General features: G+C 44.9%; 1 pseudogene; it reads right to left on the bottom strand.

Moving 5' to 3' along the window:
• Positions 1-38,849: 38,849 nt before the first annotated feature.
• On the bottom strand, positions 38,850-113,401 carry LOC123450631 (annotated as a pseudogene).
• Positions 113,402-144,179: the final 30,778 nt, after the last annotated feature.

Here is a 144,179-nt window from a genome sequence, read left to right as displayed (position 1 = left end):
CTCGCATCTGACGACCAAACGCACGACGGAGACCACAAGGAGAACAGCCACTCGAAGACGCGCATGATGGGGCAAACCCCAGGGGCTGGGGTGGCCGGAATCGACGCCGGCGACGAGCTTGGTGGCGACCAAGTTCGGCCTTCGTTGAAGTCATCGAACACAGGGTTAAATCGCGCGGGGCTGGGCTCCTAAAGCATCTACGTGACGTCCTGAGGCTGTCGGTGGCTTCAGACGGACCAACCCTTCACCGGAGGGCTACCGGCGACGAGCTGCAACGGCGGTCCTCGTCGGGCTCCGGTGGAACTAGGCCTAGAGGAGGAGATCAATGGGGAAAGCTTAGGGGAAAGCTGTGCAAGCTCACGGGGAGTGCAGAGGAGGGCTTAGACGGCTCAGGGAAGTGCTGAGGGTGACGAATCGAGCAGAGCTCGCCGGCGGCTGAAGGTTGAAGAGGACGGTGCCGTGGGTGTTGCAGGGCTCGGGGAGGCTTCGGCTTCTGTAGGGAGGACCAGCTCATCGAGGCGGAGCTAATGGCACACCCGGGAGGAAGATCCTGTGGCTAGGGGCACGGGCAGCTCGAGCTCGAGCTCGTGTCAATGGCGGCACTGGGGATCAGAAGAACCGAGAGGAGAGGGGGGAGATGGAGCACGGAAATGGATAGATACATGCTCGGGGAGGTTATCCCCGCGCTCGCCAGCATGAGGCGGCGGCCAGGCAGGCAGAGAGCTGCGTGGAGGCGCGCGGCGTCGTGGCGGCCACCTCCTGCTCCTACTGGCGAGGAGGAAGACGACAGTGCGACTGGGCCTGGGCTGAGGTGAGCGACACGTAATTCTTTCCTCCTTTTTTCTGTTTTGTTTCTGCTTTGCTAACTATTTGATTTCCTATTTATTTCAGCTTAAAAATAGTTTGTAAAAAGTATTTTGAACACACCAGAATATTTGTTGGAATATATCCAACCATTCCTCGAGTTTTCAACATTTTTGAAAACTTAAAGTTTTTTAATTCAAATTTTAAACTTGAAACCAGTAGCTTTTTGCATTTATTTAAAATGCCAAAAGTGTTATGAAAATGGTTTTCTTCATTTCTTATTTGCTTCCATGATTTATCTGAAAAGTTGAACTTTTCTTGAGGCCATTTTGGGTTCATTGATTTGAATAAAATTTATAATTCCTTTGAATTAAGAAGTGGCTAGGGTTTTGAGTTTCCCTTCACCACTTACTTTGATCTTGTTGCCATTTTCTTGGATGCAATGCAAAGAAAATATGAGCACAATGCTAAACCTTGGTTAGGGTTCCAGGGATGTGACATCGACGCAGCGCACACATCTAGGCCAATCAGGAGCTTCCACATACCCCCCTGTTCACTAGTAGTTTTTTTTCTTTTTTTCAGTTTTAGTTTAAAAACAGAGAGAGTTTCAGTTTTGTTTCTTTTATAACTTTTGATCTAAAGATCCAATGAGGTTGATTCTTTTGCTAGTAGATCACATTTTTCCTGTAGTTGTCAAAAACATATTAATTGTCTATGTTTGAAATTTTCAAATTTGAATTAGATCAGATTTAGTTTAAACCTTGTTTTGCTTATTTCAGGAGTTTCAAAATAGATTTGTATCTGATTCTTTTTGCTACTGCTTCCTAGTGATTATATCTTACTGTGGTATAAGTGTCAAATGTTTTTAAATATTTTTACTTGGGGTTTTAACAGAAACAATTTCTGCCTTAGTTAGGTGAAGTGAATTCTCTCACTTTATGCCATTGCTACTCTATGCTTGTGATGTTATTTTACTTGTTGATGATTGTAGTGCTTATGGTGTGTATTTGTTTGTATCGGTAGATCACCCAGAGTTCGAAGCTTGTTACTTAGAATCGCTCGATCAAGACAACTATCATCAAGGCAAGTCATTTTGATCATACTATCTCCTATGTTTTTCTATGCATGGTAGTTTCACCTTTCTTTGCCCAATTGCATGCTAAGTAGGTACTTCGAAATTATAGTTATAGGTTGTAGTATCATGTGGTAGGAACACAACAACCCCGATACTTGGCCCGGGACGACAAATTTCATATTGCTATGCTTGAGTAGACGGGATTCTGGTTGAGTGCATAACACGAGTGATGCGAGGATAATTAAATAACCAAGACCGGTTACGTCAAGATTTTCAAGACCTCATGAAGCAATGCAACTCTGGGTGAAGGACGGTTTGACGGGATCCCTGGAGAAACCAGTGGACGACCCCGGGATGCTGGAGACGTGCCATGACATCTTGCGGAAAGCTTCACCCAGGCTCGAAGAGACGGACGGAGGCTTCAAGTCCCAAGGCTTACCTGCACAGCCACAAGTCATTATGGGCTCTGGCTTGGTTGGACAACGCGGCGACTCTGGACAGGCGGTGCTAGCAGATGTAGACGAACGGTAGGAATGGATGGGCACCGACAGGGATTCACAGGGACCCGTTGAAAGACCATGTTTTGATCATCCGGTCTTCAAACATCCTGAAGTGCGAGTACATACTCGGAGGCGATCAAATCTTGTGGGGAACGTGTGCAAAACTCTGCAGAGTGCCCAAACCTAATCGATTAGCCGTGTCCACGGTCATGGACAACTTGAGCCGAAGGCATTGAAATTTCCCTGAGCTCTCGACACAACTTAATAATGCTGTGGGAATTATCAACAACTCGGGTACGAGAATTGGTTGGCGGAACCATCTCGTTAACAACAAACAATGTAGTAATATTTTTCTTTCAGCCCTCTCTTGTTGTAGGAGAAAATTGGCTTTATGCAAAACTTATAGCCCCACCTGCCAAATATGCATGTAGAGATAGTTGGTTATTATTTTTCCCTCTCTTTGATGACTTGCCAGCATATTCCATATGCTGACCTACACGGCTGCAACGTATCATGTTGCAGAGTACTTTTCGGACCAGGAGTGAGGCTACGATCTACGCTCAACGACATGCCCTGGAGTCGGATGGACTCGTCTACCTGATGCTTCCGCTAGTCTTCGTTAGATATCTTATGAGATGGCCTTCAACCACTTTATTGTAATTCATTATTGTAATAAAGTACTTGATATGATATTTCGATTAATGAAGTTGTGTGATTGAACTCTTGATATATACATTGATGTACTGAGTGTGTACCAGCATGGTCTTGGGATGGTACGGAAACACCAGAGGCTTGACTCGTATTGAGTCGGGTCGCTACAGAGGGTGGTGCAGCTAGATTGATGCACATGATGAAAAACTTCAGAGATACTCTTGTTGATTGTGAGTTGGAAGATATGAGGTGCAGTGGAGATCTATACACTTGGAGAAGGAGGAGGATGACGGAGCACCTGGATAGAGCGATTTGTAATGGTCAATTCCATGGGCTATTCCCTAACGTGGAAGTCACTAACGCTACACATACAAAATCTTATCATCAAATGATTTTCATTGATATGGAGGGAGATACACAAGAGGATCATCAACTAACCTACCAGAGATGCTTCGAGTCCAGGTGGCTACAAGAGAAGAATATAATGCAAATTGTGACTGACGCTTGGGAGCGAACCAATCCATTTGCGCCCTTTCCAGAGCAAACTGCTTGCGTTCATGCAACCTTGCATGAGTCGGACCGATTGGTATTGAAGGCGCCCCATGGGCGCTTAAAGGAACTGAAGGTGGAGCTGGAAGTGCTACGGTCGGGCCCTCTCACTGACGAGGCGGGAGACAAGCAGTGGATCTTGCTGATGGAGATAGAAGACAATCTGGAGAAGGACGAGATTTATCGGATACAACGATGTCGTGCCAATTGGCTGAAATCTGGGGATCGTAATACCAACTTCTTTCATAACTTTGCATCGGCTAGGAGGAAAAGAAACTACATCAAGTGGCTTCTTATTGATTCACGTGTTTGGAGAGAGGACAGTGAGGCTATGAGCAGCTTGGTTACATAGTATTTCCAGCACCTCTTTACAACCGAAGTTAATGTACCAGCAATGAATGATATTAATAAAGTTAAAAGGCGTGTTACCGACTATATGAATGATGCACTCGTGGCACCTTATACGGAGGAGGAAGTTAGGAAAGCCTTATTCAGTATTGGCGACTTGAAAGCACCTAGTCCAGATGATTTGCATGCTATCTTTTATAAAAAAAATTGGCATTTGATCGAAGGAGAATTATCAAAGGAGATCCTTGCAGCCATTAATTCAGGTTCTATCCTGGAAGGTTGGAACACTACCACTATTGTCTTGATCCCCAAAGTGGAAAACCCGAAAAAGATCACCTAGTTCAGACCTATACGCTTATGCAATGTGGTTTATAAGCTGATCTCGAAAATGCTTTTTGCACGCCTGAAGGTTTTTCTCCTAGATATAATTAGTGAGACCCAAAGTGCTTTTGTGCGAGGGCATACAATTACTGATAACATACTAGTTGTGTATGAGTGCTTACATATGATGAAAAAGAGAAAGAAGGGCAAATTTGGAAAATGTGCAATCAAACTAGATATGAATAAGGCTTACAACAGAGTTGAATGGGTGTTTCTCGAGGCCATGCTTACCAAACTGGGGTTCCATGCTGGTTGGATTCAAATGGTAATGTCTTGCATAAGATCGGTCGAGTATAAAGTCCATTTCAACTCAAATGAAACTCAATTAATCTTACCAACGAGAGGTTTGAGACAGCGAGATCCTCTCCCCCCATATATTTTCCTATTGTGTGCTGAAGGACCGTCAAGCCTAATTTCTCATGAGGAATAGGCTGGTAACTTGAATGGTGTGCAGGTGTGTAAAGATTCTCTAACGATATACCATCTACTCTTTGCTGATGACTCTCTTATTCTCATGAGGGTTGATGCTCAGAACGCAACCTCCTTGTGTGGGATTCTAGACGAGTATTGTGCAACCTCGGGTCAAATGGTGAGTGAGCCGAAATGTTCGATATTTTTCATTCCTAACACAAATGTGGAGGTAAAGGCTGAAATATGCCAAACTCTGAATATCACGACGGAGTATATTTCACATAAATATTTGGGTCTGCCAGCCATGATAGGAGTGCACCATGTGGATTGTTTTAAACATACTATGGAAAGAATACAAGTGATGGTGAATGGTTGGAAGGAGAGGACTCTCTCATTTACACGTAAACAAGTTTTGATGAAAGCGGTGGCCCAGGCCATCCCAACATATGCGATGAGTTTATTTAAATTCCCGGAGAAAATTTGCAAGGGGATCACTAATACAATGTCGCGGTATTGGTGGGGTGACGAGGATAACCAACGAAGGATGCAATGGTACGCATGGTGGAAAATGTGTATACCAAATAAGAGAGGAGGAATGGGTTTTCGGGACATTCATAGTTTTAATTTGGCAATGCTAGCAAAGCAGTGTTGGATGTTGATTAAAAATTTTGGATCCCTATGTGCTCGAGTCCTAAGAGCCAACTACTACCCTACAAGAGATATACACAACTATCAACTGAAGAAGGGGTCATCCTATGAGTGGCACAGTATCTGGGCGGGAGTCCAAACCTTTAAGAAGGATTGTACGTGGAGGGTAGGCAATGGAGAAAAGATAAATATATGGGCTGATTGGTGGATCCCGAACAATGCTTCGAAGAAAATCTTAACTGTACGAGGGAACCAAGTACTTACCAAAGTGAAAGGGTTGATTGATACAATCATAGGTGAATGGGATGAGGAACTAATCTGGGAATTTTTTTGGCCCATAGATGTTGGACGAATATTGCAAATCCCATTATATGAGGCAAATACAAAGGACTATGTTGCTTGGCATCTCATGAAGAGTGGCATCTTTTCTATACGTTGTGCCTATTATAAGCAGTGGGAAGCGAACTATGATACAGAAGATGGAGGCCTGGCTTGCTACTCCACAACGCCACACCCATTTTAGAAGAGGCTTTGGAGTATGAAAGTTCAAGTGAAAGTAAAAAAATTCATCTGGAGATGCTTGCAGTCCCCTCGTCGAGTATCCTAATGAATCGCCATGTGGGAAATCTGTCCCAATGTCCATATTGCACTGACGGTCAGAGGGTCTACTCCATATGTTGTTCCAATGTGCGAGATCTCACGCGGTGTGGGAAGTAATGGGGATAGGTGTTGATACCAACTTTGCTTCTCTAACTGATCGTGTAGGTTCAGCTGTCCTAGAGTTCATTCTGTGTGATTAATCTTATTGGCGCCAATACTCTAGTGTGGTGGAGTTGCCGGAGCTCATCTCTACTTGTTCTTGGTTCCAATGGTGGCAGCGGAGACAGTATGTGCGAGAGGAAGGGATTCTATCTGCAGAACGCACGATGATGGCGGTGGTTCCTCTAACGATCAACTATGGGCTCGATTTACAAGCCAAAACCACTCCCAAGACCAATACATGGCCATAGTACTTGGCATGTCAATTAGTCCTAAATATTGATGCTTCATTCACAGAAGGAGATTATATTGGGTCTTGTGGTCCTGTCATCCTTGAACACCGGGGATCTTTTATGTCGGCGTCCACAACAAGACTGTAACATGTTGCAGATGTCTTCTTGGTAGTAGCGGCGACTCTCCTTGAAGGTCTGAAACTACCAAGAGATACACGATGCCAAAACTTGGTGGTGAGATCAGATAATATTATTGTGGTGGATGGAAGCACGCAAAATGAGGGATATTCCATGGCAACAAAGCCAATATTTGATGAATGTTGTAGTTTCCTAGAAGACTTCAGGAAGTTTACCCTTGAGCATTGTATTAGGGAGTCAAATTCTATAGTTCATGAGCTGACTAGATGGGGTCGTGCTAATAGTCCATCTAGTGTTGGGGAACGTTGCACGGGAAACAAAAAAATTTCTACGCACACGAAGACCTATCATGGTGATGTTCATCTACGAGAGGAGACTAGATCCACATACCCTTGTAGATCGCTCAGCGGGAAGTGTTAAGAAATGCGGTTCATGTAGTGGTACAGCTTCACGATCCGTCCCTCGAACCGTCCCACAATCTATCACTCGAACTGTCTCGCGATCCGTCCCACGATCCGTTCCGATCTAGCGTCGAATGGACGGCACGTCCGCGTTCAGCACACGTACAGCTCGATGACGATCTCGGCCTTCTTGATCCAGCAAGAGAGACGTAGAAGTAGATGAGTTCTCCGGCAGCGTGACGGTGTAACGGTGTTGGTGATGATCTATTCCTGCTAGGCTCCGCCCGAGCTCCGCAGAAATCTAATCTAGAGGAAGAACTACGAGGTGTAGGTTTGAGTTGCACGTGGCAAAGTTGTGTCTCAAACAGCCCTAAACCTCTAGTATATATAGGAGGAGCCAAGGGGTGGGGAAAATCTCTAGGGCGCTGGCCAAAGGAGGCCTTCCTTGGGTCAGCCGAAGTGGGAGGGAGGAGGCCTTCTCCAATCCCACTTGGATTAGGACTCCTTCCTTATTTTCCCAGCACTTTTAGTTTTTCCACTTTTTCCTCATGGGCTTTCCTTGGATGACTTTGTCAGCCCATTATACCTTATTGTACATCCAAAAAACCCACGTGGACCCGCTGGGGCATGGTAGGCCCACCCGGTGGGCCCCCGGAACCCATTCGTCACTCCCGGTACACTACGAGTAATGCCCGAAAACTTTCTGGAATCCAAACACGAACTTCCTATATATCAATCTTCATTTTTGGACCATTCCGGAAACCCTCATGACACCCCTGATCTCATCCGGGACTTCGAACAACCTTCGGTCACCAACACATATAACTCAACTATACTAAAACATCATCAAACCTTAAGTGTGTAGACCCTCCGGGTTCGAGAACTATGTAGACATGACCCGAGACACTCCTCGATCAATATCCAATAGCGGGACCTAGATGCCCATATTGGATCCTACATATTCTACGAAGATCTTATCGGTTGAACCTCTGTGCCAAGGATTCATATAATCCCGTATAACATTCCCTTTGTCCTTCGGTATGTTACTTGCTCGAGATTTGATCGTCGGTATCCCTATACCTATTTCAATCCCGTTACCGGCAGGTCTCTTTACTCGTTCCATAATACAAGATCCCGTGACTTACACTTGAGTCACATTGCTTGCAAGGCTTGTGTGTGATGTTGTATTACCGACTGGGCCCCAAGATAGGTCTCTGTCACACAGAGTGACAAATCTCAGTCTTGATCCATGCTAACTCAATGGACATCTTCGGAGATACCTTTAGAGCACCTTTATAGTCACCCAGTAACGTTGTGACGTTTGGTACACACAAGCTATTCCTCCGATGTCACTGAGTTACATGATCTCATGGTCATAGGAATGAATACTTGACACGCAGAAAACAATAGCAACAAAATAACACGATCACATGATACGTTTATAATTTGGGTCTTGTCCATCACATGATTCTCCTAATGATGTGATCCCGTTATCAAGTGACAACACTTGTCTATGGTCAGGAAACCTTGACCATCTTTGATCAATGAGCTAGTCAACAAGAGGCTTACTAGGGACAGTGTTTTGTCTATGTATAAACACATGTATTTGTGTTTCCAATCAATACAATTATAGCCTGGATAATAAACGATTATCATGAACAAAGAAATATAATAATAACTAATTTATTATTGCCTCTAGGGCATATTTCCAACAGTCTCCCACTTGCACTAGAGTCAATAATCTAGTTCACATCACCATGTGATTTTAACGAATCCAACACCCATACAGTTCTGGGGTTTGATCACGTCTTGCTCGTGAGAGAGGTTTTAGTCAACGGTTCTGAATCTTTGAGATCCGTGTGTGCTTTACAAATCTTTATGTCATCTTATAGATGCTGCTACTATGTGCTATTTGAAAACACTCCAAATATCTACTCTACTATACGAATCCGTTTTACTATGCGGAGTTATTCGGATTAGTGTGAAAGATTGCATCGAGGTAACCCTTTACGACGAACTCTTTAATCACCTCCATAATCGAGAAAAATTCCTTAGTCCACTAGTTACTAAGGATAACATTGACCGTTGTTTTAGTGATTCAGTCCTGGATCACCTTTTGTACCCCTTGACAGACTCATGGCAAGGCAGACATCAGGTGCGGTACACAGCTTGACATACTTTAGAGCCTACGGCTAAGGCATAGGGGACGACCTTCATCCTTTCTCTTTCTTCTGCCGTGGTCGGGCTTTGAGTCTTACTCAAATTCATACCTTACAACACAACCAAGAACTCCTTCTTTGCTGATCTATCTTGAAGTTCAAAAACTTGTCAAGGCATGTATTTCATTGAAAGTTCTATTCAGAGTTTTGATCTATCTCTATAGATTTTGATTCTCAATGTTGAAGTAGCTCTATCGAGGTCTTCCTTTGAAAAACTCCTTTCAAACAACCCTTTATGCTTCACAAAAATTCTACATTACTTCCGATCAACAATATGTCAACCACATATACTTATCAGAAATTCTATAGTGCTCCCACTCACTTCTTTGGAAATACAAGTTTCTCACAAACCTTGTACAAACCCAAAAGCTTTGATCATCTCATCAAAGCGTATATTCCAACTCCGAGATACTTGCACCAGTCCATAGAAGGATCGCTGGAGCTTGCATACTTGTTAGCATTCTTAGGATTGACAAAACCTTCTGGTTGTATCACATACAACCTTTCCTCAAGGAAACCGTTGAGAAAACAATGTTTTGACATCCTATGTGCAATATTTCAAAAACAATGCAGCAATTGCTAACATAATTCCAACAGATTTTGAGCATCGCTATGAGTGAGAAAGTCTCATTATAGTCAACTCTTTGAACTTGTCGGAAACATCTTTGCGATAAGTCAAGCTTTTCTTAATGGTGACTTTTCACCATCATCGTCTGTCTTCCCTTTAAAGATCCATCTTTACTTAACAATCCTACGACCATCAAGTAGTTCTTCCAAAGTCTACACATTGTTTTCATACATGAATCCTCTCTCGGATTTCATGGCCTCCAGCCATTTGTCGGTATCCGGGCCCACCATGGCTTCTCCATAGCTCGTAGGTTCATTGTTGTTCAACAACATGACCTCCAAGACAACGTTACAGTACCACTCTGTAGTAGTACGCCACCTTGTCGACCTACGAGGTTTGTAGTAACTTGATTCGAAGCTCAATGATCACCATCATCAGTTTCCACTTCAATTGGTGTAGGCGCCACAGGAACAACTTCCTCCGCCCTGCTACAAACTAGTTGAAGTGACGGTTCACTAACCTCATCAAGTTCCACCACCCTCCCACTCAATTCTTTTGAGAGAAACCTTTCCTCGAGAAAGGACCCGTTTCTAGAAACAAACACTTCGCTTCCGGATCTGAGATAGGAGATGTACCCAACTGTTTTGGATATCCTATGAAGATGCATTTATCCGCTTTGGGTTCGAGCTTATTAGACTGAATTTTTTTCACATAAGCATCGCAGCCTCAAACCTTTAAGAAAGGACAGCTTAGGTTTCTCCAAACCATAGTCTATAATGTGTCATCTCAACAGAAATACGCGGTGCCCTATTTAAAGTGAATGCGGTTGTCTCTAATGCATAACCCATAAACGATAGTGGTAATTTCATAAGAGACATGATAGTATGCACCATATCAAATAGGGCCCGACTATGACTTTCGGACACACCATCACACTACGGTGTTCTAGGTGGCATGAACTGCAAAACAATTTCCACATTATCTTAACTTTGTACCAAAACTTTGCAACTCGGATATTCATCTCTATGATCATATCGTAGATAGTTTGTCCTCTTGTCACGATGATCTTCACTCTTAAATAGCTTTGAAATTCTCAATATTTCAGACTTGTGATTCATCAAGTAAATACTCCTGTATCTACTCAAATCATCAGTGAAGTAAGAACATAGTTATATCCACTGCGTGCCTCGGTACTCATTGGACTCCACACATCAAAAATGTATTGCATCCAACAAGTTACTTTCTTGTTCCATGTGGTATGATTTTGCATGTCTCAAGTGATTCGAAATCAAGTGAGTCCAAACGATCCATCTGCATTTCTTGTTCCATCATGCGTTTATACCAATAGGTATGGTTTGCATGTCTCAAACGTTTCAAAAATGAGTGAGTACAAGATCCATCAGCATGCAGCTTCTTCATGCATTTTACACCAACATGACTCAAGCGGCAGTGCAACAATTAAGTGGTACTATCATTATTACTTTGTATCTTTTGGCACTAATATTATGAACATGTGTAACAATACGATCCAGATTCAATAAACCATTGAAGGTAATTATTCAAGCAAATAGAATAACCATTATTCTCTTTAAATGAATAATCGGACTGCAATAAACACGATCCAATCATGTTCATGCTCAACGCAAACAACAAATAACAATTATTTAGGTTTAACACCATTCCGGATGGTAGAGGGAGCGTGTGATGTTTGATCACATCAACCTTGGAAACACTTCCAACACTTATCGTCACCTCGCCTTTAGCTAGTCTTTGTTTATTCTGTAGCTGTTATTTCGAGTTACTAATCACTTAGCAATCGAACCGGTATCTTATACCCTCGTGCTACTAGGAGTACTAGTAAAGTACACATCAATATCATGTATATCAAATATACTTCTGTTGACTTCGCCAGCCTTCTCATCTACCAAGTATCTAGGGTAGCTCCGCCTCAGTGACCGTTCCCCTCATAACAGAAGCACATAGTCTCAGGTTTGGGTTTAATCTTGGGTTTCTTCATTAGAGCAGCAACTGGTTTGCCATTTCATGAAGTATCCCTTCTAGCCCTTGCCCTTCTCGAAACTAGTGGTTTTACTAACCATCAACAATTGATGCTCCTTCTTGATTTCTACTTAATTGTCAAACATTGCGAATCACTCAAGGATCATCATATCTATCCTTGATATGTTATAGTTCATCACGAAGCTCTAGCAGCTTGGTGGCAGTGACTTTGGAGAACCATCACTATCTCATCTCGAAGATTAACTCCCACTTGATTCAAGCGATTGTTGTACTCAGACAATCTAAGCATATGCTCAACGATTGATATTTTCTCCTTTACTTTGTAGACAAAGAATCTTGTCGGAGGTCTCATACCTCTCAACAAGGGCACGACCATGAAATCTCAATTTCATCTCTTAGAACATCTCTTATGTTCCGTGACGTTTCAAAACATCTTCGGCGCCTTTCTTCTAAGCCATTAAGTATTACGCACTAAACTATCACGTAGTCATCAAAACCATGTATGTCAGATGTTCTCAACATCCACAAACGACGCTCGAGGTGCAGCACACCGAGTGGTGCATTAAGGACATAAGCCTTCTGCGTAGCAATGAGGACAATCCTCGGTTTTACGGACTCAATCCCCAAAGTTGCTACTATCATCTTTCAACTAAATTTTCTCTAGGAACATATAGAAAATAATAGAGCTATAGCACAAGCTACATCATAATTCGCAAAGAGCTTTTGACTATGTTAATGATAATTAGTTCAATTAATCATATTACTTAAGAACTCCCACTCAAAAAATACACCTCTCTAGTCATTTGAGTGGTACATGATCCAAATTCACTAAGTCAAGTCTGATCATCACGTGAGTTGAGATTAGTTTCAGTGGTAAGCATCTCTATGCTAATCATATCAACTATACGATTCATGCCCGACCTTTCGGTCTCATGTGTTCCGAGGCCATGTCTGCACATGCTAGGCTCGTCAAGTTTAACCCGAGTGTTCCGCGTGTGCAACTGTTTTGCACTCATTGTATGTGAACGTTGAGTCTATCACACCCGATCATCACGTGGTGTCTCGAAACGACGAACTGTCGCAACGGTGCACAGTCGGGGAGAACATAATTTCATCTTGAAATTTCAGTGAGAGATCACCTTATAATGATACCGTCGTTCTAACCAAAATAAGGTGCATAAAAGGATTAACATCACATGCAATTCATAAGTGACATGATATGGCCATCATCTTGTGCTTCTTGATCTCCATCACCAAAGCACCGGCATGATCTTCTTGTCACCGGCACCACACCATGATCTCCATCATTGTGCCGCCATCGAGTTTGTCGTGCTATCTATGCTATTACTACTAAAGCTACGACCTAGCAATATAGTAAACGCATCTGCAAACACAAATGTTAGTTTAAAGACAACCCTATGGCTCATGCCGGTTGTCGTAGCATCGACGTGCATGTCGATATTTACTATTACAGCATGATCATCTCATACATCCAATATATCACATCACGTCATTGGCCATATCATATCACAAGCATACCCTGCAAAAACAAGTTAGACGTCCTCTAATTTGTTGTTGCATGTTTTACGTGGCTGCTATGGGTTTCTAGTATGATCGCATCTTACTTACGCAAAAACCACAACGGAGATGTGCAAATTCCTATTTAACCTCTCTCCAAGGACCGCCTCGGTCAAAACTAATTCAAATAAAGTTGAAGAAACAAGCACCCTCCAGTCATCTTTATGCAACGAGTTGCATGTTAGTCAATGAAACCAGTCTCTCGTAAGCGTACGAGTAATGTCGGTCCGGGTCGCTTCAATCTAATAATACCGCCGAATCGAGAAAATACTAAGGAGGGCAGCAAATCGAACATCAACGCCCACAAAACCTTTTGTGTTCTACTCGAGATAACATCTACGCGTGAACCTAGCTGTGATACCACTGTTGGGGAACGTTGCATGGGAAAGTGAAATTTTCCTACGCACACAAAGACCTATCGTGGTGATGTTTATCTACGAGAGGAGATTAGATCCACATACCCTTGTAGATCGCTCAGCAGGAAGCGTTAAGAAACGCGGTTGATGTAGTGGTACATGATAACCCACAAGTGGAGGGGATCGCAACAGTTTTCGAGGGTAGAGTATTCAACCCAAATTTGTTGATTCGCCTCAAGGGGAAGCGAAAGAATATTCTCAAGTATTAGTAGTTGAGTTTGTCAGATTCAACCACACCTGAAAGATTAGTGTCTACAAGCAAAGTATTAGTAGCAAAGTAGTATGATAGCAACGGTGTCAGAAACAGATCTGTTGCCGGCAGACTATTCCTAATTGTTGTATCAATGGCGCCAGTAGGTTGCACGTGGATGAGGAACTATTCTTCCCCGGCAACAGTGTCGAAAAAGGATCTTGCAACAAGTAACAGCAAAGTAGCAAGGAACAGAAGTAGCAGCAGCAGCAGAGTAACAGCAGTAGCAACAGTAGTAGCAGCAAAGTGGCCCAATCCCTTTTATAGCAAGGGACAAGCCTGGACAAAGTAACGTAGCAAGGACGAGTAGTAAAAGACTCATAGGCAGTGGATCAGTGATGGATGAGTATGACGGATGCGATTCATCATGTAACAGCTATAACACGGAGAGATATGTAACTAGGTCACGTTCGTCAATCTAATGTAGGCATGTATTCCGTATGTAGTCATACGTGCTTAGGGGAAAGAACTTGCATGACATCTATTGTCCATCCCTCCCGTGGCAGCAGGGTCCTAATGGAAACTACGGGATATTAAGGTTCTCCTTTTAATAAAGAACCGGACCAACGCATTAACACTTGGTGAATACATGAACTCCTCATACTATGGTCGTCTCCGGGAGTGGTTCCTGCTATTGTCACTCCGGGGTTGCCGGGTCATAACACATAGTAGGTGACTACAACTTGCAAGATGGGATCCAAAACACACATATATTGGCGACAACATAATAGGTTCAGATCTGAAATCATGGCACTCGGGCCCTAGTGACAAGCATTAAGCATAGACAAGTAGTAGCAACATCAATCTAGAACATAGTAGATACTAGGGATCAATCCCCGTCAAAACTAACTCGATTACGTGATAGATCTCATCCAACTCATCACCGTCCAGCAAGCCTACGATGAGATTACTCACGAACGATGAAGAGCATCATGGAATTGTCGATGGAGGAAGGTTGATGATGACGATGGCGATGATTTCCCCTCTCCGGAGCCCAAAAACGGACTCCAGATCTTCCTCTAGATGAAGAACATGGGGTGGCGGCGCCTCCGTATCGTAAAACGCTATGACACCTTCTCTCTCATTTTTTTTCCGGGCGAGACGGAAGATATAGAGCTGAGTTTGGGGGCGGTGGTGCCACTTGGGCCCCACAAGCCCTCACGGCGCGACCTAGGGGGTGGCCGCGGCCCAGGGGCTTGTGGCCCACTGGCACGCCCCCTCTAGTTGATCTTTGCGTAGATATTTTTCTTTTATTCCATAAAAATTCTCCGTAAATTTTCAGGACAAAAACAACACCATGGCAATTATGTTGAAAAAAGCGTTAGTCCGGGTTAGCTCCATTCAAATCATGCAAATTAGAGTCCAAAACAAGGGCAAAAGAGTTCGAAAAAGCAGATACGACGGAGACGTATCAACTCCCCCTCCTCAAGCAATTCAGTTGACAAACTGAAAGAGACAAAGAATAACATTGACGAACTCTGTTTGATCTTGTTGTTGCAACTATGTCTAACTCATATCCAGAGTTTCAGCAAGATCACAAGCAAACCACATAAGCAAATGACATCTAGGTCTCATGGAAAACTCATATCAGTGGCATAATCAACTAGAGAGCAAATAATAATAAGCCTCAAACGTCAACACTTCAATCAAAATAACATGAAGCAGTACGAATAGATGGTATCTCGCTAGCTCTTTCTGAGACCGCAAAACATAAATGCAGAGCACCTTCAAAGACCAAGGACTGACAAACATTGTAATTCATGGCAATGAAGATCCAGTCACAGTCATACTCAACACAGTTAAAAGCAAAGCATAAAAATGACAAAGGTGCTCTCTAATTGGTACTTTTGTAAGAGGAGGATGACTCAACAGGAACATAAATAGATAGGCCCTTCGCTGAGGGAAGCATTGATTTGCAGAGGTGCAAGAGCTCAAGCTTTGAAAACAGAGATAATAATTTTGGATGGCATGCTTTCATTGTCAACGCAATGACTAAGAGTTCTCAACATCTTACATGCTACACAAGCTATAGGCAGTTCCCAAACAGAAAAAGTAAAGTTTTGACTCCCTCACCACCAATCAATCACACTCCATGGCTAGTCGAATCCTCGGGTACCATCCATACCAACATCAGTCTTGGGGGAGTTTTGTTTGCAATTATATTTTCGATTTGAGCATGGAACTGGGAATTCCAATTACCGGCCCCTTGCTCGTCAATGATAGTGAATAAACACATATCGAGGATAACACGCCTAGCATAGAAGATACTAATAGCCCCCTGTCACCACATGAGCGGTTCGGGCATGCAAACCAGATTATTTCTAGAAGATTGAGAGAGTGGCACATGCAAATTTACTTGGAACGGCAGGTAGATACATCACATAGGTAGGTATGGTGGACTCATATGGAACAACTTTGGGTTTATGGAAGTGGATGCACAAGCAGTATTCCCGCTTAGTACAAGTGAAGGCCAGCAAAAGACTGGGAAGCGACCAACTAGAGAGCGACAACCGTCATCAAAATGCATTGAGATTAACTAGCATTGAGTGCAAGCATGAGTAGGACATAAATCACCATGAACATGAATATCATAGAGGCTATGTTGATTTTGTTTCAACTACATGCGTAAACATGCGCCAAGTCAAGCCACTTGAATCATTCAAAGGAGGATACCATCCTATCATACCACATCATAGTCATCTCAACATTCATGTTGGCAACCAAGACAAACCATTATAAGCTCCTAGCTAAGTAAGCATGGCATAAGCAACTATGATCTCTAAGTTGTCATTGCAAACATGTTTCTCTCACAACAAAGCTGAATCAGGCATGATGAGCTAGTCATATTTACCGAAACAAAATAGATCGAGTTCATGCCAGCTTTTCTAGGCTGAGTCACTTCATCATATATCGTCATTATTGCCTTTCACTTGCACGACCGAATGATGTGAACAATAATAAGAGTGCTCGTGCATTGGACTAAGCTGGAATCTGCAAGCAAACACAAAGGAGAAGACAAAGTAATATGGCTCTTTGAAAGCTAGACAGGTATGCATGCAAGAGCCACTAGACATTGTAACCAATATCTTCTACCTTGACCCAAAGAAAAACAAAACTATTTACACAGGAAAGCTCCCAACAAGCAAAAGAAGAAAAAGAAAATCTTTTTGGGTTTTCTCAAACTAGACGGACACACGAAAATAAAATGAGAAAAAGAAAATAAAATAGCATGGATGATACAGTGGCAAAGTGTGAACACAGGCTAACAAAGTGAAAGCATAAGCAAGAATGTAAAGTCGGTGAGAAACACATACTCCCCCAAGCTTAGGCTTTTGGCCTAAGTTGGTCTACTCCCAAGGATGGTCCTGGCGAAACCCAAAATCATAATGGGGGTTATACGGGAGCGCTGCAGCCACTGCCTAAATAGTTACCTCACGGAGACGAGCAGCCTTTGCCTCCCTCTCATACTCCTCTGCCTCTCCTCTAGTTATGTAATATCTCCATTTTACCTGAAAGTCAAAGAAGGCAGGAGCAGGAAGGGTAATATGGAAAACACGCTGCCGGTTAAATATCAAACGGTATAGGAGGGATTCATCATCCCTCTCAAGGAATTGGTAGCGTGTCAAAGCGATGCGGTCAAGGAAAGACGTATGGAGTGGGGGATCTCCATCGCGGATGGGTACTCCAAGAAAATTTGCTATGCGAGTGGCATACATGCCACCAAAGAAATCCCCTTCATTAGCATTCTTATTCAGCCTCCTTGCTATTATAGCTCCCATGTTGAAACTTTTGTCACCCATTACTGCGCTCTTAAGGATACAAAGGTCGGATGCGCAGAGGTGGCAATGCTCAATCTTGCCATTAATGCATCTGCCTATGAAGAGGGCAAAGTAATGCAAGGCAGGAAAATGAATACTCCCCATGCTAGCTTGCGTAATGTCTCTAGTTTCTCCAACAGTAATACCAGAGCAAAAATCTATAACTGAAGATTTAGGAGGATCATTGAGTCTACCCCAAATAGGTATTTTGCAAATTCTGTTGAAATCCGCAAAATCCATGGTATACGATTTATCATAGAGATCAAACAGTACCGATGTCTCACGGCCAGCTGAAAATTTGAATCTACGAACAAAAGAGGCAGTGAGAGCAACATACTGTTCACATTTATCGGAGATGAATTCTTCGAGTTTGACGTTGTGAACAGGTGCATCAAACTCATCTTTGAACCCCGCCTCAATCATAAATTCATCAGAATGCCATTCACATGGTTGTACGTGCGCGTCCCTTGGTTGGTAAGGATCAGGCTCCCAAATCGCAAGACGGGGACCTCTCTTGCTTGAGGAACCACCATGAAAGTTTCTCATGAACATCTTCCTTTTTCTGAAATTTTCAGTGACCCAAAGGAAAAGTGAACAAGGTTCAACTAAACTAGTAGCAACTACTCCCACAAGTGCCTAGAGGCCATATTACGCATCAAAACTACTTGGGACCAGCTAAAATCAGCATGCAAAGCTCAAGAACATGGTCACCGAGGCAACAAAAATACGCGGAGTATAAGGCACTAGAGCAAAAACTAATTGGACCAATGGAGGAGTCACTTACCAAGGAGTAATTTCCCCAAAACAGTTCGGAGAATGGTGATTTGAGCAAAGAGATCGAAAATCCCAGCACGAGTAGCAAGAACACGGATTTGAGCTGCAAAACGATTTTTTCTGGAGGTAGGAGAACCAGATAAGAGCAAGAATGAGTGGAGGGGGTGCCTGTGGGCCCCACAAGCCTGTGTGGCGCGGCCAGGGGGGTGCTCGCGCCGTCAGGGCTTGTGGCCCACTGGTGCAACCCCCAGACTAGCTCTTTGTCTTAGAATTTTTCAAAAATTCCGGAAAAATCATACTTGATTTTCAGGACGTTCGGAGAACTTTTATTTTGGGGGTACTGTTCTACCGGATGCTAAAATTCTATCATTTTTCTTCTAAGCAACCTAAAGTGAAAGCTTGGAACAGAGGTTTGTGACTCCTCGATTCATCCATCTCACGGTCATCGAAAGAAAATCCGTTAATGGGGTTGATCAAATCCCCTTGACAAAACTTCTCGAATCACAAAAGAGAACGGAGAATATCCGAATAGTCACTAGGTCACCTCAATGGGGATGTGTATTTCCCCAACAAGCAAATCATACTTCATCTTGACACGAGGAATAGGGCATTCAAAGCTCCCAATAAGAATCGATGAAGTTTTTTCGATAACATTGATGCAATGTACTCGAGATTGTTTCTTCGGAAAGTGCACCGTATGCTCATTACCGTTGACATGGAAAGTGACATTGCCTTTGTTGCAATCTATAAAAGCCCATGCGGTGTTTAAAAAGGGTCTTCCGAGGATGACAGCCATGGCATCGTCCTCGGGAATATCCAAGATAACAAAGTCTGTTAAGATAGTGACGTTAGCAACCACAACAGGCACATCCTCGCAAATACCGATAGGGAAAGCAGTTGATTTGTCGGCCATTTGCAGCGAGATTTTAGTGGGTGTCAACTTATCCAGTTCAAGTCCACAATAAGGAGAGAGAGGCATAACACTAACACCGGCTCCAAGGTCGCATAACGCAGTTCTAACGTAGTTACCTTTAATGGAGCAAGGTATAGTGGGCACACCGGGATCACCTAGTTTCCTGGGAGTTCCACCCTTGAATGTATAATTAGCGAGCATGGTGGAAATCTCAACCTCAGGTATCCTCCTTTTATTAGTCACAATATCCTTCATGTACTTAGCATACGGAGATATTTTGAGCATATATGTCAAACGCATTTGCAGAAAGACAGGTCTGGTCATTTCAACGAAGCGCTCAAAATCCTCATCATCCTTTTTCTTGGATGGTTTGGGAGGAAAGGGCATAGGTTTTTGAACCCATGGTTCCCTTTCTTTACCAAGCTTCCAAGCAGCAAAGTCATTCTTATCACATCTCTTAGTCTTAGGCTGTGGGTTATCAAGATCAACACTAGGTTCAATCTCCACATCCTTTTCATTGCTAAGTTGAGCATCATCATGAACATCACTATTGATATTATCATTAGGCTCATGTTCATCACCAGATTGTGTGTCAGCATCAGAGACAGAGGCATCATTTGGACTCTCAGGTGTAGCAGCAATAAGGTTGCTAGCGTGCAGGTTCCTATCATCTTTCTTCTTCTTTCTAGGATGACTAGGTGCATCAGTGCTAACTCCTTGGAATCTTGTTTGACTCTCTTCGGTCATTCTACCGCCTCTAGTAACGACTCTGATAAAATTGTCATTCAACTCATGAGCAATTCATTCTGATCTTTAAGTACTTGTTCTACCTGAGTAGTAACCGTAGAGGCATGTTTACGCAGAAGCTTAAGATCGTTGACGTTTCTGTCCACACAAGCACTTAAATGACTAAGCATACGAGCATTTTATTCCAATTGTCTGCTAACATAATCATTGAAACTCTGTTGTTTGGCAACAAAGTTATCAAATTCATCCATGCATAGGCTAGCAGGTTTATCAAAAGGAATATCACTCTCATCAAACCTACGCAGAGAATTTACTTCTACTACCTGTATCGGGTTATCGAGACCGTAGATCTGTTCGATAGGTGGTAGATTTTTGACATCTTTAGATTTAATGCATTTCTCTCGCATAGATTTCTTAGCTTCTTGCATATCTTTTGGACTGAGGAATAGAATACATCTTTTCTTCAGAGTTGGCTTAGGACGTGTTTCGGGAATAGTCCAAACATTCTCATTGCACAAGATGTTAGTCAATAGAATCTCAGCTTGTTCTACGGTTCGTTCCCTAAAAACACTACCGGCACAACTATCTAGGTGGTCTTTGGAAGCATCGGCAAGTCCATTATAGAAGATATCAAGTATTTCATTCTTCTCAAGGGGGTGATCAGGCAAAGCATTCAGTTGCTGGATAAGCCTCCCTAAGCTTGTGGGAGACTCTCTTCTTTAGCTTGAGCAAAGTTGTATATTTCCTGCAAGGCAGCTTGCTTCTTATAGGCAGGGAAATATTTTTCAGAGAAGTAGTAGACCATATCCTGGGGGCTACACACACAACCAGGAGCAAGAGAAGTGAACCAGGTCTTAGCATCATCCTTTAGCGAGAAAGGAAACAACTTGAGCATATAGTAGTGGCGGATCTTTTCCTCACTAGTGAATAGGGTGGCTATATCGTGCAGTTTGGTAAGATGGGCTACAACCATTTCGGACTCATAACCATGAAAAGGATCAGATTCGACCAGAGTGATTAACTCAGGGTCGGTAGAGAATTCATAATCCTTATCGGTCACAAAGATAGGCGAAGTAGCAAACTTCGGGTCATATTTCATCCTAGCGTTCAGAGGTTTTTCTTTCCAATTGCACAGTAATTTCTCAACATCATAGCTATCCTTACACGCAAGAAAGTCCTCAGCTATCTCTCCCTCCATAGCATAGCGCGTATCACGCATAACAGGCATAGTAGCAGGCTCTACTTCAATTGTATCAGCAGTTTCAGAAGTATCATCACGTCTAGCAGCAACTCTAGCAATATGTGCATCAAGGAATGCACCAAGTGGCAAAGCACTATCAGGCATAGCATCTTCAGGCATAGTATCAAGCATAGCATCATCAGGCATAGTATCAAGCATAGCATCATCAGGCATAGTATCAAGCATAGCATCATCAGGCATAGTATCAAGCATAGCATCATGGGCAGCAGAAGTAGCATCATCAAGCACAGGCGACATATGAAGATTTCTAGCAGGAGGCGAAGTCGCAAACTTACTCATAACTGAAGGTGAATCAAGTGCAGAGCTAGATGGCAGTTCCTTACCTATCCTCATAGTGGAAGGCAAGACTTTAGTTCTTGGACCTATCGGATTCCTCATAGTGATCAGCATACGCCAATCCCAAGTGACTCAGAGAATATAGTTGTGCTTCCCCGGCAACAGCGCCAGAAAAAGGTCTTGATAACCCACAAGTGTAGGGGATCGCAACAGTTTTCGAGGGTAGAGTATTCGACCCAAATTTGTTGATTCGCCTCAAGGGGAAACGAAAGAATATTCTGAAGTATTAGCAGCTGAGTTTGTCAGATTCAACAACACCTGAAAGATTAGTGTCTGCAAGAAAAGTATCAGTAGCAAAGTAGTATGATAGCAACGGTGTCAGAAACAGATCTGTTGAGGGCAGACTATTCCTAACTGTTGTATCATTGGCGCCAGTAGGTTGCACGTGGACGGGGAACTATTCTTCCCCGGCAACAGTGTCGGAAAAGGATCTTGCAACAAGTAACAGCGAAGTAGCAAGGAACAGCAGTAGCGGCAGCAGCAGAGTAACAATAGTAGCAACAGTAGTAGCGGCAAAGTGGCCCGATCCCTTTTATAGCAAGGGACAAGCTTGGACAAAGTAACGTAGCAAGGACCAGTAGTAAAAGACTCATAGGCAGTGGATCGGTGATGGATGAGTATGAGGGATGTGATTCATCATGTAACAACTATAACACGGAGAGATATGTAACTAGCTCCCATTCGTCAATCTAATGTAGGCATGTATTCCGTATGTAGTCATACGTGCTTAGGGGAAAGAACTTGCATGACATATATTGTCCATCCCTCCCGTGGCAGCGGGGTCCTAATGGAAACTACGGGATATTAAGGTTCTCCTTTTAATAAAGAACCGGACCAACGCATTAACACTTGGTGAATACATGAACTCCTCATACTATGGTCATCTCCGGGAGTGGTTCCAACTATTGTCACTCCGGGGTTGCCGGGTCATAACACATAGTAGGTGACTACAACTTGCAAGGTAGGGTCTAAAACACAAATATATTGGCGACAACATAGTAGGTTCAAATCTGAAATCATGGCACTCGGGCCCTAGTGACAAGCATTAAGCATAGCCAAGTAGTAGCAACATCAATCTAGAACATAGTCCATACTAGGGGTCAATCCCCGTCAAAACTAACTCGATTACATGATAGATCTCATCCAACTCATCACCGTCCAACAATCCTATGATGAGATTACTCACGAACGATGAAGAGCATCATGGAATTGTCGATGGAGGAAGGTTGATGATGATGATGGCGACGATTTCCGCTCTTCGGAGCCCGAAACGGACTCCACATCTGCCCTCCAGATGAAGAACAGGGGGTGGCGCCGCCTCTGTATCGTAAAACGTGATGAAACCTTCTCTCTGATTGTTTTCCGGGCAAGACAGAAGATATAGAGCTGAGTTTGGGGGCAATGGTGCCACGTGGGCCCCATAAGCCCTCACGGTGCGGCCTAGGGGGTGGCCGTGGCCCACTGGCACGCCCCCTCCGGTGGATCTTTGCGCCTATATTTTTATTTTATTCCGGAAAAATTCTCCGTAAATTTTCAGGACATTCCAAGAACTTTTATTTCTGCACAAAAACAACACCATGGCAATTCTGCTGAAAACAATGTCAGTCCGGGTTAGTTCCATTCAAATCATGCAAATTAGAGTCCAAAACAAGGGCAAAAGAGTTCGGAAAAGTAGATACGACGGAGACTTATCAGTATAGCTTCACGATCCGTCCCTCGAACCGTCCCACAATCCGTCCCTCGAACCATCTCGCGATCCATCCCACGATCCGTTCCGATCTAGCGCCGAACGGACGGCACCTCCGCGTTCAGCACACGTACAGCTCGACGAAGATCTCGGCCTTCTTGATCCAGCAAGAGAGACGGAGAAGTAGATGAGTTCTCCGGCAGCGCGACAGAGCGTCGGTGTTGGTGATGATCTGTTCCTATAAGGCTTCGCCCGAGCTCCGCAGAAATCTAATCTAGAGGAAGAACTGCGAGGTGTAGGTTTGAGTTGCACGTGGCAAAGTTGTGTCTCAAATAGCCCTAAACCTCTAGTATATGTAGGAGGAGCCAAGGGGTGGGGCAAAGCCCTAGGGCGCCGGCAAAAGGAGGCCTTCCTTGGGTCGGCCGAAGTGGGAGAGAGGAGTCCTTCTCCAATCCCACTTGGATTAGGACCCCATCCTTATCTTCCCACCACTTTTGGTTTTTCCACTTTTTCCTCATGGGCTTTCCTTGGATGACTTTGTCAGCCCATTATACCTTACCGTACATCCAATAAACCCACGTGGACCCCTTGGGGCGTGGTGGGCCCACCTAGTGGGCCCCCGGAACCCATTCGTCACTCCCGGTACACAGCCGGTAATGCCCGAAAACTTTCCAGAATCCAAACACCAACTTCCTATATATCAATATTCATTTCCGGACCATTCCGAAAACTCTCGTGATGTCCGTGGTCTCATCCGGGACTCCGAACAACCTTCAGTCACCAACACATTAAACTCAACCATACTAGAACATCATCGAACCTTAAGTGTGCAGACCCTACGGGTTCGAGAACTATGTAGACATGACCCGAGACACTCCCCGGTCAATATCCAATAGCGGGACCTGGATGCCCGTATTGGATCCTACATATTCTACGAAGATCTTATCGGTTGAACCTCTGTGCCAAGGATTCATATAATCCCGTATAACATTCCCTTTGTCCTTCGGAATGTTACTTACCCAAGATTTGATCGTCGGTATCCCAATACCTATTTCAATCCCGTTACCGGCAAGTCTCTTTTCTCATTCCGTAATACAAGATCCCGTGACTTACACTTGAGTCACATTGCTTACAAGGCTTGTGTATGATGTTTTATTAACGAGTGGGCCCCAAGATACGCCTCCGTCACACAGAGTGACAAATCCCAGTCTTGATCCATGCTAACTCAACGGACACCTTCGGACATACCTGTAGAGCACCTTGATAGTCACCTAGTAACGTTGTGACGTTTGGTACACAGAAGGTACTCCTCCGATATCAGTGAGTTACATGATCTCATGGTCATAGGAATGAATACTTGACACGCAGAAAACAATAGCAACAAAATAACACGATCGCATGCTACGTTTATAATTTGGGTCTTGTCCATCACATGATTCTCCTAATGATGTGATCCCATTATCAAGTGACAACACTTGTCTATGGTCAGGAAACCTTGACCATCTTTGATCAATGAGCTAGTCAACTAGAGGCTTACTAGGGACAGTGTTTTGCCTATGTATCCACACATGTATTTGTGTTTCCAATCAATACAATCATAGCATGGATAATAAACGATTATCATGAACAAAGAAATATAATAATAACTAATTTATTATTGCCACTAGGGCATATTTCCAACATCTAGATGAGTTGATGCTTTGCGTGATTTTATTGTAATTCATTTGGCTCACGATGTATCTATCCTTTGATTAATAAAGTAAGCTTTCTAGTCAAAAAAATCACGTGCAAATTGTACTAATTTGTTACTTCTATGTAATTTGCTCTGTTTTTGCACATTACTAATTTCTGACGTGTATTTATTTATTTACTTACTTACTTTTTTGTGTTTGCCATCTCATGTATGCCGAGAGTCTTGATTTATGTACTGTCGAGCTTGTTGTGATAGGAAGTCCGCCTCCTCCACATAAGTTTGCCGCAGAGAGGATATCTGAAACAAAATATGGTAAACTACGGGTTAGTAATATCTTCCTTCTTACATGGCAATTTTGAAGTTCAGGGTTGGAAAAAAATATAAAACACAAAATTGTTATCTTTGGGCCGTTTATAGTATTTTTTCAAAGGGGGTATATAACATATACAATATGACAAACATGTTCGTTTCCACATGGCAAATGTACAACACTTTACATGGCACTCATGTTCCAACGTACGTATTTAACTATCTCTTTGCATTCCATAGGTCCACCTTAATGCATTCCATACGGCTAACAAACTATAAAGCACTTGGCAACTATGGTTGTCTCCACATGGCAACTATGTTGTTCCTCCTAACACTTTTTTTGTGATCCATGTACGTTGCCAATGTTTTTTTCGACCTCTTTTTTTTGCTGTTTTCCAGCTGATAGCCAAGCATGCCATTGACTACAGTTTGTTTGGTGGGCCACAAGATTTTGGCAAGTGGATGGATGTGCATTCACCTCCATCATTTTCCGTCGAGGTAATTAAGCACGCAGTTGTTTTCCATGGTTCTTTTTTTGCAACTCACTTCTTTGCGATATTTTGCATTATTCATACACATGCACCATTGAGTTTGAAATTGTTATTTTTTATGATCAGGCCGGAGATCTGGTTGAGCATCTAGTTGGGCAGTTCGCTTCTCGCATGACCGACCTGCTCGGGAAGTTGGTCGATGGATGGATATTATTAACCGATTCCGATAGCGTTGCGGTTGCGAGGCAGTTCACATATTTTCTTTGAGAATACACACATCATCCAACTGGTTGTCGTGGCTGGTACGACTACAATAGTTCTCAGGAGCACCCTGACATGCAAGAGGATCTATTCGGGGATGGTTTCGGTGAGGTGGACGCTGGTCTTAATAAGGATGGTGATGATGACATGGAGAATGTGTAATATGACACTAACCATGATGAATCTCAAGAAGTTCGTGTTGGAGGTAACAACTTCAAGGATCTACTGTACGTTCCTCCACCAGAAGAAAGCAAAGCCTTGCTAACTCTTGAGCTTGCGTTGGTTTTTCCCTTGAAGAGGAAAGGGTGATGCAGCACAGTAGCAGTAAGTATTTCCCTCAGTTTGAGAACCAAGGTATCAATCTCGTAGGAGTATCAAGATGAGGCACTAATGTACGTGCGCAAAAACAAATAAACTTGCACCCAACGCTATAAAGGGGTTGTCAATCCCTTCACGATTATTTGCAAGGTGAGATCTGAAGGTGGAAAGTGCAACAAAGTAAAACTATAGATCTAAAAATATGATGTGAAGTAGACCCGGGGGCCATAGTGTTCACTAGAAGCTTCTCTCATGATAGCAAGTATTACTGTGGATGAACGAATTACTGTCGAGCAATTGATAGAATCGCGCAGAGTCATGATGATATCTAAGGCAATGCTCATACATATAGGCATCACGTCTGAGACAAGTAGACCGATACTTTCTGCATCTACTACTATTACTCCACACATCGACCACTATCCAGCATGCATCTAGTGTATTGAGGTCATAACAAACAGAGTAACTCCTTAAGCAAGATGACATGATGTAGAGGGATAGATTCATGCAATATGATATAAACCCCATCTTTTTACCCTTGGTGGCAACAACACGATGCGTGCCTCGCTACCCCTTCTGTCACTAGGTGAGGACACCGCACGGTATGAACCCAAAACCAAGCACTTCTCCCATTGCAAGAATTATAGATCAAGTTGGCCAAACGAAACCCACAACTCGAAGAGAATTACAAGGATATGAAATCATGCATATAAAAGATCAAAGGAGACTCAAATAATATTCAAAGATAATCATATCATAAATCCACAATTCATCGGATCTAGAGAAACACACCGCAAAATAAGATTACATCGGATAGATCTCCATGAAGATCATGGAGAACTTTGTATTGAAGATCCAAGAGAGAGAAGAAGCCATCTAGCTACTAGCTATGGACCCGAAGGTCTGTGGTGAACTACTCACGCATCATCGGAGAGGCAATGGTGTTGATGAAGAATCCCTCCATGTCCGAATCCCCCCTCCGGCAGGGCACCAGAACGGTCCCCAGATGGGATCTTGCGGAGACAAAAGCTTGCGGCGGCGGAAAAGTATTTTCGTGGCTCTCTCTGGTGGTTTTGGATTTTTAGAGAATTTATAGGCGGAAGAAGTAGGGCAAAGGAGCCACGGGGGGGCCACAAGCCTGCTAGGCGCCCCCAGGCCGCAGCTAGGGGGCTTGTGACCTCCCCCGAGGTCCTTTGCTTTGGTTCTCAAGTCCCCTGCATATCCTCTGTTATGGAAAAAATCATTCCGCAGGTTTTATTCAGTTTGGACTCCGTTTAATATTCTTCTCTGAAAAAGGTCAAAAACACGGAAAAAACAGAAACTAGCACTTTGCACTGAGTTAATAGGTTAGTCCCAAAAAATATATAAAATAGCATATTCATGCATACAAAACATCTCAAGTTGACAAGATAATAGCATGGAACCATCAAAAATTATATATACGTTGGAGACAGTATCAAGCATCCCCAAGCTTAACTCCTGCTCGTCCTCGAGTAGCGAAGTGATAAAGATTGAATTTTTGATGTGGAATGCTACCTAACATATTTGTCCTTTGTAACTTCTTTATTGTGGCATGAATGTTCAGATCCGTAAGATTCAAAACAATAGTTTACTATTGACATGAAAACAATAATACTTCAAGCATACTAGCAAAGTGATCATAAACTTTTGAAGTAACAAGGCCAAAGAAAGTTATCCCTACAAAATCATATAGTCTGGCTATGCTCCATCATCCCCACACAACAAATTTAAATCATGCACAACCCCGGTATTGGCCAAGTAATTGTTTTCGCACTCTTACTTTATCAAACCTTTTCAACTCTCACGCAATACATGAGCGTGAGCCATGGATATAGGTGGAATATAATGTTGTGGAGGTTGTGAGGCAAAAAGGAGGAGATGGTCACATCGACTCGGCGTATCAACCGGCTATGGAGATGCCCATCAATAGATATCAATGTGAATGAGTAGGGATTACCATGCAACGGATGCACTTAGAGCTATAAGTGTGTGAAAGCTCAAAAGTAGAACTAGTGGGTGTGCACCCAACTTGCTTGCTCACGAAGACCTAGGGCAATTTTGAGGAAGCCCGTCATTGGAATATACAAGCCAAGTTATATAATGAAAATTCCCACTAGTATATGGAAGTGTCAAAACAAGAGACTCTCTATCATGAAGAACATGGTGCTATTTTGAAGCAGAAGTGTGGAAAAAGATAGTAGCATTGTCCCTTCTCTCTTTTTTCTCTCTTTTTTTTTGTTTGGGCTGTTTGGCCTCTTTTCAAAAAAAATTGGTGGGCATCTTTGGCCTCTTTTTTTGTTTCCTCACATGGGACAATGCTATAATAATGATGATCATCACACTTTTATTTACTCACAACTCAATACTTAGAACAATGATGACTCTATAGGAAATGCCTCCGGCAGTGTACCGGGATGTGCAACGATCTAGATTAGCGTATGGCGTTCAAACATCTCGCAAGCTATCTTACGATCATGGATTGGCAATATGAAAGTGACGGCACAAGTCATGAGACGGAACGGTGGGAGTTGCATGGCAATATATCTTGGAATGGCTATGAAAATGCCATAATAGGTAGGTATGGTGGCTGTTTTGCGAAAGGTATATGGTGGGTTTGTGCACCGGCGAAAGTTTCGTGGCACTAGAGAGGCTAGCAATGGTGAAGGTGAAAGTGCATCTATACCATGGATTCACATTAGTCATGAAGAACTCATATACTTATTGTGAAAGTTCTATTAGTAATCGAAACAAAGTGCTAAACGCATACTCCTAGGGGAAGGGTTGCTAGGTGTTAACCATCACGCGATCCCGACCGCCACACAAAGGATGACAATCAATAAATCAATTATGCTCCGACTTCCTAACATAGCCGTTCACCATACGTGCATGCTACGGGAATCACTATATTCAACACAAATATTTCTAGATTCACAATATCCTACTAACATAACTCTAATATTACCAAATCCATATCTCAAAACTTAATTGTTAGGAATCAAACTTCTCTTACTAATCAATACACTTGAATATGGAAGTTTTTATTATATCCTCTTTGGATGCCTATCATCTTTAGGACTACTTTCATATCACAAGCCAATTACAAAGTTACTGAGGGAGAGCACTCTCAAAAAGATATAAGTGAAGATCGAGAGTTATTATTTCTTCAAAATATGACACCGCCGTGCTATAAAAAGATCTAAGTGAAGCACTAGAGCAAAGTTATCTAGCTCAAAAGATATAAGCGAAGCTCAATGAGTATTCTAGCAAATTCACGGTGAGTGCATGTCCCTCTCAAAAAGGTGTGCAGCAAGGATGACTGCGACAAAACAAAAAGAAAAGACTCCTATAATACACGACGCTCCAAGCAAAACACATATCATGTGGTGAATAAAAATATAGCTCCAAGTAACGTTACCGATGGATTGAAGACGAAAGAGGGGATGCCTTCCCGGGGCATCCCCAAGCTTATGCTTTTTGGTGTCTTTTAATTTGGCTTGGGATGCCTTGGGCATCCCCAAGCTTAATCTATTTCCACTCTTTATCCCATTGTCCATGAGAACATCACCCAAAACTTGAAAACTTCACAACACAAAACATAAACAGAAACTCCTGATATCATTTGCATAAGAAAACAAACTACCAACTCTTTAGGTACTGTAGTAAACTTGATTTCTATTTAGATTGATGTTAGATTACTGTATTCTCACTTCTCCATGACTAGTACCCCCCCCCCCCCGATACTATCCATAGTTTCATCAAAATCAGCAATCAACACAACAAAAACAGAATCTGTCAAAAATAGACCAGTGTGTAGCAATCTGCATACTTCGTATACTACTTGTATCCCAAAACTTCTGAAAAATTATGAAAATTAGGGCAATTTGCATATCAACCAGCAGCAAAAAGAATCAACTCAAAAGCTCTTTATGGATAGGAATTAAAAATACTTTCGTGAGCACAAAGTTTCTGTCTTTTTCAGCATGATCAAACAACCATCACCAAAACTAGTCATAAATGTTTTACTTGGCACAAACACAAAAAGAAACACAAAAAACACAATCATAACAGAATTATGATGGTGTCAACACAACAAAACAGAAAGCAAAAATCAAAGATAAATTCATTGGGTTGCCTCCCAACAAGCGCTATTGTTTAACGCCCTTAGTATCGTAAGGCGGTAGAATCAAGTTTCGTCGTCTTTGGTGCTCAAACCATAAGTAGCCCTCATCATGGATTCATAAGGCAATATTATTTTCTTTCTAGGAAAGTGTTCCATGCCCTTCTTTAATGGAAATTGAAATCTAATATTCCCTTCCTTCATATCGATGACAGCACCAATAGTCCAAAGGAAAGGTCTACCAAGAATAATGGGACATGTCGGATTGCAATCAATATCAAGCACAATGAAATCTACGGGTACATAGTTCCTATTTGCAATAATAAGAACATCATTGATCCTTCCCATAGGTTTCTTAACAGTACAATCCGCAAGATGCAAATTAAGAGAGCACTCATCAATCTCATTGAAGCCTAGAACATCACATCAAGACTTTGGAATAGCGGAAACACTAGCACCGAAATCACACAAAGCATTGCATTCATAGTTTTTAATCTTGATTTTGATAGTAGGTTACCGCTCATCATGAAGTTTTCTAGGAATAGATATATCCATCTCAAGTTTCTCTTCAAGATATTTCATCATAGCATCAACGATATGATCGGTTAAGGCCTTATTCTGGCGATAAGCATGTGGAGAGTTTAGCATGGATTGCATCAAGGAAATATATTCAATCAAAGAGAAACTATCATAATTGAATTCCTTGAAATCCAAAGTAGTAATTTCATTACTACTCAAAGTTTTGATATCCTCTATTCCACTTTCAGTGCTTTTAGCATCAAGATAAATAGACTTCGAGTCATTGGGGCGTTAACCAAGGTGGATTCATATCTAGCCCCATCATCATAAGGATTGACATTAGAAAACAAGGATTCAATAGGATTCACACCAAGCACTTTAAGAACTTCGTGATTCTCATCACATATTTCAGGTTTAGCACCCATTTTATTGACTAAGGTAGCCTATTTATGAGAAATCTGGCTAACCAATTTTTCAAGACGAGCAAACTGAAAATTTAACACAAGGAATTCTTTGGCCATATCATCAACTTCTTTATTCATAAAATCCATAAAAGAATTTTGCTCTAAGAAAGTAACTATTATAATCAAACTGTGTAGACTTGAAGCCTTTAACACTAGTTTCAATCTCTTCCAACCTTTTATAGTAAGCATCATAATCCTTTGGTTGGGCCATACAGGTCTTAGCAGGCAGACAAGCGCACAAGCGAACAGAAAGCAAGCGAAAGAAATGGGCGAACGAAAATGGCAAATATTTTTGTAAATTTTGTTTTTTTCAGAAGTGGGGGGAGAGGAAAACGAGAGGCAAAAGGCAAATAATGTACATGCAAGATATGAGTTTGCGATAGTTACTTGGATATGCTTCACTTTGAATACTCCCTGGCAACGGCGCCAGAAATTGGCACGTTGACGGGAGACTATTCTTGACTTGATCCTCCCCGGCAACGGCGCGAGAAATTCTTCTTGTTACCTCTTGAGCTTGAGTTGGTTTTTCCCTTGAAGAGGAAAGGGTGATCCAGCACAGTAGCCGTAAGTATTTCCCTCAGTTTGAGAACCAAGGTATCAATCCAGTAGGAGTATCAAGATGAGGCACCAATGTACCTGCGCAAAAACAAACAAACTTGCACCCAACGCTATAAAGGGGTTGTCAATCCCTTCACAATTATTTGCAAGGTGAGATCTGAAGGTGGAAAGTGCAACAAAGTAAAAGTGTAGAGCTGAAAATATGATGTGAAGTAGACCCGGGGGCCATAGTGTTCACTAGAGGCTTCTCTCATGATAGCAAGTATTACGGTGGGTGAACGAATTACTGTCGAGCAATTGATAGAATCACGCAAAGTCATGATGATATCTAAGGCAATGATCATACATATAGGCATCACGTCCGAGACAAGTAGACCGATACTTTCTGCATCTACTACTATTACTCCACACATCGACCGCTATCCAGCATGCATCTACTGTATTGAGTTCATAACAAACAGAGTAACGCCTTAAGCAAGATGACATGATGTAGAGGGATAGATTCATGCAATATGATATAAACCCCATCTTTTTACCCTTGATGGCAACAACATGATGCGTGCCTCGCTACCCCTTCTGTCACTAGGTGAGGACACCGCACGGTATGAACCCAAAACCAAGCACTTCTCCCATTGCAAGAATTATAGATCAAGTTGGCCAAACGAAACCCACAACTCGAATTTCAAGGACACGAAATCATGCATATAAGAGATCAGAGGAGACTCAAATAATATTCATAGATAATGTTATCATAAATCCACAATTCATCGGATCTCGACAAACACACCACAAAAGAAGATTACATCGGATAGATCTCCATGAAGATCATGGAGAACTTTGTATTGAAGATCCAAGAGAGAGAAGAAGCAATCTAGCTACTAGCTATGGACCCCGAAGGTCTGTGGTGAACTACTCACGCATTATTGGAGAGGAAATGGTGTTGATGAATAAGCCCTCCGTGTCCGAATCCCCCCTCCGGCAGGGCACCAGAACGGTCCCCAGATGGGAACTTGCGGAGACAGAAGCTTGCGGCGGCAGAAAAGTATTTTCGTGGCTCTCTCTGGTGGTTTTGGATGTTTAGAGAATTTATAGGCGGAAGAAGTAGGGCAAAGGAACCACGGGGGGCCCACAAGCCTGCTAGGCGCCCCCCCCCCCCAGGCCGCGGCTAGGGGGATTGTGACCTCCCCCAAGGTCCTTTGCCTTGGTTCTCAAGTCCCCTACGTATCTTCTGTTATGGAAAAAAGCATTCCGCAGGTTTTATTCCGTTTGGACTCCGTTTAATATTCTTTTCTAAAAAAGGTCAAAAACACGAAAAAAACAGAAACTGGCACTTGGCACTGAGTTAATAGGTTAGTCCCAAAAAAGATATAAAATAGCATATTCATGCATACAAAATATCCAAAGTTGACAAGGTAATAGCATGGAACCATCAAAAATTATAGATACGTTGGAGACGTATCATGCCTCAACTGTTGCGGGAGACACGAGTGTTTCTCCTTCGAAGAGGGGTAGGGTTCCAGAGGATGCTGCAGAGAGCCCTGATGCCAAGAGGTGTAGGACCGATCCTGTTGTTTCTAGGAGGAAGTTTTTTGTTTATTCGTTGTGTCATTCGTTTTTTTATCCCATCGACATTTCGTGATATGTACGCCATGATTGTGTTCTCATACTTGGTTTTTGCATTTTCTTTTTTCTTTGTGGGAAGTGAGGCAACAGTTGGTGGCCGATGTTCTAAAAAACAAGCAACCACTCCATATCGTCCTTCTGGTCGGCTGAACAAGGGGACACCAACTGATGCTGCCATCTCTTCCACTCGGCCGTCTCCTTGTATATCGTCGTCCAATACCGGGGATCATATTGTGCTGGAAGACTGAGGAAAACAATCAAGATGTGGGTCTATCTTTCCTAAAAAAGAAATTGCGGTCCACCTATTTTAAATGTGTCACAAGATGCAACTCATTTTCTTTGAAATTTTGATGGCAATTGCAGCATGTTGGGCATTGCAACTCATTCATCATGCATTCCATAATCATTGGCAGCCTTCTTGCTTCCATCAAGGAAACTACTGACTTTGGCACATGGAAACCATTGTACAACATACATGGCAATTCATGTTTTGTTCCAAATGGCAACTCTGGCATACCACACATGGCATTTTAAGTTGACTGGCATGGCAATTACGTGTTTCTGCATCTCACTTTCCTTCATATATTATTTTAATGGTTGTCTTTTTATTCCACAATTTTTGTAGGGTCAAGAAGACTACTTCACGTCCATCCAATCCCACTACTAAAGACCCACTAGAATGCATTCACTCGAAGTTGTTGACGTTTGATAATGCAGAGATCCACAAGACGCTAGTTGACAAGTTTGCCTTTGCGTCGTCCACTGTTGCTTCTAGTTTTGATGCATGCAAGCCTACATCTCCGTCGGTTGCACATGCGCATACAACAAGTGCACACATCGGTACATCTAGCAGCAATTAGTCAGTATCTACGAGGACTGCTGAGATAGTGCCTACCCTTCTGTCAATGAGAGATGCTCTCATCATCCCTCTCATCTCCTCATCAAGTGTTGAAGTAGATGCTCCGGAGCTCAACCTAAACAAGGAAGATTCCCGCTCATCTACTACGGAATCCAAGGTGGGGCTGATGGCACTGTCGTGCCCATGAAAGAAGGGGTTGCGGCCACAATTCAATGTCAGAGGAAATCCACAAACGAGTCTCACCACACAGCTGCTATAACGACTGCCAACACACAGGCTGCTACATCAACTGGTTTGTGAGCTAGCCTGCCACCAAGGTGTAGCTCCCGCAAGAATCCTGCACTGTCATCTAATGCAAAGGAGATAGTTAAGAGCAGAGGTGACTGCGTCCTCACCTTTCCCACCTTTTTCACAAAGCAAATGAGTGGAGGAGATGGAAGTCCGTAATACAATAGATACAGGTGCTAAGAAGTGTACCATAGAACGAGATGGACGTTCAGAGCAGACGACGTCCTTTACTACCGATAAGAACCCGAGTTAAAATCTTCGTACTTCTAAGCTCTGTGTCAATATCGGTGTGCCATACAACCCAAACAAGAAGATATCCAAGAAGGTTCTAATTGAAATCCCTGACAGCACGCCCCGTCCTCCCAATAAGCCTAATTCTTCTACAGCAGACAAGAATGACATGTTTGTTCATCAATCACATCTAGATTCTGCTAATCAGTTTATTCGGAACCCAACTTATCAGCAGGAGAGGCACCCCATAGATTTCACCCCACCAAGCTACAACCTTGGGATTGATCGCAGTCAAGCTCAACCACCCATCGATCTTGTGCATGTTGCTTTTGCTTTCCTGTGAGCCACGGTCCCGATGATGGCGCAGCCCATTGTTGATGGCCAGAAGGTTATGAAGTTTGTAGAGCCAATAGTGCAAGGTAAACTCTTTTGTTTCCCCTTGTTATTTTATTTTCTGATGTTCATCACAAGTTTAGTTTGAACTGTGATGGAAAATCTTGTGTGGTGTACATGGCTTTTGCAGTTGAGATTTCATGGCAACTTCAATAATTATCTATCTAAACCTCCACTAACATGTCACATTTTATGCTTGCATAGTATGTACATGGAAATTGCAGTTGACATAACATGGCAATTGTTGTTCATATAAGATGGCAAGTGATATTACTCTGACCTGGCAACTATTGTTTACCTATGCATGGCAAAAATACTCTACACCACACATGGTTTCCATAGTTGTTGTCACATGGCAACTACTGTGCATTGCACAAGGCAAACTTCGGTTTTGAATTGACAATTGAAAAAAAAATGTTTCTCTTAGCATGACACATCACATTTGATCATTGCATCAAAACTTTTTTGTCCAATTTTTAACCCCGTATTTTTTCTTTCGGTAACCCCTGAGGAGACTTCACCGTCTCTTGATGAAGCTTACCGTAGCATTGAGAAAGATGCCTTAAACAGGAGGTCATCACGCAATCAGGGCCAACCAAGTTCTAGCGCTCCTGCTCCACTAGTATTTGAAGATACTATCCGAAGTGCAACCCCTGGTTCTGTGAGGCACGCGAGGGTAGTTCACCCACCATCGGCGGATGATTTTCAGCCCGAGATTAGGGCTACAAGGGAGCAGTCTCTTTTCTATGATACTATCAAGCGTTTGGAAATGCGAGGTCCAACTTCAAACACATGAAACACGTGAGAGAGTAATGACCACACCGCACAACCCCCTTGTTGGCTTTTCACGATATTTGCCTTTTTGCCATGTTTTGTTTATTAGTAGATATGCTTCTTTCATGTTATATCATTTTCATACGACTCATGTTTGGATAGAACTAAAATCATTGGATGTGTTGTGATGTTTGTTGACTTGGGTGATCTAGCTGAGTGTGTGAGGCCCACTGGTAGAATGTCGGTCAATGTGGTTGCATTAGTGATCGATTACATCAACAATCATGGGTACTTTTTTTCCAACAAGACCATCATGTACTATAGCGTGACCAACAAAATATGGAATGGTGACTTCCACCATGCCATCCCTAGGGAAAATTTTTGCACACCATGCTGATTTCAAGCCCACACTGAAAAAAATGTGAGTGTTCAATCTTTTCAGATCTTTTTATACATGCTATGTTTCTACATAGCTACATTACATCTATTAGTTAGTTACTTTTATGGCAATCGTTCATATGAAAAAAGTGTCAACCGTAATGGAACTACGTGGCAACTTAAGTGAGAAAGTGATGGTAATTTTTTTGAAACATATATGGAAATTTATGACATTTACTCATGGCAATTGCACCTTTCCTTTCACACAAACATTGGAACAACTACGCTTTTTCACGTATTTAGCACAGCACTGATGCGTGGTTCATCTAGTCATTTTTATGGCAAGATTATTGCATAGCACATCGCAACTCCATCCAGCAATTTTCTTGGGAAATCTTCTTTTTTTTCTTCGAGATTATGTTCCCCATGTTCCAGCTGATTGCACCAGATAATAGAGATGACAAGTGTGGTCACCACTATACCATTTGTCTTGACCTGAAGAACCATCGTTTTGAGGTGCTTGATTCAGTTTGTTCCGGAGATGATGCCACCCTCACTACTCAGGCTGAATTCTTTGTCAATAACATGAAACAGACGTGAAACCGTCATTACAGAACCTGCAAGGTCAAGATCAGTCATTTTCCAATTGAGTACGTCATGACTTCCAATGAATGAAATGGGTAATGTCCAACTTTCTTGTGTATTCTACCTGATTTTGACTCTCAGAATTTCCTGAAATTTTCTTTTGTCTGTGGGCATGTGTTCCCTTGTTTTTTTGTTGTAGGTGTGACTGCGGCTTCTACATGTTGGAATACCTTGCAAAATGGGACGGTCGAAGGGTTCCTATCATCACAGATGCAAGTGTATCCAAGCTGTGTAAAATATTTACATGGAACTGGGTGACGAATGGAGATTTCAAGATGGTATTCAGCACGAGAATTGATCGAGGGAGCTATCAAAACTGTGACCAAGAAGTACAAGTGATCATGGGGTGCTCAGTGCCCACATCTACCTTACATTATGTGGCTGATGAATGTAAGGTATCATCTGTTCTTTTAAACCATGTATGTGTGCTACGTTATGTCTTTTTTCACTGTAGTCATAATTGTTACTAATGGATTGGATGTGCCGTCTAATCTTGTAATATAAGTGTGCAACTGAATCTGTTAGGTGTGGCAACTACTACTTTTATGTTTGTTGTGAATGTGTGTACTAAAGTTTGAAAGTATAGTTCGTGTGCTTGTCTGAAATGTGTTTTGAAAATCTGTTGTCATATGTTTGATTTGTCTGTGACTTTTCTTTTTCGAGGGATGTGCAGATGTTTTGAAATTCTTTCAAATAGCTTGTGTTCATTTCTCAACTTACTATCTCCATAACTCCGAAAACGGTGGATGAATCACTAAGTCTAGTTATTTTTATATCGGGAATTTATAGTTTGATATGATTTTATTTTTCATCATGACAACTTTAGTTCATCTAACATGGCATTTATGATGCATGACACATGGAAAGTATAGGTGAACACGCACGGTAACTATAACTCCTTTTTCGTTTCGGAATAGCAATGCTAACTGTGATGGATTTTCTAAACACTGTCCACATGGCAACTACAACATTTAATTTCACAATTTTGATAAACATAATGTTGTCCACGTGTCCATTTTTATGTATACGGTCATGCTCTAAGCATACTATTTCCATACATCCACATATGTGGCAACTCTCCCACTATTATTTCTGTCTAACTTAGATGACAATCATTTTTCCTCACGATTTGCGTGTGCTCACTTCATTAGTTCTCACATGGTATATACAACACTATATATGTGGCAACTATTACTATCCCAAGAATGCGTGGAATGAAAACAGAGTAGCTATCTGATGGCAGTTTTAGTAGCAGATACATGGCGGATTTAGTAGGATATACATGGTAGATTTAGTAGCACACACATGGCACTTTCTTTCATTTTTCTGTAATCCACCACCAGTTATGCTCACATTTCTAAGCCATCACCATCTGCATTGCAAGATTGTCACTAAAATCAAAGCTAGAATCTCCCACATTTGCCTACTGATTGCCACCTCCTTTCCTTGGTTTCTTGTGCTTTGCTTGAATTTTCAACCCTGATTTGTAGCTCACCTCTTTTAGACGCCCTTTTGTGATGGAGCGTGGCGGGTTCCTGACCTGAGTTTGCGTGTCTGATGCTCCAGACCATACTTTTGAGTTTTTAGAGGACGGGCCTATGGATGAAGGCGCATTCGAACTACATGAGAATCTATGTAAGGCCTCCTCGTCCTTCCTTTTATTGATCACATCAAGCTCTCTTTTCAGTGCCTATCTGTGCTTTTTTTCCACCCTAGCCGTCTCATCACTCTTGCATGCATCATCTATTAGTTGAACATAATTCTTGGTCAAGACCACCTACCTCACGGAGTCCATGGTTGTCTCGAGTTTGTCCTCATGTATAGCTAAGATAGCATCTAATGTTTGTGGCGCCAACGCATCGTCCACGTCCCAAGTCCATCACTAACGTATGAAATGGCAGGACAAATGCTTGACCGCGTGCAACTCCATAACTTTGAGTATGTGGCAGCACACAATCCCGTCACGTTCATACATGCAGCATTCGCAATAGTACTCACCTTGATTTACTATGGCCTTCCCAAAGTAATTTCTTCCCTTGTACAGATCTTCTGGTTCTAAATCAGACATGTCCTTGAGATTGCACACCTTGAATGTCCATTCGTCAACCTGATAAGCTGAATATGAGGTGGACAACCTAATTTTTTCCTGGAATCTGTATGTTTGTGCTAGTTAATTTATCATATCCTTTTAACCACTTTTGTTGTGGTAGGCCAAAAAAATAGCAAGCGTGTTGAATTCGACATGGCAAAGAAAGCATTTTTTACATGGCATGTTTTTGACTGTTTCCACATGGCAACTAAAGTTTCTTCCACATGGGAGTCAAAGCGTGACGCGCATGGTAATCAATATGTTTTACAACATATCGTGCTCACGTGAATCTATGAGTATGTCAAAACATGGCAACTACAATGTATTAAGAATGGCAACTATGTCTACTTTTGGTATGACAGCTACATCATCTTCTTATTATGGCAAAAACGGGTTATCATATATGGCAATTACTTTGGATTATACATTGCAATTACACCACATTCCACATGGTAACCACATAACATTCAAAATGACAACTGTTGGAAATATGCCCTAGAGGCAATAATAAAATAGTTATTATTATATTTCTTGTTTTGAGATAATCGTTTATTATCCATGCTATAATTGTATTGAATGGAAACACAAATGCATGTGTGGATATATAGACAAAACAATGTCCCTAGTGAGCCTCTAGTTGACTAGCTCGTTGATCAAAGATGGTTAAGGTTTCCTAGCCATAGACAAGTGTTGTGAGTTGTTAACAGCATCATATCATTAGGGGAATGATGTGATGGACAAGACCCAAATTATAAACATAGCATGTGATCGTGTCATTTTGTTGCTATTGTTTTCTCCATGTCAAGTATACGTTCCTATGACCATGAGATCATGTAACTCACTGACACCGGAGGAATGCCTTGTGTGTATCAATCGTTGCAACGTTACTACGTGACTATAAAGGTGCTCTAAAGGTATCTTCGAAGGTGTCCATTGAGTTAGCGTGGATCAAGACTGAGATTTGTCACTCCGTATGATGGAGAGGTATCTCGGGGCCCACTCGGTAATACAACATCACAAACAAGCCTTGCAAGCAATGTGGCTAAAGAGTTAGCCACAGGATCTTGTATTACAAAACGAGTAAAGAGACTTGCTGGTAATGAGATTGAAATAGGTATAGAGATACCGACGATCGAATCTCGGGTAAGTAACATACCGAAGGACAAAGGGAACATTATACGGGATTAACTCATTCTTTGACATAAAGGTTCAATCGATAAGTTCTTCGTAGAATATGTAGGAGCCAATATGGGCATCCACGCCCCGCTATTGGTTCTTGACCAGAGAGTGTCTCAGGTCATGTCTGCATAGTTTTCAAACCCGCAGGGTCTGCACACTTGAGGTTCGGTGACGTTTCGGTATAGTTGAATTATTGATGTTGGTAACCGAATGTTGTCCGGAGTCCCGGATGCGATCCCGGACGTCATGAGGTTTTTCCAAGTGGTACGGAAACGAAGATTGATATATAGGAATGTTGCATTGACTTTCTGAATGATTTCGGGCATTACCCGTAAAGTAACAGGAGTGACAAATGGGTGTCGGGGTTTTACTGGGAGGGGCACCCACCCTGGAGAGGACCTAATAGGCCCATGGGTGGTGCACCAACCCTTAGTGGGCTGGTGAGGCCAGCCCAATAAACCTATTTCGGATGAAATAAAAAAACAAAAGGAAAAAAAAGAAGGAGGTGGACAAGTTGGCAAGGAGTCCTCCACCAAACCGAATTGGAGGAGGACTCCTCCCTCTTGGGCTCGGCCGAAGCTCCTCCTTGGAGTAGGAGCCAAGGCAACCCTCCCTCCTGTTCCTCCTATATATAGTGGAGGTTTGAGAGGCTTTTTTCACCCCAATCAATTGTGCAGCCCTCTCTCCCTCCACCACTTCGTGACACCCCATAGCTAGTTCGGTACGGCACGGCGAAGCCCTGCCGGAGTAGCTCCACCACCATCACGGCCACGCCGTCGTGCTGTCAGAGAATTCAGCTACCTCTTCGTCTCTCTTGCTGGATCAAGAAGGCGGAGATCGTCATCGAGTTGTATGTGTGCTAAACGCGGAGTTGTCGTCCATTCGGTACTAGATCGGGAAGGAGTTCGTGGGACGCTTGTGATTCAGATCGCAAAGACGTTCGACTACATCAACCTCGTTTCTTAACGCTTCCCGCTTAGCGACCTACAAGGGTATGGGGATCCGATCTCCCCTCTCGTAGATGATCATCAACATGATAGGTCTTTCGTGTGCATAGGATTTTTTTTGTTTCCCATGCAACGTTCCCCGACAGTGGCATCATGAGCTAGGTTCATGCGTAGATGATATCTCGAGTAGAACACGAAAGAGTTTGTGGGAGTTGATGTTCAATTTTCTGCCCTCCTTACTCGTACGCTTACGAGAGACCGGTTTCATTGACTAACATGCAAGTTGTTGCATAAGCATTGATACGTCTCCAACGTATCTATAATTTTTGATGGTTTCATGCTATATCTTGTCAAACTTTGGATGTTTTGTATGCCTTTTATATATTTTTCGGGACTAACCTATAAACTCAGTGCCAAGTGTTAGTTCCTGTTTTTCCGTGTTTTTGACCCTTTTCAGAGGAGGATTTTAAACAGAGTCTAAACGCAATAAAGCTTCCGAAAAGATTTTTTCCGAAACAGAAGACGATCGGGAGACTTGAGAACCAAGGTAGAAGGTTTATACGTCTTCGTCGTATCTACTTTTATGAACTCTTTTGCCCTTGTTTTGGACTCTAATTTGCATGATTTGAATGGAACTAACCCGGACTAACGATGTTTTCAGCAGAATTGCCATTGTGTTGTTTTTGTGCAGAAATAAAAGTTCTCGGATTGTCCAAAAAATTTATGGAGATTTTTCTGGAATAAAAGAAAAATACGTGCGCAAAGATCCACCGGAGGGGGCGTGCCAGTGGGCCACAAGCCCCGGGCCGCGGCGACCCCCTAGGTCGCACCGTGAGGGCTTGTGGGGCCCACGTGGCACTACCACCCCCAAACTCAGCTCTATATCTTCCGTCTCGCCCGGAAAAAAATCAGAGAGAAGGTTTCATCGCGTTTTGCGATACGGAGGCGCCGCCACATCCTGTTCTTCATCTGGAGGGCAGATCTGGAATCCGTTTTGGGCTCCGGAGAGGGGAAATCGTCGCCATCGTCATCATCAACCTTTCTCCATCGACAATTCCATGATGCTCTTCATCGTTTGTGAGTAATCTCATCGTAGGCTTGCTGGACGGTGATGAGTTGGATGAGACCTATCATGTAATCGAGTTAGTTTTTGATGGGGATTGATCCCTAGTATCCACTATGTTCTAGATTGATGTTGGTACTACTTGGCTATGCTTAATGCTTGTCACTAGGGCCCGAGTGCCATGATTTCAGATCTGAACCTATTATGTTGTCGCCAATATATGTGTGTTTTAGATCCTATCTTGCAAGTTGTAGTCACCTACTATGTGTTATGACCCGGCAACCCCGGAGTGACAATAGCCGGAACCACTCCCGGAGATGACCATAGTATGAGGAGTTCATGTATTCACCGCGTGTTAATGCGTTGGTCCGATTCTTTATTAAAAGGAGAACCTTAATATCCCGTAGTTTCCATTAGGACCCTGCTGCCACGGGAGGGATGGACAATAGATGTCATGCAAGTTCTTTTCCCTAAGCACGTATGACTACTTATGGAATACATGCCTACATTAGATTGATGAACGAGAGCTAGTTACATATCTCTCCGTGTTATAGTTGTTACATGATGAATCACATCCGTCACACTCATCCATCACCGATCCACTTCCTATGAGTCTTTTACTACTGGTCCTTGCTACGTTACTTTGTCTAGGCTTGTCCCTTGCTACAAAAGGGATTGGGCCACTTTGCTACTGCTGTTATTCTGCTGCTGCTGCTACTTCTGTTCCTTGCTACTTCGTTGTTACTTGTTGCAAGATCCTTTTCCGACACCGTTGTCGGGGAAGAATATTTCCCGTCCACGGGCAACTTACTCACGCCATTGATACAACAGTTAGGAATAGTCTGCCGTCAACATATCGTTTCTGGCACCGTTGCTATCATACTACTTTGCTACTGATACTTTGCTTGCAGACACTAATCTTTCAGGTGTAGTTGAATCTGACAAACTCAGCTGCTAATACTTGAGAATATTCTTTCGCTTCTCCTTTGTCAAACCAACAAATTTGGGTTGAATACTCTACCCTCGAAAACTGTTGTAATCCCCTACACATGTGGGTTATCAAGGCTTTTTCTCGCGCCGTTGCCGGGGAGGCACAACTATATTCTCTGAGTCACTTGGGATTGATGTCTATTGATCACTATGAGGAATCCGAAAGATTCAAGAACTAAAATCCTACCTTCCACTACGAGGAGAGGTAAGGAACTGCCATCTAGCTCTGCACTTGATTCACCTTCAGTTTTGAGTAAGTTTGCGACATCACCTCCTGCTAGAAATCTTAATATGTCGCCTGTGCTTGATGATGCTACTTCTGCTGCCCATGATGCTTATGATGATGCTATGCTTGATACTATGCTTGATGATGCTATGCTTGATACTATGCCTGATGATGCTATGCTTGATACTGTGCCTGATGATGCTATGCTTCATACTATGCCTGATGATGCTATACTTGATACTATGTCTGCTATGCCTGATACTACTTTGCCACTAGGTGCATTCCTTGATGCACAAATTGCTAGAGTTGTTGCTAGATGTGATGATACTTCTGAAATTGCTGATACTATTGAAGTAGAACCCGCTACTATGCCTGAATTGCCTGTTATGCCTGATACGCGTTATGTTATGGAGGGAGAGATAGCTGAGGACTTTCTTGCATGTAAAGATAGATATGATGTTGAGAAATTACTGCGCAAGTGGAAAGAAAAATCTCTGAACGCTAGGATGAAATACGACCTGAAGTTTGCCACTTCGCCTATCTTTGTGACCGATAAGGATTATGAATTCTCTGTCGACCCTGAGTTAATCACTCTAGTCGAATTTGATCTTTTTCACGGTTATGAGTCTGAAACGGTTGTAGCCCATCTTACCAAACTGCACGATATAGCCACCCTATTCAGTAGTGAGGAAAAGATCCGCCACTACTATATCCTCAAGTTGTTTCCTATCTCGCTAAAGGATGATGCTAAGACCTGGTTCACTTCTCTTGCTCCTGGTTGTGTGCGTAGCCCCCAGGATATGGTCTACTACTTCTCTGAAAAATATGTCCCTGTCCATAAGAAGCAAGCTGCCTTGCAGGAAATATACAACTTTGCTCAAGCTGAAGAAGAGAGTCTCCCACAAGCTTGCGAAGGCTTATCCAGCTACTGAATGCTTTGCGTGATCACCCTCTTGAGAAGAATGAAATACTTGATATCTTCTATAATGGACTTACCAATGCTTCCAAAGACCACTTAGATAGTTGTGCCGGTAGTGTTTTTAGGGAACGAACTGTAGAACAAGCTGAGATTCTGTTGAACAACATCTTGTGCAATGAGAATGCTTGGACTATTCCCGAACCACCTCCTAAGCCAACTCCGAAGAAAAGAGGTATTCTATTCCTCAGTCCTGAAGATATGCAAGAAGCCAAGAAATCTATGCGAGAGAAAGGCATTAATTCTGAAGATGTCAAAAATCTACCACCTATCGAAGAGATCCATGGTCTCGATAACCCGATACAGGTAGTAGAAGTTAATTCTCTGCGTAGGTTTGATGAGAGTGATATTCCTTTTGATGAACCTGCTAGCTTATGCATGGATGAATTTGATAACTTCATTGCCAAACAACAGAGTTTCAATGATTATGTTAGCAGACAATTGGAAAAGAATGCTCGTATCCTTAGTCATTTAAGTGCTTGTGTGGACAGAAATGTCAATGATCTTAAGCTTTTGAGTAAACATGCTTCTATGGTTACTAATCAGGTAGAACAAGTACTTAAAACTCAGAATGACTTGCTCAATGAGTTGAATGACAATTCTATTAGAGTCGTTACTAGAGGCGGTAGAATGACCCAGGAACCTCTGTATCCTGAGGGTCATCCGAAGAGAATTGAACAAGATTCTCAAGGAGTTGGCACTGATGCACCTAGTCATCCTAGAAAGAAGAAGAAAGATAATAGGAACCTACACGCTAGTAACCCTGTTGCTTCTACACCTGAGAGTCCAAACGATGCCTCTGTCTCTGATGCTGAAACACAATCTGGTGATGAACATCAGCCTAAAGATAATATCAATAGTGATGTTCATGTAGATGCTCAACCTAGCAATGAAAATGATGTGGAGATCGAACCTGATCTTGATAACCCACAACCTAAGAATAAGTGATACAATAAGAATGACTTCGCTGCTAGGAAGCACGGTAAAGAAAGGGAACCATGTGTTCAAAAACCTATGCCCTTTCCTCCCAAACCATCCAAGAAAAAGGATGATGAGGATTTTGAGTGCTTCGTTGAAATGATCAGACCTGTCTTTCTGCAAATGCGTTTGACGGATATGCTCAAGATGTCTCTGTGTGCTAAGTACATGAAAGATATTGTGACTAATAAGAGGAGGATACCTGAGGTTTAGATTTCCACCATGCTCGCTAATTATACCTTCAAGGGTGGACCTCCTAAGAAACTAGGTGATCCCGGTGTGCCCATTATACCTTGCTCCATTAAAGGAAATTATGTTAGAACTGCTTTATCTGATCTTGGAGCCGGTGTTAGTGTTATGCCTCTCTCTCTTTATCGTAGGCTTGAACTGGATAAGTTGACACCACTGAAATCTCTCTGCAAATGGCCAACAAATCAAGTGCTTTCGCTATCGGCATTTGCGAGGATGTGCATGTTGTGGTTGCTAACATCACTATCTTAACAGACTTTGTTATCTTGGATATTCCCGAGGACGATGCCATGGTGGTCATCCTTAGAAGACCCTTTTTAAACACTTTAGGTTGCTCAGAAGAAAAATGATAGGCTTAGTTTAGTTTTCCCTGTTTTATGTGTTAGCATCCGGTAGAAAAGTACCCAAAAATAAAAGTTCTCCCAACGCTGTGAAAATCAAGTATGATTTTTTCTGGATTTTTCTAAAAGTACTGGGACAAAGAGTCTGTCTAGGGGCCACACCAGTGGGCCACAAGCCCTAGGGGCGCGGGCACCCCCTGGTCGCGCCACCCAGGCTTGTGAGGCCCACGGGCACGTCCTCCACTCATTCTTGCTCTCATCCGCTTGTCCTACCTCCAGAAAAAATCGTTTCGTAGCTCAATCCCGTGTTCTTTCTCCTCTTGCTGGGATTTTCGATCTCTTTGCTCAAATCACCATTCTCCGTATTGTTTTGGGGAAATTACTCCTTGGTAAGTGACTCCTCCATTGGTCCAATTAGTTTTTGCTTTAGTGCCTTATACTCCGTGTATTTTTTGCTGCCTTGGTGACCATGTTCTTGAGCTTTGCATGCCAATTTTAGCTGGTCCCAAGTAGTTTTGATGTGTGATATGGTCTCTAGGAACTTGTTGGAGTAGTTACTATGAGTTTCGTTGAGCCTTATTCACTTTTCCTTAGCATCACTAAAAATTTCACAAATTTTCAGAGATAGAAAAGGGGAAAGATGAGGAGATTCTTAAGAGGCTCGTCAAGCTGTGACCCCAAGGATGGTGGGAGTGAGATGAAGCCCAAGTATTTGGTCCCTCGAGTCGCAGAAGTTCGAGCGTGCGAGTGGCCAAGCGACGTGTTCTTACGCGCCGCCGGAATTTATGAGGACTTTTATCACTTGGTGGAGAACGCAGGCCTTACCGCCTTCTTTGAAGATAAGTGTCCGCAATACCTCCTCCTCACTAATATCTTCGTACAAAGCTTTAACTTCTATCCGAGGAATAATCCTCCTATGGTTGAGTTCAAACTTTATGATATCCCCCAGCGCATGTCACTCCAGGATTTTTGCAATGTTTGCAAATTGCCTTACGTTGGGGATATTCATGAACCTCGTCCACGGGACTTGGAAGCTTTCATCGATACAATTGTTGTAGGAGAGGAGAGAGGAGTGTCTTGCGCTAGAGCTGCTAGCATACATTTTCCCGTGCTTCGGTACTTCTCTCTATTTGTGGGAAAATGTTTGATTGGCCGTGGGACAGCTGGGTCCCTTAGTTCCCCACATCTTGCGGTCTTGCGCAATGCCCTTTATAACGATAAAACTTATAGCTTGGGCGCTATATTAGCTCAACGGTTGAACCTGAACCGTTCTAAGGGTGTTGTGTATGGGGGTATCTATGCTACTCGTCTTGCTAGACACTTTGAGATACCTATTAGACTGGACGAGGAAGAAGAGATTCTTCTTCCCGAGAGATATCTAGATTACGATAGCATGGTTTGCCATGACTTTCTTGATAGTGATGTAAATAGAAGGATGATTTATAACCTGGTATTTAGTCAGGGTACTCGTGAGACTATTACTTTGCCTGCTCCTTCTTTGTTCAATCTTCATGCAGGCAGGTACACTATTATTCCCTCGGACATCTACGCATATTGAGGCTTAGCCCAACCACAGGTGTCCGTGCTTGAGCCCCCAGTCGAGTACCAGACGCCAGTTTACCAGTGGGAGCCAGAGGAGCTCACATAGCAGTGGCATCCTCATTCCACTCCGGAGTACCCCGGAGCTGGTTATTTCCCTCCTTGGGAGTAGACCAACTTAGGCCAAAAGCCAAAGCTTGGGGGAGTACGTGTTCTCACCGACTTTACATTCTTGCTTATGCTTTCACTTTGTTAGCCGGTGTTCACACTTTGCCACTGTATCATCCATGCTAGTTTATTTTCTATTTCTCGCTTTCCTTTTTGTGTGTCTGTCTAGTTTGAAAAAAACCAAAAAGATTTCCTTTTTCTTCTTTTGCTTGTTGGGAGCTTTCCCGTGTAGATAGTTTTCTTTTTCTTTGGGTCAAGGTAGAAGATATTGGTTACAATGTTTAGTGGCTCTTGCATGCATACATGTTTAGCTGTCAAAGAGCCATATTACTTTGTCTTCTCCTTTGTGTTTGCCTGCAGATTCCAGCTTTAGTCCAATGCACGAGCACGCTTATTATTGTTCACATCGTTCAGTCGTGCAAGTGAAATGCAATAATGACGATATGTGATGAAGTGACTGAGCCTAGAAAAGCTGGTATGAACTCGATCTATTTTGTTTTTGTAAATATGACTAGCTCATCACGCCTGATTCAGCCTTGTTGTGAGAGAAACATATTCGCACTGACAACTTAGAGATCATAGTTGCTTATGCCATGCTTACTTAGCTAGGAGCTTATAATGGTCTGTCTTGGTTGCTAACATGAATGTTGAGATGACTGTGATGTAGTATGATAGGATGGTATCCTCCTTTGAATGCTTCAAGTGGCTTGACTTGGCGCATGTTCACACATGTAGTTGAAACAAAATCAACATAGCCTCTATGATGTTCATGTTCATGGTGATTTATGTCTTACTCATGCTTGCACTCAATGTTAGTTAATCTCAATGCATTTTGATGACTGTTGTCGCTCTCTAGTTGGTCGCTTCCCAGTCTTTTGCTAGCCTTCACTTGTATTAATCGGGAATACTTCTTGTGCATCCACTCCCATAAACCCAAAGTTGTGCCATATGAGTCCACCATAACTACCTATGTGCGGTATCTACCTGCTGTTCCAAGTAAATTTGCATGTGCCATTCTCTAAACCTTCAAGAAATAATCTGTTTTGCATGCCCAAACCGCTCATGTGGTGACACGGGGCTATTGGTATCTTCCATGCTAGGCATGTTATCCTCGATATGTGTTTATTCACTATCATTCACGTGAAAGGGGCCGATAATTGGAATTCCCAGTTCCTTGCTCAAATCGAAAAGATAGTTGCAAACAAAACTCCCCCAGGATTGATGTTGGTATGGACGGTACCCGAGGATTCGGCTAGCCGTGGAGTGTGATTGATTGGTGGTGGGGGAGTCAAAACTTTACTTTTCTGTTTGGGAACCGCGTATAGCATGTGTTGCATGAAAGATGTTGAGAACTCTTAGTCATTGCGTTGACATTGAAAGCATGCCACCCAAAATTATTATCTCTGTTTTCAAAGCTTGAGCTCTGGCACCTCTACAAATCAATGCTTCCCTCTGCGAGGGGCCCGTCTATTTATGTTCCTGTTGAGTCATCCTCCTCTTACAAAAGCACCAATTAAAGAGCACCTCTATCATTTTTATGCTTTGCTTTTAACTGTGTTGAGTATGACTATGACTGGATCTTCATTGCCTTGAATTACAATGTTTAGTCAGCTCTTGGTCTTTGAAGGTGCTCTGCATTTATGTTTTGCGGTCTCAGAAAGAGCTAGCGAGATACCATCTATTTGTACTGCTTCATGTTGTTTTGATTGAAGTGTTGACATTTGAGGCTTATTATTATTTGCTCGCTAGTTGATTATGCCATTGATATGAGTTTACCGTGAGACCTAAATGTCATTTGCTTATGTGGTTTGCTTGTGATCTTGCTGAAACTCTGGATATGAGTTAGACATAGTTGCAACAACAAGATCAAACAGAGTTCGTCAAAGTTTTTCTTTTGTCTCTTTCAGTTTGTCAACTGAATTGCTTGAGGACAAGCAAGGCTTTAAGCTTGGGGGAGTTGATACGTCTCCATCGTATCTACTTTTCCGAACTCTTTTGCCCTTGTTTTGGACTTTAATTTGCATGATTTGAATGGAACTAACCCGGACTAACGCTGTTTTCAACATAATTGCCATGGTGTTGTTTTTGTGCAGAAATAAAAGTTCTCGGAATGTCCTGAAAATTTACGGAGATTTTTTCTGGAATAAAAGAAAAATATGTGTGCAAAGATCAACCGGAGGGGGTGTGCCAGTGGGCCACAAGCCCGGGGGCCGCGGCCACCCCCCTAGGCCGCGCCGTGAGGGCTTGTGGGGCCCACATGGCACCACCGCCCCCAAACTCAGCTATATATCTTCCGTCTCGCCCGGAAAAAATCAGTGAGAAGGTTTCATCGCGTTTTGCGATACGGAGGCGCCGCCACATCCTGTTCTTCATCTGGAGGGCAGATCTGAAGTCCGTTTCGGGCTCCGGAGAGGGGAAATCGTCGCCATCGTCATCATCAACCTTTCTCCATCGACCATTCCATGATGCTCTTCATCGTTCGAGTTAGTTTTTGACGGGGATTGATCCCTAATATCCACTATGTTCGATTGATGTTGCTACTACTTGGCTATGCTTAATGCTTATCACTTGGGCCCAAGTGGCATGATTTCAGATCCGAACCTATTATGTTGTCGCCAATATATGTGTGTTTTAGATCCTATCTTGCAAGTTGTAGTCACGTACTATGTGTTATGATCTGGCAACCCCGGAGTGACAATAGCCGGAACCACTCCCGGAGATGACCATAGTATGAGGAGTTCATGTATTCACCGCGTGTTAATGCATTGGTCAGGTTCTTTATTAAAATAAGAACCTTAATATCCCGTAGTTTCCATTAGGACCCCGTTGCCACGGGAGGGATGGACAATAGATGCCATGCAAGTTCTTTTCCCTAAGCATGTATGACTACTTACGGAATACATGCCTACATTAGATTGATGAAAGGGAGCTAGTTACATATATCTTCGTGTTATAGCTGTTACATGATGAATCACATCCGTCACACTCATCCATCACCGATCCACTGCCTATGAGTCTTTTACTACTGGTCCTTGCTACGTTACATTGTCTAGGCTTGTCCCTTGCTACAAAAAGGATTTGGCCACTTTGCTACTGTTGTTACTCTGCTGCTGCTACTACTATTGTTCCTTGCTACTTCGCTGTTACTTGTTGAAAGATCCTTTTCCGACACCGTTTCCGGGGAAGAATATTTTCCGTCCACGGGCAACTTACTAGCGCCATTGATACAACAGTTATGAATAGTCTGCCATCAACAGATCATTTCTGGCACCGTTGCTATCATACTACTTTGCTACTGATACTTTGCTTGCAGACACTAATCTTTCAGGTGTGGTTGAATCTGACAAACTCAGCTGCTAATACTTGAGAATATTCTTTTGCTTCTGCTTTGGCGAACCAACAAATTTGGGTTGAATACTCTACCCTCAAAAACTGTTGCGATCCCCTACACCTGTGGGTTATCAAGGGTCACCAGGGACCCCACAAGCCCTCATGGCGCGGCCAGGGGGCCCGCGCCTCCCAGGCTTGTGGGCTCCCTGGGCCTCCACTGCCCTAGCTCCTTCACCTATATATTCCCTAAAATCCCAGAAAAAATCAAGAGAGCCACGAAAATACTTTTCCGCCGCCGCAAGCTTCTGTCTCCGCAAGATCTCATCTGGGGCACGTTCTGGTGCCCTGCCTGAGGGGGGATTCAGATACGGAGGGCTTCTTCATCAACACCATGACCTCTCCGATGATGCGTGAGTAGTTCACCATAGACCTTCGGGTCCATAGCTAGTAGCTAGATGGCTTCTTCTCTCTCTTGGATCTTCAATACAAAGTTCTCCATGATCTTCATGGAGATCTTGTAATCTTCTTTTGCGACGTGTTTGTCGAGATCCGATGAATTGTGGATTTATGATCAGATTATCTATGAATCTTATTTGAGTTTCTTCTAATCTCTTATATGCATGATTTCGTATCCTTGTAATTCTCTTCGAGTTGTGGGTTTTGATTGGCCAACTTGATCTATGATTCTTGCAATGGGAGAAGTGCTTGGTTTTGGGTTCATACCGTGCGGTGACCTCACCCAGTGACAGAAGGGGTAGCGAGGCACGCATCATGTTGTTGCCATCAAGGGTAAAAAGATGGGGTTTTCATCATTGGTTTGAGTTTATCCCTCTACATCATGTCATCTTGCTTACAGCGTTACTCGATTTTTCATGAACTCAATACACTAGATGCATGTTGGATTGCGGTCGATGTGTGGAGTTATAGTAGTAGATGCAGAAAGTATTGGTCTACTTGTCTCGGACATGATGCATATATGTATGATCATTGCCTTAGATATCGTCATGGCTTTGCACGGTTCTATCAATTGCTCGATAGTAATTTGTTCACTTAACATAATATTTGCTATTTTGAGAGAAGCCTCTAGTGAACACTATGGCCCCATGGTCTACTTCACATCATATTTTCACCCTTACACTTTTACTTCGTTGCACTTTCCGCCTTCAGATCTCACTTTGCAATCAGTCTTGAAGGGATTGACAACCCCTTTATAGCGTTGGGTGCAAGCTCTTTTGTGTTTGCGCAGGCACTCTGGACTTGACGCGATTCTCCTACTGGATTGATACCTTGGTTCTCAAACTGAGGGAAATACTTACTGCTCCTGTGCTGCATCACCCTTTCCTCTTCAAGGGAAAAACCAGCGCAAGCCAAGTCTCAGTCAACGTGCCAATTTTTGGCGCTGTTGTGTGTTGCCGTAGCAAGCATGACTGGAAGGTGTCTGTTTCTTCAACTTTAGTTGAATCGGATTTGAGCGAGGTGGTCCTTGGAAAACGTTAAATGGCAATTTGCATATCACCGTTGTGGCTACGCATAAGTAAGATGCGATCATACTAGATATCCATAGCAGCCACGTAAAATTTGCAACAACAAATTAGAGGACGTCTAACTTGTTTTTACACGGTATGCATGTGATGGGATATGGCCAATAACAAGATATGATATATCGAATGTATGAGATGATCATGTTGTAATAGTTAAATATTGACTTGCACGTCGATGCTACGGCAATAGGCAAGAGCCATAGGGTTGTCATTAATTAATTTTTCACTTGGTGATTCTTTGCTTTATCACTAGTAGTAGCTTTAGAAGTAACAGCATAATTAGAGAGACAACCTCGATGGCAGCACAATGATGGAGATCATGATGTGGCGTCGGTGACGATGGAGATCATGATGGTGCTTTGGTGATAGAGATGAGGAAGCACAAGTTCAAGGCCATATCATGTCACTTATGATTTGCATGTGATGTTAATCGTTTTCTGTACCTTATTTTTCTTAGAATGATGGTAGCATTATAAGGCGATCTCTCACTAAAATTTCAAGATAAAATTGTGTTATCCCCCACTGCGATGGTACCATTGCGACAATTCATCGTTTTGAGACACCACGTGATGATCGGGTGTGATAGACTCAACGTTCACATACAACGGGTGCAAAACAGTTGCACACGCGGAACACTCGGGTTAAACTTGACGAGCCTAGCATGTAGAGACATGGCCTTGGAACACAAGAGACCAAAAGGTCGAGCATGAATAATATAGTTGATATGATCAACATAGAGATGTTCACTATTGAAACTATACTCAACTCACGTGATGATCGGACTTGAGTTAGTGAATTTGGATCATGCGACACTCGAATGACTAGAGGGATGTCAATTTTAGTGGGAGTTTATTAGTAATATGATTAGCTAAACTCAATTATCTTGAACATAGTCTAAGTAATATTTGCAAAATTTTATGTTGTACATCAATGGCTCGCGGAGTAGCAACCCTGAATTTTAATACGTTCCTAGAGAAAGCTAATATGAAAGATGATGGAAGCAACTTTGTTGAATGGGCTCGTAATCTGAGGCTTATCCTCACGGCTCGCCAAAAGCAATATGTCCTTGATGCAGTGCTAGGTGATGCACCACCTAATACGGCGACCCAAAACATTTTGAACGCTTGGCGGTCGCGTAAGGATGACTACTCATTAGTTCAATGTGCAATTTTGTATGGCTTAGAACCGGGACTTCAAAGACGTTTTGAACGTCATGGAGCATATGAGATGTTCCAGGAGTTGAAGTTTATCTTTGAGAAGAATGCCCAGATCGAGAGGTGTGAATCCTCCGGTAAGTTCTACGCTTGCAAAATGGAGGAGAACAGGTGTTGGTGTTTACTCACAACATAAGCCATGGGTAGGCTAAAGATGGTGGGAACCGAAGTGGCACCGGAGGGCGCCGGGAACGAGGATGGTACAAGCATGGAACGCATGATGTACCCAGGTTCAGGGCTCTCCGTAGAGATAACACCCCTAATTCTGCTAGTGTGTATGATGTATGAATGGGACTACAAAGTGCTCCTAGAGCTGTATTGCGGAGGAGGAAGAAGGAGCTGTCGGCTCGCGTATGCCTCTCTTATGTGGTGTGTGTGTGTATGTATGTTGAGTTGACTGACCCTATGCATGGAGGGGGGCGGGGATTTTATAGACGAACCCACCGACCTACAATATGGATAAAAGTACAAGAGTGGGACCTGGCTGGCAGCCTCGCTGGCTGGTCTATCGTAGTCCTTTCGATAAGTAAGAGTGTCGAACCCAACGAGGAGCAGAAGGATCTGACAAGTGGTTTTCAGCAAGGTATTCTCTGCAAGCACTGAAATTATCGGTAACAGATAGTTGTGTGATAAGATGATTTGTAGCAAGTAGCAAGTAACAAAGGTGCAGCAAGATGGCCCAATCCCTTTTATATCAAGGGACAAGCCTGGACAAACTCTTATAGGAGGTGAAGCGCTCCCGAGGACACATGGGAATTTCTGTCAAGCTAGTTTTCATCATGTTCATATGATTGACGTTCGCTACTTTGATAGTGTAACATCCCAAATTTTGGAATGTTAATATAATTATTAGATTGATTGTTTGTTTGTTTGAGTGATTGAAACTTGAGTGAAGTTTGAAAGTTTTTAAAAACTTTTGAATGAGAGGGACTAAAATGACTTTCCCCTTTTTCCTGTGAATTCAAATTCATCCATTTAAAATCAATGATGGGAAGATAGCATGACTTCTTCAACTATAAAGAATTTGAATCAAGGTGGCATTGGAATTCCTTTCGATTTTGCTTTGCATTTTGTTTCTTCCTCACTCACGGAATGTCGGGAACCATATCTTGTCAAGCAAGAAAAAGATAGGAGTAACATGACCCTCCAAACCCGGGGATATTCTTTGAAATATTTGAGCCATGACACCCAAGATTTATTTGAGTAATTATTTGCAAAAAGAAATAAAGCATTTAGGGGATTTTCTGAAAAACATTTTTTTAAAAGTTTTTATTTTGGCCGTGGAAAAATGTCCATCATTTAGATTTTATTTTTCTGATAATTTTAGTATATAGAAACTATTTATTCCAAATTTATTTGGTTTCCTTTTTTATCGTTTACTTTCCGGTTTTTGAAAATAGGAAAGAGATCTCATTTATTTGGAAATAAAGCGCTGGCCCATTAAGAGGTTTCCAAAAACTGGCCCAAGAAGATCTTCTTCTTCCTAAAGTTCTCCCTCCTCCGAGGAACTTCCATAGCAATGGTGACAAGAAATCCTCCCTTCCCGATCTCCCTCTCCTTTCCTTCCCGACACCTCCCGAGCCCCTATATATAAAGCCCCGATCATCCTCATTCCATTTTTCCCATCACCGCGTCTTCTCCCTGCCCATAGCCACCTTGCCACCATCCCCTCCTTCCCTGCCTCGCCGAGCTTACCAGAAGCCTCTGCAGAGCACCCCATCGCCCCTATAAACCCCTCCAGTGCCCAATTTCCCTACCGCGCCACCCCACCCCCTGCCATGCTACCCCACGCCTCCACCCCAACCTCGTCACCCCTACAGACCTCTCCTCGCCCCCCATGTTCCTGTCCCTGGGCAGGAGCTCTCCCAGGAGCCCGACGCCAGGAACGAGTAGCACCTGAGGACGCCCAGCGCCCTCCACCAGCGCTAGGACCTCCTCCGCCGTTTCCCCTACCCGTCGGCGACTCTCCCCCTCGCTGGAGCAGCCCCATCCACGCAACTTTCTTCCTGCCATCACTGCACCCTGTAGCCCAGGTAAACTCCCCGTTTTTTTTGTTTTTTCCCGAGTTTTCTCTTTCCAAAACGGAACCAGTTTTAATTTTGTTTTCCTTATATCTTTTAATCTAGAAGTCCAATGAAGTTCATTCTTTTTGAGTTAGATCACAATTTTCTTGTAGTTTCCCATAACATATTATTTGCCTATGTTTGAAATTTCAAAATTTGAATTAGAACAAATTTGATTTAAATCTTGTTTTGCTTATACCGGGAGTTTAAAAATAGCTTTTAAATTAATTCTTTTTGCTACTGTTTCCTATTGATCATATCTATCAGTAGTTTAAGTTTCAATTTTTTTAAATATTTTTACTTGGGATTTTTACCAAAACAGATTTTGTTTTAGTTCTTTTAGGATTATAGCTATTTCTTTTTCTATATTTGTTTTTAAATTAGTTTCTTTTATATTTGAGAAAGTTTATATTTTGTTTTCTCTTAGATAACAGTAGGTTTTCCACAAAAACAAAATTTTATTTTTATTTGTTATCATGGAATCAATTCTAGTTCTCTAATAACTTGCAATTGATTTCCCTACTAGTTTAACTCCCATTTGAAAATACTTTCAAATAGTTTTATGAAAAATACTTTACTTTATCTTAGTTAAATATATATTTTATTCTCTGTTATTTTACTATTTTAGTAAAAAAAATCTGTTAGACAAAAATTATTTTGTTAATGTTGTAGTAGAAGACTCCCTAGCTTTCTTTGAAGTTCCCTTTGGATTCTTATTCGCTCTCTCTTATTGATTTTGATTGCATCAACTTTTATTGTTGTTTGTTATTTGATTGCTAGTGTGAGTTTTTATGTGAATACTATGTTTGATTATATAGATTTCATCGGAGAGTGACGAATAGTTCTATCAAGTTATTTCTCGAGAACGATAATTCTTCTTCATCAACCTCACCAGGCAAGTCACGTTGATCATATTATTACCTATGTTTTATATGCATTGTAGTTCAACCTTTCTTCACCCAATTTCATGCAAAGTAGGTACATGGAAATTTTGGATCTTGATGTAGTATCATGTGATAGGCACCCACCCCCTTGTTAGTTTGGTCGGGACGTTATTATGCTATGCTCCTAGTAGACGGGGTTTTGGTTGAGTGTTTACCATGAGTGTTGTGAGAACTTAATAATCAAGACCTGATGAACTCCAAGACTTGCAAGATCTCAGAATGAAATATACCTCTGGGTGAAGGACGGTTTAGATGGGCTCCCTAGAGAAACCAGTGGACGACCCGGGATGCATGGGGAAGCGCCATGACATCTTGCGGAAAGCTTCACCCAGGCTCAAAGAGATGGACGGACATGGACAACTTGAGCCAAAGGAACTGAAACTATCAGGTATTCTCAACACCATTATATATATTTGATGTGGGTAATATTGATAACTTGCGTATGAGAACTGGTTGGTGGAACCATCTCATTAACAACCAACTACGTAGTAATATTTTGCTTTTAGCCCCTCTCTTGTTGTAGGAGAAAACTTTGCTTTCCGCTAAAAACTTACAACCCCACCTGCCATATATGCATATAGTAAAGATGATATTTTACCTCTCTGTTTTGTGACTTGCCGGCATATTCCATATGCTGACCTACACGGCTGCAACGTCTTATGTTGCAGATACTTTCTTCGACGAGTAAGAGTACGATTCAGGGTTATGGTCCGCACTCAACCTGCCATTGGTGTTATTTGGGACTCCACTCACTTTGACTGTTTTCGCTGAGATTTTGAGGTATATATCAATTTAACGTTATTTACATGTGACTGCACTTTGATATATACATTGATGTACTGTGTGTGCCAGCATAAAGATCCAGGGATGGCACATATACACAGAGGCTTGACTCGATTTGAGTTGGGTCGCTACAGATATGGTATCAGAGCACATGTTGACTGTAGGACGTGACCCTAGAAACTGGAAATCCCTTAGGAAAGGATCTCTCAAAAAAATTATTTCCAAGAACAGCCTTTGCTTATCATCTCTTCTGATTTCATCAAATGTTCTCTCTCACCTCAAATAGTTATGCCATACCCTTTCCCCTTTGACCACATGAAGAATCAACGGAGTTCTTCTTCAAAGTAAAGAGGATTTCACAATGCATTTGAAGAATTGAAGCTACACCAAATGGAAGATCTCAAGACTCGAAGAATTCAAAGACCCTGATGTGTTTCCAATATTTATATGGCCATTAGAAGTCCAAACCCTGTTACATATCCACGTTAGATACGATGATTTGTGAGCCGTCCTTTGTGTGTGTTTTCCGACAGCCACAAATAAAACCTATTGTCAAAAAAATATTGTTTGTATTGTGTGTATATCCCTCTATCCCTCTCTCTCTTACCCGTCTCATCCCCAAAACCTTGACCCAATAGATGGCGTATGAAGCTGGACTTGTAGTCTCTGGACCAATGACCCAGCTCGAGGCTGAAATATGAATTCAGAACATGGAGAACCACTTCGGGAGCAATTTGATTTCAAGGAAGTATGAAGTGGCACACGCTCTTCAGTACTTTACACAAAGCGCTGCTATCTGGTGGAAAATGCATCATGCCATACAAGGATTTAGTGGAGCAGAAACTTGGGACGAATTCAAGAAGACTCTGTTTAAGATCCCGTCTTATTCAGAAGTGCTATGATAATCCGAAAAAGAAGACTTGTGCATGCAAGATCTGTGTAGAAATAGGACACACCCAGGTGGAACACAAGGATGGATGCACTCATTTTGAAGAGAATCACCCAGCGGAGGAATGCCCAACCAATCAGGTGACTTGCTTCTTGTGTGAAGGAACCACCCACTACCCAGCTCAGTGTCACATTTACCCCAAGGTGCAACGAGTTTTCAAGTAGCAGAAAGAAGTAATGAAGGAAACACTCAAGAACAAGATTTTAGAAGAACCTGTGATGAAGGAAAATATTGGAGACCCTGATGGACAGAGCCTAACCAGATTTTTCTCCAATGTCTGTTACTCATGTGGAGAGGAAGGACATTTTTCATAGGAGTGCATGAAGAAAAGCCAAGAGTATCTAGGAAACTTCCCGACGGAGAAATTAGAGTTTGATCCACTTGAAATAGAAGAACTAGCCAAAATGAAGGAGTACGGAAAGAAGAGAAAATACACCAGCCAGAGTCAAATCCCTGCACATAAGGACCTAAGTCATATCAGATGTTTCAAGTGTAAGGAGTTGGGCCACTACATCAATATGTGCCCAGGAAGGAAGCAGGAAACCCAAGGAGCAAAAGCAAACACTAAGAAGCCTCGAGACTTGTCCGAACTCATTTGCTTTCGTTGCAAGGAAGCAGGACATTATGCTAGTGATTGTCCACATGGGAAGAAAGCTAAAATGGAGTAGTTAAGTTTTGACAGTGGCAATAAGTGTAACATGGAGCACTCTTGTTTTCATGAGATTATGGAGTTGAATTTTTGTAACAGAAGTCTCTGAGATTGTAATAACTCATGAATCAAAAAAAGTGTTGTGTCATGATTTCCTATGTTGAAACTGTATGCATTGTTTTCTCTACGAGCAAAGATTTCAGAACATTTATGAGGATATGAGAAAATATGGTCTATGCAGGCATGAGCATAATTCATTTTAAGTGTGGTAGTAATCGGTAAACCCACGGGATCCAATGAGTAGGAATATACCATGCATACCAAGGAGACACATACATTCCTCTGAGTACCTATTTTCTGACACCTGCAGATGACAACCCTCTACGAGTCATTCCTTAAGGGCCCAGAAATGATCATGACCCTGACTAGTGATCATGATTACCCAAAAATCCTGAAGGACATGATGAAGCACATTCATCTTGAAGGAGATGCAGTCTACAAAGGTTACCCGTTCATGGAAAATGGAGTGGAACTTTGGTATGTGGAAGTACACCTCCACCATGTGAAAGGAGTTTGTCCAAAGACTATGAGGCAATACTTTTTCATTTCACGTGTACCACGAGCAACCTTCTTTGATATTGTTCGTGAAGCTGCCATGGAAGGCATACGTTAGATTGGAGAAATACTTGAAGCAAGACTCCGTCATACCCAGGAATACCTGAGTGAAGTGCATGCAGAGATGATGGAAATGAAGCTCATGGCCACCATGAGAAAGCAAAAGATGGATGATTTCAAGGAACACATTGGAAAGTTCCAGTGGAATTAACTATCTCCAAGGGAGACAAATGAATAAAGTTGGCAGAAATGCTTGACCATACCGAACAATGTGGATGGCAGCATTTCTAATAAAGTTATTTTTGAATTTGGAGTTTTGAGAAGAAACTAAGGATGTAATAAAGGATTGGATATGAAATGAATATGATTTATGGATGAAGCAATACTTTTTTTGGTAAACACACCCATGGAAAAAAAAGGTATCCCACAGAGTGGCGTGTGAACCAAAAATAAGTCTGAGGATTTTTATTATATGATGGTTACCCCAAGAGTATGATGGACTGAAACACTATAGGATTTAAAGGCAGAGTAATTCCAAGTATGCCTGCAATCCACAGACCCCGGGACTAATAAGGATCAAGTACTACCTTTCTGAAGAAAGAAACTTGGAAGAAACTATGATGGATCAGCAAGCGTTTTTTTAGGAGCATGTGTAACACCGAGAGTTGTGAAGATACGATAGATGTTTTGTTCACCTTGCAGAACCAATGGATTATTCGAACTTCATTCGTGGACAAGAGAAATTATGCAATGCTTGTGAGGATGCCCAAGTGTTAGAATACGAGATTCACTAAGCCTTATACAAGGTAATGATTTCAGTGCGACATGGCTTGGCCACCATGACGACTTACTATTATCATTCTCTTGCTATTTGGAATGGTAAATCCGAGACACTTACCCATAGTGAGAGACGACGCTCTTTGAAGGTTTTTTTAAGCCTAAGAATGGTATAATGAAAGCCCATGTACATGGCACTTGTTGTCCCGCGTAGAAACTTTTACGTTGAGGATGAAGACAAGATCTCTATCTCTGCAGGATAACCACAAATGGTAGACCACCATGAGAATCATCGATAGGTTATTTAGAATGATCACGAGATTGTCAGTTAAGAAGACCAAGTGCCGGAAGAAGCTTATACCAACAGAAGAACCCTCGATTTTGACGGAAACGTTATGAATGTAATGGAAGATGCATCCCCAAAGGAGTTAGTATGAAGAATGTGAGGATTCAGATGCCAAGACTCCAGAGGATTGTTAGAAATTTTGAGGGATCAATAACTCTCATTTTAAGTGTGGTAGCATCCCACCTTGCCGGAGGTTGGATTTGTTAGAAGACCCCCAAACCCTAACCTTTGTTTCTAGCCTCTTTGAATCTCGAGGACGAGATTCATTTTAAGTGTGGTAGGTTTGTAACATCCCAAATATTGGAATTTTAATATAATTATTAGATTGATTGTTTGTTTGTTTGAGTGATCGAAACTTGAGTGAAGTTTGAAACTTTTTAAAAACTTTTGAATGAGAGGGAATAAAATGAATTTCCCCTTTTTCCTGTGAATTCAAATTCATCCATTTAAAATCAATGACGAGAAGATATCATGACTTCTTCAACTATAAAGAATTTGAATCAAGGTGGCATTGGAATTCCTTTCGATTTTGCTTTGCATTTTGTTTCTTCCTCACTCACGGAATGTCGGGAACCATATCTTGTCAAGCAAGAAAAAGAGAGGAGAAACATGACCCTCCAAACCCGGGGATATTCTTTGAAATATTAGAGCCATGACACCCAAGATTAATTTGAGTAATTATTTGCAAAAAGAAATAAAGCATTTAGGGGATTTTCTGAAAAACATTTTTTAAAAGTTTTTATTTTGCCCGTGGAAAATTTTCCATCATTTAGATTTTATTTTTCTGATAATTTTAGTATATAGAAACTATTTATTCCTAATTTATTTGGTTTCCTTTTTTATCGTTTACTTTCCTGTTTTTGAAAATAGGAAAGAGATCTCATTTATTTGGAAATAAAGCGATGGCCCATTAAGAGGTTTACAAACACTGGCCCAAGAGGGTCTTCTTCTTCCTAAAGTTCTCCCTCCTCCGAGGAACTTACATAGCAATGGTGACAAGAAATCCTCCCTTCCCGATCTCCCTCTCATTTCCTTCCCGACGCCTCCCGAGCCCCTATATATAAAGCCCCGATCCTCCTCGTTCCATTTTCCCATCACCGCGTTTTCTCCCTGCCCATAGCCACCTTGCCACCATACCCTCCTTCCATGCCTCGCCGAGCTCATCAGAAGCCTCTGCAGAGCACCCCATCGCCCCTACACACCCCTCCAGCGCCCACTTTCCCTGTCGCGCCACCCCACCCCGTGCCGTGCTACCCCACGCCTCCACCCCACCCTCGTCGCCCCTACAGACCTCTCCTCGCCGCCCCTGTTCCTGTCGCTGGGCAGGAGCTCTCCCAGGAGCCCGACGCCAGGAACGAGTAGCACCTGAGGACGCCCAGCGCCCTCCACCAGCGCCACGACCTCCTCCGCCATTTCCCCTACCCGCCAGCGACCCTCCCCCTCATCGGAGCTGCCCCTTCCATGCATTTTTCTCCCTCCATCGCTCCACCCTGTAGCCCACGTATACTCCCCGTTTTTTTTGTTTTTTCCCAGTTTTCTGTTTCCAAAACAGAACCAGTTTTAATTTTGTTTTCCTTATATCTTTTAATCTAGAAGTCCAATGAAGTTGATTCTTTTTGCGTTAGATCACAATTTTCTTGTAGTTTCTGAAAACATATTATTTGCCTATGTTTGAAATTTCAAAATTTGAATTAGAACAGATTTGATTTAAATCTTGTTTTGCTTATACCGGGAGTGTAAAAATAGCTTTTAAATTAATTATTTTTGCTACTGTTTCCTATTGATCATATCTTTGAGTAGTTTAAGTTTCAATTTTTTTAATATTTGTACTTGGGGTTTTTACCAAAACAGATTCTGTTTTAGTTCTTTTAGGATTATAGCTATTTCTTTTTCTATATTTGTTTTTTAATTAGTTTCTTTTATATTTGAGAAAGTTTATATTTTGTTTTCTGTTAGATAACAGTAGGTTTTCCACAAAAACAAAATTTTATTTTTATTTGTTATCATGAAATCAATTCTAGTTCTCTAATAACTTGCAAATGATTTCCCTACTAATTTAACTCCCATTTGAAAATACTTTCAAATAGTTTTATGAAAAATACTTTACTTTATATTAGTTAAATATATATTTTATTCTCTGTTATTTTACTATTTTAGTATTTTATTTTCTGTTAGACAAAAATTATTTTGTGAATGTTGTAGTAGAAGACTCCCTAGCTTTCTTTGAAGTTCCCTTTGGATTCTTATTCGCTCTTCTTATTGATTTTGATTGCATCAACTTTTATTGTTGTTTGTTATTTGATTACTAGTGTGAGTGTTTATGTGAATACTATGTTTGATTATATAGATTTCATCGGAGAGTGACGAATAGTTCTATCAAGTTATTTCTCGAGAACGGTAATTCTTCTTCATCAACCTCACCAGGCAAGTCACGCTGATCATATTATTACCTATGTTTTATATGCATTGTAGTTCTTGTTGGAATTATGCCCTAGAGGCAATAATAAATATAGTTATTATTATTATAATTCCTGTATCAAGATAATCGTTTATTATCCATGCTATAATTGTATTGAATGAAGACTCATCTACATGTGTGGATACATAGACAAAACACTGTCCCTAGCAAGCCTCTAGTTGGCTAGCCAATTGATCAAAGATAGTCAGTGTCTTCTGATTATGAACAAGGTGTTGTTGCTTGATAACTGGATCACGTCATTAGGAGAATCACGTGATGGACTAGACCCAAACTAATAGACGTAGCATGTTGATCGTGTCATTTTGTTGCTACTGTTTTCTGCGTGTCAAGTATTTGTTCCTATAACCATGAGATCATATAACTCACTAACACCGGAGGAATACTTTGTGTGTATCAAACGTCGCAACGTAACTGGGTGACTATAAAGATGCTCTACAGGTATCTCCGAAGGTGTTCGTTGAGTTAGTATGGATTAAGACTGGGATTTGTCACTCCGTGTGACGGAGAGGTATCTCGGGGCCCACTCGGTAATACAACATCACACACAAAGTTGATCAAAGATAGTCAGTGTCTTCTGATTATGAACAAGGTGTTGTTGCTTGATAACTGGATCATGTCATTAGGAGAATCACGTGATGGACTAGACCCAAACTAATAGAGGTAGCATGTTGATCATGTCATTTTCTTGCTACTGTTTTTCTGCTTGTCAAGTATTTGTTCCTATGACCATGAGATCATATAACTCACTAACACCGGAGGAATACTTTGTGTGTATCAAACGTCGCAACGTAACTAGGTGACTATAAAGATGCTCTACAGGTATCTCCAAAGGTGTTCGTTGAGTTAGTATGGATCAAGACTGGGATTTGTCACTCCGTGTGACGGAGAGGTATCTCGGGGCCCACTCGGTAATACAACATCACACACAAGCCTTGCAAGCAATGTGACATAGTGTAAGTTGCGGGATCTTGTATTACGGAACGAGTAAAGAGACTTGTCGGTAAACGAGATTGAAATAGGTATGCGGATACTGACGATCGAATCTCGGGCAAGTAACATACCGAAGGACAAAGGGAATGACATACGGGATTATATGAATCTTTGACACTGAGGTTCAAACGATAAGATCTTCGTCGAATATGTAGGATCCAATATGGGCATCTAGGTCCCGCTATTGGATATTGACCGAGGAGTCTCTCGGGTCATGTCTGCATAGTTCTCGAACCCGCAGGGTCTACACACTTAAGGTTCGACGTTGTTTTATGCGTATTTGACTTATATGGTTGGTTACCGAATGTTGTTCGAAGTCCCGGATGAGATCACGGACGTCACGAGGGTTTACGGAATGGTCCAGAAACGAAGATTGATATATAGGATGACCTCATTTGATTACCAGAAGGTTTTCGGAGTTACCGGGAATGTACCGGGAATGACGAATGGGTTCCGGGAGTTCACCGGGGGGGCAACCCACCCCGGGGAAGCCCATAGGCCTTGGGGGTGGCACACCAGCCCTTAGTGGGCTGGTGGGACAGCCCAAGAAGGCCCTATGCGCCATAGGAAGAAAATCAAAGAGAAAAGAAAAAAAAGGAGGAGGTGGGAAAGGGAAGAAGGACTCCACCCACCAAACCAAGTTGGACTCGGTTTGAGGGGGGAGACCTTCCCCCCTTGGCTCGGCCGACCCCCTTGGGGCTCCTTGAGCCCCAAGGCAAGGCTCCCCCTCTTCCCCCTATATATACGGAGGTTTTAGGGCTGATTTGGGACGACTTTTCCACGGCAGCCCGACCACATACCTCCACAGTTTTTCCTCTAGATCGCGTTTCTGCGGAGCTCGGGCGGAGCCCTGCTGAGACAAGATCATCACCAACCTCCGGAGCGCCGTCACACTGCCGTAGAACTATTCTACCTCTTCGTCTCTCTTGCTGGATCAAGAAGGCCGAGATCGTCGTCGAGCTGTATGTGTGCTGAACGCGGAGGTGCCGTCTGTTCGGCACTAGATCGTGGGACTGATCGCGGGACGGTTCGCGAGGCGGATCGAGGGACGTGAGGACGTTCCACTACATTAACCGCGTTCACTAATGCTTCTGTTGTATGGTCTGCAAGGGTACGTAGATCACACATCCCCTCTCGTAGATGGACATCACCATGATAGGTCTTTGTGCGCGTAGGAAAATTTTTGTTTCCCATGCGACGTTCCCCAAGAGTGGCATCGTGAGCTAGGTTCATGCGTAGATGTCTTCTCGAATAGAACACAAAAGTTTTTGTGGGCGGTGATGTGCGTTTTGCTGCCCTCCTTAGTCTTTTCTTGATTCCGCGGTATTGTTGGATTGAAGCGGCTTGGACCGACATTACTCGTACGCTTACGAGAGACTGTTTTCATCGCTACGAGTAACCCCGTTGCTTAAAGATGACTGGCAAGTGTCAGTCTCTCCAACTTTAGTTGAATCGGATTTGACCAAGGAGGTCCTTGGATGAGGTTAAATAGCAACTCATATATCTCCGTTGTGGTGTTTGCATAAGTAAGATGCGATCCTACTAGATACCCATGGTCACCACGTAAAACATGCAACAACAAAATTAGAGGACGTCTAACTTGTTTTTGCAGGGTATGCTTGTGATGTGATATGGCCAACGATGTGATGTGATATATTGGATGTATGAGATGATCATGTTGTAATAGATAATATCGACTTGCACGTCGATGGTACGGCAACCGGGAGGAGCCATAGGGTTGTCTTTATACTAACGTTTGTGCTTGCAGATGCGTTTACTATTTTGCTAGGATGTAGCTTTAGTAGTAATAGCATTAGTAGCACAACAACCCCGATGGCGACACGTTGATGGAGATCATGGTGTGGCACCGGTGACAAGAAGATCGTGCCGGTGCTTTGGTGATGGAGATCAAGGAGCACGTGATGATGGCCATATCATGTCACTTATGAATTGCATGTGATGTTAATCCTTTTATGCACCTTATTTTGCTTAGAACGACGGTGGCATTATGAGGTGATCTCTCACTAAAATTTGAAGACGAAATTGTGTTCTCCCTGACTGTGCACCGTTGCTACAGTTCGTCGTTTCGAGACACCACGTGATGATCGGGTGTGATAGACTCAACGTTCACATACAACGGGTGCAAAACAGTTGCGCACGCGGAACACTCGGGTTAAGCTTGACGAGCCTAGCATGTGCATACATGGCCTCAGAACACATGAGACCGAAAGGTCGATCATGAATCATATAGATGATATGATTAGCATAGGGATGCTTACCATTGAACCTATGCTCAACTCACGTGATGATCGGACTTGAGCTAGTGTAAGTGGATCATGAACCACTCAAATGACTAGAGAGATGTACTTTTTGACTCGGAGTTTAGCAAATAATTTGATTAAGTTAAACTCTAATTATCTTGAACATAGTCTAAGTCCACTTTGAATATATTTGTGTTGTAGATCATGGCTCACGCGATAGTCACCCTGAATTTTAATACGTTCCTAGAGAAAGCTAAGTTGAAAGATGATGGAAGCAACTTTGTAGACTGGGCTCGTAATCTTAAGATAATCTTACAAGCTGGCAAGAAGGATTATGTCCTTAATGCTGCGCTAGGAGATGAACCACCCGCTACGGCTGATCAGGATGTTAAGAATGCTTGGTTAACACGTAAGGAGGACTACTCGGTAGTTCAATGTGCAGTCTTGTATGGCTTAGAACCGGGACTTCAACGTCGCTTTGAGCGTCATGGAGCATTTGAGATGTTCCAGGAGTTGAAGTTTATCTTTCAGAAGAATGCCCGGATCGAGAGGTATGAGACCTCCGATAAATTCTATGCTTGCAAGATGGAGGAGAACTCGTCTGTCAGTGAACATGTGCTCAAAATGTCTGGGTACTCAAACCGTCTAGCTGAGCTGGGGATTGAACTCCCGCAAGAACCTATCACTGACAGAATCCTTCAATCACTGCCGCCAAGCTATAAAGGCTTTGTGTTGAACTACAACATGCAAGGGATGAACAAGTCTCCCGGTGAGTTGTTTGCGATGCTGAAAGTCGCAGAGTCTGAACTCCATAAAGATCATCAAGTGTTGATGGTGAATAAGACCACTAGTTTCAAGAGAAACGGCAAAGGCAAGAAGGGTAATTCAAAGAAGAGCGGCAAGCCTGTTGCCAATCCGACGAAGAAACCCAAAGCTGGACCTAAGCCTGAAACAGAGTGTTACTATTGCAAGGGTATGGGTCACTGGAAGCGCAATTGCCCCAAGTATCTGGCTGATAAGAAGGCGGCCAAAGAAAAATCAGGTATATTTGGTATACATGTTATTGATGTGTACTTAACCGGCTCTCGTAGTAGTGCATGGGTATTCGATACCGGTTCTGTTGCTCATATTTGCAACTCGAAACAGGAACTGCGGAATAGACGAAGGCTGGCGAAAGATGAAGTGACGATGCGCGTAGGAAATGGTTCCAAGGTTGATGCAATCGCCGTCGGCACAGTTTCACTTCAGTTACCATCAGGATTAGTTATGAACTTGAATCATTGTTATTTAGTGCCAGCGTTGAGCACGAACATTATATCTGGATCTTGTTTATTGCGAGACGGTTACTCCTTTAAGTCAGAGAATAATGGTTGTTCTATTTCTATGAGTAACATCTTTTATGGTCATGCACCCAATGTGAGAGGATTGTTCATATTGAATCTTGATAGTGATACACACATACATAACATTGAGACCAAAAGAGTTAGAGTTAACAATGATAGCGCCATATTTTTGTGGCACTGCCGCTTAGGTCATATTGGTGTAAAGCGCATGAAGAAACTCCATGCCGATGGACTTTTGGAGTCACTTGACTTTGATTCACTTGACACGTGCGAACCATGCCTCATGGGCAAGATGACTAAAACTCCGTTCTCCGGAACAACGGAGCGTGCAAGTGACTTGTTGGAAATCATAAATACCGATGTGTGTGGTCCGATGTGCGTAGAGGCACGCGGCGGATATCATTATTTTCTCACCTTCACTGACGATTTGAGTAGATATGGTTATGTCTACTTAATGAAGCACAAGTCTGAAACATTTGAAAAGTTCAAGCAATTTCAGAGTGAAGTTGAAAATCATCGTAACAAGAAGATCAAGTTCCTACGGTCTGATCGTGGGGGTAAATATCTGAGTTTCGAGTTTGGTGCTCACTTAAGACAATGTGGAATTGTTTCACAGTTGACACCGCCTGGAACACCATAGCGTAATGGTGTGTCTGAACGTCGTAATCGTACTTTATTAGAGATGGTGCGATCTATGATGTCTCTTACCGATTTGCCGTTATCGTTTTGGGGTTATGCATTAGAAACAGCTGCATTCACTTTAAATAGGGCACCATCAAAATCCGTTCAGACGACACCATACGAACTGTGTTATGGCAAAAGGCCAAAGTTGTCGTTTCTTAAAGTTTGGGGATGTGATGCTTATGTCAAAAAGCTTCAGCCTGAAAAGCTAGAACCCAAAGCGGAAAAGTGCGTCTTCATAGGTTACCCAAAAGAGACAGTTGGGTACACCTTCTATCTCAAATCCGAGGGCAAAGTGTTTGTTGCTAAAAATGGAGCATTTCTCGAGAAGGAGTTTCTCTCGAGAGAATTGAGTGGGAGGAAGATAGAACTTGACGAGGTTGTCGAACCTCTCATCCCTCTGGATGGTGGCGCAGGGCAAGGGGAGACCTCTGTCGTTGAGACGCCGGTTGAGGAGGAAGTTAATGATGATGATCATGAAACTCTGGTTCAAGTTTCTATCGAACCACGCAGGTCGACGAGACCACGTGCTGCTCCAGAGTGGTACGGTAATCCCGTCTTATCAATCAAGTTGTTGGACAACAATGAACCTGCAAATTATGAAGAAGCAATGGTGGGCCCAGATTCCAACAAATGGCTAGAAGCCATGAAGTCCGAGATAGGATCCATGTATGAGAACAAAGTGTGGACTTTGGAAGTACTGCCTGAGGGCCCCAAGGCTATTTAGAACAAATGGATATTTAAGAGGAAGACGGACGCTGACGGCAATGTGACCGTTTATAAAGCTCGACTTGTGGCAAAGGGTTTTTCACAAGTTCAAGGAGTTGACTACGATGAGACATTCTCACCCGTAGAGATGCTTAAGTCCGTCAGAATCATGTTAGCAATAGCTGCATTTTTCGATTATGAAATATGGCAGATGGATGTCAAAACGGCGTTCCTTAACGGTTTCCTTAAGGAAGAATTGTATATGATGCAACCCGAAGGTTTTGTCGATCCTAAGAATGCTAACAAGGTGTGCTAGCTCCAGCGATCCATTTATGGACTGGTGCAAGCATCTCGGAGTTGGAACAAACGCTTTGATGAGGTGATCAAAGCATTTGGGTTTATACAAGTGGTTGGAGAATCTTGTATTTACAAGAAAGTGAGTGGGAGCTCTGTGGCGTTTCTAATATTATATGTGGATGACATATTGCTGATTGGAAACAACGTAGAGTTTTTGGAGAGCATAAAGAATTACTTGAATAAAAGTTTCTCTATGAAGAACCTAGGAGAAGCTACTTACATTCTAGGCATTAAGATCTATAGGGATAGATCAAAACGCCTGATAGGACTTTCACAAAGCACATACCTTGATAAAGTTTTGAAGAGGTTCAAAATGGAACAGTCCAAGAAAGGGTTCTTGCCAGTTTTACAAGGTACGAGATTGAGTAAGACTCAGTGCCCAGCAACTGATGAGGATAGAGAGCATATGCGCTCCGTCCCCTATGCTTCAGCCATAGGTTCTATCATGTATACAATGTTGTGCACTAGACCGGACGTTAGCCTGGCCATAAGTATGGCAGGTAGGTTCCAGAGTAATCTAGGAGTGGATCACTGGACGGCGGTCAAGAATGTCCTGAAGTACCTGAAAAGAACTAAGGAGATGTTTCTCGTGTATGGAGGTGACGAAGAGCTCGCCGTAAAAGGTTACGTCGATGCAAGCTTTGACACAGATCCGGACGACTCTAAGTCGCAAACCGGATACGTATTTATTCTTAATGGGGGTGCGGTAAGCTGGTGCAGTTCCAAGCAAAGCGTTGTAGCAAATTCTACATGTGAAGCGGAGTACATGGATGCCTCGGAGGCGGCTAAGGAGGGTGTCTGGATGAAGCAGTTCATGACGGATCTTGGAGTGGTGCCAAGCGCACTGAATCCAATAACCTTGTTCTGTGACAACACGGGTGCCATTGCCTTAGCAAAGGAACCACGATTTCCCAAGAAGTCCAGACACATCAAACGATGCTTCAACCTCATCTGCGACTACGTCGAAGGGGAGGACGTAAATATATGCAAAGTGCACACGTATCTGAATGTAGCAGACCCGCTGACTAAACCTCTTCCATGGCCAAAGTATGATCAACACCAGAACTGTATGGGTGTTAGATTTATTACAATGTAATTCGCATGATGATGTGAGGGCTAGATTATTGACTCTAGTGCAAGTGGGCGACTGTTGGAATTATGCCCTAGAGGCAATAATAAATATAGTTATTATTATAATTCCTGTATCAAGATAATCGTTTATTATCCATGCTATAATTGTATTGAATGAAGACTCATTTACATGTGTGGATACATAGACAAAACACTGTCCCTAGCAAGCCTCTAGTTGGCTAGCCAGTTGATCAAAGATAGTCAGTGTCTTCTGATTATGAACAAGGTGTTGTTGCTTGATAACTGGATCACGTCATTAGGAGAATCACGTGATGGACTAGACCCAAACTAATAGACGTAGCATGTTGATCGTGTCATTTTCTTGCTACTGTTTTTCTGCTTGTCAAGTATTTGTTCCTATGACCATGAGATCATATAACTCACTAACACCGGAGGAATACTTTGTGTGTATCAAATGTCGCAACGTAACTGGGTGACTATAAAGATGCTCTACAGGTATCTCCGAAGGTGTTCGTTGAGTTAGTATGGATCAAGATTGGGATTTGTCACTCCGTGTGACGGAGAGGTATCTCGGGGCCCACTCGGTAATACAACATCACACACAAGCCTTGCAAGCAATGTGACTTAGTGTAAGTTGCGGGGTCTTGTATTACGGAATGAGTAAAGAGACTTGCCGATAAACGAGATTGAAATAGGTATGCGGATACTGACGATCGAATCTCGGGCAAGTAACATACGAAGGACAAAGGGAATGACATACGGGATTATACGAATCCTTGGCACTGAGGTTCAAACGATAAGATCTTCGTAGAATATGTAGGATCCAATATGGGCATCTAGGTCCCGCTATTGGATATTGACCGAGGAGTCTCTCGGGTCATGTCTGCATAGTTCTCGAACCCGCAGGGTCTGCAAACTTAAGGTTCGACGTTGTTTTATGCGTATTTGAGTTATATGGTTGGTTACCGAATGTTGTTCGGAGTCCCGGATGAGATCGCGGATGTCACGAGGGTTTCCGGAATGGTCCGGAAATGAAGATTGATATATAGGATGACCTCATTTGATTACCGGAAGGTTTTCGGAGTTACCGGGAATGTACCGGGAATGACGAATGGGTTCCGGGAGTTCACCGGGGGGGCAACCCACCCCGGGGAAGCCCATAGGCCTTGGGGGTGGCACACCAGCCCTTAGTGGGCTGGTGGGACAGCCCAAGAAGGCCCTATGCGCCATAGGAAGAAAATCAAAGAGAAAAGAAAAAAAGGAGGAGGTGGGAAAGGGAAGAAGGACTCCACCCACCAAACCAAGTTGGACTCGGTTTGGGGGGGAGACCTTCCCCCCTTGGCTCGGCCGACCCCCTTGGGGCTCCTTGAGCCCCAAGGCAAGGCTCCCCCTTTTCCCCCTATATATATGGAGGTTTTAGGGCTGATTTGGGATGACTTTTCCACGGCAGCCCGACCACATACCTCCATGGTTTTTCCTCTAGATCGCGTTTCTGCGGAGCCCTGCTGAGACAAGATCATCACCAACCTCCGGAGCGCCATCACGCTGTCGGAGAACTCTTCTACCTCTCCGTCTCTCTTGCTGGATCAAGAAGGCCGAGATCATCGTCGAGCTGTACGTGTGCTGAACGCGGAGGTGCCGTCCGTTCGGCACTAGATCGTGGGACTGATCGCGGGACGGTTCGCGGGGCGGATCGAGGGACGTGAGGACGTTCCACTACATCAACCGCGTTCACTAACGCTTCTGCTGTACGGTCTACAAGGGTACGTAGATCACACATCCCCTCTCATAGATGGACATCACCATGATAGGTCTTCGTGCGCGTAGGAAAATTTTTGTTTCCCATGCGACGTTCCCCAACAGTTCTACCTTTCTTCACCCAATTTCATGCAAAGTAGGTACTTGGAAATTTTGGATCTTGATGTAGTATCATCTCGTAGGCACCCACCCCCTTGTTACTTTGGCCGGGACGTTATTATGCTATGCTCCTAGTAGACGAGGTTTTGGTTGAGTGTTTACCATTGGTGTTGTGAGAACTTAATAATCAAGACCTGAAGAACTCCAAGACTTGCAAGATCTCAGAACGAAATATACCTCTGGGTGAAGGACGGTTTAGATGGGCTCCCTGGAGAAACCAGTGGACGACCCGGGATGCATGGGGAAGCGCCATGACATCTTGCGGAAAGCTTCACCCAGGCTCAAAGAGACGGACGGATATTTTCAAGACCCAAGGATTACCTGCACAGCCACAAGTCATTATGGGCTCTGGATTGGTTGGACAACGTGGTGACTCTGGACAGGCGGTGCTACGAGATGTAGAAGAACGGTAGGATTGGATGGGCACCGACAGAGGATCAGAGGAACCCGTTGAAAGACCATGTTTTGATCATCTGGTCTTCAAACACCCTGAAGTGCGAAGACATACACGGAGGCGATCAAATCTTCTGGGGAACGTGTGCAAAACTATGCAGAGTACTCAAACCTAATCGATTAGCCGTGTCCGCGGTCATGGACAACTTGAGCCAAAGGAACTGGAACTATCAGGAATTCTCAATACCATTATATATATTTGATGTGGGTAATATTGATAACTTGGGTATGAGAACTGGTTGGTGGAACAATCTCATTAACAACCAACTATGTAGTAATATTTTCCTTTTAGCCCCTCTCTTGTTGTAGGAGAAAACTTTGCTTTCCGCTAAAAACTTACTGCCCCACCTGCCATATATGCATATAGTAAAGATGATATTTTACCTCTCTCTTTTGTGACTTGCTGGCATATTCCATATGCTGACCTACACGGCTGCAACGTCTTATGTTGCAGATACTTTCTTCGACGAGTAAGAGTACGATTCAGGGTTACGGTCCGCACTCAACCTGCCATTGGTGTTATTTGGGACTCCACTCCCTTTGACTGTTTCTACTGATATTTTGAGGTATATATCAATTTAACGTTATTTAAATGTGATTGCACTTTGATATATACATTGATGTACTGTGTGTGCCAGCATAAACATCCAGGGATGGCACAGATACACAGAGGCTTGACTCGTTTTGAGTCGGGTCGCTATAGATTGTTTGATATGTGGGTGGACCGGTGCTGGGGTGCTCCCTTACTTGCACAAACATCCCACTTATGATTAACCCCTCTCGCAAGCATCCACAACTACGAAAGAAGAATTCAGACAAAGTCTAACCATAGCATTAAACTAGTGGATCCAAATCAGCCCCTAACGAAGCAACGAATAAACTAGGGTTTAAGCTTCTGTCACTCTAGCAACCCATCATCTACTTACTACTTCCCAATGCCTTCTTGTAGGCCCAAATAATGGTGAAGTGTTATGTAGTCGGCGTTCACATAACACAACTAGAGGAAAAACAACATACAACGCATCAAAATATCGAACGAATACCAAATTCACATGACTACTTATAGCATGACTTATCCCATGTCCTCAGGAACAAAAGTGACTACTCACAAAGCATAATTATATTCATGACCAGAGTGGTATTGAATCTTCCACCGAGTAATCCAACTAGCATCAACTACAAAGAGTAATTAACACTACTAGCAACCTTACAAGTACCAATCGAAGTCGCGAGACACAGATTGGTTACAAGAGATGAACTAGGGTTTGGAGATGAGATGGTGCTGATGAAGATGTTGATGGTGATGAGTCCCTTCCGATGAGAGGAGTGTTGGTGATGACGATGGCGACGATTTCCCCCTCCGGGAGGGAAGTTTCCCCGGCAAGACGACCCTGCCGGAGCTCTAGATTGGTTCTTCTCAAGTTCCGCCTCGTGGCGGCGACGATTCCTCCCGAAAGCCTCCTCTTGATTTTTTCTGGAACGAAACCCTCCTTATAGCAAAAGGGGGGAGCCAGAGGGCCAACAGGGAGCCCACAAGCCCCCTAGGCGCGGCTAGGGGGTAGGCCGCGCCTAGCAGGCTAGTGGCCTCCTGGTGGCTCCCCTCTGGTACTTCTTCCGCCCAGTATTTTTTATAAATTCCAAAATAATTCCTCGCTGATTTTCATGGATGTTGGAGTTGGGCAGATTAGGTATCTCAAACTTGCTCCCTTTTCAGGCCAGAATTCCAGCTGCCAGCATTCTCCCTCTTCATGTAAATCTTGCAAAATAAGAGAGAAAAGGCATAAGTATTGTACCGTGAAGTGTAATAACAGCCCATAAAGCGATAAATATCAACATAAAAGCATGATGCAAAATGGACGTATCAACTCCCCCAAGCTTGGACTTTGCTTGCCCTCAAGCGGAAACCAAGATCAATAAATATGCCCACATGTTTAGAGAGAGAGGTGTCGACAAAACAAAATACCGACATGCAGGCATCATGATCATAATCAGAACAGCAATATCATCATATAATCTCTTATGCTAAAGTGATAATTCCTTCACAAAGTAACGTATGGATCAAGAACCTTATTGAGAATTAACAACCAATAGCCTTTAGTCATTAAAGCAATTGCAATTTATCATAACATCGGAAAGAGTCAAATAAGAGCTTGTAAAGGAAATCCACATACTCAATCATCCTTTCGTCTTCTACAATTGCTAAAACTCACGTGGTACTCAGGAGATCAAAGTTTCAGTCAGACACAGAGAAAGATAGGGGCTTATAGTTTCGCCTCCCAACTATTTACCTCAAGGGTAATGTCAACAATAATAATTCATGAATACTTACTTCCAAGTTGACATATGAATATAGATCTTTCCCTAGCATATGACGTTATCCAAGATAAAGGCAAAATAAGGAATTGGTGTCGATCACCGTGATTCTTTTAGGGACAAAAAGTAAAGGTACAAGATAGGCCCTTCGCAGAGGGAAGCAGAGGTTGGCATGCGCTTTTGGGTTTGGACGTGTGTCCTCTTAGTGTGAAGGAACTTCACTTTATATTGCCTCCTATGATAAAGAACTTTATTATGTAGTCTGTCGCTTTTATGTCTTCCTCATCACAGGTTCGTACAAAGCTTATATTCCACACACTAATAGATCATACATATTTAGGGAGCAATTTTTATTGCTTGCACCGATGACAACTTACTTGAGGGATCTTATTCAATCCATAGGTAGGTATGGTGGACTCTCATGGCAAAACTGGGTTGAAGGTTTATGGATGCACAAGTAGTATCTCTACTTGGTGCGGAAGTTTTGGCTGATAAAGGGTGGAAGCAATCGTCACATGCTAAGGGATCTCTAGTCATATAATCATTGTTCGGAACTAAGCGAACATAATTCATTATGTTGTCTTCCTTGTCCAACATCTACTTCTAAGCATGCAATAGTTTAATGAGTGTTCACAATCATAGACGGTGTCAAAGATGATATATTTATATGTGAACCTCTCTTTCTTTATTACTTAGTATTAATTAAAGCAATGACCAGGGTCTACGTTTGTCCACCCACAAAAAGTTTCAATCAACATTCTTTTTATATGTGAAGCCATCACTTTCCATAAGATCATTACATGATCTTTCATGCCTTTGTTCTCTTATCATTCTTTTGATCATGGCATGAGGCAAGGCCCTTAACTAAAACACTCTTTATTATATGACTCACGAGCTCGAATACATTGTGGGTAACACAAAGCAAAACTCAAGCCTAGATCACTAAGAAATTTATTCTACTAGAGAAAGATAAAACCAAAAAGGATCGAACTAAGAAAAGGTAAAGGCAAAAGATGTGATGGTGATATGATACCGGGGCAACTCCCCCAAACTTGGCACAAGCCAAGGGGATTGCCCATACCTGTGCTTAATTGTCTTCCTTCGGAGGTAATGGTGGTGGAGTTGTTGCAACCTGGGTTTGATCCTCCGTCTTCCAAGGCATAGGTGCTCCATCATGGAAAGATGATCGAGTCTCCGGAATCCTCAAATCTGCAGCCAACTGTAATGATTTAAATCTATACTCATACTCACAGTTTTGGTTCTGCAGGTCATAGATCTCGGCATGGAGGTGATCAATTCTGTCATAGAGCCTGGAGAGGTGCTTCTCGATGTCATTGGCATCGATCTTGTGCTTGTTGGTTAACTCCGTGATCATCATGTGGTTGGCGTTGCGTCCGCGTTCCACCATCTCTTGGCACTTGAAGACTTGTTGCTCCATTGCTTCGAGCCTCTCCTCCATGCTTCCGATCTTCTTGGGCCCCTCAACATCACGGATGTGCAGCACCCCCTCACGCATTTCGATAGATTGCGGGTGTTTCAGCACTCCCGCGAGGTAGGGATTGATGACCTTCTCGAAGAACTTGTCCCTCGGAGCTTTTGGGGACGCCATAGCGATCTAGATCTATCTGCACAACAGCTCGAAACGAAAACAAAGGAAATTTGTGTGATAGGAGAGTCAGACCTTTCGGGAGAATATATAATGTTTTTTTCCGACCAGGAGTACTCCGCAAGAAAACGCAGTCCGGGAGGCACACGAGGTGGTCACAAGCCCCCCACACGCGGCCAGGGGGGTGGCCCGCGCCTGGCAGGCTTGTCGCCTCCTCGTGCGCTTTCCGGAGTGCTTTAAATTTTTCTATTTTTCTAAAAATTCCAAAACGGAGAAAAATTCCTACTGGAAAAGTTTTGGAGTCGGTTTACTTACCGAATCACATACCTATTCATTTTTAGAGTCTGAAACAGGCTGATAAATATCCCTTATGTACTCCTTCGGAGTTATGGTATTGATAATATTGCTTTCAACATTTATGGGAGTACCTCCGATATAGTGCTTGATTCTTTGCACATTTACCACTCTCAGAAAATTACCTTCTGTGTTGTTGATCTTGATGGCACCGGAACGATATACTTCCTCAACAATGTAAGGACCTTCCCATTTAGAGAGAAGCTTGTCTGCAAAAAATCTTAAACGAGAATTATATAGCAAGACATAATCACCTACATTGAACTCATGTTTTTGTATCCTTTTATCATGCCACCTCTTAACCTTTTCTTTAAACAACTTGGCATTTTCATATGCTTGAGCTCTCCATTCATTAAGCGAGCTAATATCAAATAACCTCTTCTCACCAGTAAGTTTGAAATCAAAGTTGAGTTCTTTGATTTCCCAATAAGCCTTATGCTCTAGCTCAAGAGGTAAATGACATGCTTTACCGTAAACCATTTTGTACGGAGACATGCCCATGGGATTCTTATAAGCCGTTCTATAAGCCCACAGTGCATCATCGAGCTAATTAGACCAATTCTTTCTAGACCTATTGACAGTCTTTTGCAGAATTAGTTTAATCTCTCTATTAATTAGCTCTACTTGACCACTGGACTGAGGGTGATAGGGAGATGCAACTCTATGGTTGACATCATACTTAGCAATCGTTTTACGGAAAGCACCACGAATAAAATGTGAACCACCATCAGTCATTAGATATCTAGGGACTCCAAATCTAGGGAAAATAACTTCTTTAAGCATCCTGATAGAGGTGTTGTGATCAGCACTACTAGTTGGGATAGCTTCTACCCACTTAGTAACGTAATCAACAACAACTAGGATATGAGTATACCCGTTGGATTTTGGAAAAGGTCCCATATAATCAAAGCCCCAAACATCAAATGGTTCAATGACAAGTGAATAATTCATAGGCATTTCCTGACATTTACTAATATTACCTATTCTTTGACATTCGTCACAAGACAAGACAGACTTACGGGCATCCATGAAGAGAGTGGGCCAATAGAAACCTGATTGCAATACCTTGTGTGCAGTTCTATCTCCCGCATGGTGTCCTCCGTAAGCCTTGGAGTGACACTTCTGTAGGATCTGTCCCTATTCATGTTCACGTACACAACGTCTAATAACACCATCTACTCCTTCCTTATAAAGGTGAGGATCATCCCAAAGTAATGTCTCAAATCAAATAAGAATTTCTTCTTTTGCTGGTATGTGAAACTAGGTGGCATATATTTGGCAACGATATAATTTGCATAATCAGCAAACAACGGTGTACTACATGAAGCATTGATGACATTCAATTGCTCATCAGGAAAGTTATCATCAATAGGTTGTCGGTCATCAAGAACATCCTCCAACCTAGACAAGTTATCTGCTACGGGGTTCTCAGCACCCTTCCTATCAACAACATGCAAATCAAATTCTTGTAGCAAGAGAACCCATCTGATAAGTCTAGGTTTAACATCTTTCCTTTCCATGAGATACTTAATAGCAGCGTGATCAGTGTGAATAGTGACTTTGGAATCAACAATGTAAGACCTGAACTTTTCACATGCAAACACGACTGCTAAAAATTCCTTTTCAGTAGTAGCATAGTTTCTTTGGGCACTGTCTAGAGTTTTACTAGCATAATGAATAACATTCAACTTCTTATCAACTCTTTGTCCTAGAACAGCGCCAACAGCATAATCACTAGCATCGCACATGATTTCAAAAGGTAAGTTTCAATCAGGTGGTTGAACAGTAGGCGTAGTTATCAAGGCCTTCTTAAGTATTTTGAAGGCTTCCTCACAATCATCGTCAAAAACAAAAGGAATATCCTTTTGCAAGAGATTGGTAAGAGGCCTAGAAATCTTAGAGAACTCTTTAGTGAACCTTCTATAGAAACCGGCATGACCAAGGAAACTTCTTATACCTGTGATATATGTAGGGCATGGTATTTTCTCGATCTCATCAACTTTAGGCTTATCGACTTCAATACCTCTTTCAGAAATTTTATGTCCTAAGATGATGCCTTCATTAACCATAAAGTGGCACTTCTCCCAATTCAAGACAAGATTTGTATCTTTACATCTCTGCAAAACTCGATCAAGGTTGCTGAGGCAATCATCAAAAGAAGACCCCTAAACGGAGAAGTCATCCATGAAAACCTCAACAATCTTTTCACAAAAGTCAGAGAATATAGCCATCATATATCTTTGAAAGGTAGCAGGTGCATTACATAAGCCGAAAGGCATACATCTGTAAGCAAAGGTACCGAAAGGGCAGGTGAAAGTGGTTTTCTCCTGATCGGATTGTGCAATAGGTATTTGGGAGAAACCAGAATAACCATCTAGAAAGCAGAAGTGTGTGTGTTTAGACAGTCTTTCTAGCATTTGGTCGATAAAAGGCAAAGGGTAATGATCTTTCCTAGTGGCTTTATTCAATTTCCTAAAATAAATCACCATCCTATAGCCATAATAATCCTCTGTGGGATCAATTCATCCTTATCATTAGGGACAACAGTAATACCTCCCTTCTTAGGGACGCAATGCACCGGACTTACCCAATCACTATGAGCAACAGGATAGATAATACCTGCTTCCAGGAGCTTTAGTATTTGTTTTCTTACTACCTCTTTCATCTTAGGATTTAATCTATGTTGATGATCAGCAACTGGTTTGGAATCAGGATCGGTTTTAATTTTGTGCTGGCATAGAGTGGGACTAATGCCCTTAAGATCATCAAGAGTATATCCAATAGCAGCACGGTGCTTCCTCGGAGTTTTTAGTAACTTCTTTTCTTCATGCTCTAAGAGGCTAGCACTAATAATAACAGGATATATCTCTTTTTCATCAAGATAAGCATACTTAAGAGTATCAGGCAACTGTTTAAGCTCGAACACAGGATCACCCTTTGGTGGGGGTGGATCTCCAAGCAATTCAATAGGTAAATTGTTCTTAAAGATAGGATGTTGTTCAAAGATAACTCTATCTATCTCATTCCTTTCATCCATATGCATATCATTTTCATGCTCAAGCAAGTATTTCTCTAAAGGGTCAGTATGAGGCACGGCAATAGAAGCTAGGGCAATAATTTGATCTTTACTAGACAACTATTTTTCATGAGGTTGTCTACCAAACTTGGAGAAATTGAACTCATGTGACACTCCTTCAAAACCAACAGTGACAGTTTGCTTCTCACAGTCAATATGAGCATTGACAGTATTGAGGAAAGGTCTGCCAAATATGATGGGACAAAAGCTATCTTGTCTGGTAGCAAGAACGAGAAAATCAGCAGGATACTTCGTTTTACCACATAAGACTTCAACATCTCTAACAATTCCCAAAGGGTAGATAGTATCTCTATTGGCAAGCTGAATAGTGACATCAATAGGTTCCATCTCAACAGGTGCAATCTCGTCTTTAATTTCATCATATGAAGATTGAGGTATTGCACTAACACTAGCACCCACGTCACATAGACCATGATAACAATGATTTCCTATCTTAACAGAAACAACAGGCTTGCGAACAACAGGCCTATGTTTGTCTCTAGCATGTGGTTTAGCAATTCTAGCAGCATCTTCACAAAAGTGAATATCATGGCCATCAACATTGTTGGACAGGAGATCTTTGATAATAGCAATGCTAGGTTCAACTTTAATCTGCTCAGGGGGTGTAGGTGTTCTAATGTAGCCCCTACGTATCACAGTTGAAACTTTAGAATGATCCTTTATCCTAACAAGGAAAGGTGGTTTCTCAATGTAAGCACTAGGAACAATAGGATCATTATAAGCAATGACTTTCTCTTCAACTGGATTGGGTTTAACTACATTGACTTCTAAGGGAGGATGATATTTAAACCACTTCTCTTTAGGGAGATCAATATGAGCAGCAAACGATTCACACAATGAAGCTACTATCTCAGAGTCAAGTCCATATTTAGCGCTAAAATCACAAAAAGTATTTGTTTCAACAAAGGATTTAACGCAATCAAACTTGAGATTCAAACCTGACTCCTTACCTTCATCAAACTCCCAATCTTCAGAGTTGTGTTTAATTCTTTCTAATAAATTCCATTTGAAGTCAATATCTCTCTTCATAAAAGAACCGATACAAGAAGTGTCAAGCATGGTGCGATTATCATGAGAAAGCCGAGCATAGAATTTTTGAATGATAATTTCTCTCGAGAGCTCATGGTTGGGGCATGAATATAACATTGATTTAAGCCTCTCCCAAGCTTGAGCGATACTTTATCTGTCACGAGGCCAAAAATTATAAATATAATTCCGATCACGATGTACCAAATGCATAGGATAATACTTTTTATGAAATTCCAATTCCAATCGATTGTAGTTCCATGATCCAGTATCATCACATAGCCTATACCATGCCAATGCTTTATCCCCCAAAGATAAGGGAAAGACCTTGTTCTTGACCTCATCCTCGGGCAAACCTGCAAGCTTAAATAAACCACAAACTTCATCTACATAGATTAGATGCAAGTCTGGATGTGATGTTCCATCTCCTGTAAAAGGATTAGCCAATAGTTTCTCTAGCATACCCAAAGGAATTTCATAACAAATATTTTCAGTAGGTACAGCTGGTTGAGGAGAAACTCCTTGTGCTTCCGTTCGAGGTGAAGATACCCCGAACAAGCTCCTCAAAGGATTAGTTTCCATAGTAACAAGTGACAATAAATTTCAGCACACTATATAAATGTTTCCTTACCAAATTCCACTTACCAAAGGCGCTTCACTCCCCGGAAACGGCGCCAGGAAAGACTCTTTATGACCCACAAGTGTAGGGGATCTATCGTAGTCCTTTCTATAAGTAAGAGTGTCGAACCCAACGAGGAGCAGAAGGATCTGACAACTGGTTTTCAGCAAGGTATTCTCTGCAAGCACTAAAATTATCGGTAACAGATAGTTGTGTGACAAGATGATTCGTAGGAAGTATCAAGTAACAATGGTGCAGCAAGATGGCCCAATCCCTTTGGTAGCAAGGTACAAGCCTGGACAAACTCTTATAGGAGGTGAAGCGCTCCCGAGGACACATGGGAATTTCTGTCAAGCTAGTTTTCATCATGTTCATATGATTCGCGTTCGCTACTTTGATAGTTTGATATGTGGGTGCACCGGTGCTTGGGTGCTGCCCTTACTTGGACAAACATCACACTTATGATTAACCCCTCTCGTAAGCATCCACAACTACGAAAGAAGAATTAAGACAAAGTCTAACCATAGCATTAAACTAGTGGATCCAAATCAGCCCCTAACGAAGCAACGCATAAACTAGGGTTTAAGCTTCTGTCACTCTAGCAACCCATCATCTACTTACTAATTCCCAATGCCTTCATATAGGCCCAAATAATGGTGAAGTGTTATGTAGTCGACGTTCACGTAACACCACTAGAGGAAAAACAACATACAACGCATCAAAATATCGAACGAATACCAAATTCACATGACTACTTATAGCATGACTTATCCCATGTCCTCAGTAACAAAAGTGACTACTCACAAAGCATAATTATATTCATGACCAGAGAGGTATTGAATATCATCAAGGATCTGAAGATAAAATCTTCTACTGAGTAATCCAACTAGCATCAACTACAAAGAGTAATTAACACTACTAGAAACCTTACAAGTACCAATCAGAGTCGCGAGATGGAGATTGGTTACAAGAGATGAACTAGGGTTTGGAGATGAGATGGTGCTGATGAAGATGTTGATGGTGATGAGTCCCCTCCGATGAGAGGAGTGTTGGTGATGACGATGGCGACGATTTCCCCCTTCGGGAGGGAAGTTTCCCCGGTAGGACGACCGTGCCGGAGCTCTAGATTAGTTCTGCTCAAGTTCCGCCTCGTGGCGGCGGTGTTTCCACCCGAAAGCCTCCTCTTGATTTTTTCTAGAACGAAACCCTCCTTATAGCAAAAGAGCGGAGCCAGAGGGCCAACAGGGAGCCCACAAGCCCCCTAGGCGCGGCCAGGGGGTAGACCGCGCCTAGCAGGCTTGTGGCCTCCTGGTGGCTCCCCTCTATTTGCCCAGTATTTTTTATAAATTCCAAAATAATTCCTCGTTGATTTTCACGGCTTTTGGAGTTGTGCAGAATAGGTATCTCAAACTTGCTCCCTTTTCAGGCCAGAATTCCAGTTGTCGGCATTCCCCCTCTCCATGTAAACCTTGCAAAATAAGAGAGAAAAGGCATAAGTATTGTACCGTGAAGTGTAATAACAACCCATAAAGCAATAAATATCAATATAAAAGCATGATGCAAAATGGACGTATCAGGGCCCACGTGGGTCTTGTCTTGTCGCTGGAGGGGCCTCCCAGCTGCGAGGTCCCGTCTGGCTGTGGGACCCGCCGGCTAGCCAATAAGGTTGACGCAGGACACGTGTGGTACGTCCGGCGTCGTCCAGCGAGAATTGTCATGGGCAGACAGTGCAGCCGTCTCCACTTTTCCCATGCCGAGTGCAGTAATGGAGTGGGAGTTTGATGGGCCGACACTGTGCAGGGTGATGGATCGGAGCCAGAGGATCAGCAGCGTGGCTGCCAACGTTGTATCTGCCGTGCACCCTGATTGAGTACCTTTGCTGACGCGTAGCCACCTTTAACCATAGGGTCTCGTCATGACCTACGGTCTGATGTGACATGAGTTCCCTAGCCGGCTAGTCGCTTGATTAGCTGGCCTGGGCACGGCCGCCTCGCCCCTAGTCGGCTCGCTTGGCCTAGACGGCCAGGGGGAGGTAGTTGTCTTGCCTCTAGCCGGCAGCTGCTTCCTGGCCGGCCAGAGAGTTGGTCGTCTTGCCCCCAGCCGGTAGGTACTTCCTAACCGGCCAGGGGGGCTTGGGCTTTGTAGAATGATTCTCGATGTTCCTTCTTGATTGAAGGCGAAGGAGTAGGCTCGATGAGCCTAACCCGGGGTTATCCCCCCGACAGTAGTCCCGAAGCTGGGGAGGCCAGCCGCCTTGGAGTGGGTGGCCTCGTTGTCTTAAGTTGTTTGTTGTTGAATTCCTGCCGCCTCCTGCGACAGGAGACGCCGGCTGGCTTCCAAGCGACGCCTCGGCTTCATCGTAGGCCGCGCAAATTGCTGTTGGAATTATGCCCTAGAGGCAATAATAAATATGGTTATTATTATAATTCCTATATCAAGATAGTAGTTTATTGTCCATGCTATAATTGTATTGAATGAAGACTCATTTACATGTGTGGATACATAGACAAAACACCGTCCCTAGCATGCCTCTAGTTGGCTAGCGAGTTGATCAATGATAGTCAGTGTCTTCTGATTATGAACAAGGTGTTGTTGCTTGATAACTGGATCACGTCATTGGGAGAATCACGTGATGGACTAGACCCAAACTAATAAACGTAGCATGTTGATCGTGTCATTTGTTGCTACTGTTTTCTGCGTGTCAAGTATTTATTCCTATGACCATGAGATCATATAACTCACTGACACCGGAGGAATGCTTTGTGTGTATCAAACGTCGCAACGTAAGTGGGTGACTATAAAGATGCTCTACAGGTATCTCCGAAGGTGTTAGTTGAGTTAGTATGGATCAAGACTGGGATTTGTCACTCCGTGTGACGGAGAGGTATCTCGGGGCCCACTCGGTAATACAACATCACACACAAGCCTTGCAAGCAATGTAACTTAGTGTAAGTTGCGGGATCTTGTATTACGGAACAAGTAAAGAGACTTGCCGGTAAACGAGATTGAAATAGGTATGCGGATACTGACGATCGAATCTCGGGCAAGTAACATACCGAAGGACAAAGGGAATGACATACGGGATTATACGAATCCTTGGCACTGAGGTTCAAACGATAAGATCTTCGTAGAATATGTAGGATCCAATATGGGCATCCAGGTCCCGCTATTGGATATTGACCGAGGAGTCTCTCGGGTCATGTCTACATAGTTCTCGAACCCGCAGGGTCTGCACACTTAAGGTTCGATGTTGTTTTATGCGTATATGAGTTATATGGTTGGTTACCGAATGTTGTTCGGAGTCCCGGATGAGATCACGGACGTCACGAGGGTTTCCGGAATGGTCCGGAAATGAAGATTGATATATAGGATGACCTCATTTGATTACCGGAAGGTTTTCGGAGTTACCGGGAATGTACCGGGAATGACGAATGGGTTTCGGGAGTTCACCGGGGGGGCAACCCACCCCGGGGAAGCCCATACGCCTTGGGGGAGACACACCAGCCCTTAGTGGGCTGGTGGGACAGCCCACAAGTGCTCTATGCGCCAAGAGAAGAAAAATCAAGAGAAAAAAAAGGGAGGAGGTGGGAAGGGAGGGGGACTCCCTCCCACCAAACCTAGTCCAACTCGGTTTGGGGGGGAGAGTCCTCCCCCTTGGACTCGGCCGACCCCCTTGGGGCTCCTTGAGCCCCAAGGCAAGGCCCCCTCCCTCCCACCTATATATACGGAGGTTTTAGGGCTGATTTGAGACGACTTTTCCACGGCAGCCCGACCACATACCTCCACGGTTTTTCCTCTAGATCGCGTTTCTGCGGAGCTCGGGCGGAGCCCTGCTGAGACAAGGTCATCACCAACCTCCGGAGCGCCGTCACGCTGTCGAAGAACTCTTCTACCTCTCCGTCTCTCTTGCTGGATCAAGAAGGCCGAGATCATCGTCGAGCTGTACGTGTGCTGAACGCGGAGGTTTCGTCCGTTCGGTACTAGATCGTGGGACTGATCGCGGGATTGTTCGTGGGGCGGATCGAGGGACGTGAGGACGTTCCACTACATCAACCGCGTTCTCTAACGCTTCTGCTGTATGATCTACAAGGGTACGTAGATCATTCATCCCCTCTCGTAGATGGACATCACCATGATAGGTCTTCGTGCGCGTAGGAAATTTTTTGTTTCCCATGCGACGTTCCCCAACAATTGCGCCACGTGCCAGGCCTGTCCTGACACGATGATTGATTGTTCAGATGACGGGACTGGGCTTGAGCCCTGGGTCCCGCCATGACGCCCCCTCAGCCCCCGCGTGGAGGACCCTCTGCGGATTTACTCCACAGCGGTTGGGTTTTGGAAGTCATAATGCCTCCGTAATAATCGCAGATGATGGGACTGGTGCGCACCGGATCCCCTCCCCACAATCCATTGTGGGGTTTAAATGGGGTTCGGGGGTACCGAGGAGGCCATCTGCCCCCTTCTCGCCCCGCACTTGCACTCTCTCCTTCCCTGAGCCGAGAGAAAGAGAGATTCCCGTCTTCTTCTTCATCATCGCGGTTGCGAAGACCGTCGCCGCCCCTTCAAGCTCTCGCCGCTCGCCGCCATGTCGAGCAGCTCTTCCAAGAAGGGCCATCACAACGGTGCCTGGCTCGACAGCGACATCTGCGCCAAACACATCGACGTGCTCCGCCATCGCCGAATGATGCCTCTAGCCTCCCTCGTGGTCGTGCGGATCCCCGGAGCCGAGAACGCCCCAACACCACAGGAGGGAGAAGTAGTCGTGTCTGATGAACACTTCTACAAAGGCTTCGGGCTCCCGACAAGCACCTTCTTCTGCAACTTCCTCACCTTCTTCGGCTTGCAGCCGCACCATCTGGCGCCAAACGCCATCCTTCAACTCGCCTTGTTCGTCGTCCTGTGCGAGGGGTTTCTGGGGATCGAGCCCCGCCTCGACCTCTGGGAAAGCCTGTTCTTCTTCAAGCAACAGTCTATCAAGATGGACATGGCCGAGGTGGAGAAGCTCGATGGCCCTCGCCCGATGACCCCGTGCGGCGCGGCACTGTTGCATCACCGGACGAAGAGCGGCTTCCCCCAAATGCCGCTCCAAGACTCCATCAAGAAGTGGCAGAGGGGCTTCTTCTATCTGAAGAATGCCAGCCCCTCCCGCGACGCCATCAACATGCCCCCTTCTCCATCGAGCATCCGATGGCAAAGAAGAACTGCCAGGCCAAGTACCCCAAAGCCGATTCATGAGGTAGCGCAGATAGGCATCTACCTCGACAGCCTGAAGGCTCGCGGCCTCGTAGGCCACGACCTGCTTACCACCATGATGACCCACCGGATCCTGCCTCTGCAGAGACGGCCTCATCTGATATGCCAGATGAGCGGCTGGCACGATCCTTGCCGGCTCTCCACCAAAACTTTCTATGTCGACGCGGTGGCAAAGAATGTGAACCAGATCTCCTCCGCCAACATGAATGAAGGAGGAGACTGGGAATGGGGGCTGGTCCCTTACGACATAGCCCATCCTCACCCAATGGTGAGTGTCTTCATGGATCTTGTATTTCCTTGTCTTTTGAAACTGTTGTTTCTTCTTGTTAAGCCGGCTGCAAACTCTGTTGCATCAGCTGTTTGAGAAACTGCAAGGGCTCACCTCGCCGGCTCCCAATGTGGAGACGTCGGACCCCTCGGAGATTGAGGACGAGGGGATGATCGAGCCGCGGGACGCCGTCTCGGAGGAGGCGCTGGAGTCGGAAGGCTCTGAGCCATCTGGTGAGCATCTGAGGCCTCCCCTTGTTGACTGGACGGTTGATGACGATACGCCACCATCTTCGTATGATGGAGCCTTTGGGGAGGATGCCGAGGAGGTGGAGGAAGTCACCAGCCCTCCCATGACCCGAGGCCGCCGCCATGCCGGCGAGACGGCCGTGCCTGGCGAGGCGGACAAGAACAAGGGCAAGTGTGCCACAACCTCCAAGCCAGCCTCCAAACGCGCCGTGCCTGGACCTCCAGCAGGAGGGCGAGCAGGCGGCGCCAAGAAGCGTCAAGCCGGCGCCAGCAGGAAGCAGGTGCCCGTCGTGGCGGGGTAAGAGTCCTTCGCCGTCTCTTTTTTTTGTCATGTGAGCATAGGTTCCTCAAATCATGCCTAGCAGGGAGGCAGAAGACATGGAGGAAGAAACCGCCTCCGCCGCCGAATGGGCCAGCTAGGCAGCGGGTGACGCTGCCCAGAAGGCTCTGGATGATCAATCCGCCCTTCGGTGGGAAGTGGCTGCGAAGAAGATGGTCGCGGGCCAATTTCAGCCTAGCCGAGGTGAGAAGCCCAGGAGAAGCGCACAAAGGCTAGACATGACCCCTCCAAGCGAACTCGTGTGGAGCAGCCAGCTAGCGAGGCGGCTCCGAGGCGCACCCAGAAAACCGAGGCGGCCAAGCCTCCCGAGCCGGCCGTCACCACACCTGTGGACCTCGAGGTGATCCCCGACATGCCAGAGGCCGAAGTAGGCAACGTACCGGAGCTGAACCTCGAGGCGCCGAAGGTGACCATGGATGCGCCGGAGGTGGCCGATCCACCCCCAGCTACAGAGACGGTGCCGACTGGAATGTCCACGGAGCCGGCCACCAGCCAGCCACCTGTAGCCGGCACCATCATCATGACCAACCGCGGCCCACCCACTCCAGGAGCTAGCTCCAGCACAGGGAGCCGGCTCATGAAGACTTGGCGCGTGGCCAACGCCGAGCGCCTAACGATTACCCCAAGCGCCGAGCTCAGCGGTGTCCCAGAACTAGTGGCGATGTTTACCAGTAGCCGGGCTAAGATGAAGTAAGCGGCCAGGGTGGCCCATAGCGATCTGGAGCGCTTGGAAGAAGGCGCCAGGGTAAGCCCTTCATCCTTTGCATCTTCATTGCCTTGGTTCTGGTTTTTCTGCTCTTGAATCAGTGGGGGTGCGCCAGCGCACCCACTGGGTGTAGCCCTGAGAATCGGGTCGGCCAAGCATTGGCCGGGCCGAATCTCTTCGTGTTATGCCTTGTCTTTGCTTTTTTTAGTGGGGGCACGCTAGCGCACCCACCGGGTGTAGCCCCCGAGAATCGGGCCGGCTAGGAATTTGCCGGGCCAAATCTTACTTCCTTTGCTTTCTTTTGCTTTGCTCGTAGGATCTTCATGACGCGCAAGTGCAGGCGTACAATGCGCTGCGGGAGTAGACCCAGGCGGCTGACGGCCAAGTTGCTGATCTTCAGGGCCGGCTGGGTGTTGCCGTCTCGGAGCGAGACGCCTTGCGCGAGGCGGGCTAGCGGCTCCAGCAGCAGCTGAGTCTTCTCCAGACGGAGAAGAAGGATCGCGAGGCGGCCCTTCAGGCCGAGCTAGGATAGTTGCGCACCACCCTTGAGGACAAGGACACGTCCTATGCTGCCGACACGGAGCGTCTCAATACGGCTCATCTCGAGGAGATGAAGCTCAAGGAGGTCGCCCTGAAGGAGAAGGAGGAGGCCCTGATCCAAAAGCACACGCAGCTGGCCAAGGCGATGGAGACGGTCGTGGCCCTCCAGGAAGAGATCTCCCGCACAGCCCAAGCGAGCACAGTGCGGAAGCGCGAGGCCCTGGAGGAGGCCCACGAGACCGACGCCCATTTCGATAGTAAGCCCTTCTTTCATTTTGTCTTGAATTTTTCTTCTTTGCTGCTCTACCCTCTTATTCTTCTTAGCGCCCCTTCCCCTGCCCCAGGAATCTTACCTGAGTCACAGAAAGCGGCTGAAACGGCTGTTGAGACCAGCCGCGAGGAGCGTTGCACTGCTGGTTAGGAGGTGGATGCCAACGCCGGCTGGACTGTGGAGGAGATTGGTGTGGGCATCAGAGCCCGCCTGCTTGTCCTGGTCGAATCCATGGAGCGGCTCCAGATTACCGGCGTGTTGATGATAAAGGCACTGTGGCCTGCAGCTAGCCGGCGTCGGTGATCCGGCTATCCCGCTGGCTTGCAGCTGGTGGCGATCGCCTTGACGCCTAGCGCGCCTCAGCCGCGCGTGCTGGTGCCTACATGGAGCTGTGCTTGGCCAAGTCCTGGTATCGGAACCTGGACTTGGGAAAGCTCATCGCACAGCGCGATGGCTCGGAGGGGAGCTGCAGGCCGTGGAGGACCAGCTGCGGATGAGGGCCAGCGATATCGCCTCATATGCCGCCTAGGACGAGCTCAACTTGGAGCGGGATGAAGACAGCAACGTGGTCCCTGAGGACTTGCACTGTCTTCAGCCGTATGATGCCGATGGCAGCTCCAACGAGGTGGCCATTGAGGAGGAAGACGTTGAATCCAATAGCGAGGCTTATGCCGACTCCGCCAGGAACGAAGCCGAAAGCTCTCGTGGTGGAGACGGCGCCACCGCCTCGGGAGCAGCCGGCGATGGTGAAGCCACCACTTCAGGAGCTGCACCCGGGGCAACAGATGAGGCCGCCGCCCCTTTCTTGGTCATGTTTTTGTTTTTGTTGTGTGCAATGTATCGTTAGTCCAACAGTTCCACCCAATAGGGGGGTTAATGAACTTCGACCATGGGCCAAATGCTTTTGAATGTATATATTCTGCATTAAATTCATAACACCATGCTTGCTGCCTTGTATTTTCATCTTTTGATTCCTGCTTGACTTCCTTTTCTCCAACCCCTTTAGTCCCTCTAGCATCTACCTCGCGAGCCCGACAGCCGGGAGCCGGTCTGTGACTAGGTCGAGGCTTCTGCCTTTGGGAATATTGGACTTATATTTTTTTAAGCCATCAAGACTTAAAGATTCAAACACAAGCCAGCAGAGGCCGGATAGAATGATAAGATCGTAAAAGGATCAAACCAACCCAAGGCGGCAACCCTTTTGTAGTTGAACTTTTCATGCAGCTGCCTTACCTGGCGCCGCCTCGTTAGCCGGACAGCCGGGAGCCGGTCTATAGCTGTTACGAAACGGCCAGGGTTTGACCCGGCGTGCACTATATGCTCGTCTACAACTAAGGAAATTGTTCGGGCCGGCTAGCGAGCCCCCGAGCCCGTTAGAGCCGGACCAAGGGACTCACAGAATGAGTGAAGACTCTGGTTATCAATCCAAAAGAGGCATGCTCCAAGCCTCGGCTTGAAACACCCATTGCATTCATTGGAAATCCCGAAGAGGGAGAAAGATACATATGTTCATGCTCTTTCCATTTTTCTTACTTGCCTTCTAGCAATAGAACGGGCAAACCAACGCCGCGTTCCATGGACACTCCGTATCCTGGCCGGAGTCGTCTCTCTTGTGCTTCCTTGGCTTTTGGGCATCGATCAGGTAGTATGCATTATTATGCAATGCCCAGCTGATGATGAAGGGCCCTTCCCATGGGGAAGAGAGCTTGTGAAGGCCGGTTGTTCACTGGATTCTTCTGAGCACCAAGTCCCCCTCCCAGAAGGAGAGAGGCTTGATCTTCTTGTTGTGGTAGTATCTGAGCTTCTGCTGATAAATAGCCGTCTGGCTCAAGGCTAGATGTCGTGCCTCCTCGAGCAGATCGACGCCGTCTTCTCTTGCCTCCTTTGCTTCTGTCTATGTGTATAAGTTGACCCGAGGCGAGTCAAGCTCGACATCCGTGGGGATGATAGCCTCGGACCCATATACCAGAAAGAATGGGGTGAAGCCGGTTGACAGGTTCGGCATGGTGCGGAGGCTCCACAACACTGCCGGTAGCTCTTCGATCCAGCAGCCGGCTGACCTGACGAGTGGCACCACCAACCTTGGCTTGATGTCGGCCAGGATCATGCCGTTAGCCCTCTCCACCTGGTCGTTGGATTGTGGGTGCGCCACCGACGCCAAGTCAAGCCGGATGCCTTCCTTGGAGCAGTAGAGTGCCAAAGCACCCTTGGTGAAGTTGGTGCCGTTTTCGGTGATGATGTTGTGGGGGACGCCGTAGCGGAAAGCAATGTCCTTGATGAACCTAACGGTCGTGGGGCCGTCAAGCTTCTTGATGGGCCTAGCCTCGATCCACTTGGTAAATTTATCGATGGATACCAAGAGATGAGTCATGCCGCCTCAAGCGGTCTTGAATGGCCCCACCGTGTCCAACCCCCAAATGGTGAATGGCCATGACACGGTGATGGTTTTGAGAGCTGAAGCTGGCATGTGGCTCTGCGCGCCAAAGCGTTGGCAGCCCTCGCATTTGTTGACCATGTCCATGGCCTCCTCGAGAGCCATGGGCCAGTAGAATCCATGGCGGAACGCCTTGGCCACCAGAGTTCTAGAGGCGGCATGATGCCCACACTCCCCCTGGTGAATGTCTCTAAGGATCTTCTGCCCCTTTTCTGATTCGACGCAGCGCTGGAACACGCCAGTCACGCTACACCGAACCAGCTCACAATTGATGATGGCATAGGCTGTTGATCAGCGCTGAATCTGCCTTGCCTCATCCTCATCTTGAGAAAGCTCGCCGTGAAGAAGGAAGGCCAAGATGGGTAGAGCCCACGACGGAGCCAACACAAGGGTTGGCTCCGTCTCGACCTGAGTGCCAGGGGCTTCTGCAACCCCTGCGCTTGATGAAGCAATCGCAGGCTCGAGACTCTGTGTCTGATGCCGTCGTGGCAGCCGGCTCGCCGTCTACCTCCATGACATCCACCCATTGGGTGTCGAGACCATAGGATTCGAGGCTTAGCGAAGTCGGATTTGTTGTTGTAGCCGGCGGAGTAGTCGTAGCCGGCGAAGTAGTTGTAGTCGGCACAACAATTGGAGTCGGCAGAGCCAGTGTAGCCGGCACAGGAGCTGTAGCCGGCACGGCTGGAGTAGCCGGCGGCGCTTGTACTGAGGGGTCCGCCGGCACAAAAATTGACGCCAACTCCAGAGACGGCTTGATGGACGGCTTGTGCAGCTGTTCGAGGGAGACGCCGGCTGGAATTGCTTGTCTTGTAGAGTCGATCTTGGCCAATGTATCAGCCGCCTCGTTGTCTGCCCTGGGAACGTGGTGAAACTCACAACCCTCCAAAGGGCCGCTGAGCTGCTGGATGAGGAAGAGATAGCTCGCCATGTTGGCGTCCCTGGCGTCCCATTCGCCACAGACATGATGCACCACGAGATCCGAGTTGTCGAAGCAAAGGAGTCGCCGGATGCCAATATCCTTGGCAAGCCGGAGGCCATGAGCGAGCGCTTCATACTCGGCGACGTTGTTGGAGGCGGCGAAGTGAATCTAGAGAGCATCCTTGAGCTTGTCTCCTTTTGGAGACGTCAAGACAATGGCGGCTCCCAGACTAGTTCGCATCTTCGAGCCGTCAAAGTGCATCCGCCAATGAGTGGAATCTGGAGGCGGGGGCTCAAACTGGGTTTCGGCCCAGTCGACGATGAAATCGGCCACCACCTGAGACTTGATGGCAGTGCTTGGCTCGTAGAGGATGTCATGGTCAGCCATGGAGATGGACCACTTGGCAATCCAGCCAGTTGCATCGCGGTTGCCCATGATTTCTGAAAGAGGAGCAGTGCTCACCACAGTGATGGCATGCTCTTGGAAGTATTGCTTCAACTTCTTTGCGGCAAGGTAAACACCATAACACATTTTCTGGTAGTGGGGGTATTTCTGCTTGGAGGCAGATAATACCTCGTTGAGGTAATAGATAGGGCCTTGCACTAACAGTACCTTGCCCTCCTCCTTGCGCTCTACTATCAACACTACACTAACCACGCGAGTGGTCGCTGCAATGTATATGAGAATGGGTTCCCTTTCAGCCGGTGCTGCCAAGATTGGCAAGCTGGAGATGACCCGCTTGAGGTCACGGAATGCTTCGTACTCCTGGTCGTTCCACTCGAACTTGGTTTTTTTCTTCATGAGCTCGTAGAGTGGAAGCGCCTTCTCGCCGAGCCGGCTGACGAACCGGCTAAGGGACGCCAGGCAGCCGGCAAACTTTTGGACGTCGAGGATTCGAGCCGGCTTCACCATCCGTTCGATGGTGTCGATTTTCTCAGGGTTTGCTTCGATGCCATGAGCGGACACGAAGAACCCCAAGAGCTTGCCACCTGGAACCCTGAAGACACACTTCTTCGGGTTGAGCCGGATCTTGTACTCGCGCGGGTTGGCGAACGTCTCCCGCAAGTCGTCAAGGAGACTGAAATGATGCTTGGTCTTGACGACGATGTCATCCACATAGACGTGGATGTTCTTGCCAATCTACGGCAGTAGGCACTGCTGCATGCACTGTTGGAATGTCGCACCAGCGTTCTTAAGACCAAACGTCATGGTGGTGTAGCAGTAGGCCCCGAAGGGCGTGATGAAGGAGGTCTTCACGCGATCAACTGGATCCAGCTTGATTTGATGATAGCCTGAATAAGCATCCAGAAACGACAGCAATTCGCAGCCGGTCGTGGTGTCGATCACTTGATCTACCCTGGGAAAGGCGAAAGGATCTTTCGGGCATGCCTTATACAGGCTCGTGTAGTCGATACACATTCGCCAGGTGTTGTTCTTCTTCAACACCAGGACTGGATTGGCTAACTAGTCCGGGTGGAAAACCTCCATGATGAAGTCGGCTGCAAGGAGCCGGGAAATCTCTTCTCCAATTGTGCGTCGCTTCCCCTCGGCGAAGCGGCGCAAAGGTTGTTTCACCGTCTTTGCATCCGGTCGCACGTGAAGTTTGTGCTCGGCGTACTTCATCGGAACCCCTGGCATGTCTTTGGGAGACCATGCAAAGATGTCCCGATTCTCACGGAGGAAGTCGACGAGCTCGCCTTCCTTCCTATTTGGGGCTGAGGTTAGCCGCGATGGTGACGTAGTGCTTGGGGTTCGCAGGGTCGAGTGGCACCTGCTTGGTTTCTTTGGCCGGCTTGAACGAGCCTTCGCCAGCCGACTAGGATGGAGGAGTAGGGATCTCCGGCTGCTCGGTAGCGTGAGCCATGAGCCGATCGATCTGCCTTTTCTCCTCAGCAATCACCATGGCGTCGGCCAGGCGGCTGCTATCCTGTGCACACTCGAACGACTTTTTGTAGTCGCCAGCAATGGTGATGATGCCCTTTGGACCCGGCATCTTCATCTTGAGGTAGGCGTAGTGGGGGATGGCCATGAATTTGGCCAAAGCTCGCCTGCCCAGCAGCGCGTGATATGGGCTGCTGAGATCCACCACCTCGAACCATATGGACTCACGACGGAAGTGAGCCTTGATGTCTACTACGCAACCTTCTCCTTGTAGACGTTGTTGGGCCTCCAAGTGCAGAGGTTTGTAGGACAGTAGCAATTTTCCCTCAAGTAGGTGACCTAAGGTTTATCAATCCGCGGGAGGTGTAGGATGAAGATGGTCTCTCTCAAGCAACCATGCAACCAAATAACAAAGAGTCTATTGTGTCCCCAACACACCCAATACAATGGTAAGTTGTATAGGTGCACTAGTCCGGCGAAGAGATGGTGATACAAGTGCAATATGGATAGTAGATATATGTGTTTGTAATCTGAAATTATAAAAACAGCAAGGTAATTAATAATAAAAGTGAGCACGAACGGTATTGCAATGTGTTGAAACAAGGCCTAGGGTTCATACTTTGACTAGTGAAGTTCTCTCAACAATGATAACATAATTGGATCATATAACTAGCCCTCAACATGCAACAAAGAGTCACTCCAAAGTCACTAATAGCAAAGAACAAATGAAGAGATTATTGTCGGGTACGAAACCACCACAAAGTTATTCTTTCTGATCGATCTATTCAAGAGTCCGTAGTAAAATAACACGAAGCTATTCTTTCCGTTCAATCTATCCTAGAGTTCGTACTAGAATAACACCTTAAGACACACATCAACCAAGACCCTAATGTCACCTAGATAATCCATTGTCACCTCAAGTATCCGTGGGCATGATTATACGATATGCATCACACAATCTCAGAATCATCTATTCAACCAACACATAGAACTTCAAAGAGTGCCCCAAAGTTTCTACGGAGAGTCAAAACGTGTGCCAACCCATATGCATAGGTTCCCAATGTCACGAAACCTGCAAGTTGATCACCAAAACATACATCAAGTCCTCACATGAATATCCCATTGTCACCATAGATAGACACGTGCAAGACATATATCAAGTGTTCTTAAAGACTCAATTCGATAAGACAACTTCAAAGGGGAAACTCAATTCATTACAAGAAGGGAGAGGGGGAAGAACATCATAGGATCCAACTATAGTAGCAAAGCTCGCGGTACATCAACATCATGACATCTCAAGAACACGAGAGAGAGAGATCAAACACATAGCTACTGGTACATACCCTCAGCCCCGAGGGAGAACTACTCCCTCCTCGTCATGGAGATCGCCGGGATGATGAATATGGCCACCGGAGATCCTGATTGGTTTTTGGTGGCTACAGAGGCTTGCGGCGGCGGAACTCCCGATCTAGGTTTATTTCTAGAGCTTTCTATATTTATAAGACCAGATGGCATCGAGAACAAGTCAGGGGGCCCACGAGGGAGTCACTAGCCCCCCAGGCACGCCCAGGGGGTGAGCGCGCCTCCCTGGCTCGTGGCTTCCTTGGGACTCCTCTCCGGTATCTTTTCTTATGGTATTTTTGATATTTTCCATAAAAAATCACGGCACAAGTTTTATTCCGTTTGGACTCCGTTTGATATTCCTATCTGAAAAAAGTCAAAAACAAGGAAAAAATAGGAACTGGAACTGGGCTCTAGGTCAATCGGTTAGTCCCAAAAATAATATAAAATAGCATATTCAGGCATATAAAACATCCAAAGTTGATAATATAATAGCATGGAACGATCAAAAATTATAGATACGTTGGAGACGTATCAAGCACCCCCAAGCTTAATTCTTGCTCGTCCTCGAGCAGGTAAAGGATAAAAACAGATTTTTTGATGTGGAATGCTACCTAACATATATTTTAACATGAATATTCAGATCCATATGATTCAAAGCAAAAAAGTTTAATGTTGACATAAGAACAATAATACTTCAAGCATACTAACAAAGCAATCATGTCTTCTCGAAATAACATGGCCAAAGAAAGTTATCCCTACAATATCATACAGTGTGGCTATGCTCCATCTTCCCCACACAATGTATTTAAATCATGAACAACCCCGGTCTTAGTCAAGCAACTGTTTTCACACTTTTACTTTCTCAAACCTTTTCAACTCTCACGCAATACATGAGCATGAGCCATGGACATAACACTATAGGTGGAATAGAATATGGTGGAGGTTGTGAGGCAAAAAGGAGGAGATGGTCACATCAACTAGGGGTATCAACGGGATATGGAGATGCCCATCAATAGATATCAATGTGAGTGAGTAGGGATTGCCATGCAACGGATGCACTAGAGCAATAAGTGTATGAAAGCTCAAAAAGAAACTAAGTGGGTGTGCATCCAACTTGCTTGCTCACGAAGACCTAGGGTAATTTGAGGAAGCCCATCATTGGAATATACAAGCCAAGTTTTATAATGAAATTCCCACTAGTATATGAAAGTGACAATATATGAGACTCTCTGTCATGAAGATCATGCTGCTACTTTGAAGCACAAGTGTGGTAAAGGATAGTAGGATTGTCCCTTCTCTCTTTTTATCTCTTTTTTTGTTTGGGCTCTTTGGCCTCTTTTTTCATATATTTTTCATTCATTTTTTTGGTGGGCTCTTTGGCCTCTTTTATTTTCTTTTTATTTTATGTCCGGAGTCTCATTCCAACTTGTGAGGGAAACATACCTTCCGTCCTTTCCTCACATGGGACAATGCTCTAATAATGATGATCATCACACTTTTATTTACTTACAACTCGATACTTAGAACAAAGATATGACTCTATATGAATGCCTCCGGCAGTGTACTTGGATGTGCAATGAATAATGAGTGACATGTATGAAAGATATGAATGGTGGCTTTGCCACAAATACGATGTCAACTACATGATCATGCAAAGCAATATGACAATGATGATGCATGTCATAATAAACGGAACAGTGGAAGTTGCATCGCAATATATCTCGGAATGGCTATGGAAATGCCATGATGGGTAGGTATGGTGGCTGTTTTGAGGAAGGTATATGGTGGGTTTATGCACCGGCAAAAATTGCGCGACACTAGAGAGGCTAGCAATGGTGGAAGGGTCAGAGTGCGTATATACCATGGACTCACATTAGTCAGAGAGAACTCACATACTTGTTGCAAAAGTTTTATTAGTAATCAAAACAAAGTGCTAGATGCATGCTCCTAGGGAAAGGGTTGGTAGGAGTTAACCATCACGCGATCCCGACCGCCACACAAAGTATGACAATCAATAAAAACACCATGCTCCGACTTCCTAGCATAGCGGTTCACCATACATGCATGCTACGGGAATCACAAACTCTAAAACAAGTATTCCTACCAATCCATAATTACTAACTAGCATGACTCTAATATCACCATCCTTATGTCTCAAAACTATATGCAAAGAATCAAACTTCTCATAGTACTCGATGCACTCTATATGAAAGTTTTTATTATATCCCTCTTGGATGCCCATCATATTAGGACTAGATTCATAACCTAAGCAAATTACCATGCTCTTTAAGACTCTCAAAATGATATAAGTGAAGCATGAGAGTAAAAGAAAAACTACTCCAAAAGATATAAGTGAAAATCAATGAGTAGTTGAATAATTATTTGGCTATATGAAGACTCTCCCATCTAAGAATTTCAGATCCTAAGTACCTTATTCAACAAAAATAAAATGACACTCCAAATATAGCACGAATCATGTGAAGAAGCAAAATCTTAGGTTCAACCGATACTAACCGATAATTGTTTAAGAAGAAAGGTGGGATGCCAACCGGGGCATCCCCAAGCTTAGATGCTTGAGACTTCTTGAAATATGGGTTGGGGTGTCTTGGGCATCCCCAAGCTTGATATTTTGTGTCTCCTTAATTCCTCTCATATGATGGTTTCCAAAATCTTAAAAACTTCACCCACACAAATCTCAACAAGAACTCGTGAGATAGGTTAGTATAAATCAATGCAAAACTATATCATCCTCTACTGTAGAAAATCACTAAAATTATTATTTCACATTGCATACTAAATGCCTCTGCATATTTGAAACTCCCATCCTCAAATGGAATCATTAAGCAAGCAAACATATGGAACAATGCAAACATAACAGCAATCTGCCTAAACAGAATAGTCTGTGAAGAATGCAGCAAGATCCAAACTTAATTAACTCCAAAAAATCTGAAACAATTCCAAGCTGTAGAGAATTTATAAGATCATAATGTGTCCAAATTTCAAGTGATTCTGACATACAGAAAATTCTAGGTAAGTTTTACACTACAAGCAAACTTTTTGTTTTGGAACAGCAACTCCTAAACTTGCAAATTAAGCATGGTAAAGGCTATCCTTGACATTTTTATTGAACTAAATGATGCAAAATCTAAATAACAGCAAGCAAGTATTAATAAAAGAAAATGACGCTCCAAGAAAAACACTTATCATGTGGTGAATAAAAATATAGCCCCATGTAAAGTTACCGATGGATTGAAGACGGAAGACAGGATGCCTTCCCGGGGCATCCCCAAGCTTAGACTCTTTGGTGTCCTTGAATATGGCTTTGGGGTGCCTTGGGAATCCCCAAGCTTATTATTTTTCCACTCCTTGTTCCATAGTCCATCGAAACTCTACCCCAAACTTAAAAACTTCACAACACAAAACTTAACGGAACTTCGTGAGATGGGTTAGTATGATAACTAGCAAACCAATCACTTGGGTACTGTCAAAACAAGACTCATAATTATTTCCACACAATGCCTACTGCATCTTACTATTTCCACAATTTATATTACTCAATATAATCTATGGATACACCAAAACAAGCAAACTATGCATTGAAAACAGAATCTGTCAAAAACAGAACAGTTTGTAATGATCTGAATGATAACCATACTTCTGCACTTCCAAAAATTCTGAAAAAATAAGAAAATTAAGGCAATTTGTATATAAATCATCAGAAAAAATAATCAACCTAAAATCACTCTCTAGATAGAAATTAGAAATGATTTCGCGAGCACAAAGTTCCTGTCTTTTTCAGCATGATCAAACAACTATCACCCAAACTAATCATAAAGGCTTTACTTGGAACTTTATTGAAACTAAGGCCATAAAACATGATTAATACGGTATATTAATCATGTGAACACACAAAAACAGTAAGGCTACATATTGGGTTGTCTCCCAACAAGCACTTTTCTTTAATGCCTTTCAAGCTAGGCATGATGATTTTAATGATGCTCACATAAAAGATAAGGATTGAAACATAATGGAAGCATCATGGAGCATATGACTAGCACATTTAAGTCTAACACACTTCCTATGCATAGGGATTTTGTGATCAAACAATTTATTGGAGCAAGAATCAACTAGCATAGGAAGATAAAACAAGCATGACTTCAAAAGTTTCAACACATGGAGAGGAAGCTTGATATTATTGCAATATGTAGAAGCATATGATCCTCTCTCTCATAATAATTTTCAGTAGCATCATGAATGAATTCAACAATATAACCAGCACCTAAAGCATTCTTTTCATGATCTACAAGCATAGAAATTTTACTACTCTCCACATAAGGAAATTTATTTTCATCAATAGTAGTGGGAGTAGCGTAAAAGACTTGAACACTACGAATTGTTTCCACATTAAAAGAGTAATGCTCAGTAAGAGGGTACTCATAATTGTGACAAGTTTTATTATAATTCTTCTTTATAGCATAAGTATCATCACAATAATCATCATAGATAGGGGGCATGCTTTCATCATAATAATTTTGATCATTCAAAGTGGGGGAACTAAAAAGATCATCTTCATCAAACATAGCATCCCCAAGCTTGTGGCTTTGCATATCATTAGCATCATGGGTATCAAAGAATTCATACTAACAACATTGCAATCATGCTCATCATTCACATATTTTATGCCAAGCATTCTATGTAATTCTTATTTTAGCACTTGAGCACAATTTTCATTTCCATCATTTTCACGAAAGACATTAAAAAGATGAAGCATATGAGGCAACCTTAATTCCATTTTTTTAGTTTGTACTTTTATTTTCATAAACTAAACTAGTGATAAAATAAGAAACTAAAAGATTCGATTGCAAGATCTAAGGATATACCTTCAAGCGCTAACCTCCCCGGCAACGGCGCCAGAAAATAGCTTGATGTCTACTACGCAACCTTCTCCTTGTAGACGTTGTTGGGACTCAAAGTGCAGAGGTTTGTAGGACACTAGAAATTTTCCCTCAAGTAGGTGACCTAAGTTTTATCAATCCGCGGGAGGAGTAGGATGAAGATGGTCTCTCTCAAGCAACCCTGCAACCAAATAACAAAGAGTCTCTTGTGTCCCCAACACACCCAATACAATGGTATGTTGTATAGGTGCACTAGTTCGGCGAAGAGATGGTGATACAAGTGCAATATGGATAGTAGATATAGGTTTTTGTAATCTTAAATTATAAAAACAGCAAGGTAATTAATAGTAAAAGTAAGCACGAACGGTATTGCAATGCGTGGAAACAAGGCCTAGGGTTCATACTTTCACTAGTGAAGTTCTCTCAACAATGATAACATAATTGGATCATTTAACTAGCCCTCAACATGCAACAAAGAGTCACTCCAAAGTCACTAATAGAGGAGAACAAACGAAGAGATTATTGTCGGGTAAGAAACCACCACGAAGTTATTCTTTCTGATCGATCTATTCAAGAGTCCGTAGTAAAATAACACGAAGCTATTCTTTCCGTTCAATCTATCCTAGAGTTCGTACTAGAATAACACCTTAATACACACATCAACCAAGACTCTAATGTCACCTAGATACTCCATTGTTACCTCAAGTATCCGTGGGCATGATTATACGATATACATCACACAATCTCAGAATCATCTATTCAACAAACACATAGAACTTCAAAGAGTGCCCCAAAGTTTCTACCGGAGAGTCAAAACGTGTGCCAACCCATATGCATAGGTTCCCGATGTCACGAAACCTGCAAGTTGATCACCAAAACATACATCAAGTACTCACATGAATATCCCATTGTCACCACAGATAGACACGTGCAAGAACATCATAGGATCCAACTATAGTAGCAAAGCTCGCGATACATCGAGATCATGACATCTCAAAAACACGAGAGAGAGAGAGAGATCAAACACATAGATACTGGTACATACCCTCGGCCCCGAGGGAGAACTACTCCCTCCTCGTCATGGAGATCGCCGGGATGATGAAGATGGCCACCGGAGATGGATTCCCCCTCCGGCACGGTGCCGGAACGGGCTCCTGATTGGTTTTTGGTGGCTACAGAGGCATGCGGCGGCGGAACTCCCAATCTAGGTTTATTTCTATACGTTTCTGTATTTATAAGACCAGATGGCATCGATAACAAGTCAGGGGGACCCACGAGGGAGTCACGAGCCCCCCAGGCACGCCCAAGGGGGTGGGCGCGCCTCCCTGGCTCGTGGCTTCCTCGAGAACAAGTTTTATTCCGTTTGGACTCCGTTTGATATTCCTATTTGAAAAAGGTCAAAAACAAGGGAAAAACACGAACTCGCACTGGGCTCTAGGTCAATAGGTTAGTCCCAAAAATAATATAAAATAGCATATTCATGCATATAAAACATCCAAAGTTGATAATGTAATAGCATTGAACGATCAAAAATTATAGATACGTTGGAGACGTATCAAGCCTTGTCGCCGAAAAGGACGTCCATCTGGATTTTGCCGATCGGTGAGCAGGACTGTCCTGACACGATGCCGTGGAAGACAGTGTTGGTCGGCTAGAGCCCGAACTTGAGAAGGGTGTCGAGGTAGAGGATATTGATGCTGCTGCCACCGTCGACCAACACCCGGGAGAACCGACAGGTGAGCCTCTGGGAGGCGAAAGTGGGGTCGAGGACGAGTGCGTATGAGCCAGGATTTGGCATCACCGTAGGATGGTCAACCCGGCTCCATGTGATGGGCTTTTCAGACCAATGCATGTATCGGGGAACCGGGGGGGACCATGTCATTCACCTCGCGCCCGCGCTTGCGCTCGCTGTGCTTGTCGTCACCCTCGCTGGCTGTGCTCGAATCAAGTTGATCCGCCTTGCGCATGTTGTTGTTTAGGCCGCCTCGATTGTCGCCAGCCGGCTTGGGAGTAGTCGGCGTGGGGACAACCTTATCCGAGGCGGTCACCTTGACCCGCATCGCGTAGTCAGCCGTGGCGTACTTGTCCGCCTTGGCCATGAGCACCACCAGAGAGGTGGGCTCGGAGCACATGAGCTTGTGCTTGAGGAGAGTGCCGTCTCGGAAGCCGTCGATGAAGTACTGGATGGCATGTACCTCATGCACTCCCTCGCAGGAGTTGCGAAGCTCCGTCCAACGCATGACGTAGTCGCGCCTCTGGACGCACATGGCCAGCTCGCGAGGCCGACCAGGGCGCTGGTAGGTGCGAGTGAAGTTGTGGAGGAACGCATCCTCGAAGTCAACCCATGAGTTGACGCTGCCGGCTGGAAGGCTATTAAGCCATGTCCTAGCCGAGCCGGCTAGCATGAGTGGCACATAGCGGACGGCTACGCGCTTGTTGCCCCTAGCGATGCCAACAGCGGTGGTATAGTCGATCGGCCAATCTTCTGGCTTAGCTGTGTCGTTATACTTGGGGGGTGTCCCGAGGAAGAGTGAAGCCTCGGGGAAATGGCTCCCCCGGATCCGAAGGCCGAAGCATGCCGGACCGATGGGACCGTCTTCCTCGAGAAGAGCTGACTGCGCCAGGGCGTTGAGACGCTTGCGGGCGTCGTTGTCGCCATGTGGGACGCGAGCACCGATCTGAGCCGTGATCGGAAGGGTGCCTTGTGAGCCGGCGGCATGGGTCCTCCCCGGACGAGGTACCTCATACACTGAATCACTCTCATCATCTCTGCAACGCCGGCTCGAGGTAGGCTCGCTCTGGCACTAAGAACGCCTGTCGTGGCTGCCCTCGCCCTTCCGGCCAGAAGTGCGATGCGAGGAAGATCCCTCGGCTTGATGATGACCGCTGGGGTTACGGCCCGCTCCGGGATTGGGTCCCGGAGACTCGACTGAGTCTGACTGGGGTCAAGCCGTGTGTGCTGCTCGTTGGCGGCGTCAAGGAGATCCTTGACCCGTTTCTCCTGATGGACGCGCTCCTCGCCCTCCAAGCCTGGCATTTCTGCCATGGCCGCCTGGGCCGTCCGTAAGTTGGCCGCACGAGTCTCGTAGATGGGCTGCTTGCCGCCTAGGATCTTGGCAATGACACGGCCATGGCCGCGGACCGCGCTAAGCCGGCTAGGGCCCTCAGAAACCGGAGTGAGGCCATAAGTGGAGTTATACTCGCGCTGTGCGGCCTCCATCCGGCATTTAGCCATAGCAATGGCAATGACCTCCTCCAAGATCTGCCTGCGAGCCTCCTCCAGCGAGTCCCGCGCGTCGGTGGGGTTTGTGGAGGTGGTGATGGGTGTCTTAAAGCCGTCAAGGGTGGCATGAAGAGTGTCGGCGAAGACAGCAGCGGGCTCACCAACGTCAGTCGATGCCTTGCCATGAGCCTTACTGGTGCCGGCGCCAATGACCATCACCTCCACGACGTTGGAGACGACGGCGACATGATACGGGGTGAGGAACCCCGCAGACGATGGTGGACCGTCGAAGACGAGCACGTTGCTGGGGTACACGTCAAATGTAGGCGTCTCAGCGAGAGAGAGCCTACTGAAGCTGGCACATAACGCCTCAACGTCGAAGTCCTCGCCAGGGTAGCAAGGGCCATCGCCGAGACGCAAGTCGCTAAAGAGAACGCTGAGGTTCTCCATAGCAGCGACGACGACGCTGGGGAGCGACTCGTCGTCGGACTCCCCATCAGAGTCCGCATGACGGACTGGGACGTCGATCATCATCGGTGAAGCCTCATCGAAAGCAGGCTCCATGGGCATGCAGATCGGTCAGGACGCGATGCGTCTAGTGGCGTAAGTGCACGGCCCCACCCAGCGCATGAAGCCATCCGATGGCGCGGACGGCCCCATGGTGGGCGCCAAATGTCGGTGTTTACTCACAACATAAGCCATGGGTAGGCTAAAGATGGTGGGAACCGAAGTTGCACCGGAGGGCGCTGGGAACGAGGATGGTACAAGCATGGAATGCATGATGTACCCGGGTTCATGGGTCTCCGTAGAGATAACACCCCTAATCCTGCCGGAGTGTATGATGTATGAATGGGACTACAAAGTGCTCCTGGAGCTCTATTGTAGAGGAGGAAGAAGGAGCTGCCGCCTCGCGTCTGCCTCTCCTATGTGGTGTGTGTGTATGCTGAGTTGATCGACCCTCTGCATGGAGGGGGCGGGGGGTTTTATAGACGAACCCACCGACCTACAATATGGATAAAAGTACAAGAGTGCGACCCGGCTGGTAGCCTCGCCGGCTGGCCAGGGGGCCCACGGGGTCTTGTCTTGTCGCTAGAGGGGCCCGCCGGCTGCGAGGTCCCGTCTGGCTGTGGGATCCGCCGGCTAGCCAATAAGGCTCCCGCGTAAGATTGACGCAGGACAAGTGCGGTACGGCCGGCGTCGTCTAGCGAGAATCGTCATGGGCAGACAGTACAGCCATCTCCACTGTTCCCATGCCGAGTGTAGTAATGGAGTGGGAGTTTGACAGGCCGACACTGTGCAGGGTGATGGATCGGAGCCGGAGGAGGTCAGCAGCGTGGCCGCCGATGTTGTACTGCCATGCACCCGGATCCAGTACCTTTGCTGACGCATAGCCACCTTTAACTGTAGGGTCTCGCCATGACCTACGGTCTGATGTAACTTGAGCCCCCTAGTTGGCTAGTCGCTTGACTAGCCGGCCTGGGCACGGCCGCCTCGCCCGTAGCCGGCTTGCTTGGCCTAGACGGCCAGGGGGAGGTAGCCATCTTGCCTCTAGCCGGCAGGTGCTTCCTGGCCGGCCATAGAGTTGGTCGTCTCGCCCCCAGCCGACACGTACTTCCTAACCGGACAGGGGGGACTTGGGCTTTGCAGAATGGTTCTCATTGTTCCTTCTTGATTGAAGGCGAAGGAGTAGGCTCGATGAGCCTACCCCGGGGTTATCCCTCCGACAACAGGTCTGTCCGTGAACACATACTCAGAATGTCTGGGTACTCTAATAGTCTTGTTGATTAGGGAATTAATCTCCCGCAAGAGGTTGTCACTGACAGATTTCTTCAGTCACTGCCACCTAGCTATAAGAGCTTCGTGTTGAACTATAACATGCAAGGGATGAATAAGTCACTCATCGAGCTGTTTGCGATGCTGAAAGTTGCTGAGTTAGAAATCCAGAAAGATCATCAAGTGTTGATGGTCAATAAGACCACCAGTTTCAAGAAAAATGGTAAAGGAAAGAAGGGTAACTCAAAGGAGAGTGGCAAATCTGTTGCCCCTCTGACGAAGAAACCCAAGGCTAGACCTAAGCCAGAAACTGAGTGTGATTATTGCAAGGGAACTGGTCACTGGAAGCGAAACTGCCCCAGGTATCTGTCCGATAAGAAGGCGGCCAACGCCAAACAAGGTATATTTGATATACATGTTATTGGTGTGTACCTCACGAGCTCACGTAGTAGTGCCTGGGTATTTGATACCGGTTCTGTTGCTCACATTTGCAACTCAAAACAGGAACTACGGAATAAATGAAGGCTGGCGAAGGATGAAGTGACGATGCACGTGGAAATGGTTCCAAGGTTGATGCGATCTCCGTCGGCATGATCTCACATCAGTTACCATCGGGATTAGTGATGAACTTAAATAATTGCTATTTACTGCGTGCGTTGAGCATGAACATTATATCTGGATCTTGTTTATTGCGAGATGATTACTCATTTAAGTTAGAGAATAATGGTTGTTCTATTTATATGAGTAATATCTTTTATGGTCATGCACCCAATTGAGGGGTTTGTTCATACTGAATCTCGATAGTGATGACACTCATGTCCATAACATTGAGACCAAAAGATGTAGAGTTAATAATGATAGCGCCACTTTCTTGTGGCACTGCTGCTTAGGTCATATTGATGTAAAACGCATGAAGAAACTCCATGCTGATGGACTTTTGGAGTCAATTGATTTTAAATCACTTGACACATGTGAACCATGTCTCATGGGCAAGATGACTAAGACTCAGTTCTCCGGAACAATGGAACGTGCAAGTGACTTGTTGGAGATCATACATACTGATGTGTGCGGACCGATGAGCATAGAGGCGTGCAGTGGATATCATTATTTTCTCACCTTCACTGATGATTTTAGTAGGTATGGTTATATTTACTTGATGAAGCACAAGTCTGAAACGTTTGAAAAGTTCAAGCAATTTCAGAGTGAAGTCGAAAATCATCGTAACAAGAAGATCAAATTCCTACGATCTGATCGAGGAGCTGAGTATCTGAGTTACGAGTTTGGTGCTCACTTAAGACAATATGGAATTGTTTCACAGTTGACACCGCCTGGAACACCACAGTGCAATGGTGTGTCCGAACGTCGTAATCGTACTTTATTAGATATGGTGCATTCTATGATGTCTCTTACCGATTTATCGTTATCGTTTTGGGGCTATGCATTGGAGACAACTGCATTCACTTTAAATAGGGCACCATCAAAATCCCTTGAGTCGACACCATATTTACTATCATATGGCAAGAAGCCAAAGTTGTCGTTTCTTAAAGTTTGGGGATGTGATGCTTATGTCAAAAAGCTTCAGCCTGAAAAGATGGAACCCAAAGCGGAAAAGTGTGTCTTCGTAGGTTACCCAAAAGAGACAAAGTTGGGTATACCTTCTATCTCAAATCCGAGGGCAAAGTGTTTGTCACTAAAAACAGAGCTTTTCTTGAGAAAGAGTTTCTCTCAAAAGATTTGAGTGGGAGGAAGATAGAACTTGATGAGGTTGTAGAAACTTTTCTTCAACCAGGTGGTGGCGTAGGACAGAAAGAAGTTTCCGTCGAAGCTACACCAGTTGAAGATGAAATTAATGATGATGATCATGAAACTTCAAATCAAGTTGCTATCGGACCTTGTAGGTCGACAAGGGCACGTACTGCTCCAAAGTGGTACGGGAATCATGTCTTGTCGATTTTTTTGTTGGACAATAATGCACCTACAAGCTATCAAGATGCAATGGTGAGCCCGGATTCCAACAAATGGCTAGAGGCCATGAAGTCCAAGATAGGATCTATGTATGAAAACTAAGTATGAACTTTGGAAGTATTATCTGAAGGCCGAAAGGCCATTCAGAACAAATGGATCTTTAAGAAGAAGACGGACATTGACGGTAATGTGACCATCTATAAAGATTGACTTGTGGCAAAGGGTTTTTCACAAGTTCAAGGAGTTGACTATGATGAGACTTACTCACCCGTAGCAATGCTTAAGTCCGTCAGAATCATGTTAGCAATAGCTGCATTTTTCGATTATGAAATTTTGGTAGATGGATGTCAAAACATCATTCCTTAATGGGTTTCTTAAGGAAGAGTTGTATATGATACAACCGGAAGGTTTTGTCGATCCAGAGAATGCTGGCAAAGTGTGCAAGCTCCAACGATCCATTTATGGACTGTTGCAAGCATCTCGGAGTTGGAATCAGCGCTTTCATGAGGTGATCAAGGCGTTCGGGTTTATACAAGTTTTTGGAGAAGCTTGTATTTACAAGAAAGTGAGTGGGAGCTCTATAGAGTTTCTAATATTATATGTGGATGACATATTGCTGATTGGAAACAATGTAGAGTTTTTGGAAAGCATAAAGGATTACTTGAATAAAAGTTTTTCAATGAAGAACCTGGGAGAAGCTGCTTACATATTGGGCCTTAAGATCTATAGAGATAGATCAAGGTGTCTGATAGGACTTTCACAAAGCACATACCTTGATAAGATTTTGAAGAAGTTCAAAATGGAACATTCGAAGAAGGGGTTCTTGCCTGTGTTACAAGGTATAAAGTTGAGTAAGACTGAATGCCCAGTAACTGCAGAAGATAGAGAAACGATGAGTGTTGTCCCCTATGCTTCAGCCATAGGGTCTATCATGTATGTAATGTTGTGCACGAGACCAGATGTCAGCCTTGCCATAAGTATGGCAGGCAGATTTCAAAGTAATCCAGGAGTGGAGCACTGGACAGCGGTCAAGAATATTCTGAAGTACCTGAAAAGGACTAAGGAAATGTTTCTCGTTTATGGAGGTGGTGAAGAGCTCGTCGTAAAGGGTTACGTCGATGCAAGCTTTGACACTAATCCGGATGACTCTAAGTCACAAACTGGATACGTATTTATTCTTAATGGGGGTGCGGTAAGCTTGTGCAGTTCCAAGCAAAGCGTCATAGCTGATTCTACATGTGAAGCGGAGTACATAGTTGCCTCAGAGGCGGCTACGGAGGGTATCTGGATGAAGCAGTTCATGTCAGATCTTGGAATAGTCCCAAGTGCACTAGACCCAATCAATCTGTTCTATGACAACACTGGTGCCATCGCTCTAGCCAAGGAACCAAGGTTTCACAAGAGGACCAGATACATAAAGCGACGCTTCAATGCCATCCACGATTACATCAAGGAGGAGGACATAAATATTTGCAAAGTGCACTCGGATTTGAATGTTGCAGATCCGCTCACTAAGCCTCTTCCACGAGCAAAACATGATCAACACCAGAACTATATGGGTGTTAGATTCATTACATTGTAAATCACATAGAGATGTGAAGCTAGATTATTGACTCTAGTGCAAGTGGGAGACTATTGGAAATATGCCCTAGAGGCAATAATAAAATAGTTATTATTATATTTCCTGTTTCAAGATAATCAGTTATTATTGATGCTATAATTGTATTGAATGGAAACACAAATGCATGTGTGGATATATAGACAAAACAATGTCGCTAGTGAGCCTCTAGTTGACTAGCTCGTAGATCGAAGATGGTTAAGGTTTCCTAGACATAGACAAGTGTTGTGAGTTGATAACGGGATCACGTCATTAGGAGAATGATGTGATGGACAAGACCCAAACTATAAACATAGCATGTGATCGTGTCATTTTGTTGCTATTGTTTTCTAATGTCAAGTATACGTTCCTATGACCATGAGATCATGTAACTCACTCACACCGGAGGAATGCCTTGTGTGTATCAAACGTCGCAATGTTAGTGGGTGACTATAAATGTGCTCTACAGGTATCTCTGAAGCTGTCCTTTGAGTTAGCAGGGATCAAGACTGGGATTTGTCACTCCGTATGACGAAGAGGTATCTCAGGGCCCACCCGGTAATACAACATCACAAATAAGCCTTGCAAGAAATGTGGCTAAAGAGTTATCCATGGGATCTTGTATTACAGAATGATTAAATAGACTTGTTGGTAACGAGATTGAAATAGGCATAGAGATACCGACGATCGAATCTCGGGCAAGTAACATACCGAAGGACAAAGGGAACATTATACGGGATTAACTGAATCTTTGACATAGAGGTTCAACCGATAAGATCTTCGTAGAATATGTAGGAGCCAATATGGGCATCCAGGTCCCGCTATTGTTTATTGACCGGAGAGTATCTCAGGTCATGTGTGCATAGTTCTCGAACCTACAGGGTGTGCACACTTAAGGTTCGGTGACGTTTTGGTATAGTTGAATTATTGATGTTGGTAACTGAATGTTGTTTAGAGTCCCGAATGAGATCCCGGACATCACGAGGGTTTCTGGAATGGTCTGAAAATGAAGATTGATATCTAGGAATGTTGCATTTGGCTTCCAGAAATATTTCGGGCATTACCGGTAAAGTATCGGGAGTGACGAATGGGTTCTGGGGTTTTACCGGGAGGGGCCACCCACCCGGGAGAGGACCTAATAGGCCCATGGGTGGTGCACCAGTCCTTAGTGGGCTGGTGAGGCCAGCCCAATAAACCTATTTCGGCTGAAAGCAAAAATAAAAGGAAAAGGAAAAAAAGGAAGGAGGTGGACAAGTTGGGAAGGAATCCTCCACCGAACCGAATTGGAGGAGGACTCCTCCCTCTTGGGCTCGGTCGAATCTCCTCCTTGGAGTAGGAGCCAAGCCAACCCTCCCTCTTGTTCCTCCTATATATAGTGGAGGTTTGACAGGCTTTTTGCACCCCAAGCCATTGTGCAGCCCTCTCTCCCTCCACCACTTTGTGACACCCCGTAGCTAGTTCGGTACAGCACGACGAAGCCATGCCGAAGTAGAAACACCACCATCACTGCCACGCCGTCGTGCTGCCGGAGAATTCATCTACCTCTTCGTCTCTCTTGCCGGATCAAGAAGGCGGAGATCGTCATCGAGTTGACCGTGTGCTGAACGCGAAGGTGTCATTCGTTCGGTACAAGATTGGGACGGAGTTCGTGGGACGCTTGTGATTCGGATCGTTAAGACGTTCGACTACATCAACTGAGTTTCGTAACGCTTCCCGCTTAGCGATCTACAAGGGTATGTGGATCCGATCTCCCCTCTCGTAGATGATCATCACCATGATAGGTCTTTCGTGTGCATAGGAAATTTTTTTGTTTCCCATGCAACGTTCCCCAACAACAACAACAATTTTTTACACATCACACGACGGCTATGATTTGTTTTCCAACTACTCATTTTGTATTCCATTTTCATCTTGCAGACATTTATTCACTTCAAATGGCAACTTCAAAACCAGTACCCATGGCAAACATATTTCATATTTTGTTTGCTTCTTTTTTCAACACAAGGCATGCAGACTTGTTCTTGTTTTATCAATCAACATTTTGTTTTTTATACTTTTCTACATTGAATGCATTGTGCCATACTTGGCAACTAAGACCGTACGAGCATACACTTACTTGTAAAAGATTTTGTTAGTGTATATCTTGCTCATCTGCCTCTCCATCGGTAAGTATGTTAGTAATTTAGGTTGCTTCACCATGGTGTTCGCTTCTTGCTGCAGCTCCGATACCAATATTTTTTGTTGTAGAGATGAATATTGCTTGCCAAACTGCAGCAATGAGTTGTCGGGGCTCATGTAACGCTTCAAAACACCATTGAAACCCTCACTGCGTTGCGTAGTTTGCAGAAATGGATAGAAGCACTGCATAAAATAGGTTGGCACCCAGTACATGCGCTTCTCCCACAGGTTCTTAAGGGTCTCGTTGTCGTGGACTTGATATTTTTCAATCATAGCCATCCAGCTCCATTCAAACTCTTCCGCTATCAAGTTGTGGTCCACACACAACTCAAATGCCTTGTGTAGATCTGTACGGTCAGCAAAGAACGATCCTAGAGTCTCTTCTCCCTTCTTAATAATATGCCACATGCAGTGTCTATGCACTGCCATTGGGAAGACCTCATATATGCCTCCATGCATGCTCAAGTCCTGGTCTGTTATTATGTTCATTGGAGAAATTCCACCCATGCACTCCAAGAAGGTATTGAACAACCAAATGTAACCATCAAAATCTTTGTTCTGCACGAGGCCGCAACTGAACTGCAAGGACTGATTGTGGTTATTTATTCCTATGAACAAAGCACATGGCATCTTGTACATATTCGTGAGATATGTCGTGTCAAAAGAAATGCAATCATGAAAATGCTTGTAGGCTCTTTTTGCTGCACCATCCACCCAATACATGTTTTTGACCCGGTCCTCATCATCCAGTCTTATTCTGTAGAAGAAATCAAGATCTTATTTTGCTTTCTCTTTGAAGTAGGCAATCGTGTCCTCTATGTCAGCCAACTTGCTCTCTCTATGGTACTTTGCCTTTAGGTTTGTGATGTTTGATGGTAGGTACGCCATGCTACGCAGACTCCCATCTTTGTGTTGTGGATCAGGGACAGTATCTAGACCATTCTTGAAGTACTGACATTACAATCATGTAGCAACTTTATAAATTTCGTCTCGTGAGGACCGAATCCTCTATGGGCGCTCTGAAATCTTACTAGGTCAAGCTTGTTTATCATATTGTGGTTGTGTTCTTCAAAAAACTTGGTGACCACACACCAGGCTCCATCTATGTTTAGCCTCATTCTGGGAGGGCATTCCTTCTTGAGAGTGATGCCTCTCTTTCGTTCTGGCACGACAAGCACAACACCTTGAACCTTCTTGTTCTTTCGCGCCTTGTAGCACCTTATATCACCTCTCCTATACTCAGTAGTTTTTTTTATTTTTCTATGGTATTCTGTGTTTACAGAAAATCCATGGAACAAGCATATCTCTGATAGTATTTTTTGGCATCTTCAAATGAACTAAATATTTGTCCAACATAAGGTGGTTGAGTTGGCATGAATGATGATTGTCCCTCTTCTTCTTCCCCTTGTGTTTCGTCATCAATTTCATCATTCACATCAGGATTGGTGGTTGTTACATCTGTATGATTGTTGCTTGTGCTGGTCCACACACGCGTGCTTGTCGTCATTGCTACAATGATGGCAAGTTCTGACACTCACTCTGCATTGTTCGTGGTCGGCTGGTTGACCGGCTTGTGGAACGACCCTTCTGTGTGCTCTGAGGTTCCCGTAGGAGATGTAAGTGCGACGTTGTTGAATGTAGTCGAAGCTCCTGTATTTTTTAAATCACATACGTGCGTAATTAGTATTTCTTCAATGGCATCTTATTAAAATCAAATATGGCAATTGCACCTGATTATGCACGAGAACTTCAGTTTATTCCACAAGGAACTGCAGGTGTTCACGCATGGCTGACGCATTGAATTGAGGTATTGCAAGTGTAAATGTTTCCATATTACACTAGCATGTAACGAGGTATGTTAGTTACACCTCTAAAGTCTTGGAATGGGTAGTTTTTAAATCATGGTAACTGTATTCCATCTTGCATGGCAACATGTATTTTGTAGGTCTTGCCAGCTACAGTTGGCGAGGTATGGCAATTGCAGTTGCCCAGCCATGGCATCTGCATTTAACTTAAGATGGAAACTACAATTGTCCATACATGGAAACTACATTTGAACACCTAATGCAAGTGTAGTTGAGGATACGTGGCAAATGTAGATGATCAAAGTTTGCAACTACATTGAGACACTAATTGACAAATCCATTTGTTCTTAGATGACAATTGGACCTGTACATTGATGGCAATTGCAGTTGACCAGCATTGCCAACTGCACTATTCATCATAACGTGTGCACTAGCTCATGATGCAATTGTCATTCTGTTTTCATTTCTCGCACAACATGGCAATTGCCTTGTTTTCTTAGTTTCCTTTTGTCATACATTGTGCGTCCGATCGGATTTTCTACGTCTCACCTACACAAGATGTCGATGGCAGGTCTCGTGTTGCGAGCGGTTGTCACGTGTTGTCTAATGGTCCCACATATTCAAAATATTTATAAGTCTGTCATTCCATCATCCGTGCTAGTCTTTCTTTTCATTGTTGCCATGATCTATTTTTTGTGTGGGCTACTTCTATTTTTGCACATCAATGTGCTTGCATGATTTTTTTGGGTACACAAATCACCTTGAATTGCCACATGTGCTAACTGAAGTTGGTGTGGTGCATATGCACTACTGATGGCCCGCAATGGCGTAGTTTACCATGGGACATGTGGTGGTGTGGTTGTGTCGTAAGAACCCGCGAACATGTGAAAGTAAAACATGAAACGGGTGCCATTTTCATGTCTACAAACATGTTGAATCTCATCTTTTCCTTCATGCGCCATATGCATGTCTATGCATTGGTGCATTAGTGGTAGCAAATAGTATAAAACCATTTATGTCACTTATAGGTGTGAATACTTGGAAGTGTAGTTTTTAAATCATGGCAAATGTAATCCACCATCCATGGCAACTACAGTTGACAAGCATTAGCAGTTGCAGTTGGGTAGATGTGGCAACTGCAGCTGCGTAGAGATGGAAACTGTAGTTGAGCATTCGTGGCAATTGCAGTTGAGCGGACATGGCAACTGAGTTGAGCAGCCATGGCAGATGCATGCAACCACATATGACAATGGGAGTCATACATTATTTGGCAAATGCAGTTGCCCAAGGATGGCAAATGCAGTTGACTAGGCTTGGCAACTGTAATTTTATCATATTCGTTTTTCATGGTAACATATGCTAATGTCGTTCAATTTTCATTTTGTCACACTTCATAATTGCCTTGACTTCTTAGTTTACTTTCTGTCATACATTGTGCGTTCGATCAGAATTTTTACGTCTCACCTGCATAAGATGTTGATGGCAGGTCTCGTGTTGACAGCGGTTGCCACATGTTGCATGTTGGTCGTGCGTTTTCAAAATATCCGTGAGTGTGACATTCCATCATCCATTATACTCTTTCTTTCATTGTTTTCATGATCCCATTTTTCGATCTACTTATTAATTTTGCCACATCAAATTACTTGTATGAATTTTTTGGGTTGACAATACCTTGATTCCTCACATATGCTAATTGATGTTGGTCTCTCGCGTATGTATTATCGATAGCCACGTGTGGTGCAGCTTGCCATGGCATTCCTAGGGGTGTGGTCGTATCGTAAGAACCTGCGAACAAAGTAATTGTAATACACAAGAAGAATTCCATTTTCATGTCCAGAAACATGTCAAATCTCACTTTTTCCTTCACACATCATACCTATGTCTGCGTACTGCTATAGTAGTGGTAGAAATGACCTGCTGAAAGGAGTTCATTGTACCCTAGCGCATCCCAAGAGAGCGGTTGTGGCTGTCCGAGAAACGAAGGATTAGGCCCTTTTCCAGGATTCATTTTTTGTTGGGGAACGTCCCATGGGAAACAAAAATTTTCCTACGCGCACGAAGACCTATCATGGTGATGTCCATCTACGAGAGGGGATGAATGATCTACGTATCCTTGTAGATCGTACAGCAGAAGCGTTAGAGAACGCGGTTGATGTAGTGGAACGTCCTCACATCCCTCGATCCGCCCCGCGAACAATCCCGCGATCAGTCCCACGATCTAGTACCGAACGGACGGCACCTCCGCGTTCAGCACACGTACAGCTCGACGATGATCTCGGCCTTCTTGATCCAGCAAGAGAGACGGAGAGGTAGAAGAGTTCTCCGGCAGCGTGACGGCGCTCCGGAGGTTGGTGATGACCTTGTCTCAGCAGGGCTCCGCCCGAGCTCCGCAGAAACGCGATCTAGAGGAAAAACCGTGGAGGTATGTGGTCGGGCTGCCGTGGAAAAGTCGTCTCAAATCAGCCCTAAAACCTCCGTATATATAGGTGGGAGGGAGGGGGCCTTGCCTTGGGGCTCAAGGAGCCCCAAGGGGTCGGCCGAGTCCAAGGGGGAGGACTCTCCCCCCCCCCCCAAACCGAGTTGGACTAGGTTTGGTGGGAGGGAGTCCCCCTCCCTTCCCACCTCCTCCCTTTTTTTTCTTTTCCTCTTGATTTTTCTTCTCTTGGCGCATAGAGCACTTGTGGGCTGTCCCACCAGCCCACTAAGGGCTGGTGTATCTCCCCCAAGGCCTATGGGCTTCCCCGGGGTGGGTTGCCCCCCCCCCCCCCCGGTGAACTCCCGGAACCCATTCGTCATTCCTGGTACATTCCCGGTAACTCCGAAAACCTTCCGGTAATCAAATGAGGTCATCCTATATATCAATCTTCGTTTCCGAACCATTCCGGAAACCCTCGTGACGTCCGTGATCTCATCCGGGACTCCGAACAACATTCGGTAACCAACCATATAACTCATATACGCATAAAACAACGTCGAACCGTAAGTGTGCAGACCCTGCGGGTTCGAGAACTATGTAGACATGACCCGAGAGACTCCTCGGTCAATATCCAATAGCGGGACCTGGATGCCCATATTGGATCCTACATATTCTACGAAGATCTTATCGTTTGAACCTCAGTGCCAATGATTCGTATAATCCCGTATGTCATTCCCTTTGTCCTTCGGTATGTTACTTGCCCGAGATTCGATCGTCAGTATCCGCATACCTATTTCAATCTCGTTTACCGGCAAGTCTCTTTACTCGTTCCGTAATACAAGATCCCGCAACTTACACTAAGTTACATTGCTTGCAAGGCTTGTGTGTGATGTTGTATTACCGAGTGGGCCCCGAGATACCTCTCCGTCACACGGAGTGACAAATCCCAGTCTTGATCCATACTAACTCAACTAGCACCTTCGGAGATACCTGTAGAGCATCTTTATAGTCACCCAGTTACGTTGCGACGTTTGATACACACAAAGCATTCCTCCGGTGTCAGTGAGTTATATGATCTCATGGTCATAGGAATAAATACTTGACACGCAGAAAACAGTAGCAACAAAATGACACGATCAACATGCTACGTCTATTAGTTTGGGTCTAGTCCATCACGTGATTCTCCCAATGACGTGATCCAGTTATCAAGCAACAACACCTTGTTCATAATCAGAAGACACTGACTATCATTGATCAACTGGCTAGCCAACTAGAGGCATGCTAGGGACGGTGTTTTGTCTATGTATCCACACATGTAAATGAGTCTTCATTCAATACAATTATAGCATGGATAATAAACTATTATCTTGATACAGGAATTATAATAATAACCATATTTATTATTGCCTCTAGGGCATAATTCCAACAGTCTCCCACTTGCACTAGAGTCAATAATCCAGCCCTCACATCACCATGTGAATTACATTGTAATAAATCTGACACCCATACAGTTCTGGTGTCGATCATGTTTTGGCCGTGGAAGAGGTTTAGTCAGCGGGTCTGCTACATTCAGATCCGTGTGCACTTTGCATATATTTACGTCCTGTTCCTCGACGTAGTCGCGGATGAGGTTGAAGCGTCGTTTGATGTGTCAGGTCTTCTTGTGAAACCGTGGTTCCTTTGCTAAGGCAATGGCACCCGTGTTGTCACAGAACAAGGTTATTGGATCCAGTGCACTTGGCACCACTCCAAGATCCGTCATGAACTGCTTCATCCAGACACCCTCCTTAGCCGCTTCCGAGGCAGCCATATACTCCGCTTCACATGTAGAATCTGCTATGACGCTTTGCTTGGAACTGCACCAGCTTACTGCACCCCCATTAAGAATAAATACGTATCCGGTTTGCGATTTAGAGTCGTCCGGATCTGTGTCAAAGCTTGCATCGACGTAACCTTTTACAGCGAGCTCTTCGTCACCTCCATATACGAGAAACATCTCCTTAGTCCTTTTCAGGTACTTCGGGATATTCTTGACCGCTGTCCAGTGATCCACTCCTGGATTACTCTGGAACCTACCTGCCATACTTATGGCCAGGCTAACATCCGGTCTAGTGCACAGCATCGCATACATGATAGAACTTATGGCTGAAGCATAGGGGACGGAGCGCATATGCTCTCTATCTTCATCAATTGCTGGGCACTGAGTCTTACTCAATCTCGTACCTTGTAAAACTGGCAAGAACCCTTTCTTGGACTGTTCCATTTTGAACCTCTTCAAAACTTTATCAAGGTATGTGCTTTGTGAAAGTCCTATCAGGCGTTTTGATCTATCCCTATAGATCTTAATGCCTAGAATGTAAGCAGCTTCTCCTAGGTCCTTCATAGAGAAACTTTTATTCAAGTAACCTTTTATGCTCTCCAAAAGCTCTACGTTGTTTCCAATCAGTAATATGTCATCCACATATAATATTAGAAACGCCACAGAGCTCCCACTCACTTTCTTGTAAATACAAGATTCTCCAACCACTTGTATAAACCCAAATGCCTTGATCACCTCATCAAAGCGTTTGTTCCAACTCCGAGATGCTTGCACCAGTCCATAAATGGATCGCTGGAGCTTGCACACCTTGTTAGCATTCTTAGGATCGACAAAACCTTCGGGTTGCATCATATACAACTCTTCCTTAAGGAAACCGTTAAGGAACGTCGTTTTGACATCCATCTGCCAGATTTCATAATCGAAAAATGCAGCTATTGCTAACATGATTCTGACGGACTTAAGCATCGCCACGGGTGAGAAAGTCTCATCGTAGTCAACTCCTGGAACTTGTGAAAAACCCTTTGCCACAAGTCGAGCTTTATAAACGGTCACATTACCGTCAGCGTCCGTCTTCTTCTTAAAGATCCATTTATTCTAAATAGCCTTGCGGCCCTCAGGTAGTATCTCCAAAGTCCACACTTTGTTCTCATACATGGATCCTATCTCGGATTTCATGGCTTCTAGCCATTTGTTGGAATCTGGGCCCACCATTGCTTCTTCATAACTTGCAGGTTCATTGTTGTCTAACAACATGATTGATAAGACGGGATTACCGTACCACTCTGGAGCAGCACGTGATCTCGTCGACCTGCGTGGTTCAACAGAAACTTGAACTGGAGTTTCATGATCATCATCATTAACTTCCTCCTCAACCGGCGTCGCAATGACAGAGGTTTCCCCTTGCCCTGCGCCACCATCCAGAGGGATGAGAGGTTCGACAACCTCGTCAAGTTCTATCTTCCTCCCACTCAATTCTCTCGAGAGAAACTCTTTCTCGAGAAAAGCTCCGTTCTTAGCAACAAACACTTTGCCCTCGGATTTGAGATAGAAGGTGTACCCAACTATCTCTTTTGGGTAACCTATGAAGACGCATTTTTCCGCTTTGGGTTCCAGCTTTTCAGGCTGAAGCTTTTTGACATAAGCATCACATCCCCAAACTTTAAGAAACGACAACTTTGGCCTCTTGCCATACCACAGTTCGTATGGTGTCGTCTCAACGGATTTTGATGGTGCCCTATTTAAAGTGAATGCAGCTATTTCTAATGCATAACCCCAAAATGATAACGGCAAATCAGTAAGAGACATCATAGATCGCACCATCTCTAACAAAGTACGATTACGATGTTCGGACACACCATTACGCTGTGGTGTTCCAGGCGGTGTTAACTGTGAAACAATTCCACATTGTCTTAAGTGAGCACCAAACTCGAAACTCAGATATTCACCCCCACGATCAGAACGTAGGAATTTGATCTTCTTGTTACGATGATTTTCCACTTCACTCTGAAATTGCTTGAACTTTTCAAATGTTTCAGACTTGTGCTTCATCAAGTAGACATAACCATATCTACTTAAATCGTCAGTGAAGGTGAGAAAATAACGATATCCGCCGCGTGCCTCCACGCTCATTGGACCACACACATCGGTATGTATGATTTCCAATAAGTCACTTGCACGCTCCATTGTTCCGGAGAACGGAGTCTTAGTCATCTTGCCCATGAGGCATGGTTCGCACGTGTCAAGTGAATCAAAGTCAAGTGACTCCAAAAGTCCATTAGCATGGAGTTTCTTCATGCGCTTTACACCAATATAACCCAAGCGGCAGTGCCACAAAAACATGGCGCTATCATTGTTTACTCTAACTCTTTTGGTCTCAATGTTATGTATATGCGTATCGCTATCAAGATTCAATATGAACAATCCTCTCACATTCGGTGCATGACCATAAAAGATGTTACTCATAGAAATAGAACAACCATTTTCTCTGACTTAAAAGAGTAACCGTCTCGCAATAAACAAGATCCAGATATAATGTTCATGCTCAACGCAGGCACTAAATAACAATGATTTAAGTTCATCACTAATCCCGATGGTAGCTGAAGTGACACTGTGCCGACAGCGATTGCATCAACCTTGGAACCATTTCCTACGCGCATCGTCACTTCTTCTTTCGCCAGCCTTCGTCTATTCCGCAGTTCCTGCTTCGAGTTGCAAATATGAGCAACAGAACCGGTATCGAATACCCAGGCACTACTACGAGAGCCGGTTAAGTACACATCAATAACATGTATATCAAATATACCTGATTTTTCTTTGCCCGCCTTCTTATCTGCCAGATACTTGGGGCAATTGCGCATCCAGTGACCCATACCCTTGCAATAGAAACACTCCGTTTCAGGCTTAGGTCCAGCTTTGGGTTTCTTCGGCGGATTGGCAACAGGCTTGCCGCTCTTCTTCGAATTGCCCTTCTTGCCTTTGCCGTTTCTCTTGAAACTAGTGGTCTTATTCACCATCAACACTTGATGGTCTTTACGGAGTTCAGACTCTGCGACTTTCAACATCGCAAACAACTCGCCGGGAGACTTGTTCATCCCTTGCATGTTGTAGTTCAACACAAAGCCTTTGTAGCTTGGCGGCAGTGATTGAAGGATTCTGTCAGTGATAGCTTCTTGCGGGAGTTCAATCCCCAGTTTAGCTAGACGGTTTGAGTACCCAGACATTTTGAGCACATGTTCACTGACAGACGAGTTTTCCTCCAACTTGCAAGCATAGAATTTATCGGAGGTCTCATACCTCTCGATCTGGGCGTTCTTCTGAAAGATAAACTCCAACTCCTGGAACATCTCAAATGCTCCATGACGCTCAAAGCGACATTGAAGTCCCGGTTCTAAGCCATACAAGACTGCACATTGAACTATCGAGTAGTCCTCCTTACGTGCTAACCAAGCGTTCTTAACATCCTGATCAGCCGTAGCGGGTGGTTCATCTCCTAGCGCAGCATTAAGGACATAATCCTTCTTCCCAGCTTGTAAGATTAGCTTAAGATTACGAGCCCAGTCTACAAAGTTGCTTCCATCATCTTTCAACTTAGCTTTCTCTAGGAACGTATTAAAATTCAGGATGACTGTCGCGTGAGCCATGATCTACAACACAAATATATACAAAGTGGACTTTAGACTATGTTCAAGATAATTAGAGTTCAACTTAATCAAATTATATGACAAACTCCCACTCAAAAAGTACATCTCTCTAGTCATTTGAGTGGTTCATGATCCACTTACACTATCCCAAGTCCGATCATCACGTGAGTTGGGTATAGTTTCAGTGGTAAGCATCCCTATGCTAATCATATCAACTATATGATTCACGATCGACCTTTCGGTCTGATGTGTTCCGAGGCCATGTCTGCACATGCTAGGCTCGTCAAGCTTAACCCGAGTGTTCCGCGTGCGCAACTGTTTTGCACCCGTTGTATGTGAACGTTGAGTCTATCACACCCGGTCATCACGTGGTGTCTCGAAACGACGAACTGTAGCAACGGTGCACAGTCGGGGAGAACACAATTTCGTCTTCAAATTTTAGTGAGAGATCACCTCATAATGCTACCGTCGTTCTAAGCAAAATAAGGTGCATAAAAGGATTAACATCACATGCAATTCAGAAGTGACATGATATGGCCATCATCACGTGCTTCTTGATCTCCATCACCAAAGCACCGGCACGATCTTTTTGTCACCAGCGCCACACCATGATCATCCATCGACGTGTTGCCATCGGGGTTGTCGTGCTACTTATGCTATTACTACTAAAGCTACATCCTAGCAAAATAGTAAACGCATCTGCAAGCACAAACGTTAGTATAAAGACAACCCTATGGCTCCTGCCGGTTGCCGTACCATCGACGTGCAAGTCGATATTTCTATTACAACATGATCATCTCATACATCCAATATATCACATCACATCGTTGGCCATATCACATCACAAGCATACCCTGCAAAAACAAGTTAGACGTCCACTAATTTTGTTGTTGCATGTTTTACGTGGTGACCAAGGGCATCAAGTAGGATCGCATCTTACTTACGCAAACACCACAACGGAGATATATGAGTTGCTATTTAACCTCATCCAAGGACCTCCTCGGTCAAATCCGATTCAACTAAAGTTGGAGAAACCGTCACTTGCCAGTCATCTTTGAGCAAACGGGGTTACTCGTAACGATGAAACTAGTCTCTCGTAAGCGTACGAGTAATGTCGGTCCAAGCCGCTTCAATCCAACAATACCGCGGAACCAAGAAAAGACTAAGGAGGGCAGAAAAACGCACATCACCGCCCACAAAAAATTTTGTGTTCTACTCGAGAAGACATCTACGCATGAACCTAGCTCTGATACCACTGTTGGGGAACGTCGCATGGGAAACAAAAATTTTCCTACGCGCACGAAGACCTATCATGGTGATGTCCATCTATGAGAGGGGATGAATGATCTACGTACCCTTGTAGATCGTACAGCAGAAGCGTTAGAGAACGCGGTTGATGTAGTGGAACGTCCTCACGTCCCTCGATCCGCCCCGCGAACAATCCCGCGATCAGTCCCACGATCTAGTACCGAACGGACGGCACCTCCGCGTTCAGCACACGTACAGCTCGACGATAATCTCGGCCTTCTTGATCCAGCAAGAGAGACGGAGAGGTAGAAGAGTTCTCCGGCAGCGTGACGGTGCTCCGGAGGTTGGTGATGACCTTGTCTCAGCAGGGCTCTGCCCGAGCTCCGCAGAAACGCGGTCTAGAGGAAAAACCGTGGAGGTATGTGGTCGGGCTGCCGTGGAAAAGTCGTCTCAAATCAGCCATAAAACCTCCGTATATATAGGTGGGAGGGAGGGGGCCTTGCCTTGGGGCTCAAGAGCCCCAAGGGGGTCGGCCGAGTCCAAGGGGGAGGACTCTCCCCCCCCCCAAACCGAGTTGGACTAGGTTTGGTGGGAGGGAGTCCCCCTCCCTTCCCACCTCCTCCCTTTTTTTTTCCTCTTGATTTTTCTTCTCTTGGCGCATAGAGCACTTGTGGGCTGTCCCACCAGCCCACTAAGGGCTGGTGTGTCTCCCCCAAGGCCTATGGGCTTCCCCGGGGTGGGTTGCCCCCCCCCCCGGTGAACTCCCGGAACCCATTCGTCATTCCCGATACATTCTCGGTAACTCCAAAAACCTTCCGGTAATCAAATGAGGTCATCCTATATATCAATCTTCGTTTCCGGACCATTCCGGAAACCCTCATGACGTCCGTGATCTCATCCGGGACTCCGAACAACATTCGGTAACCAACCATATAACTCATATACGCATAAAACAACGTCGAACCTTAAGTGTGCAGACCCTGCGGGTTCGAGAACTATGTAGACATGACCCGAGAGACTCCTCGGTCAATATCCAATAGCGGGACCTGGATGCCCATATTGGATCCTACATATTCTACGAAGATCTTATCGTTTGAACCTCAGTGCCAAGGATTCGTATAATCCCGTATGTCATTCCCTTTGTCCTTCGGTATGTTACTTGCCCGAGATTCGATCGTCAGTATCCGCATACCTATTTCAATCTCGTTTACCGGCAAGTCTCTTTACTCGTTCCGTAATACAAGATCCCGCAACTTACACTAAGTTACATTGCTTGCAAGGCTTGTGTGTGATGTTGTATTACCGAGTGGGCCCCGAGATACCTCTCCGTCACACGGAGTGACAAATCCCAGTCTTGATCCATACTAACTCAACTAGCACCTTCGGAGATACCTGTAGAGCATCTTTATAGTCACCCAGTTACGTTGCGACGTTTGATACACACAAAGCATTCCTCCGGTGTCAGTGAGTTATATGATCTCATGGTCATAGGAATAAATACTTGACACGCAGAAAACAGTAGCAACAAAATGACACGATCAACATGCTACGTCTATTAGTTTGGGTCTAGTCCATCACGTGATTCTCCCAATGACGTGATCCAGTTATCAAGCAACAACACCTTGTTCATAATCAGAAGACACTGACTATCATTGATCAACTGGCTAGCCAACTAGAGGCATGCTAGGGACGGTGTTTTGTCTATGTATCCACACATGTAAATGAGTCTTCATTCAATACAATTATAGCATGGATAATAAACTATTATCTTGATACAGGAATTATAATAATAACCATATTTATTATTGCCTCTAGGGCATAATTCCAACATTTTTTGCTTCTCCCCGTGTTTTTCTACTCCTGTAGAATGAGCATGAATGAGTGTGCACTATTCTTCCTATATCATTTTGTTGCTTCCACAAAAAAGAAACATGACAATCTTCATCGTACGACTTCCATAAACCCCTAGTATAGCATGGCAATTAGAGCATTGTAGTCGCGCATCTTTTCGACAGTGCATGCATTTGCATTCCCCTTCTACAATCTCGATGGCAACTACCATGGAATATTGGCGGCAATTAACTACATGACATGGTGGCAACTCCCAACAAAGCTGAGTGGCAACTTTTTTTCTTTACAGTCCCCATCCCCAATACTCTGTTCTACACTTAATTTTAGGATACAAGATGGAACCTTTGTTGATTATGGAGGGGAGAGGAGACCGGCGATTCATGTGTTTTCAGATCCATGCATCCCAAAAATCTAGGACTTCTCTGGTCTAGTTGCCATAACCATGTGGATCGAGTCGCCATCTATGAGGGCAATCTCGAATTGGAATTAGTAAGGGGAGGAGATAGGAGAGTGGCCCGACCCACGATGTTTCTCACCTTTGGGTGGTTCGTTGCCGTGTTTTTCGTTGAGGAGGGCGCTAGCGTTTTGATCTAGTTCTCATGGCAAACTGTGTAGGAAGAAGAGTGAGGTAGGGGAAGATTTGTCGATCCGAAGGTGAAAGACGACAACGGGTGGCTACTCTGGCGTGCGGGCGGGGAGGGACGACGGCTGAGGGTGGATTTGGTCGTACGGGTCACGGGGTGGCTCGCCCGGACGTGCGGTCCGCGAGGTGACTCGTCCAGACATGCGGGCGATCGTGCAACACACCGGACTTGTGCACTGCGACGGGGGCGCCCGAACGTGTTCATGCGGGCGGTCTTGCGTCCATGCCACACGGGGTATACGACATACATCCCTAGGTGCCACACGTGCGGCGGAGATCAGCGTCCTTTATATTTATCACTTCTGCTTCGGTACACCCCCCCCCCCTAAACAAAAGGACGGTCCAGATTAATCGATACCTCTTCATAATAAAGGATAGGATGGTCATATTTACGTATACGCTGTATTTTTTTCATACGCACACATCCTCCTCTACTGAGCAGGAATGTTTATGTTTTCTCTATTTTTGGAACATGCTTTCTTTATTTTTTTAAACCGTCGAAAAAGAATGTGAGAAGGAAGATTCGAACCATCATCTTTAGCACCTTTAGGTATTATCACAACTACACTAACCAACTAAGAAACAAGACCTCACGTGCTATAATCGTTTTTTATTCTAATAAACAACTCCAGGAATGTAGTATTCTTTGTTTTCTTTTCTTTTTCTCTTTATTTTTTCCTTTTTTTTTATTTCCTTTTTCTTTCTAAATGCGTTAGCTTTTTAAACCTCGCACCATTTGTTTTTTAAAATGATAAATTTTTTTCAAGTTCGTCAATTTTTCTTCAAAATAGGTTATTTTTTTCACAAATTGATGAAGTTTTTTTTCTAAATTCATGAACTATTCCTCAAATAGGCGAACTTTTCTTGAAAGTTAATGAACTTTTTATAAAGTTAATGATCTGTTATTTTAAAATTTGATAAACCATTACTTAAATCGTAATTTTGGTATTCTAAACCCTAAACCCTAAATTGTTGGGAAGTTGTTAACAACTTTGGAAAATGTATTGAAGTTTTAAAAAAAATCATATATAATTTGAAATTCTAAAATTGTGAACAAATTAAAATTAGGTCCGTTTCATTAGTCGGAGTAACATCATCGTATTATATCACCCTTATGCCTTTACCGACACCCGTGCGTTTCACCTGATGTACATGCATATGTTTATCAAATCTACCCAACTTTTATCAAGTGAGAATGAACATACAAATGACCCATGCAAAATTTGAACGAAATCGGACACCAAACGTACATTGCGTTACGTCCGGCAACTGTTTTTTTTACGTGAAAAATCATAGAAAATGCACGGAATGTCAGAAACTAAAAAAAAACGTGCCTCCTTGTGATGATCATTAGGTCATGTGAAAAAAATTGGATACATTTCATGAGTCGAAGAATTGGTATTCTAAACTATTTTTCAATTTATTGAATAAGTTTCAAAAGGATAACGATAAATATCAAAAAGGAGAGAATGAATTTAAGAAAAGTTCAAGTTAAAAATCACGAATTTTAAAAAATAAAAATAAGGTGAAAAAGAAATACGAATGAAAAAGGAACTGACAGGCAAAATTTAAACCAAAATAGGAAAGCCGCTGTGGTTTTTATATAAAAGAAATACTATACTTGAATTTGTCATATCTGGCAACCTGTCCTTTTGGTCGCCGCTGAATGCATGTTGTCAATAAGTTTGGAGTTCGAGACATGGTACTTGCATAATTTTTGAACTTTAATAAAAGCCATTTAAATGGTGTACTTGATCCGGTCAAGGACGTATATGTAATGGATTTATCGTACATACGAAAATTGATGTGAAAGGTTCATATTATCCTTTATACATTTTGTAAGGGGTATATCGAAGCGGGGCTCTATATTTATTTATAAAGGGAGGAGTCTGCAGCATGAGAGTAATATTTGTATGAACGTAATCACTAAATCACTGTGCAAACTGGAAACCAGCAGTGGGGCTTCTGCCGGAGACCTCGACAATCAATGGGATGGTTGGTCGTATCAGTGCTGGAAATCGATTCGCCCTCCCCTTATCCGGTGATTAATCTGCAGCTTATCCTCCGGCTCCTTTATTATGCTCAAGGTGATCGCTGACACGGCAGCTCAGCAACCAAAGATATCTTGGAGCATACGTAGTGGATTAGCTTTCTGTCCATTCTATTTCTGGGCCGCTTTGTCCTTTGCATATCATGGTGCAAGACATCGTCAGAACGTCGAGTTGACAATTCATCTCTTCTTCTCTTTTGAATTTTAATTGCTTCAAGAACGGGAGACGTGAAGTAGTACCACCAGTTCCAACAGATTTTAGTATACCCCGTTTCATAATATAAACACGTTTTTATACTATATTAATGTTAAAAATGCTTTTATATTATAAGATGGAGGGAGTAGTTCGCAGAGCAAATGAATAGCCAAAAACTCTCCGCTTTTTAAGTTGATAAAAATCGTGCACCGATGTGGCCGCAGATCTGTGAACGCGACCTGTCATCTACAGCAACAAGCAATCAGGCACTATGTGGTGGCAAAATTGACAAAAATGACCCCAAATACCCAGTTCAAACCTTCAGATTTGATGATTTAGAGAAAGATTTGAGGAAGGGGACAGTGACCGGGAGAGGGGGCTGGGAAAGGGGAATGAGGGAGGGGGTGGGGAGGGGGGCTGACCCGTGGCCTGTTAAGTCAATGTGTGGCGCCTAAGCGTTCGGCGCTACACATTACAATGTGTGACGCCTGAGGATTAGGCGTCAGACGGCCTGGGGGGTGGGCCCTCTTTGCCAGGTGGTCGGAAGATGTGGCGCCGAACGGCTAGGCGTCACACGGCTAGGCGCCTAGGTGTCGGACGCCACACAAAAAAATCAGCCAGGTAACATATTTTTACCGAGGGGTCACTCCGTAAGTTTTTTCTTCAGGGGTCATTTTTGTCAACTTTGCCCTATGCGGTGTCAATCTTGCTGGACAAGTTTTCCTGGGGCGCCATGATCCCGTCAGTATTTGTGGCAGCTCTTGCCCGGTCGGTAGCAGACTAGCAGCACATACCCCAAGGCGGCAAGGCTCGCATGCAACCATACAGGTCTGAAAATGACTTGGCTAGACTTTGGGAGGTTGAATACTTACTCTCGATATGCATAAAAGTAGGCTTATTTGAATCGCTTTTGATCCTGATTCTTGACATCCGTTCAGAAAGATACTTGCAAAAGAAGAAAAGGGAGTAGGAGTTACCTGTGATCTCTCCTTGTTCGTGGACCATGGGCAGCGACTCAGTGTAACAGTATCTATCCTTGCGCACCTGCCACGACATACATCCTCGCATTTCTGGCAAGAAGACGTTTTGGCACCCCTGACCCTGAGCCTGACTGCCTGAGGACGTGATGTCAAGTCGATTCTCTTCTGCTTTCTGAAACTACAGGCCCCGTCCAAGTGTCAGGTCATGTAGTAAGCAAGAACCAGTGACCCAGTGTCACTGTCTCCCGCTGTTCTTCTGAAACATGCTTTACCCAGTTGAACTGAACCATCCTTCTGCACTACACACTGCGGTTTAGCTTCCACCTCTTCAGTAACGTGATTAATAGAAGTATAGGTTAGATTAAAATATTATTTTACCTTATACTTTAAATTGATCATCATACTTCTATATACTACTATATTCATAAGGCTTAATCAATACAACGACTATTTCATCAATCCCTCTATTTCCTTCTAACATGATATCAGCCTAACCGATTCAAACCCTAGCCGTCGCCCGTCGCTTCCGCCCCGCACGCCGCTCGTGCGGCTGTCGGTCTCCATGATCGTCGTCGAGGCCCACGTCACTCGTACATAGGGTTCGTTTGCCAGTTGTGTTGACTGGATATCTTAGAGAGTCAATTTCCCAATCTCTTCATCCGACTTTTTTCTCTCTTCCGTCGGTCGCTTTGATCGGCATTTTTTTTGTTTTTTGATCCAAAATCGGTTTGCGTCGACCGCCGTCGCCGTCAATCACTGCGCCTCTACTCCGACGAGGCCTCTACAACAACCTGTCGGCCTCGCACGATGCGGCGGCCCCTCACGGTTGTCGATTGTGCGTTTGTTTGCCCATCGCCCTGCGCCGATCGTCCCCTCCCTTCTTTGATCGGGACTGCCCATCACCACCCGCTTCCACCGCGCATGTACGGCCACCCAACGTCTCCTCGTCAGCCCCATCGCTGGTTGTCGGGCTCGCCAACTCCGTTCGCATTGGGCTCGTCGGTTGTCGGCCGTCGACCTCGCCAGCTTCAACCGCCTCCCTCGTCGGTCGCATCGGGCCGGCTGCCGGCTCCGTTGCAACCATCATTGTCGGCTTCATCTCGAATGCCGCCACCCTGCCTCCACAGAGTGACGTCCACGACCTCGTGCGCGATCGGAATGATCACCCGCTCGTCCGTGATCCACCTCATTTACGTCGTGCGACTGATCTGGCCCATTGGTTGTGCACGCCTTCGCAGGTCCTGTGAAGGCTGTCCCGACTAAAGCTTGCCTCTCCATCGATCGAGCACCGGGCTGCCGCTGCGTTGCTTCGTCGGGCCTCAGCGCCGCCGCCCCGTGGTTCTCCGCGCGGTTGCACCAACTCGCGTGTTGCCGCCATGTCGCCCCTTTGGGTCGTAGTGCCACGACACATGGTTCTCGCGACCCACAAGCCACCGCTACACTGCCCCTTCGGGCTGTAGTGCTGCGACACGCGGCCCCCGCCGCCGTCCGAGGCCATTCTTATGGCTGCACCGTCTCGTGCACCGACGCTACGTCGCCCCGTCAGGCACTCGCGTCGCGGCACGCGGTCTACGTCGTCGCCCCAAGGTGTTCCTATCATCACCAGACCTGCGCGTTGTCACTTCATCGCCCCTTAGGACCGTAGCGTCGCAGTGCATGGTGCACTCCGTCGTCCCAGCGCGTTGACTTCCCTATGGCATACGCCGCACCGACTTCCTCGACGCTGGAACACCCTCGTCTGCGCTAGTCTTCGTCATGCTGACTGGTTCTTCTTGGCTGTTGGTGCACTAAAGACTGGGGTCTCCAGTGCCCCAGACTTGTGCGCGGACACCGGCAACCTCTCCGCAGCGGCAAGGCGCGTCGCTGGGGCTTAGGGCGAAAGCGAGACTCAAAAACCACCAAGTGCAGATTGCATGCCCCGGCAAGCACTTGCTTGCTGGGAAGGATGAAGAGACCCCGGCAGGAGTTCCCTGCCGGGGAGATAGACAATGCCACGGCGAGACCCTCCCGTCAAGGAAGGAAGATTGATCCCAGGCAAGACACCCTTGTCGGGAAGGCTGACAAGGCCTCAGCAGGCCATCACCTCCCTGCCGAGAGGAACAGGAAGAGCCCCGGCAAGGTGACCCTGCCGGGAAGAAAGAGAAAGGCCCGAGGAGAGGCGCGGGCCTGCGACGCCCTCGCGACCTGCGAACGCCTCCACCGACGAGCACGCCACCGACGATGCATGCACCACGCATCCGCCCGCACACCAACGCAATGCCCCAGAGTTGCCACGTGTGGGTACGTGTCCAACCCCCCCCCCCCCCTCACGAGGTCAGGGAAGTCTGTCGAAGCATTTATTGCACCTTTGACAAGGCAACAACACTATAACTGTCGGTCGGCACTGTTTCAACCGTGAACCCACCGTTCACCCACTGAGCCACTGTGGTGACCCCTTTGCCTATAAAAGGAGTCCCGAGGCTTAGTAGTAGGGGCTTTTTGGCAAATCAAAAGGCTGTAAAAAGGGATAGATCTACAGTAACCCAAAACGAGTAACTAAACGCGTGCAGGAGTAGGGTTTTACGCACCACGCGGCCCGAACCCGAGTAAAAAGATCTTGCCGGGCCATGACTATTAGTTCTGCTCTTGCCGCGACCCCTCTCCCCGCCAAACCAGCAAGAAGGGGACCGTTGAGGGCCCCATAGGTGTCGGCCCTTCACCGACATCTTTGACGCGCCAGGTAGGGGGAATCGCCGGAAGCAGGCTGGCGTCAGCGCCACCCTAATCCGACGAGCCGCTCGTCGGCTCCACGGATCCCAGTTCGCCGCTGCATCTTCCCTGAGTGGGAGGAAGCAGTGGCTGCTCTGCCCGTGCAAGAGCTCATAGCTCCTACATAGTGCTATGCGAGCGCGGGTGGAAGGAGTGGAAGCCCCGAGCTCCGCATCGCCCGGCCGACACACCTCCTTGGAACGCCGCGCTGTTGTTGAGGGCGTGACATGGGGCGTCGGCCAGGCCTCCAACGCTTACTCCGACCGACGCACCTCTCCGGAGTGTTGCATGGTCGTCGAGGACGCGTCCGAGGCCCCAAACTGCCCCTTCGCGCGCCCTCCGGCTCGTATTCCTTCTTGGAGCGTTGTGATGCCAGAAAGATGCGCTCGGTGGCTCCGCCAGCAAAACTCTTGCAAAAGAGATAAGAAAGCGTTACGTCCCAGCGTGCCTCTTTCCTCCAGAGTGGACAAAGGCCACCGACGAAAACCTCGTCGGCAAGAAGGCCGCTGGAGGCAACGTCAGCTTGCCGGGGGTATGGATACTCCTCCCCGGCAGCACCTTCAGACGCTGCTGCCAGGAATGCCGCGACGCGCGAGATAAGTACATAACCAAACTCCTTACCACTCTCTTGGTAGACTAGTTGTATCCTTTTGAAGTATGGACTTTTGTATGAGAACCCCGCGCGCTGATGGACCTTGCTAGGATCAGTGCACTCCGACTCCGTTTCGAGCCTGTTCAACGACTTGAGTGGCCACAGAGCGCCCTTATCTTGTTTCGAACTCGCTCAACATTTCGGACGGCTATGTACCACCTTATTTAGCCTCGAGGCGCGCTCGACGATTTAAATGGTTGCACTGAGTGCGGCAAGGAGTCTTGCCGGTGATGACCTCCTCTGTTGAGTTTTCTGAGGATTTGCTCCTCTAAGGGCTCGCGGCAGGATAAGTCAAGCCGGCAAGCTTCTGGAAAGTGCAAGAAAATAATCATACAAAATGAGAGTCGAATAAAGGATGCAACTATTCATTCATTTGTCTGGATACATTTGATACCACTTAAAAAGCATTGTTGTCCTAACCTAATGACTCTGTCTTTTAACGAGGGACGACATAAGCGAAGGGAGTGAAGTTCAAGAATACAAAAAAATTGGAAGGGCCCACTGCGCAACCCAGGCTCGTTCCTCCTAGACCAGCACTGCGCACAGGAGAGCGGGGCCAGGAGGGAAGGTAGAGCCTTCAATACCGCTCGAGCTTTCTTTGCAGCAGCCGATACGCACATCAGAGCGCCCATAGAACTTGACGACGAGCACACCAGCCTCCATCAGCTTGAAGCGGAGGACGTAGCCGTCCTCGAGTCCATGAGCCCGGGCGAAGGCATTCCAGCCGCGCCCGAGTAGCATGCAATGAAGCTTCGGATACTCCGCGTGCACCTGCGTGGCGCCATGGGAGCATCCGTGCACTCGCAGCCAAAAGACGGGAGGCCGATCGACCTCCATCACCATGGCGAAGCCGCGAGGGAGATGCAGGTGACCCCGAAGGGGGCCACGAAGCTTTGCGATGAACTCAAAAGGCGTCGCCTCCGAGTGGCCACCCGAAGAAGAAGGCACGAGGAGGGAGATCGAGGCTACACTCGGCCTCCCTCGGCCACGACCCCAGCGTCCTCGGCCCCTCGAGCCTCTCCAGCCACGGTCGACGGGGCTGCCGCTGGCCGCGGCCCCTGAAGTTGTGGCATGATCCAAATGGGATCCCCTTGCCGCCCTGGCGGCCGACGGAGGTCGGACCCATCCCCTAACCATGGTTAGGGGCGGGCGCGCACCGGCAAAGCTGAAAGAAACAAGAGAACGCAAGGGGACAGACGCTGAAGGCTTCGAGAGTGAGATGGATGGGAAAAACCTCCGTGCAAACACCCTAATTTATAGGGCAAAGCTTGGAGGCCCACCCTCCTCGCTCCACAAGCCACCGCCCCCTCTCGCCCAATCGCCCTCAAGTCACGAGCAGAATAGGGAACCGCCCTGTTGTACCAATGCATGCAGGGGCGGGCCCATCCACGCCCGCGACTTTAAGGCCACGATCCCCACTTGCCCGACCGCTTCTACGCATGTCCTACACGTGGCAAAGGAGTTTCCACGGGGTAAAGAGGCCACCTCGCGCATGTTGCACACCCTCCCACTTCGCGCGTTCAATGCGCGACGTGGGGAAAGAAAGCCTCTAACGGCTCGATTCCGATAAGCCCGGTGCCCGCGAGTCCGCGCACCGCTTTGGGCCTCGCCCAACTGTTGGAATTATGCCCTAGAGGCAATAATAAATATAGTTATTATTACAATTCCTGTATCAAGATAATTGTTTATTATCCATGCTATAATTGTATTGAACGAAGACTCATTTACATGTGTGGATACATAGACAAAACACTGTCCCTAGCAAGCCTCTAGTTGGCTAGCCAATTGATCAAAGATAGTCAGTGTCTTCTGATTATGAACAAGGTGTTGTTGCTTGATAACTGGATCACGTCATTAGGAGAATCACGTGATGGACTAGACCCAAACTAATAGACGTAGCATGTTGATCGTGTCATTTTGTTGCTACTGTTTTCTGCGTGTCAAGTATTTGTTCCTATAACCATGAGATCATATAACTCACTAACACCGGAGGAATACTTTGTGTGTATCAAACGTCGCAACGTAACTGGGTGACTATAAAGATGCTCTACAGGTATCTCCGAAGGTGTTCGTTGAGTTAGTATGGATTAAGACTGGGATTTGTCACTCCGTGTGACGGAGAGGTATCTCGGGGCCCACTCGGTAATACAACATCACACACAAGCCTTGCAAGCAATGTGACTTAGTGTAAGTTGCGAGATCTTGTATTACGGAACGAGTAAAGAGACTTGCCGGTAAACGAGATTGAAATAGGTATGCGGATACTGACGATCGAATCTCGGGCAAGTAACATACCGAAGGACAAAGGGAATGACATACGGGATTATATGAATCCTTGACACTGAGGTTCAAACGATAAGATCTTCGTAGAATATGTAGGATCCAATATGGGCATCCAGGTCCCGCTATTGGATATTGACCGAGGAGTCTCTCGGGTCATGTCTACATAGTTCTCGAACCCGCAGGGTCTGCACACTTAAGGTTCGACATTGTTTTATGCGTATTTGAGTTGGTTACCGAATGTTGTTTGGAGTCTCGGATGAGATCACGGACGTCACGAGGGTTTCCGGAATGGACCGGAAACGAAGATTGATATATAGGATGACCTCATTTGATTACCAGAAGGTTTTCGGAGTTACCGGGAATGTACCGAGAATCACGAATGGGTTCCGGGAGTTCACCGGGGGGGAAACCCACCCCGGGGAAGCCCATAGGCCTTGAGGGTGGCGCACCAGCCCTTAGTGGGCTGGTGGGACAGCCCAAAAGGGCCCTATGCGCAGTGGAAGAAAAATCAAAGAGAAAAGAAAAAAAAGGAGGAGGTGGGAAAGGAAAGAAGGACTCCACCCATCAAACCAAGTAGGACTCGGTTTGGGGGGGAGTCCTTCCCCCCTTTGGCTCGGCCGACCCCCTTGGGGCTCCTTGAGCCCCAAGGCAAGGTCCCCCCTCTCCCACCTATATATACGGAGGTTTTAGGGCTGATTTGAGACGACTTTTCCACGGCAGCCCGACCACATACCTCCACGGTTTTTCCTCTAGATTGCGTTTCTGCGGAGCTCGGGTGGAGCCCTGCTGAGACAAGATCATCACCAACCTCCGGAGCGCCGTCACGCTGCCGGAGAACTCTTCAACCTCTCCGTCTCTCTTGCTGGATCAAGAAGGCCGAGATCATCGTCGAGCTGTACGTGTGCTGAACGCGGAGGTGCCGTCCGTTCGGCACTAGATCGTGGGACTGATCGCGGGATAGTTCGCAGGGCGGATCGAGGGACGTGAGGACGTTCCACTACATCAACCGCGTTCACTAACGCTTCTTCTGTACGGTCTACAAGGGTACGTAGATCACTCATCCCCTCTCGTAGATGGACATCACCATGATAGGTCTTTGTGCGCGTAGGAAATTTTTTGTTTCCCATGCGACGTTCCCCAACAGTGGCATCATGAGCTAGGTTCATGCGTAGATGTCTTCTCGAGTAGAACACAAAAGTTTTTGTGGGCGGTGATGTGCGTTTTGGTGCCCTCCTTAGTCTTTTCTTGATTCCGCGGTATTGTTGGATTGAAGCGGCTTGGACCGACATTACTCGTACGCTTACGAGAGACTGGTTTCATCGCTACGAGTAACCCCGTTGCTCAAAGATGACTGGCAAGTGCCGGTTTCTCCAACTTTAGTTGAATCGGATTTGACCGAGGAGGTCCTTGGATGAGGTTAAATAGCAACTCATATATCTTCGTTGTGGTGTTTGCGTAAGTAAGATGCGATCCTACTAGATACCCATGGTCACCACGTAAAACCGGCAACAACAAAATTAGAGGACGTCTAACTTGTTTTTGCAGGGTATGCTTGTGATGTGATATGGACAACGATGTGATGTGATATATTGGATGTATGAGATGATCATGTTGTAATAGATAATATCGACTTGCACGTCGATGGTACGGCAACCGGCAGGAGCCATAGGGTTGTCTTTATACTAATGTTTGTGCTTGCAGATGCGTTTACTATTTTTGCTAGGATGTAGCTTTAGTAGTAATAGCATGAGTAGCACGACAACCCCGATGGCGACACGTTGATGGAGATCATGGTGTGGCGCCGGTGACAAGAAGATCGTGCCGGTGCTTTGGTGATGGAGATCAAGGAGCACGTGATGATGGCCATATCATGTCACTTCTGAATTGCATGTGATGTTAATCCTTTTATGCACCTTATTTTGCTTAGAACGACGGTAGCATTATGAGGTGATCTCTCGCTAAAATTTCAAGACGAAATTGTGTTCTCCCCAACTGTGCACCGTTGCTACAGTTCGTCGTTTCGAGACACCACGTGATGATCGGGTGTGATAGACTCAATGTTCACATACAACGGGTGCAAAACAGTTGCGCACGCGGAACACTCGGGTTAAGCTTGACGAGCCTAGCATGTGCAGACATGGCCTCGGAACACATGAGATCGAAAGGTCGATCATGAATCATATAGATGATATGATTAGCATAGGGATGCTTACCACTGAAACTATGCTCAACTCACGTGATGATCGGACTTGAGCTAGTGTAAGTGGATCATGAACCACTCAAATGACTAGAGAGATGTACTTTTTTAGTGGGAGTTTAGCGAATAATTTGATTAAGTTAAACTCTAATTATCTTGAACATAGTCTAAGTCCACTTTGAATATATTTGTGTTGTAGATCATGGCTCACGTGACAGTCACCCTGAATTTTAATACGTTCCTAGAGAAAGCTAAGTTGAAAGATGATGGAAGCAACTTTGTAGACTGGGCTCGTAATCTTAAGCTAATCTTACAAGCTGGGAAGAAGGATTATGTCCTTAATGCTGCGCTAGGAGATGAACCACCCGCTACGGCTGATCAGGATGTTAAGAACGCTTGGTTAGCACGTAAGGAGGACTACTCAGTAGTTCAATGTGCAGTCTTGTATGGCTTAGAACCGGGACTTCAACGTCACTTTGAGCGTCATGGAGCATTTGAGATGTTCCAGGAGTTGAAGTTTATCTTTCAGAAGAACGCCCGGATCAAGAGGTATGAGACCTCCGATAAATTCTATGCTTGCAAGATGGAGGAGAACTCGTCTGTTAGTGAACATGTGCTCAAAATGTCTGGGTACTCAAACCGTCTAGCTGAGCTGGGGATTGAACTCCCGCAAGAGGCTATCACTGACAGAATCCTTCAATCACTGCCGCCAAGCTATAAAGGCTTTGTGTTGAACTACAACATGCAAGGGATGAACAAGTCACCCGGCGAGTTGTTTGCGATGCTGAAAGTCGCAGTCTGAACTCCGTAAAGAGCATCAAGTGTTGATGGTGAATAAGACCACTAGTTTCAAGAGAAACGGCAAAGGCAAGAAGGGTAATTCAAAGAAGAGCGGCAAGCCTGTTGCCAATCCGACGAAGAAACCCAAAGCTGGACCTAAGCCTGAAACAGAGTGTTACTATTGCAAGGGTATGGGTCACTCGAAGCGCAATTGCCCCAAGTATGTGGCAGATAAGAAGGCGGCCAAAGAAAAATCACGTATATTTGATATACATGTTATTGATGTGTACTTAACCGGCTCTCGTAGTAGTGCCTGGGTATTCGATACCGGTTCTGTTGCTCATATTTGCAACTCAAAACAGGAACTGCGGAATAGACGAAGGCTGGCGAAAGATGAAGTGACGATGCGCGTAGGAAATGGTTCCAAGGTTGATGCAATTGCCGTCGGCACAGTTTCACTTCAGTTACCATCAGGATTAGTTATGAACTTGAATCATTGTTATTTAGTGCCTGCGTTGAGCATGAACATTATATCTGGATCTTGTTTATTGCGAGACGGTTACTCTTTTAAGTCAGAGAAAATGGTTGTTCTATTTCTATGAGTAACATCTTTTATGGTCATGCACCCAATGTGAGAGGATTGTTCATATTGAATCTTGATAGCGATACACACATACATAACATTGAGACCAAAAGAGTTAGAGTTAACAATGATAGCGCCATATTTTTGTGGCACTGCCGCTTAGGTCATATTGGTGTAAAGCGCATGAAGAAACTCCATGCCGATGGACTTTTGGAGTCACTTGACTTTGATTCACTTGACACGTGCGAACCATGCCTGATGAGCAAGATGACTAAAACTCCGTTCACCGGAACAATGGAGCGTGCAAGTGACGTGTTGGAAATCATACATACCGATGTGTGTGGTCCGATGAGCGTAGAGGCACGCGGCGGATATCGTTATTTTCTCACCTTCACTTATGATTTGAGTAGATATGGTTATGTCTACTTAATGAAGCACAAGTCTGAAACATTTGAAAAGTTTAAGCAATTTCAGAGTGAAGTTGAAAATCATCGTAACAAGAAGATCAAGTTCCTACGGTCTGATCGTGGGGGTGAATATCTGAGTTTCGAGTTTGGTGCTCACTTAAGACAATGTGGAATTGTTTCACAGTTAACACCGCCTGGAACACCACAGCGTAATGGTGTGTCCGAACGTCGTAATCGTGCTTTATTAGAGATGGTGCGATCTATGATGTCTCTTACCGATTTGCCGTTATCGTTTTGGGGTTATGCATTAGAAACGGCTGCATTCACTTTAAATAGGGCACCATCAAAATCCGTTGAGACGACACCATACGAACTGTGGTATGGCAAAAGGCCAAAGTTGTCGTTTCTTAAAGTTTGGGGATGTGATGCTTATGTCAAAAAGCTTCAGCCTGAAAAGCTGGAACCCAAAGCGGAAAAGTGCGTCTTCATAGGTTACCCAAAAGAGACAGTTGGGTACACCTTCTATCTCAAATCCGAGGGCAAAGTGTTTGTTGCTAAAAACAGAGCTTTTCTCGAGAAGGAGTTTCTCTCGAGAGAATTGAGTGGGAGGAAGATAGAACTTGACGAGGTTGTCGAACCTCTCATCCCTCTGGATGGTGGCGCAGGGCAAGGGGAAACCTCTGTCGTTGCGACACCGGTTGAGGAGGAAGTTAATGATGAAGATCGTGAAACTCCGGTTCAAGTTTCTGTCGAACCACGCAGGTCGACGAGACCACGTGCTGCTCCAGAGTGGTACGGTAATCCCGTCTTATCAATCATGTTGTTGGATAACAATGAACCTACAAATTATGAAGAAGCAATGGTGGGCCTAGATTCCAACAAATGGCTAGAAGCCATGAAGTCCGAGATAGGATCCATGTATGAGAACAAAGTGTGGACTTTGGAGGTACTGCCTGAGGGTCGCAAGGCCATTCAGAACAAATGGATCTTTAAGAGGAAGACGAACGCTGACGGCAATGTGACCGTTTATAAAGCTCGACTTGTGGCAAAGGCTTTTTCACAAGTTCAAGGAGTTGACTACGATGAGACATTCTCACCCGTAGCGATGCTTAAGTCCGTCAGAATCACGTTAGCAATAGCTGCATTTTTCGATTATGAAATCTGGCAGATGGATGTCAAAACGGCGTTCCTTAACGGTTTCCTTAAGGAAGAATTGTATATGATGCAACCCGAAGGTTTTGTCGATCCTAAGAATGCTAACAAGGTGCGCAAGCTCCAGCGATCCATTTATGGACTGGTGCAAGCATCTCGGAGTTGGAACACACGCTTTGATGAGGTGATCAAAGCATTTGGGTTTATACAAGTGGTTGGAGAATCTTGTATTTACAAGAAAGTGAGTGGGAGCTCTGTGGCGTTTCTAATATTATATGTGGATGACATATTGTTGATTGGAAACAACGTAGAGTTTTTGGAGAACATAAAGGATTACTTGAATAAAAGTTTCTCTATGAAGGACCTAGGAGAAGCTGCTTACATTCTAGGCATTAAGATCTATAGGGATAGATCAAAACGTCTGATAGGACTTTCACAAAGCACATACCTTGATAAAGTTTTGAAGAGGTTCAAAATGGAACAATCCAAGAAGGGGTTCTTGCCAGTTTTACAAGGTACGAGATTGAGTAAGACTCAGTGCCCAGCAACTGATGAGGATAGAGAGCATATGCGCTCCGTCCCCTATGCTTCAGCCATAGGCTCTATCATGTATGCAATGTTGTGCACTAGACCGGACGTTAGCCTGGCCATAAGTATGGCAGGTAGGTTCCAGAGTAATCCAGGAGTGGATCACTGGACGGCGGTCAAGAATATCCTAAAGTACCTGCAAAGGACTAAGGAGATGTTTCTCGTGTATGGAGGTGATGAAGAGCTCGCCGTAAAAGGTTACGTCGATGCAAGCTTTGACACAGATCCAGACGACTCTAAGTCGCAAACCGGATACATATTTATTCTTAATGGGGGTGCGGTAAGCTGGTGCAGTTCCAAGCAAAGCGTCGTAGCATATTCTACATGTGAAGCGGAGTACATGGCTGCCTCGGAGGCGGCTAAGGAGGGTGTCTGGATGAAGAAGTTCATGACGGATCTTGGAGTGGTGCCAAGCGCACTGAATCCAATAACCTTGTTCTGTGACAACACGGGTGCCATTGCCTTAGCAAAGGAACCACGGTTTCACAAGAAGTCCAGACACATCAAACGACGCTTCAACCTCATCCGCGACTACGTCGAAGGAGAGGACGTAAATATATGCAAAGTGCACACGGATCTGAATGTAGCAGACCCGCGAGTCCGCGCACCGCTTTGGGCCTCGCCCAACTGTTGGAATTATGCCCTAGAGGCAATAATAAATATAGTTATTATTATAATTCCTGTATCAAGATAATTGTTTATTATCCATGCTATAATTGTATTGAATGAAGACTCATTTACATGTGTGGATACATAGACAAAACACTGTCCCTAGCAAGCCTCTAGTTGGCTAGCCAGTTGATCAAAGATAGTCAGTGTTTTCTGATTATGAACAAGGTGTTGTTGCTTGATAACTGGATCACGTCATTAGGAGAATCACGTGATGGACTAGACCCAAACTAATAGACGTAGCATTTTGATCGTGTCATTTTGTTGCTACTGTTTTCTGCGTGTCATGTATTTGTTCCTATGACCATGAGATCATATAACTCACTAACACCGGAGGAATACTTTGTGTGTATCAAACGTCGCAACGTAACTGGGTGACTATAAAGATGCTCTACAGGTATCTCCGAAGGTGTTCGTTGAGTTAGTATGGATCAAGACTGGGATTTGTCACTCCGTGTGACGGAGAGGTATCTCGGGGCCCACTCGGTAATACAACATCACACACAAGCCTTGCAAGCAATGTGACTTAGTGTAAGTTGCGGGATCTTGTATTACGGAACGAGTAAAGAGACTTGCCGGTAAACGAGATTGAAATAGGTGTGCGGATACTGACGATCGAATCTCGGGCAAGTAACATACCGAAGGACAAAGGGAATGACATACGGGATTATATGAATCCTTGGCACCGAGGTTCAAACGATAAGATCTTCGTAGAATATGTAGGATCCAATATGGGCATCCAAGTCCCGCTATTGGATATTGACCGAGGAGTCTCTCGGGTCATGTCTACATAGTTCTCGAACCCGCAGGGTCTGCACACTTAAGGTTCGACGTTGTTTTATGCGTATTTGAGTTGGTTACCGAATGTTGTTCGGAGTCCCGGATGAGATCACGGACGTCACGAGGGTTTCCGGAATGGTCCGGAAATGAAGATTGATATATAGGGTGACCTCATTTGATTACCAGAAGGTTTTCGGAGTTACTGGGAATCTACTGGGAATGACGAATGGGTTCCGGGAGTTCACCGCGGGGGGGGGGGGGGGGAACCCACCCCGGGGAAGCCCATAGGCCTTGAGGGTGGCGCACCAGACCTTAGTGGGCTGGTGGGACAGCCCAAAAGGGCCCTATGTGCATTGGAATAAAAATCAAAGAGAAAAAAAAGGAGGAGGTGGGGAAAGGAAAGAAGGACTCCACCCACCAAACCAAGTAGGACTCGGTTTGGGGGGGAGTCCTTCCCCCCTTTGGCTCAGCCGACCCCCTTGCGGCTCCTTGAGCCCCAAGGCAAGGTCCCCCCTCTCCCACCTATATATACGGAGGTTTTAGGGCTGATTTGAGACGACTTTTCCACGGCAGCCCGACCACATACCTCCACGGTTTTTCCTCTAGATTGCGTTTCTGTGGAGGTCGGGCGGAGCCCTGCTGAGACAAGATCATCACCAACCTCCGGAGCGCCATCACGCTGCCGGAGAACTCTTCAACCTCTCCGTCTCTCTTGCTGGATCAAGAAGGCCGAGATCATCGTCGAGCTGTACGTGTGCTGAACGCGGAGGTGCCGTCCGTTCGGCACTAGATCGTGGGACTGATCGCGCGATAGTTCGCGGGGCGGATCGAGGGACGTGAGGACGTTCCACTACATCAACCGCGTTCACTAACGCTTCTGCTGTACGGTCTACAAGGGTACGTAGATCACTCATCCTCTCTCGTAGATGGACATCACCATGATAGGTCTTCGTGCGCGTAGGAAATTTTTTGTTTCCCATGCGACGTTCCCCAACACCAACAACGCCTCGCATGCGTGTGGGGCTCGGGCCCGAGCGCTCCTGTCGGTGCACTAAAGACTCAGGTCTCCAGTGCTCGAGACTTGTGCGCCGACACCGGCAGCCCCTCCACAGCGGCAAGGCGCGTCGCTGGGCCTTAGGGCGAAAGCGAGGCTCAGAAACCACCAAGTGCAGATTTCAAGCCCCGAAAAGCACTCGCTTGCTGGGAAGGATGAAGAGACCCCGACAGGAGTTCCCTGCCAGGGAGATAGACAATGCCACGACGAGACCCTCCCGCCGAGGAAGAAAGACTGAGCCCCAGCAAGCCACCCTTGCCGGGAAGGCTGATAAGGCCTCGGCAGGCCATCACCTCCCTGTCGAGAGGAACAGGAAGAGCCCCGGCAAGGTGACCCTGCCGGGAAGAAAGAGAAAGGCCCGAGGAGAGGCGCGGGCCCAAGGCGCCCTCGAAACCTGCGAACGCCTCCATCGACGAGCACGCCACCGACGATGCATGCGCCACGCGTCCACCCGCAACCTGCGAATGCCCCAGAGTTGCCATGTGTGGGTACGTGTCCAACCCCCATGACGAGGTCAGGGAAGTCTGTCGAAGCATTTATTGCACCTCTGACAAGGTATTAACACTGTAGCTGTTGGTCGGCACTGTTTCACCCATGAACCCACCGTTCACCCACTGAGCCACTGTGGTGACTCCTTTGCCTATAAAAGGAGGTCCGAGGCTCAGTAGTAGGGGCTTTTTGGCAAATTGAAAGGCTGTAAAAAGGGACAGATCTACAATAACCCAAAACGAATAATTAAACGCATGCAGGAGTAGGGTTTTACGCACCACGCGGCCCGAACCTGGATAAAAAGATCTTGCCGGGCCCTGACTGTTGGTTCTGCTCTTGCCGCGACCCCTCTCCCCGCCAAACCAGCAAGAAGGGGACCGTTGAGTCCCCATAGGTGTCGGCCCTTCACCGACAATGGCCTACTTCAAGCATCGCCGTCGTGCACCTAACCAGCCGTTGCGACCGCCGTCATGCCGCGGCAACCGCTCCTCTTCGGCGCCGCTGCCGCTCTCTCACCCGAGAAGTGGTGCCCGTCCGCCCCCTTCATCTCTGTCCAACACCAGCTCATCACCAACGTCGTCGTCGTCTACCCCGACCATTTCATCTACTCCGACCACCACGGGCGACATCGGCTC

The sequence above is a fragment of the Hordeum vulgare genome, chromosome 4H, assembly GCF_904849725.1.
Source record: "Hordeum vulgare subsp. vulgare chromosome 4H, MorexV3_pseudomolecules_assembly, whole genome shotgun sequence".
NCBI lineage: Eukaryota > Viridiplantae > Streptophyta > Magnoliopsida > Poales > Poaceae > Hordeum > Hordeum vulgare.
The sequence above is the reverse complement of the archived record's forward strand: the minus strand, read 5'-3'. Positions and strand labels throughout refer to the sequence as shown.